The 127657-nt window shown below is 57.9% G+C and overlaps 11 protein-coding genes and 1 non-coding gene across 15 annotated transcripts; 6 read left to right on the forward strand and 6 right to left on the reverse strand.

Moving 5' to 3' along the window:
- Positions 1-577: 577 nt before the first annotated feature.
- On the forward strand, positions 578-7187 carry NMRK2 (nicotinamide riboside kinase 2). The gene is made up of 8 exons (XM_054649958.2): positions 578-844; positions 2431-2521; positions 3633-3681; positions 3876-4047; positions 4845-4916; positions 6011-6117; positions 6556-6641; positions 6735-7187. The coding sequence occupies exons 1-7, from the start codon at positions 819-821 to the stop codon at positions 6639-6641; spliced, it is 603 nt and encodes a 200-aa protein (XP_054505933.2). The 5' UTR covers positions 578-818; the 3' UTR covers positions 6735-7187.
- Positions 7188-9586: 2399 nt separating this feature from the next.
- Positions 9587-15408, reverse strand: DAPK3 (death associated protein kinase 3). Of its 2 annotated transcripts, none has more exons than XM_054649946.2 (9): positions 15312-15408; positions 14483-14628; positions 12933-13293; positions 11966-12095; positions 11762-11810; positions 11612-11638; positions 11360-11512; positions 10887-10932; positions 9587-10748 (listed from the first exon to the last, which is right to left on the reverse strand). In XM_054649946.2, exons 2-9 carry the CDS (start codon positions 14542-14544, stop codon positions 10206-10208), a joined length of 1371 nt encoding a protein of 456 aa, XP_054505921.1. In that variant the 5' UTR covers positions 14545-14628; positions 15312-15408; the 3' UTR covers positions 9587-10205. The 2 variants fall into 2 exon arrangements, with proteins under 2 accessions (XP_054505921.1, XP_077047639.1); XM_077191524.1 differs by having other exon boundaries at positions 15282-15388.
- A 156-nt stretch (positions 15409-15564) lies between these two features.
- On the reverse strand, positions 15565-25392 carry EEF2 (eukaryotic translation elongation factor 2). The gene is made up of 15 exons (XM_054649913.2): positions 25224-25392; positions 24396-24610; positions 23514-23695; positions 23206-23417; positions 22360-22538; positions 22004-22109; positions 21629-21742; positions 21355-21493; positions 20548-20743; positions 20147-20405; positions 19818-19925; positions 19384-19737; positions 17880-18062; positions 16947-17079; positions 15565-16214 (listed from the first exon to the last, which is right to left on the reverse strand). Exons 1-15 carry the CDS (start codon positions 25224-25226, stop codon positions 16021-16023), a joined length of 2577 nt encoding a protein of 858 aa, XP_054505888.1. The 5' UTR covers positions 25227-25392; the 3' UTR covers positions 15565-16020.
- On the reverse strand, positions 21878-21946 carry LOC129131445 (small nucleolar RNA SNORD37). The gene has a single exon (XR_008535645.1). It is a non-coding gene; the product is annotated as a small nucleolar RNA SNORD37 (small nucleolar RNA).
- Positions 25393-27402: 2010 nt separating the features above from the next.
- Positions 27403-42932, forward strand: PIAS4 (protein inhibitor of activated STAT 4). Its single transcript, XM_054649931.2, has 11 exons — positions 27403-27517; positions 30242-30671; positions 34711-34795; positions 35902-35943; positions 36230-36320; positions 36629-36757; positions 36839-36944; positions 39312-39385; positions 39907-40067; positions 41731-41861; positions 42290-42932. The coding sequence occupies exons 1-11, from the start codon at positions 27491-27493 to the stop codon at positions 42493-42495; spliced, it is 1482 nt and encodes a 493-aa protein (XP_054505906.1). The 5' UTR covers positions 27403-27490; the 3' UTR covers positions 42496-42932.
- A 2703-nt stretch (positions 42933-45635) lies between these two features.
- LOC143696114 (forkhead box protein L2-like) lies at positions 45636-47003 on the forward strand. The gene is made up of 3 exons (XM_077191331.1): positions 45636-45947; positions 46431-46603; positions 46817-47003. Exons 1-3 carry the CDS (start codon positions 45636-45638, stop codon positions 47001-47003), a joined length of 672 nt encoding a protein of 223 aa, XP_077047446.1.
- Positions 47004-55003: 8000 nt separating this feature from the next.
- Positions 55004-74258, reverse strand: ZBTB7A (zinc finger and BTB domain containing 7A). 2 transcript variants are annotated; one of them, XM_054649924.2, is made up of 3 exons: positions 74144-74258; positions 59496-60703; positions 55004-55537 (listed from the first exon to the last, which is right to left on the reverse strand). In XM_054649924.2, exons 2-3 carry the CDS (start codon positions 60686-60688, stop codon positions 55084-55086), a joined length of 1647 nt encoding a protein of 548 aa, XP_054505899.2. In that variant the 5' UTR covers positions 60689-60703; positions 74144-74258; the 3' UTR covers positions 55004-55083. The 2 variants fall into 2 exon arrangements, with proteins under 2 accessions (XP_054505899.2, XP_054505900.2); XM_054649925.2 differs by lacking the exon at positions 74144-74258 and adding an exon at positions 60834-61309.
- A 2949-nt stretch (positions 74259-77207) lies between these two features.
- On the reverse strand, positions 77208-88373 carry MAP2K2 (mitogen-activated protein kinase kinase 2). Its single transcript, XM_054649937.2, has 11 exons — positions 88211-88373; positions 86872-87082; positions 85400-85546; positions 84777-84854; positions 84379-84430; positions 84167-84291; positions 81836-82049; positions 81097-81161; positions 80358-80419; positions 79758-79803; positions 77208-78970 (listed from the first exon to the last, which is right to left on the reverse strand). The coding sequence occupies exons 1-11, from the start codon at positions 88294-88296 to the stop codon at positions 78860-78862; spliced, it is 1197 nt and encodes a 398-aa protein (XP_054505912.1). The 5' UTR covers positions 88297-88373; the 3' UTR covers positions 77208-78859.
- Positions 88374-89842: 1469 nt separating this feature from the next.
- CREB3L3 (cAMP responsive element binding protein 3 like 3) lies at positions 89843-93551 on the forward strand. The gene is made up of 10 exons (XM_054649936.2): positions 89843-89858; positions 90675-90799; positions 90901-91156; positions 91531-91646; positions 91859-91990; positions 92068-92174; positions 92286-92354; positions 92437-92521; positions 92802-92898; positions 93060-93551. The coding sequence occupies exons 1-10, from the start codon at positions 89843-89845 to the stop codon at positions 93413-93415; spliced, it is 1359 nt and encodes a 452-aa protein (XP_054505911.2). The 3' UTR covers positions 93416-93551.
- A 682-nt stretch (positions 93552-94233) lies between these two features.
- Positions 94234-99757, reverse strand: SIRT6 (sirtuin 6). Of its 2 annotated transcripts, XM_054649943.2 has the most exons (8): positions 99609-99757; positions 98344-98471; positions 97910-98092; positions 96644-96703; positions 95881-95976; positions 95563-95643; positions 95357-95480; positions 94234-94634 (listed from the first exon to the last, which is right to left on the reverse strand). In XM_054649943.2, the coding sequence occupies exons 1-8, from the start codon at positions 99672-99674 to the stop codon at positions 94344-94346; spliced, it is 1029 nt and encodes a 342-aa protein (XP_054505918.2). In that variant the 5' UTR covers positions 99675-99757; the 3' UTR covers positions 94234-94343. The 2 variants fall into 2 exon arrangements, with proteins under 2 accessions (XP_054505918.2, XP_077047648.1); XM_077191533.1 differs by lacking the exon at positions 96644-96703.
- Positions 99758-101605: 1848 nt separating this feature from the next.
- Positions 101606-108005, forward strand: ANKRD24 (ankyrin repeat domain 24). The gene is made up of 19 exons (XM_054649912.2): positions 101606-101793; positions 102794-102924; positions 103002-103090; positions 103338-103402; positions 103734-103791; positions 103869-103939; positions 104197-104303; positions 104385-104572; positions 104712-104740; positions 104837-104929; positions 105101-105205; positions 105318-105362; positions 105482-105580; positions 105656-105728; positions 105823-105944; positions 106024-107169; positions 107398-107535; positions 107606-107671; positions 107795-108005. The coding sequence occupies exons 1-19, from the start codon at positions 101722-101724 to the stop codon at positions 107870-107872; spliced, it is 2775 nt and encodes a 924-aa protein (XP_054505887.2). The 5' UTR covers positions 101606-101721; the 3' UTR covers positions 107873-108005.
- A 188-nt stretch (positions 108006-108193) lies between these two features.
- On the forward strand, positions 108194-111018 carry EBI3 (Epstein-Barr virus induced 3). Its single transcript, XM_077191534.1, has 7 exons — positions 108194-108307; positions 108875-109005; positions 109349-109564; positions 109646-109763; positions 109832-109992; positions 110505-110668; positions 110745-111018. Exons 2-7 carry the CDS (start codon positions 108906-108908, stop codon positions 110895-110897), a joined length of 912 nt encoding a protein of 303 aa, XP_077047649.1. The 5' UTR covers positions 108194-108307; positions 108875-108905; the 3' UTR covers positions 110898-111018.
- The last annotated feature ends 16639 nt before the right edge of the window (positions 111019-127657 follow it).

A 127657-nucleotide genomic window follows, 5' to 3' on the forward strand; every position in this document is an offset into this window, starting at 1 on the left:
CCCCAAAAAGTGACATTTAGGGGTTAAACCCCCCCAAAATGTGATATTGAGGGGTTAAACACCCCCAAAATGTGATATTGAGGGGTTAAATCCCCGCAAAATGTGACATTAAGGGGGTTAAAACTCCCCTAAAATGTGACATTGGGGCAATGAACACCCCCAAAACGTGACATTGAGGGATTGAACCCCCCCCCCAAAATGTGACATTTAGGGGTTAAACCGCCCCAAAATGTGACATTGAGGAGTTGAACCCCCACTAAAAGTGACATTGAGGGGTTGAATCCCCCCCCAAAATGTGACATTGAGGGGTTGAACCCCCACTAAAAGTGGCATTGAGGGGTTCAACCCCCCCAAAACGTGACATTCCCCCCCCAAAATGTGACATTGAGGAGTGGAACCCCCCCCCCCAAATGTAACAATGAGGGGTTAAACCCCCCCAAAATGTGACATTGAGGGGTTGAACCCCCCCCAAAATGTGACATTGGGGGAGTGAACACCCCCAAAAAGTGACATTGAGCGTTGAACCCCCCCAAAAAGTGACATTGAGGCTTGGCCGGCCCTGCCCCGAACGTGACATCGCGGCTCATGACGGTCACAGGGCTGCCCGGGGCGGGGACACGGCCCTATAAATCCGCCCCAAAAGCGCCTTTTCCTCAATGAAAGGCTCGGGGAGGCAGAGCAGAGCTAGGGGGATAAAAAGGAACGGGGACAGCGAGGTTTTTGTTCCGCTTTAAGTTCTTTCAGCCTTCCCAATTTCGGGGTTTTTTTTTCCCCCCCCCCCCCTCGCCACATTCCGGCTGAAGAGGCGACTCGGCAAAATGAAATATATTATAGGCATCGGAGGGTAAGTCCTTGCTAAAATCTGGTTTATGTTATGTTTTTTCCTGGTTTAAGTTTTGCGGGTTATTTATCTAGGGTATAGGATTTGAGATATTTGAGGGTATTCGGGATACAGGATTTGAGAGATGATGCAACTTGATGAGTGTTAATTTGTGGTGCTTAAATACAGCAGGGTGTATTTAAGACACACTTTAAAGACATCCACTTTTAACTTTTATATATTCTTTAATATATATCTTAATATATACTTTTAGACGTACTTTTATTTGATATGTCCTTTTATATGTTTATAAAGGATTTAAAGGATGGATGCTGCTTCAGCAGAGTTTTGCAGGGCAGCACATCCTTTCATACACATCTATATACATTTTATATATATATATTATATACTTATTTGTGTTATATACATATTTATACTTACACGTTTATATATTTTTAGAGATACTTTCATCCACAGTTTTATTTATCCTTTTATAGTTTTAACAGGAGGGATGCTGAGATGGCAAAAACACTCAAGTAAATTTAGAGGCCAGATAGACCAGGAAAATTATTTTTAAATTTTCTCTGAAAGACGAAGAGGGGGGAAAATCCCGTTTCTAATAAAATGGGGTGGTGGTGTATAAAGGGCATTGATTTTAATTTTAAAAAGCAGAATTTAAGGTGTGCTCGTTCTAGGACGGGGTGTGAGAGTGCGGCGGGAGAGCTCCGGAAATGGAAGAGTGAATAGTAATATGGGTTATTAGAATAATATTTTAATAATATGCGACCGAGGGATTTATACTGCCTCGGGATTAAAAAAAAAGGAGGAATAGTTAAGTTATTCAGGGCTTTTACATTAAACGGGTTATGGGGCGTATGAGGGCAGCGAGGCCGCTCCATCGTGAGCAGCGGGGCCGCGGTTGTGAGGGACCGGCCATGGCGGCCCCGCTCCCTCAGGGGCCCGGGCTGTGAGGGACCGGCCATGGCAGCCCCGTGGTTGTGAGGGACCGGCCATGGCGGCCCCGTGGTTGTGAGGGACCGGCCATGGCGGCCCCGTTCCCTCAGGGGTCCGGGCTGTGAGGGACCGGCCATGGCAGCCCCGTGGTTGTGAGGGACCGGCCATGGCGGCCCCGCGCGCGCGCTCCCCTCAGCGCCGCCGTTGCGCGCGCGCGGGAACCGGAGGGGCCGTTACACGCGGCCGAGCGCGCGCGCGGGGCGCTGGAAGGGGCGGGACCGGGTGGGCGGTGACAGCCAATCGGCAGCCGGGGAAAAGGCGGGGCTGGGGGGAGTGGTGGTCGCAGCCAATCGGCGAGCGGCGCAGGAGGGGCGGGAAATTCAAACGGGGGGTGCGGGAGGGGTTGGGGACCCTGAGGGTCAATACCGGGGTCCCCTCAGGGGCTCGGGTCCCCTCAGGGGCTTCCGCCGCCGGGCGGGGTTCGGATCCCACAGGGTCAATTCCCGGGTCCCCTCAGGGGCTCCCGCCGCCGGGCGGGGTTCGGATCCCTCAGGGCTCGGCTCCTTCAGCGGTGTCTGTCCCGCCGCGGGTCCCCGTGGCTCCCAGACCGGTTCTAATGCGATTCTTCCACCTCTGTCTCGCCCCGCTCCCTGCAGGGTCACCAATGGTGGCAAAACCACCTTGACCAACAGGCTCGTCAAGGCGCTGCCCAACTGCTGCGTGGTCCATCAGGATGATTTCTTCAAGGTGAGTGTCCTCTTCCTTGCAGCGTTAATTGTACATGCAGGGCAAGTCAGTTTTGACAGCTTAGGAGTCACAAGCTTTCTGGTTTTGTGGGGGCTTTATATATATATATATATATTTGATTTTTAAATGACTGGGCAGGTGGGAAGTTCCTGACCTTTATAAATGCCACAGGAGCCTTTAAGTGTTAACAACAGATTTAAATTTAGTACTGAATTCAGGCAGAGGTTATTTACTGTGCTCTGCATGAATGGTTTCCTCCATATTGGGATTTCCCACGTTATTTTATTAAATTAAGAATGAGACTGCTAAATTATGCTTTAGCATTTAAGCACCTCTCTGCTGGTTTAGATATAGAAAGGGGGTTTTATGGGGGAACTTTGATAGATCTGTATCAGAACCCAATTAAACTATTGCAGAGATTAATGCAGAAGAGCTTCACTGCCTTCTGCCTGGGAGTGCAGAGTGCTCCTAAACTCTGCAGGTTTCATGGGAATGAGGATATCCCTGGACCCCACCACACGTGGAAGTCCAAGAGATGCAGGAATGGACTTGCAGCACTTGTGGGTCACCCCCAAAGCATGAAGTGCTCCAGCCCCAGCATCGTGTGCTCAGTCTGTGCTGCTCAGATTTGATCACTCAGGAGCCCTTGGGGGAGGCATTCTGTTTGATTTTCCATAAAAATCTGTAACTTCTCCTTTGAGCGAATGCCAACACGAGGAAAGCAGTAACTGAGCAACCAAAGTGCTGCTGTACCCACCTGCATTTTTATTAGAGGAGTTCAAATACCCAGTCTTTAAGAAAAACCCATACATTGTAGCACTTATTTAACTGTATCAGCACTTTATGCTCCTGTATGATTTACAACCAACACCCTGTAGTACTTTGCCAATTAAACAAACGAGCGATTAACACCAAAATCTTTATCTCAAGTGGTCTGAGTGAGCCAGGGCAGCTTCCCAGAGCTCGTGGGGTTGGGGCAGGCTGGGAGTGTGGATGTCCCTGCAGTGCCCAGGGGTGGTTTGTGTGGCAGTAGTGGCCGGGTGCCGATGGCACAGGAGGGAACTGATCCCGCTGAGGCTGCAGCAATGTTTTATTGCTCACTATATTTCAGCCACAAGATCAAATAGAAGTCGGGGAAGACGGCTTTAAGCAGTGGGATGGTAAGAGCAGTGTTCCCTATAGGATGCAGTAATGTATATTCTTTTCCTAAGTATTTCTTTTTTTTTTTTGTTTCATTATTAAAAGCTTTAACAGTAAATTTCCGTAACTGTAACTTTACCGAGCTCAATCTGTTTTCTGCTTTGGAGCCCGTGGTGTGTGATGGTGTTTGATGGTGTCCCTTTCTCCTGACCAGTGCTGGATTCCCTGGATATGGAGGCACTGGTGAGCACAGTGCGGGCCTGGATTGAGAACCCGGTGAAGTTCGCCCGTTCGCACGGGGTGAATGTCACACCCGGCTCTAGAGAGCCAACCTCCCAAGATATCCATATATTGGTCATTGAAGGCTTCCTGCTTTATAATTACAAGTAAGGTTTGGAGAACTCTTCGTGGTTTGCCAGGGAAGGTCCTTACACCCCTCGTGCCAGAGCTAAAAAACTCCTTTTTACTACTTTCCCCTTCCTGCCTTGTGCTGTATTCTTACCCCGGAGAGTTTCCTGCTGAAAAAAAATGTAAAATTAACTCCTAAATGTAGAATTGAGGTGAATTTAAGGTTCTGATTTGGGGCACGGCCTTGAACTCCAGGGGAGTTTCAGGGCAGGATTTTTGCAGGCTCCCCCCTCATCCCTCCCACCTCGGTGAGAGCAAGGCAATGATCCATTCACTGCCTGGAATCTCTGCTGGAGCTCAGGAACAGGAATTCTGTCCCGTGCTTGCTTAACACTGCCTGCACTGGGCTCAGTGGCACAGACAACTCCCTGGGGTTTTGTGGAGGACCCTGGAATCCCAGAGGGGTTTGGAAGGGACCTTAAAGCCCATCCAGCCTGGCCTTGGACACTTCCATGAACGTGAGCTGAGGAGCTGCCCTGTCCCAGGTTTTGCTGCAAACTGATTTTGGAGTGATCTAGGAAGAGCCAGGGTTCCCAGCCCCGTGCCTGATCCTCCACAGGCTCCCCTCTGATCCCCCTCAGGACCAGTGGGTGGTGTTTGGGTGGGGAAAGTCCCTGCTTGGGCTGTTCTGGCCTTCAGAAAGAAGCTTCCCATGGTGTTGAGTTAACAACCCCTTGGCTTGTCTTCAACAGACACAAATCCCGTAGAGGCAGAGAGACTTTTGTGGTGTCTGGGGTGATTCCATTTGCTGTTACTCAAAGTGTCCCCTCCCCAGGCCTCTGATCGAGCTGTTCGACCTTCGCTATTACCTGGCAGTGCCCTACGACGAGTGCAAGAGGAGGAGGAGGTGAGAGCACGGCCGGGGGGGCCTCCAGTCCTGCCCCCCTGTCCTTCACACACTGCTCTTGGTCATGGAGCCGTGCAGGGGCTGGGGCTGGGAGGACCTTAAAGGACCTTAAAGGTGATATCATGGACTCATGGAGGGGCTGGGGTTGGAAGGTCCTTAAAGGTGATCTTGTGGAATCATGGAGGGGTTGGGGTTGGGAGGACCTTAAAGGTCCTTAAAGGTGATCTCATGAAATCATGGAGGGGTTGGGAGGTCCTTAAAGGTCCTTGAAGGTGATATCATGGAATCATGGAGGGATTGGAGTTGGAAGGTCCTTAAAGGTGATCTCATGAAATCATGGAGGGGTTGGGTTGGGAGGTCCTTAGAGATCATCTCATGGAATCATGGAGTTGGTTGGGGTTGGAAGGTCCCATGGAGTCATGGAGGGGTTGAGGTTGCAAGGTCCTTAAAGGTCCTTAGAGATCATCTCATGGAATCATGGAGGGGTTAGGGTTGGGAGGTCCTTAGAGATCATCTCATGGAGTCATGGAATGACTGGGGTTGGGAGGTCCTTAGAGATCATCTCATGGAGTCATGGAGTTGGTTGGGGTTGGAAGGTCCTTAAAGGTCCTTAAAGGTGATCTCATGGAATCATGGAGGGATTGGAGTTGGAAGGACCTTAAAGGTCAAATCATGGAGTCATGGAGTGGTTGGGGTTGGAAGGACCTTAAAGGTGATCTCATGCCAGCCCTGCCATGGCCAGGACACCTCCCACCACCCCAGGCTGGCCTTGGGCAGTGCCAGGGATGGACCCTGACAGTTCTGGGATGTGTTGGTGCCATGAGTTGGATTCGAGTGGGGAATTTGCCGGGAATGGGAGGAAGGGATTTGATGTGGTCAGCGTGGAATGGCTGCGCTTGGAGAAGACCTCTGAGGTGGAGCCCAGCCACGAACCCCTCACCACTCACCACTGACCACGTCCCCAGGAGCCCAAGCACAGCCATGGGCACTCCAGCGCTGCCTGGGCAGCCTGTGCTGCTCCCTCACCACCCTTTCCATGGGAGTTTCTTTTCCTAACCCCTCCCTGAGGCTCCTTCTCCGTGCTGTTGTTCCAGTACACGGAATTACACCGTGCCCGACCCGCCGGGGCTCTTCGACGGCCACGTCTGGCCCATGTACCTCAAACACAGGAAGGAGATGGAGGATTCTGGGGTGGATGTGGGTAAGTGTTCCCCAAACACAAATCCCTCAGTCCTGGCACTGGGATTTAAGGAATTGGGTGATTTCATTGGAGGAAGCTTCCACTGTGATGATGCAGGGTGATATTTTTACTCCCAAGTTGTAATCCTGGCCTACTTTGGATAAGTACTGGCAGTTTTAGAGCTAAGAACTTATTCCTTTTGCTTTGTACTCTTAAGGACTCAGAGGGGACAAAAAAACTCCAAAAGAAAAAGAAGGGATTTATAATTATAATCCTTATAAGGGATAAGGATTTCACAGGCCATTGTATTTTCAGGATGGTTCTGTTTTTCCAAGTTTGGGTCAATAAAATATGAAATATTTTTTAATATATTAAATATTAAATTAATATATTTTAAAAACTAATCTCCTAAAATCTTATCCTGATGGGAAGCCCAGCCTGATTCCTTTTCTCTCCCAGTTTATTTAGATGGCCTGAAGTCCAGGGATGAACTCTACAACCAAGTCTTTGAAGATATTCACAACAAGCTCCTAAATTGCTCATAGGTAACTCAAATCCAGAGGGTGGAGGATGAGGGATGGTTCTGGGGAATTTCACAGTTTGGGATCTCACCCCTTTTTCCCTTCCTCCTTTTCCAGGGTTGGGAGGATCCCGAAGATCCGTGTACAGCGATGTAAATAATACTTGGAAGTGGGAGTGGGAATTTGTGTGAACTCCCCTCCCACTGCCCTTTGGCAAGTCCCTTCTGTATATAATTGAAAACTGAGGATAACTTATTCCCACCACATGGACAGGATGGCCTTGGTGGGGTTTATTTTATAATTATTTTATATTCCGCTGGCTTACAGAGAAGCTGGAAACGGCATTTTTATAGCAGAGCAAGTAGAGCTGTGCTGGGAAAACAAGAGAGCTCCTGCAGACAGAAAGGCTTCGTGCAAGGCTTGTTTGTAACATCATCAACTCACTAAAAATCCACTTCAGTCTCCTTCTGAGGACCTGCTTTAATTCATCACTCATGAGGACCTGGTTTAATTCATCACTCAGCTTTATTATTGCAATAAAAACGGGTGTGAAGCTCATCCAAAACACAAGAGCCCCTTTTTCATGGCTGTTTGGGATTCCAGCCCTGGGTGGCCTCAAAGCTCCTCCCTTCACTGCGAGGGTTTGGGTGCTCACCTGGCCCCAGCCAGGTGGGAATGGCTCAGTTTGTGAATTTAAACCATGAGGTGAACTGGGGGGGATTTCTCAGGGAATTAGAAATGAGAACTGTGCTTCCTGAGGAGCCATTTCAGGCATGAAAGGTAAAACAGCATCCAGATTTCAGATTGAGAGGGGCAGTGCCATCCCTGAAGAGAAATGAGAACTGTGCTTCCTGAGGAGCCATTTCAGGGATTAAAGGTAAAACAGCATCCAGATTTCAGCCTGAGAGGGGGCAGTGCTATCCCTGAAGAGAAATGAGAACTGTGCTTCGAGCCATTTCAGGGATTAAAGGTAAAACAGCATCCAAATTTCAGATTGAGAGGGGCAGTGCCATCCCTGAAGAGAAATGAGAACTGTGCTTCCTGAGGAGCCATTTCAGGCATGAAAGGTAAAACAGCATCCAAACTTCAGATTGAGAGGGGCAGTGCCATCCCTGAAGAGAAATGAGAACTGTGCTTCCCTAGGAGCCATTTCAGGCATGAAAGGTAAAACAGCATCCAAACTCCAGCCTGAGAGGGGTCAGTGCCATCCCTGAATGCGTGTGGGGCCTCCCCATGCAGCACCTGGGGGATGAGCCCTGGCAGCTCTCAGCACTGAAATAACTTGGCTGGGGGGTCCCTTCCCAAGATTTTGGGGCCTGAATTAGGAACTGCTCTGGAAAAGCAGCTGCTTTTAATGAATTAATTTAATTTTAGTTAATTTTTAAGTTAATAACCCAGAAACCCACCCAGGGGGGCTTTCAGCAGCCCGAGGGGAGCCAGATCCAGCTCCTTGCTCTCGTCCCACCCCGATGCTTTCCCAGTTGTGCTGGGCAGGGATGGCATGGCCAGAAAGGGATCTGGGGACACCCACCCCACCGTGCTGGCACTGTCCCCGGGCAGGGACTGTGACCTGTCACCCTGGGCAGCACTGCCCAGAGCTCAGGGCTGCAGCCGTGGGGTTCCCTGTGCCTGCACAGGTTGGCTTGAGCCGCACAAAAGCGTTTGGGGCTTGTGAAGACTTATAAGGGAAAAGCCCTCGCTCCCACCGCCTGCCAAGCTCTGGGAAGCAGAAATGGGAGCCTAAAAAAGGCATTTTGGTGTCTCTGTCCACAGAGGGGGGGTGGCAGCTCCAGCTGCTAAGAGGGGGCTGGAGCAGAACATCCTGGGAACGTCCCAGTGCTGGAAGCCCCTGGGGCAGCACAGCCCATTCCAGAACTCCTGCAGGCCTCGGGATTAGGAGATTTGTGGCATCGTGAATCACACCCCAAATTCTGCTATTTTAGAGCTATTTTGGTGTCATTTCGTGCATCCACGTGAGCGAGATCCCCCTGCCTGCTCCAGGGCCGGGGTGAATGACCGATGACTTCCAAGAGCCTTTTGGGAGCGTGAAACCCAAAGCCTGGGCAGGAAGAGAATCCAGGAAATGTTTCTCACTATGTGACCTTTGGCCAGCTGGGGAACAGCCGGCACTGCAGGGTTTCCATCCATCCCTTCAGCCCCTGCCTGTGCAGGCAGAGCTGGGGCTGCACCAGATCCACACCGCGAGCCCCAGGTGTCCCCTCACTCACGTGGCCAGGGCTGGTGGCCGTGCTGGACACGGGGACAGCCCCGGTCACGCCACCTCCCCTGGCAGCCAAGGGCCTTGGCAGGGAACACCAGGGCAGATCAAATTATCCCAGGTCCACGTGTCCCGTGCAGGGGGGTGAAACCTACACCTGCTGGAGCGTCAGCAGGGACAGGGACATGGGGCACAGCCCCCCTGCTCCCCAGGGAGCCAGAGGGGACACAGAAGGGTGACAAATAAACCCCAAATGGAGCAAACGCCCTGGGCCTGGAGCTGAGCTGGAGGTGAAGCCACCCTGGCCTGCCAGGGGAACGCCTGCCACCCACTGGCATTTGGCTGGTGATTCCCCCGGATCAAATTCTGCTGCATCTTGGCTCCGGGGGGCCCCAGGCAGTCGGAAAGCCCGCGGTGCTCCCGGGGGAAACGTGCTCCGTGCTCTGGTGTTCTCTGGAACGTGAGAACGCTTTGGGACCTGGCTCCCCCTGTCCCCAGGAGTGAGGGATCTCAGGCAAGAGGAGCTGGGGGCTCCCCCAGGCTGGGAACACCCCACAAACCACCCCCAGACCTCCCTCCATGCCCAGCACAGCAGGCTCACCTACCAGCACTGGGTTTCATAAGGAATAAAAGCATTCTTCCCCCAAATTAAGGAAGTCCCTCTGGATGGGAGCACACTGGGGGAGCTGTCACCACGGGGCACATCCTTATCTCCCTCCCGAGCCCTGTCCCACCATGGCAGCCACCCCACTACACAGAAACCTTTATTTATTGTGGGAAAAGGGGGAGCCAGGGCTGGGACAGGGGGACAGGGGGTGCAGCAGCCTGGGGGGAATGTGGGGTGCAGAGGGGCCTGCGGAGCGTGAGGCCACGCAGGGATCAGTCCTTGGTCCCAGCCCATGCGTGGCTGCTGCTGCAGTGAGAGGGGAGTCCTGCCCACCAACCCCTCCACGGGGCACTGGGGCAGCTCAGGGGACCCGGGTGGCAGGAGGGGACAAACATCCCAGGGAGGGCAGGGACACGAGCCAGGCAGGAGCTGCACGTGGGAAGCCTCAGAGTGGCACAGCCCCAGCCCCCCGAGGTGGGGGCTCCAGGGAGGCACAAGCACCCCCTGCACACCGGCAAGGCCAGGGGTGAGCAGGGGCACCAGAGGCCCTGGGGGTGAGCAGGGGCACCAGAGCCCCCGGGGAGGAGCAGGGGCACTGAGGAGCACCAGAGGCCCCCAGGAAGGAGCAGGGGCACCGAGGAGCACCGGAGCCCCCAGGGGTGAGCAGGGGAACTGGGGAGCAGCAGAGCCCCCGGGGGTGAGCAGGGACACCGGAGCCCCCGGGGAGGAGCAGGGACACCAGAGCCCCCAGGGGTGAGCAGGGTTAGCGGATGCTGCCGTCGCCCTCGCTGCTCTGCAGCTTCTCGCGCTCGATGGACCACACCAGCTCCTGCACAAACTTCATCTCCGAGGCCACCTGCTTGGCCAGGGCCTCGTAGTGGTTCTCCAGCTTGCGGTAGCGCCGCTTGAGCCCGTTGGCCGCCTGCACCACGCTCCTGGTCTCCTCCTGCGCCTGCTTCTTCAGCGCCTCCGTCTTCTGCAGCTCCTGCCGGATCTGCCGCAGGTCCTGGCTGATGCTCTCGTTCTCCTCTTTGTACCACGACTCCTTCTCCTCGTAGATGGACAGCAGCGCCTCGATGTCCTCCTGGAAGGACTTCTTGTTCCTCTCCAGCTCTCGGAGGCTCTCCTCGGCCGCGGCCACCTCCTCCATGACCTTGGAGAAGCGCTCGAAGTTGATGTAGGTGTTGTTGGGGGGCATGCTGGAGTGGGATTTGATGGTGTACTCCTTCAGGCGCGTGGTCTTCAGCCGGCGCCGCTCGGGCTTCTTGCAGCTGTCCTCGTTGCGGACGTTCCTCCTCTTGATCACCTGAGGCAGGGACAGTGGTGGCTGCAGCAGGTGTCACAGGCAGTGACACCAAACCGGCCCCCACAGGGCTGGGGGAGCAGCAGAGCCCCGGCCTCGGGGGTCAGGCACCCAAAAAGGGCAAATTCTTTCACTTCTCACCTTAATCCAAGGGTGCTCCAGGCTCTGGGCGATGGTCATTCGCTTCCTGCAAACACAGCAAGGCTGGGCTCAGGGCAGAGGCTCTGCTCCTCTTTCCCTCTTACAGCCCTGGAAAAGCAGCTTGGATCCTGTGATTGCCTTTGGGGTCAGGCTGAGCCTTGCTGCACTCAGGGCCCCCCCAGGCAGGAGCTGTATCCAGCCCCCAACCCCTCAAACTGCCTCCCAAGGGAAGCACAGGCAGAGGATGCTGTGGGAACCTCCTGTCCCCACTGCTCCTTCCCAAACCCTGAGCCCTGGGGGCCCAGCCCAAACCCTCCCAAACCCCAGTGGAGCTACTGCACCCTTGGGGTGGTCCCAGAACTCACCCCACCGTGGCGCAGGCAGGAGAGAGGAGCTGCCTGTGCACAGCAGGGTGGGCAGGGGGGACTGTCCCCTCTCCCAGAGGAACCCCAGCTGTGCTCCCTGTCCCTTACTTGGGGTCCTTGACCAGCAGGCGGCGGATGAAGTCCTTGGCCAGCTCACTGGTGTTGCTGAAATATTCCTCATCGAAGTCGTAGTTGACAGCAGAGATGTTGGTCAGCGTCTCCTGCTTCGTCTCCCCCAGGAACGGGGAGGCTCCGCTCAGCCTGAGGAGAGACTGGCTTGGGACACCCCAAAAAGGCTCCAGCCCGAGGTGGGGGGCTCATCCTGCAGCCCTGTCCCCTCCAGAGCTGCCTCATACTCACAGGATGTAGGTGATGACCCCGATGCTCCTGGAAGAGAGAGGGAGAGGAGGATGAAGCCACACGGAGGAGGATGAAGCCACACAGAGCTTTTGGCATGAGGGGAGATCCAGCAGCACGAGGGGATTGGCTGCTGGGAGGGGAATCACTCACCACATGTCGGCCTCCAGCCCCAGGGGCTCGTAGTTCACAATTTCTGGGGCTTTAGGAGGAAAGGGAAGAAAATGGATTTATTGTGGGGGAAGGAAGCCTGGCCCCATGGACACATCCCGGCAGCAGCAGCACCCAAGTGCTGGGTGTCTCTCCAGGATTAATCCAAAGCTTTCAGTACCCCAAGGAGCCCCCAGGAATGCCCACCTACAAACTCTGGGGTCCCAAAGATATTCTTGAACTCATTCCCAGCCTCGATCTTGTGGGCGATCCCGAAGTCGATGAGTTTGATGCGAGGGTTTGGCACGTTCTTGTCCAGCAGCATGATGTTCTCTGGCTGTGGGGGGAGAGGAGCTGGGTCTGTCCCTACACAGCAGCCTGGGGAAGCTGCCCTGGGCTCCTCATTCCAGAGGGGAGGATGAGTGCCTCAAGCTGGGAGAGATCCCAAGCACCAGCCCCACTGCTCTGCAGGAGTGCACTGACCCCCACTCCCTAGCACTGAGTTCCACACCTCACCATGGAGTTGGGCTCATCCCTGCTCCTAGTGCTGAACATGGGGTGTCTGTAGCTCCCAGACCCCACCTGGGGGTTCATCCCTGCTCCCAGTGCTGAACATGGGGTGTCTACAGCTCCCAGAGCCCACCTGAGGGCTCCTCCCTGCTCCCAGTGCTGAACATGGGGTGTGTGCAGCTCCCAGAGCCCATCTAGGGGCCCATCCCTGCTCCCAGACTGGGGTCTGCAGCTCCCAGACCCTACCTGAGGGCTCATCCCTGCTCCCAGTGCTGAACATGGGGTGTGTGCAGCTCCCAGAGCCCATCTGAGGGCTCATCCCTGCTCCCAGTGCTGAACACAGGGTGCCTGCAGCTCCCAGAGCCCATCTGAGGGCTCATCCCTGCTCCCAGTGCTGAACATGGGGTGTGTGCAGCTCCCAGACCCCACCTGGGGGCTCATCCCTGCTCCCAGTGTGGTGTCTGCAGCTCCCAGACCCTACATGAGGGCTCCTCCCTGTTCCCAGTGCTGAACACAGGGCGCCTGCAGCTCCCAGAGCCCATCTGGGGGCTCATCCCTGCTCCCAGTGCTGAACACAGGGTGCCTGCAGCTCCCAGAGCCCACCTGAGGGCTCCTCCCTGTTCCCAGAGCTGAACACAGGGTGCCTGCAGCTCCCAGAGCTCACCTTCAGGTCGAAGTGGGCGATGCGCTTGGAGTGCAGGTAGTGCACCCCGTCCAGGATCTGCTTGAGGAACTGCGTTGCCTCCTCCTCCGTCAGCGACTCCTTCTCGGCCAGGAAGTCGAAGAGCTCCCCGCCGGACACCAGCTCCAGGATGAGCACCACGTCGGTCTTGTTCTCGAAGATGTCGTGCAGGGTGATGATGTTGGGGTGCTGGATCTCGCGCAGGATGTCCACCTCGCGCTCGATCTCCTCGCGGCTCACGCCCCTGCGGCTCGACGACAGCCGCCGCTTCTTGATGAACTTGGCCGCGTACTCCAGCCCCGTCTTCCTCTCCCGGCACTTCCTGACGATGGCGAACTGCCCGCTGCAGGGGAGGGAGCACAGCACGTCCTGCCTGCCACAGCCCCACGGTGGGCACTGCTGGATGAGCCTTCCCCCCCATGAGAGCTGAGATCTGGGGATGCCCACCCGCTCCCGGGCTCTGGCAAACTCCTGCCAGGAATGTGGCAGCTGCCGATCCTCCCCGGGCTGCTCAGGTGCTGCTGTGATCAGCCAGGCTGGGAGATGCCCCCATCAGCTCCTCCTGGAGCCCCCAGGAGCAAACCCCAGAGCCCAGTGGTCCCAGGAGACCCCAAAGCCCTGATGGAGAAGGCAGGTGGAGGGGAAATGTCTGAAATCAGAGTGACTGCACCTGGACCTGAGACTCCTTTACACCTTTATCCATCCCTGAATCGTGGCCAGGGAGACTCCTTTATCCATCCCTGAATCGTGGCCAGAGAGACTCCTTTATCCATCCCTGAATCGTGGCCAGGGAGACTCCTTTACACCTTTATCCATCCCTGAATCATGGCCAGGGAGACTCCTTTACACCTTTATCCATCCCTGAATCATGGCCAGGGAGACTCCTTTATCCATCCCTGAATAATGGCAAGGGAGACTCCTTTATACATCCTTGAATCATGGCCAGGGAGACTCTTTTATACCTTTATAGAGCCCTGCATCGTGGCCAGGGACACACACAGCCCTGGAGGGCAGAGTGGGTCCAGCCATGGCCACCGCATCCCTCCCCACGGCTCACAAACAACCCCAGCCACAGAGAGGCAAAAGAACCTGCAGCAACTCCTGGAAGTTCCTCTGCTTGGAAAAAAAACAACACTTAAGTGACCCAAAACGCTTTTGCTGCCCAAGTGCCCGAGGAGGGGCCACGGCGCGGCCGGGGCAGCGCTGGAGGATCCCGAGGCGGCTCCCCCAGCGCCGCCTCTGCATCCCGGCTGATTAAATCCCATCTGCGGGCTCTGAGTCACCCTGGATCCTTCCCACAGGCGCCGGGCCAGGCGAGGAGGGCCGGAAGCCGCCAGCCCCGGACGGGAGCTCCACCGGGAACAACGTTAATTAACGCTTTTTAAAGAAATCTCTATCTGCCAGAGGTGCCTGACCCGCGCACAGAGGGGGCGCAGGGACACCGCGGGGGATGCAGCAGCCGGATCCAGCGAAGCTCCCGCCAGGGCTGCAGCCATGGAAGCCCCCCGAGAAGGCAGCGGGACGAGCCTCACCTGCCCAGCTCCTCTCCCATCTCATAGAAGTCCTCCACGCTCTCCTGGCGGAAGGTGGACATGGCTGCGGGGCCCTCCGGAGCGGGAACCGCCCCGCCGCTGCCAGCGCTGGATGTCAGGAGCGGGGAGCAGCCGGGGATCAGCACCTGTGGCACCGGGAACAGGGGGGCTGTGTCCCGGGAGCTCACACCGACACCCAGCACAGCGATCCCGGGTCCCCGGGGGATGCGCAGCCCCGGGCCGGGCGGTGCCGTGCGGCAGCACCACGAGCTCATCCCGGGGATGCCCCCCCGGTCTCACCACACCCCAAAACCCAGGGGACAGAGAAGGGAAGGGGGCCACAGCCTCTCCCTGCTCCACAGGGCCCACACCCGCCGTCCACCCATCTCCTCATCCCTTTCCTGCCCCACAGCCCCTCCCCACCCCAATTCCCCAGAGCCCCTCTCACACCCACGGCCCCCAGTCCCTCCCCATCCCAATCCCTACCCCTCCTTTTCCAGCCCCACGGCCCCTCCCAACCCGATCCCACACTGCCCCTCCCTATCCCACAGCACCCCCCAATCCCTCTCCACCCCTTTCCCGACCCGCAGCACCTCCCAGCCCCACAGCCCCCACACCCAGAGCCCTCCCCATTCCTCCCGTTCCTTCCCCACCCCACCCCACAGGCCTCACAACCCCCGCACACCGCTCCCCGCGCCATCCCTCTCTCCCCACGCCACGCAGCCTCCCTCCATCACCCCTCTCCCACCCGCACAGCCCCTCCCGTCCCCCTCCCGGTCCCACACCGCCCCTCACGGACCCCTCAGCAGCACCGGCCCCCGTTCCCAACCTGGGCCGCCGCCGCCCGCGTCGCCGCCGCCACATTCCAGCACAGCAAGTCCCGCCCCCTCCCGCACAAACCACGCCCACCTCCGCATGAAGCCCTGCCCACGCCGCGGCATCCTCATGCATCCAAGGCCCGCCCACTCCCCGCCAGAGGCCCCGCCCCGCGGCTCGCGGATGGGCGGGGCCGAGGTAGCACCACCCCTTCACTCCCACCAGAGGGCGCCACCCTCACCCTTAAAAACACCCCAAAAATTCACTTTTCGTCACCATTTATCCAATTTTATTAATTCCAGTGGCACTAATACAGGCGGCGATGGGCACGACGGACAGTCACGCTGCAGATAAGGCACCCTCACCCCCTCTCTCTTTCCCCCCATTTTCCTTGTCCTCTTTAAGCACGCCCCCACTCCCTTCCAGGCCATTCTGCAGCAGTATTTTTTTTTTTTTTGAGTCAAATAAATACAGAATTGGGCAGATCTAGTGGAAATGTTTTAGTTACAATGGCAAAGATGAGTCATGTGCAACACAGAAACCTATAAGGCTTTTTTTTTTTTTCTTTTTGTTTGTTTTCCTCATTTGAAGTTCTCAAAATCGCTATGAAACCCATTTAATTAACAAGATGGTGGTCACAGGCGTCTATAGCCCCTGGCGGCATGGGTGATAACGCTAATTAATTAAATTTTTCCTGCTCTCCCAGAGTTCCATGAGTGTCATTAGAGTTTGTCCAGGAAGTTGTCGAGGGCAGGGATTCCTTCCTTCAGCCCTTTGCGTTTGCGGGTCTCGGCCACCACCTGGGCTGGCCGGGTGGCACTGTCGAAGGGGTCCCCGGGCAGGATCTGCCAGTGGTCAAAGACGCACTGGGGGAAGGCCTGGCCACCCGTGTTGGACCTCAAATCCGCTGTGAAACCTGGAGGGAGAAGATAAAAGGTGAGGTAAGGACAGGAGTGGTCGTAGTTCAATGCTGCATCCATGGATAGCCCTCTCCTTGTTTCCATGGAGGAACCCAGAGCAGCTCTCAAAAGCCTCCTGAGATCCCAACCAATGTGAGGTAGGAATGGAGAAAAGGCTCCAAGAAGAACTTAGAGACCCTTTTAATGCCTAAAACTGGGGAGGGACTTTGGACAAACATATGGAAGGACAGGACATGGAGAATGGCTTCCCACTGCCAGTGGGCAGGGATAGATGGGGTATTGGGAAGGAATTCCTGGCTGGGAAGGGCTGGGATGAATTCCCAAAGCAGCTGTGGCTGCCCCTGGATCCCTGGAAATCTCCAAGGCCAGGGATAGTGGAAGGTGTCCCTGCCCATGGCGGGGGTGGCACTGAAAGACCCTGAAATGTCCCTTCCAACCCAAAATGTTCTGCAACCTTGGTCTCTTCTCCTGGGCACCCAGTGACAGGATGAGAGGAAACACCCCTAAGCTGTACCAAGGAAGGCCTGGAGATTTCCCCAGAAGAAGAACATTTTCCCCAGAAGGATGGTCAAGCCTGGCATGGCTGCCCAGGGCAGTGCTGGAGTCCCCATCTGTGTGGATGTGGCACTTGGGGACATGGTTCAGTGCTGGCTGAACAGCTCAACTTGAGGATCTCCTGAGGCCCTGCCCAAGGCTCTCCCTCCTCCCAGGACGGCTCCAGGACTCACCAAAGGACTCGTTGACAGGCAGGTAGGCCTTGACCACGAACATGGGGGTCCCAGCCACCTGGGTCTCCTCAAACACGTGGCCACGTTTCCTGTTCAGCACCCCGTAGATGCCTCCCACCACCTGCTCCGGGCACTGAGGGAGAGATTGGAGTCAGGATTGCACCCAGCTGCCGTCCCCCCTTCCCTGAGGGCTGGCAGGGGCTGCACTGCAGTGTAATTTCAGGGTTTACCTCAGAATCTGGGTCCCTCCCCTGCAGATTCCCTCCCAGGTGTGTCAGTGTCACCTCTCCTTTCCCCACCCTGACCCCTCCCAGCACTGTCTGTCAGTCCTGGCATTCCAGAAGGGACTGGCAGATTCAAAGGATGCCCTCTACCCCTGGGGGGCATTGGGCCATCCAGGTGTCCTTTGTGCCTTTGTCCCTCCCCTCCTGTCCCTGCTTGGTGGCTCCCTGCCCCTTCCCTGCCCCTCTCCCCGGGGTTCAAAGGAGCAGCAACCATGGGCTCAGGGAGTTCTGTTGGAGCTGGTGCTGCAATCAGAGGCCAGAATAAAGCTCTGGATCCAAACCCTCCATCAGAACCGACTCCTTTCCTTCACCATCTCCTTAAAGCTCCTCTGGCAGAGGGAAACCTGAGGAGCAGCCCCTGTTATGGGGGGAAGCTCCATCCCAGCACCACCAGAGCTCCTGCAGGCCTGGGTTTGTCTCCATGTGCCAACTGCATCACCCAGCCAGCCAAAAGTGCCTCTGGGGTGAAACACCACACACCCAGCCAGCCAAAAGTGTCTGTGGGGTCAAACACCACACACCCAGCCAGCCAGAAGTGTCCCTAGGGTCAAACACCCCAGTGCCACTGTTTGGTTCAGCACCAAGGGCCAGACAAGCCCAGGCACGTCCCACCTGCACTGCTGGCAAACATCCCGAGAGCGCTGCTCACCTGGATCTCCACCAGGTAGATGGGCTCCATGAGGCGAGGCTGGGCGGTCAGCACGCAGGCGTAGAGGCAGCGCCGGGCCGTGGGGATGATCTGGCCGCCGCCGCGGTGGATGGCGTCGGCGTGCAGGGTCACGTCGTGCACGTCGAAACGCACGGCGCGCATGTTCTCCTCACACAGCACCCCCTGCCAGGGCACGGCGGGGCCAGCGTCACCACCCGGGGCACGCAGCCGCGGGGGGTGCTGCTCCCTCAGCTCACAGCTCTGTGCAAGCGGCTCCTGGAGGAGCAAGCCCGCCCAGGAGCCACCCGAGCTCCCTGCTGAGGGATGAACCTTCCAACCTACAAAGCTGGACCCCCAGCTTAAGGGGTCTAAGGGGCACCAGCTCCCAGCCCTGTGCCATCACTGCAGCATCCTCGTGATCGAAATGTAATGTCCCCAGTGTCCCCACATGAGGTGCTGCTCCCTTGGCTCACAGGAGCTCTGTGGAAGCAGCTCCTTGAGCAGCAAGCCCACCCAGGAGCCATTCAATCTCCCTGCTGCTGGATGAACCTTCAAACCTTTGTAGGCAGTAGCTCCTTGAGCAGCAAACCCACCAGGAGCCATTCAATCCCCTTGCTGAGGGATGAACCTTCAAACCTTTGTAGGAAGAAGTTCCTTGAGCACCAAGTCCACCCAGGAGCCACCTGACCTCCCTGCTGAGGGATGAACCTTCAAACCCTTGTAGGCAGTAGCTCCTTGAGCAGCAAGCCCACCCAGGTGCCATTCAATCTCCTTGCTGATGGATGAACCTTCAAACCTTTGTAGGAAGAAGTTCCTTGAGCACCAAGTCCACCCAGGAGCCACCTGACCTCCCTGCTGAGGGATGAACCTTCAAACCCTTGTAGGCAGTAGCTCCTTGAGCAGCAAGCCCACCCAGGTGCCATTCAATCTCCTTGCTGATGGATGAACCTTCAAACCTTTGTAGGAAGAAGTTCCTTGAGCAGCAAGCCCACCAGGAGCCACTCAACATCCTTGCTGAAGGATGAACCTTCAAACCTACAAAGGTTGGACTCTAGGAGGTCTTCCCCAACTTAAGGGGCACCAGGTCCCAGCCCTGTGCCAGCACTGCAGCATCCTCGTGGATCAGCTCTGAGGTTCAAGCCACAAGAGCTGTCACATATTTATGGTGCTGAAACCCAAGTATTTGGCCAAGGAAAATGGTTGGGGTTTTTTTGGTCAGTAATGTCACAGAAGTTGCTGGCCTGAAATCTCCCTCAGACTGAAACTGAATGGTAAACAGGAAAATGAATCTTTGCAGTTGCTGTTCCTAATCTGTCAATTTACCCTGCAATCTAACCCTGGAGATAATTGCTAGATAAGGCCAAGACCCTCAGAGCACCTTTCCTCCTGAAGCCAGTTCTGTTATTCACTGCCCAGATATTACATTTTGCTCCATGAGAAGCATTACAAAAATAAAGACGTGTCGAACCCTGGATGCCACCCAGACCAAGACACCAGGCCTCACCTCCTTGGTGGCCCACTGGAAGCCGGCCACCACGCTGTCCTTGATCTCGTTGAGGTACTGCACTCCCTTGGTGATGTCGGTGAGGATGTTGGGGCCGGTGCCGTCAGGCCCGAAGCACCAGATCTTCCTGGCCTCGGTGACGTCCCACTCGTACTTCTCAGCCAGGTACCGCGCCCGCTGCTTCAGCTCCTGCCGGGCCGACACCTCGCCCTTGTCGATGTCCTCGGCCAGCCCGTCAGGGAAGGGCCGTGCCTTCATGTACAGCCGGTTGTGTTTGTTGGGGGACTTGGAAAGGCACATCACGTTGGACTCCTCGCTCACCGTCTCGCGGTACGACACCACGGGATCCGATTTCTGCGGGGACAGGGTGGGCGTGAGGCACCAGAGCTGGACAAAGGCCCAGCCCTGAGCTCAGCCAGCATCAGCCTCTCTACCTTAATGGGGATGCAGGCGTGGTCCTCCTCCAGGTCCTTCAGGCAGATCTCCAGGTGCAGCTCCCCGGCGCCAGCGATGATGTGCTCCCCTGACTCCTCAATGATGCACTGGGAACAGCAGGAGCAGCAGGTGAAGCTTCAGAACGAGCCATAGCCACAAACACCAGCAACTCTCTCTGTGTTGTGTTTGACCCACTGAGCTACCTCTGGATGCTCTCCCCACCGATCTGCTGGTGTCAGAGCACCAAGCCAGGGACCAACACCCAACTCAATACTTGCCCAGGAGTGCAGGCAGCACCCCCGGATCCATTCCTGCAGCAGGCACTCACCTGCACCATGGGGTCAGACTTGGCCAGGCGCTTCAGCCCCTCCACCAGCTTGGGCAGGTCGGCCGGGTTCTTGGCCTCCACGGCCACGCGCACCACGGGGCTGACGCTGAACTTCATCACCCTCATGTTGTGGGCGTGCTCAAAGGTGGTGATGGTTCCAGTCTTCACGAGGAACTGGTCCACACCGACCAGCCCCACGATGTTTCCACAAGGCACGTCCTCGATGGGCTCCACGTAGCGGCCCATCATGAGAATGGTCCTGAGGGGAAAGTTGGGTTAGTGAGGCTGGGATGGGGAGGAGATCCCACTGAGCCCATGGCCAAGCACCTTGACAGGCCCTCAGACATGAGAGGAGAGCTGAGACAGCAGCAGAACCCCTCACCACCCCAGCCAGGACACACCTTTGAATTGGCTTCAGGTACAGATCCTCCTTCTTGCCGGGGGTGTAGTTTGGTCCCATGATTCTGACTTTCAAGCCAGTTGAGACGAGACCAGAGAAGACACGGCCGAAAGCGTAGAAACGTCCCTTGTCAGAGGTTGGCACCATTTTGGAGATGTACATCATCAGGGGGCCTTTGGGGTCACAGTTCTTAATGCCTGGGAGGAGGAGAGAGACCAGCTTAGCACCAGAGGTGTTGATGGATCTGGCACCCAGCCCAAAACCCAACTCAAGACCTGCACCCACCATCCCAGCCCAAGGGCTTTTGTCTGGACAAGAGGAAATTGAGAATGGCTTCCCACTACCAGAGGGACATTGGGAAGGGATTGTTCCGTGGGAGGGAGCTGAGGCCCTGGCACAGGGTGCCCACAGCAGCTGTGGCTGCTCCTGGATCCCTGCAAGTGTCCAAGGCCAGGTTGGATGGGGCTTGGAGCAGCCTGGGACAGTGGGAGGAGTCCCTGCCCATGGCAGAAGATGGGGCTGATTTCCAAGATCTCCTCCAACCCAATCTACCCTGAGACTCCATGGAAGATCACACCAACAAGCAATGTCTTTAACAAACCCAGGCTCACATGGACCCCCTGCCTACTCTGATTACTCAACCAGCTCAGTGCTCCAGAAACAAGCTGTGAGCCACTAAACTGTTTGATCCACACTAGAAAAGACACAGACTCAATTTCAGACGCTCCTGAGCCGTGCACATGGAGATCAAGCTGGTTAGAGGCGTGCTAGAGCTGAGGCCTGGCAGCAAAGCAGCAGCTCCTCCTACCTATGGCAGCCTCATCGTCAGGGGGGCCCTCGTAGAGCAGCTCGCAGCGATACTTCTGGGCTGTGACGGGGGAAGGCAGGTGGATGGTGATCATCTGCAGCAGGGCATCTCCAGCTGGCAGCCACCGCCTCATCACGGCCTGGGTAGAGCAGCAGGACCCGGTCAAGAGTGTGCCCAACAAGGGCTCGCCTCCCACTCTTTCCCCACCTCCCAGTCTCCCCCAAGTAGGTTGCAACTGGTCAGCTGCTCCCCAGAGAACTCAAACCAGCCTCACCTTGAGCAGGGGTTTGCCCTCCTTGTCCTTGTCCTCACTGTCCAGCTTGATGTCCAGTTTCTCAATCAGTTTAGCAGCCTCTTCTTTCTTGAAGTTCATGATTGCATCGAAAACCTGAGACAAGAGCAGCCATTGGAGCGCTGCTGGGACCCAGTCTGGAGCAGCTGCACCACTGCACCTGCAGAGAACTCCTGCTCCTCCTCAGCACCCAGCCTCCCCCAGGAGACACAGCCCATGTGCCCCCAGGTGTGTCAGACAGCTGAATTTCTTCAATCAAACAAGTCAGGTCAAAGTGAAGAAATTTTCCATCATCACGCACGGAACAGAAGCCCAGAGCGGGAGGCACCGGCCAAGGAGGAACTCTGAGGAACTCACCTTGAAGATGGGGTCAAGGATGAGCTGGCAGAAGGTCCTGGGCAGTTTCTTTCCATCAGGGCTGGTGGCAGATTTGCTGAACTTGCCAGTAGCAGGGTCAAAGTATCTGCAGGGAGAAGGAAATCAGACAATTGTCAATGCTCAGCTACAGACACACAGCTTGTTCTGCCTGCTCAGGGCAGAGCCAAGGGCTGCTGAGGAAGAGCCATTTCCTGCTTTCCCCCTCCTTCAAAACGTAATTAACTCCTGTTAAACCGGGCACAACCACGCCCTGCCTCCCTTCACCCATCCCCTGCAGTGCCAGGCTGCAGCCATGCAGAGCTGATCTGGAATTGCCATCACCACCATTCCCTCACCTGTCTCCCCACAGCTTCTTCATCATGTCCTCGACTTTCTTGGCACGCTCGGCGGGGCTGAGCTGGGCATCTCCCTTGGCAGCAAACTTTGCCACATACATCTCAGCAAACTGCTTGAGGGTGAAGGCCCAGCCGTGCAGGCCCGAGCCGAAGCCCACGGTCCCGAGCACCGGGTCAATCTGAGAGGGAACAGCAGAGCTGGGTCAGGGGAGCAGCCTCAGCCCATCCCAAAAACAGCCCAGTACAAAATGGGCCCTCGGGACACTGAGATTCTGAATCGTTCTGTCCCAGTGACCACCTCTGAGGGCTGGGACAGGCACCATTTTATCTCTGCACCACAGGACTGGGTTGGTTTTCCTCCACTCCCACCAGGTGTGTGCTCAGGTTCACGTGCAGGTAGGACTCCCATCCCTCCAGGGAGGATCAGGAAGGCATGGACACCTCCAGCTTCTTCTCAGAACCCATCACCCACAGCCCTGATCCCTTCCCAGGAACGATAAGGTGGGAAGGCAACGTTAAAAACCATCCCATTCCACCCCTGCCATGGGCAAGGACACCTTCCACAATCCCAGGGTGCTCCAAGCCCCATCCAGCCTGACCTTGGACACTTTCAGGGACTGGGCAGCCACAGCTGCTCTGGGCAACAATCCCAGCCTTTATTTGCTCAGGCCTTGAACAGGAAATTTGGGAGAGGAGCCAGCAGGAGCCCCAAGCCATCCCAAGCCTGGGAGTTCAGGCACCCTTAGGATCCCCTGTCCTCCACCTGGGATAGGGAATTCTCCCTGAGGAGGGAGCTGCTCCCTCTCCCCAGAGTGGCTCCATCCCAGCACTCAGAGCCTCCCTCACCATGATGTTGCCCATGGGGCCGCTCTCTCCCTCTCCGTAGGTGGAGATGATGACGTTGACGTTCTCCACGATGCGCTGGAAGGTCTGGTACAGCTCCTCAGGCTCCAGCTGCAGCTCCAGCAGCGCTCTGTCCATCTTGTTCATCATCAGCACGGGCTTGATCCTCTCGGCGATGGCCTGACGCAGCACGGTCTCTGTCTGCACACACACGCCTGCCAAACACACCAGCGGTTAGGAATGAGCTATCCCCAGCTCCAAATTCCAGCTCCAAATTCCCCAAAATGCTCTCCAGCTGCAGGAAACCTCACCAGAGACACAGTCCACGACGACCAGGGCGCCGTCAGTGACTCGCAGAGCTGCAGTGACCTCTGAGGAGAAGTCCACGTGCCCAGGGGAGTCAATGAGGTTGATCAAGAAACCAGAACCATCCTTGCTCTGCTTGATGAAGGCCAAGTCGTTCTCAGAGAGCTCGTAGAACAGAGAAATGGCTCTGAAAGAGAAAACGTTAAAATAATGATCTGTGTTAATCTTCCCAAAAGTTTAGAAATGTTTTGCCCCGCACAAAATGTTGCCACCACTGGAGGTGGCACCCAGTGCTCTGCTCTGGTTGACAAGGTTGGAGTTGGTGACCTTGGAGATCTTTTCCAACCTGAATCCTGGGCTCCAGGGTTTCCTGAAGTGTATTCCAGGGAGGTCAGTGTGTGAGATAAGAGGAGCCCAGACTACAACCTGTCCTTCCTAAACTGTAACATCCTCCAGAATCCCACCCTCCTCCAACTCCCTGCATTCTCCAGCACCCATAAAGGGTTCCATTCCCAAATCGCGGATTTAGGATTTTCCTACCAATCCAAACCGTATTCTCCACCCCTTTTCCAGCCCTCAGAGTCTTCACACTCCCTGTGGCAGCACAGCCACCAGAACATCCCCAGAGATGCTCCCAAGGGTCTCCACACCACATCCATGGTTCACCCAAGAATCCTGGTGCTCAACTGGGAGTATGAAGTTCCTGCTTCCCCAGTGCCAAGCACAAGCCAGTCAACACTTGCTCCACCATTCAAGACCCTCATGAGCAGAGATGAGCTTCTGAACTAGACCAAAGCCCAACAGCGTTTTCTTCCACCTCCTGGAGGAGCCCAATCTCCCCAGAGCTCAGCCCAGGGAGCAGCAGGAGCCCGAGGGAGGGCACTCACGTGGATTTGATGGTGATGCACCGCTCCTGCTCGTCCTTGCGGGTGTCGGTGAAGCGCGTCTCGCCGGCCCGAGCCGAGGCGATGATCCCGGCCTTGCACACCAGGGAATCCGTCAGCGTGGACTTGCCGTGGTCCACGTGGGCAATCACGGACATGTTCCTGATGTTGGCCTTTTTGTCCATGATGGCCCGTATCTGGTCTACTGTGAAGTTCACCTTGAGGGAGGGGAGAAGGGGGACTCAGCGTGTACAAAAACAGCTTTGGCGATTCCAAGGAAGCCGAATCGCCCATAAATACCTGCCATAATCGCGGTGACACCACCTCTGCCTGGCTGACAACACAACCCGCAGCAAGGGCACCGCAGCGGGGCTGCGGCACCAACCCCTCCCTGCCCCGGACCCCTCAAGCCGCGGTGTCAGCAGGCACAGGGCACAAATCGCCCCCAAAACCGAGCGCGGGCCGGTGCGGGTGCCGGTGACAGCCCAGACCGCAGCGTTACATAAGGCACGACCGGCACCGCAGCGCCCCGTCCCCGGCGCCGCCACCGCGCTGCCACATCAGCGCGGCCGCTCCCGAGCCCCGCGGGCCAACGGCAGCCCCGGCACCGACACCGGCGGCTCCTGCCGGCTCCGGGGGTGTCACGGCCGCCCGGACCGGCCCCCTCTCGCCGCCCCACCCTCTCCCCGCAGCCGCGGCCCAGCCCGGCAGCACAGGCCGCAGCCTCCGCCGTGTGACCCGCGGCGCCCGCGGAACCGCCATCCCCGGCGATACGGGAAGCGCGACGGCCGCTGATCGCGCCGGGAGCGGCGGCGGGCGGCGGGGGCTCACCATGGTGGCGGATGGCGGCGGATGCTGCGGGGCGGGGGGATCACGGCAATGGCGGCGGCTCGGCCCTGTCTCGCTGGCGAGCGCAGAGCGGGCGGAAGAGAGCGCTGACGTCAGCCGTTGCCCTCTTATAGGGCGGCGCCGCCGAGGGGCGGGGCCGGCGCAGAGCGCGTGCGCGGCCGCGCCGCTCTATCCCGCAGACTCTATGGTCGGGAGGCTGTTCCGCCTCGCCGGCACCACGTGGGTGTCACCATGGCTGCACCGGGACTGCAGCGAGGCGACACCGGGGGAACAGCGACCGGCAGGGACAGTACCGCCCCGCCCGGGCTGCAGCGGGTTGAAAGTCAAACCGGCAGCGGGAGGGGCGAAGAACCGACCCGGGGCACCGGGGTCGGTGAGGCCGCCCTCAGAGCGGTATCACCGAGCGGCAGCCGAGCACGGCGGCTGGGCCGCTAGGAGCAGGCGGTACGGCCGAGCCCGGTGGTGGCAGGGGGCGGCCCCGGCACCGGTGGGTCCGGGCCGCCCCGCCCCGGTCCCGCAGGGTGCCCGCAGTGCGCATGCTCCGGGCGGGCCGGTGCTGCAGCGCCCCCTGCGGGCGGGGAGGAGCGCGGGGGCAGCACCGGCCGGAGCCCCCGCCGGGCCCGGGGCTGGAACGGAAATCAGGGCCCGGGCTCCAAACTGTCCCTGTGCGCCCTTATCCGCCTTAGAGCTGGCTGGAATTATGGAGTGAATGGTTTGGGTCAGAAGGGACACGGAGGAACATCCAGTGCCATGGCAGGGACACCTTCCACCGCCCCAGCGGGCTCCAGCCTGGCCTTGGGCACTGCCAGGGATCCAGGGGCAGCCAAAGCTGCTCTGGGAATCCCATCCCACCCACCCATGCAGGAATTCCTGCCCAATATCCCGTCCAGCCCTGCCCTCTGGCAGTGGAAGCCGTTCCCTGTGTCCTGTCCCTCTGTCCCTTGTCCAAAGTCTCTGTGTTTTTTGTTGGGTCCCTTCAGGTCCTGGAGGCCACAATGAGCTCACCCCAAAGCTGCTCCTCTCCAGGCTGGGCAGTCCCAATTCTATCTCTGGCAGCTCCCAAATTCCCCACACAGCCCCAGGCTGCCCATATGAGGCAGGGACGGGCAGGATGGCCATGGAGGGACACCCAGGAGGGCTTTGGGCCCAGCTCTGCCACCGTGACAGGATGAATTATCAGCCTTTGGGGTTTCCATAGCAATCTGATGGGTTTTTAGCACCGACCCCGGCTTTTGCCAGCCTAGAAGGGAAAGCTGGGAAACCTGATTAACATCCTGCTCTTCCTGAGAAACTGTTAATTGCTTTTTACTTTAATTAGTATGTGGGGTCGATGGCAAGGAGAGTGCTGAAAAACCTCACCCAGTGCAGCAATTCACCCCAAACGCTGGAGTTACCCTGAAATCATCCAGTCCAACTTCTGACCCTGCACAGAGCGTTGCCCAAAGGCTCCTGGAGCTCTGGCAGGGTGGGAATGTGCCCATTCCCTGGGGAGTCTGGGCAATGCCCACCACCCTCAGAGGCAGAACCTTTCCCTGAGCCCCATCCCAAACCCCTGGCACAGCTTCAGCCGTTCCTGGGCTCCTATTCCTGCTCCCAGAGCAGAGATCGGAGCTGCCCATCTGGAGAAAGATGCAAACTACAATACATTATTGCTATTATTATTATTACTATTATTATATGGAAGGTGTTGTTAATTAGCGATGCGTTAAGTTGCAGAAAAGGGCACAAACACTGACTGGAGAAGGGAGGCTCGGGGGTCTCTGGGATGTCACTACCATGGAGCAAATTTTGGCCAGGAGATCCCCTTGCCCTGCCTTCCCTTCCCCGGGAACCGGGGCACCAGGACCTTTCCCCATCCCCTCCTCACCGGGGACGGCGGCGGAGCCTCGGGCCGAGCCCACCAGGCCCTGCCCTGCCCCGGGGGCAACCACCTGCCGCCATCTTGGGGGCAGCCCCCACCGCCTGCCCACTCCCTCTCCCTCCCGCGGGGCCGCCTCCATCCCTGTCCCCACCGCTCCCACCCCCCGCTCCCGCCGCCGTTACCCCGGTTTAGCGGAGTGCGGCCCCTTTAAGACTCCCGGGGAGGCGTGGCCTGTCGGGGCGTGGCCCGGAGGGCGTGGCCGGGAAGCGAGGAGCGCGCGCGCCGATTGGGCGGCGCTGGCGGCGCGGCCCCGCCCTCCCCCCGGCGCGAGGGCGTCACGTGACCCGGCGGCGGCGGCGGCCGGCGCGGTGGACGCTGGAGGCCCAAGATGGCGGCGGAGCTGGTGGAGGCGAAGGTGAGGGAAGCGGCGCCGCCGCCCCGCCCGCGGGGCCCGGCCGGCACCGGGCGGCTCCCGGCGCGGAGGGAAGGCGGGGGGCGGCGCTGCGGACCGCGGGGGCGGCGCTCCGGGGCCTCCCCCTCGCCTTTTTACCTTAGAGACTGCCCCGCCCCGGCCTCCGGGCCGCAGCCCCCGCCGGACCTCCCGGGGCCGAACCGGGCCGGGCCGGGCCGCGGTGCTGCCCGCCCTCCTCGGGGTGCCCCCGCGGCGGGCCTGCCCCGCTAACTGCCGGGATTAAGGAGGGCTGGTGCTGCCCCCGCGCCCCCCGGGCCGGTTCCGCTGCCCGCCCCGGGGCTGAGCGCTTGGTGCGGGGCTGTCCGGGGGTCGGGGAACCGCTGGGACCGGCACTGCCGGGGGCGGGGGCGGCCCCATGGCCCCGCTGGGATGGGGTGAGGCGAATCCACGCTCGGAGTTGTGTTTCCAAGGCGGTTTGTGCCTCGGGAAGCAGCGGGAGCTTTCCCGGTCCCCTCGGGATCCCGGTTCTGTGGGGGCCGGGGGCAGCGGGTGCTGAGGGCGGTTAAGGAGCAACGGCAGCGGCCGGGGAGCGCTCCCTGGAAGTGTTCCCTGAAGCGTTCCCTGGAAGCGTTCCCCGGGCAGCGCTCCCCGCCCGCAGGAGCAGCCCCTCGGCAGGGCTGGGGCTGCGTGGCCGCAGCCATCCCGGCCGGGGAGGGTTTTTGGGGGGCTCTGCTCTCCCCCTGCGGTCCCGGAGCGCTCCCCAGGCACCGCGGTGGCCGCAGAGGCTTTGGTGGGCTCAGAGCCGTCCCACACGAGCGTTCTGAGAGGAGGAAGAGGCAGGAGCGTCGGGAATCTCGGCACTCCATGTGCTCTCCCTGCTCGCATGGGGAACCTCGAGCCCTCGGGTTGCTTTGTCTGGGGTTTGTTGTTGTGTTGCTGCTCAAACCTCATCGTCCTTAATTCCTTCAAAATTCCTTCCAAATGGAAACTCTGGGCTCCAGCTCCGCTTTCCAGGCCAAGAGTCCTGGGTGAGGGGCTCCAGGAGCAATTCCCACAGGAGGAGTTCCTGTCTCCCAAGCTCCTGGGATGCCCTGGTGCCTCCTGCTGCTGTGTCTTGATGAATTTATCTTTCCAATTGCACCTTTTATCCTCAAATCCCTCGGGGACGACAAGGTTCTCTCCATTTCCTAGCACGCTTTAATGATCCTGGTGGGATTTCATCAGACTTGATGATCTTGGAGGTCTTTTCCAACCTTAATGATCCTGATTCTATTTTTGAGTTGAACAAAACTGAGGCACAAAGTAGATTCCTCCAGGATTTCACAGGTGGTGTGTGCTGGAGCAGCACCATGAATCCGGGGCTCTGAAATTCTGACTTTCTGGCAATTAAACATCTTTTCTCTCCTCTTTAGTCATCAGTCTTTTTTTCCCTCATCAGGGATATTTTGGGACTCATCACGACTCCCAGAAGTTCTAACTACAGACAGTGACATAACAGCTTTTTGGGGTTTCAGATTAAATGACATATGTAAGGAAAAAGGAGAAAACCAAGTGGCATTTTCTCTCTCATCTAATTCCCACATAGCCAAAAGTGGCTGTGAAATGTTTCTGGAAACAGTTGTAGATTTCTTAATTAAAAAAATAATCTGTAGCTGGTTTATTCCAGGAAATGATAAAGATTGTTAGATTATCTTTTATGCTTTCTTTTTAATTATTAATTCAAGAGGGAGGTAGAGGTTGGGGAAGATCTGCTGGGTTTTTTTTGTGGGGTTTCTTCTCGAATTTCCTCACAAACCAGGAAGGATGTGGAGTGAATACGTGTGGATATCTACTGAGTTTACTTCCAGGGCAACTTGAATTTTCCAGCCTGTGTACTTTATTAGCTGCTTCTTTGCAGTTTTAAGGCTGTTTGGGGGTCTGAAACGCCAGCCTGGAGCTGTGGATTCACCAGGAAGAATTCCTGATGGGAGCTTCCCTTGTGGCCTTTGACTCTGCCGACACTTACAGGCCTGGGCTGCCACAGAGAGGGAATTTTGGGAGCCCTGAGCTGGGTTTTGCTGCTTATCAGACACTGAAATTGGGAATTGCAAGGCAGCTCCTGGCTGGGATCCCAGGGAAGCGCTTGGCATTGTTCTGCTGGGAGCACACTGCTCTCCTCAACAATCTCAGCATCCTTCCACACTCTACAATGTGTGGGTTTTTCAAAGATCCTGTGGATGTAGGGAGGATTCTGGAGGGGTTTTCCCCATCTGGAAGTCCAGGATTGGTGGCCCCAGTTCACCTCAGCCTCACCTAACTCACGTTGATTTTCTCCCTGTGCCTTGCACTGGCACCATTTGGAATGAAGTTTTCCGTGTTTCTCTGGGAGTTCGGGATCCTCAGGCTGCTGAAGGAGTTCATGAGCTCCTCCACAAGTGAGGCCTCTTGCTTTAGACCTTTGAGGCCGCTCCTACTTCCAGCTGAGCTCTCTTGAGGATGCTTAGCATCTGTCCAAGTGATTTTGGAGCCGTTTGATGCCTGTTTGTCCTTCAGCGGGTGATCTTTGTGTTTGTGTTGCTCAAACAATAAATGGGAACCAAAATCAGATGGCAGCAGCGGGTTTGGACAGGTTTGGGGGTCTTTCTTTGAGGGGAAAATTTAAAATATCTTGCCTTGTAGTTATAAAGTGACAACTAAACCTTTGCCTTTTATAACTATGAGAACATCTTTTAATTTTTTATCCCCCAGAACATGGTGATGAGTTTCCGAGTCTCAGATCTTCAGATGTTGCTGGGTTTTGTTGGCAGGAGTAAAAGCGGACTAAAACACGAACTAGTGACCCGAGCTTTGCAGCTGGTCCAGTTTGACTGCAGCCCCGAGGTGTTCAAGAAGATCAAGGAGCTCTACGAGACTCGCTACAACAAGAAGGGCTCGGAGGTGGCGCCGCCGCCGCCGGCGCCGCCCCGCGCCGAGGCTCTGGCCCTGCACTCCTCGTACGACCGCGGCAGCGCCGTGCCCCGGACCCTGCCCGCCGCCAGCATCGACTACCCTGCCCTCTACGGCAAATACCTGAACGGACTGGGCAGGTTGCCCCCCAAAGTGGCCAAGCCCGAGGTTCGCTTGGTCAAGTTGCCCTTTTATACCACGCTGGACGAGCTGTTGAAGCCCACAGAGTTAGGTGAGTTTGGGGAGGGGCTTATAAATAAGGTATAAGTTGAATAAAGTTGATAAATAACTTATACCTTGTTGATAAATAAGGTAGAAGTTGAAGAAAGTTGATAAATAAGGGGGGTTGTTGATAAATAAGGTAGAAGTTGAAGAAAGTTGATAAATAAGGGGGGGTGTTGATAAATAAGGTAGAAGTTGAAGAAAGTTGATAAATAAGGTAGAAGTTGAAGAAAGTTGATAAATAACTTAAACCTTATTGATAAATAAGGTAGAAGTTGAATAAAGTTGATAAATAAGGGGGGGTGTTGATAAATAAGGTAGAAGTTGAATAAAGTTGATAAATAAGGTAGAAGTTGAAGAAAGTTGATAAATAACTTATACCTTATTGATAAATAAGGTAGAAGTTGAAGAAAGTTGATAAATAAGGGGGGGTGTTGATAAATAAGGTAGAAGTTGAAGAAAGTTGATAAATAACTTATACCTTATTGATAAATAAGGTAGAAGTTGAAGAAAGTTGATAAACGTGAGTTGATAAATAAGGTGTGTTTTTAAGGAGTTTCTAAAGTTGTGTGGCAGGAGAGGCTGATGGGTGGGATGGTGAAACCCCTCTCTTTTCCCTCTTTTTCTCTCTCTTTTCCCCCTCTTTTTCTCTCTCTTTTCCCCCTCTTTTTCTCTCTCTTTTCCCCCTCTTTTTCTCTCTCTTTTCCCCCTCTTTTTCCTCTCTCTTTTCCCCCTCTTTCTCTCTCTCTTTTCCCCCTCTTTTTCTCTCTCTTTTCCCCCTCTTTCTCTCTCTTTTCCCCCTCTTTTTCTCTCTCTCTCTTTCCCCCCTTCTCTCTTTCTCTTCCTCCCTCCTCTCTTCCCCCCCACTTTCCCCCCTTCTCTCTTTTTCCCTCCTTTCTCTCTCTCGTTCCCCCTCTCTCGTTCCCCCTCTCTCGTTCCCCCTCTCTCGTTCCCCCTCTCTCGTTCCCCCTCTCTCCCCTCATACTCAAAATTTACACAGGAATATTTATCTCTGGGCTTGCCAGTGCCTAAAGGTGGCTGACAAAAGAGGGAGAGCAGCTTTTTACAGGGAGAGACGGTGCTGGCAAAGGGGGAACAGTTTCAAACTAAAAGAGGAGGGATTTCGATGGGATTTTGGGGAGCAATTCCTCCCTGTGAGGGTGGGGAGGCCCTGGCACAGGGCAGGAGAGGCTGTGGCTGCCCTGGGAGTGTGCAAGGCCTGGCTGGAGCGCCCTGGGACAGTGGAAGGTGTCCCTGCCTGTGGGATGGGACTGGATGAGCCTCCAGGTCCTTCCCAATCCAAACCCTGTGCTCCTGGGATTTTCCTCAGGCCTGGAATGTGCTCACTTTGGAATCCCACCTTGTTTGGTTCCTGTGGATTCTGGAGCCGTGTTCCACACTAATGCTGGTTTTCAGCACTAAAAATCCCTGACCTGAAGCATCCCGTGGATAAAAGAGAGTGGCAACACCTCAAAGTGTGTTTTTGACCTGTTATTTGTGTGTGGTTCTGTGTGTTTTGAGGGGTAACCAGTAAAACTGGAAGAAGAGCTTTTTTCCCTGGGGTGTGGAGACTGATTTTTCATTATTTAATTTGGAGAAACAAAGGATGTTGTTAACTGGTGTTAAATAGAACGTTCTGGTAGCAAATTCAGCGTGTCCAGAGAAGTTGAGTTCTGCTGAGTGTCTCATAAATCCATGTGGTGATGTAGAATCAATTGGTAGAGAATTCTGACAGCTTGGGCTGGTCTGGCTTTGCTGAAAATACATTTGTTGTGGTTTGGGGGGGAAAAAAATAGATAAAGATTTGATTGTGCAGAAACAAAAAGACAGAGGCCTAATTAGTCAGATTTTATGTAATTTCTTCTTCGTTTGAAGGCGTTAATGCTGTGACAAAGCAGCTGAGTGGTGACAGAGTCAAGCTCAAACACGATCGTGGTGTGGGGAACGGTTTGTGCAGTGTTTCTCTGGGAGTTTGGGATCCTCAGGCTGCTGAAGGAGTTCATGAGCTCTTCCACAAGTGAGGCCTCTTGCTTTAGACCTTTGAGGCCGCTCCTACTTCCAGCTGAGCTCTCTTGAGGATGCTTAGCATCTGTCCAAGTGATTTTGGAGCCGTTTGATGCCTGTTTGTCCTTCAGTGGGTGATCTCTGTGTGTTAATGCGTGTTAGTCAGCAATTCCAATGTGGGATTCTGAAGGAAAACCAATTTCCACGAGGTGGAGGCAGAGGGGGCTGGGGGCTCTCGTGGGATTGCCCAGGTGTGTCCCAAGGTGCCATCGGTGTGGGATTGCCCGGGTGTGTCCCAAGGTGCCATCGGTGTGGGACTGCCCGGGTGTGTCCCAAGGTGCCATCGGTGTGGGACTGCCCGGGTGTGTCCCAAGGTGCCATCGGTGTGGGATTGCCCGGGTGTGTCCCAAGGTGCCATGGGTGTGGGATTGCCCAGGTGTGTCCCAAGGTGCCATCGGTGTGGGACTGCCCGGGTGTGTCCCAAGGTGCTGTCGGTGTGGGATTGCCCGGGTGTGTCCCAAGGTGCCATCGGTGTCCCCTGCCCCGGGTGTGTCCCAAGGTGCCATCGGTGTGGGATTGCCCGGGTGTGTCCCCAGGTGCCATCGGTGTCCCCTGCCCCGGGCTCATTAAAGGCAGCCCTGGCAGGTGACACCAGCCCTGGGCCCCGCAAGGCTCTGCCTGATCCCCCTGCTGCTGCCTCCTGAGGCTCCTGTGGAGCCCACAGAGCTTCTGGTTCTGGGTTTCTATTCCAGCAGCAGTTTAGGTTTTTGTATAAAGAGCCAGCTGAGAAAAATGCAAAATAAACTGTGGGCAGCTTCTCGATTTTCCTAATCAGGTTTGCTTTGTCTTTGTGTGGCTGAACAATCAGCAGGACTCGGTTTATTGGCAGTTTCTTAATCAGAAACATTAAAATTACTTTTTGTTATTGTCCTTGTCAATCATCACTTGCTAAAAATACCTCGTGAAATGTTTTACTTTCTGCTGGTTGTTTTTTGTCAGAAGATATTTGGGCAGAAACTGGAATTAAACGAAAAGTTCCACAGAGATATCTTCATTCTTACTTCTGAAATGTATTTTTGCAAGTTCCATTTGCATTTTTAAAGCAGAAAAGGCACCAGAGGGGAAGCACCTGGAGTGACTCAAGTTGTCCCCAGGTCTTCCAAGAGCTGCTGAGGTTTTATCCTTCCTCCATCTCCTCTTCTTCATACAAAAGTGCATTTTCCTCCTTCTGAACTCCTGGTGGCTTTGAATAACCCTGCAATGGAAGTGAGACAAAGCAAAACACCCAATTCTTGCTAAATGATTTTTAAAAAGCTGTTTTAGCACTTCCTCTTTGTGTTCCTCCTGTGACTTTCGGCAGCTCAGGGTCTGAACTTTGCTTAGAGACACAGAACTGAAAATAAAACGTGTTTGGATTGAAGCACAGGTTGCAACAAAAGTTTCCCACGTCTCAAGCTTCATCTTCCCCACATTAAATGCACTTGATCTTAAAATTATCACTGTGCAAAAGGCCCCAGTTAATGCTGGGCTCTCTGCAGCCTCTCTGAGGGTGAGCTGCTGTCCCACCCTCAAGGTCAGGGGGTTTGAAGCCGTGTTTTGTCTCTTCCAGCTGCTTTTTGTGTTGCTTTTTTATTATCTGAGCTAATCTCTCTTGTTGCTGGGGTTGTTTTCTCTCTTGTCCAGAACCCGCCTGCTCTGTCTGGTTGGTTTTGGGCTTTTGTGTCAGGCTCAGGTCTCCTCTTGGGCTTCTCGAGGATGTGGTCACACTGTGGCACCACTGGTGTGGTGAGCTGATGGCTCTTGGATTGTTTGAGGAGAGGAAAAATAATTTAAAAAGAGAAAAATCAGATCCAAAGCCTGTGCTGGTCACACCGAACAATAAATGAGCAAAGCTTTAATCAAAGCAGAATTACCAAAACAGGTGAAAACTGCAATTCTGGGGTGTGGGAGAAAACAAGACTTGGAGATAAACAGAGCATGGCAATCACCTCGTGCTCAGAGCTGCTGCTCTCAGTTTGATGGACACTCTTCTCTTCCCTCCTCAGTTCCACAGAATAATGAGAAGCTTCAGGAAAGTCCGTGCATTTTTGCATTAACACCAAGACAAGTGGAGCTGATCAGAAATTCCAGGTACTCCTCACTGGGTATTAACAGTTCCAGAAAATGCAGCTGCATAATTCCAGCATTGCTCAGTGTTCCCTGCCTGTGGAAGCTTTTGTTCTCTGCAAGGGACCAGGATTTGTGTGAGGACACCAGGCTGCTCCTCATGTACAGCAGAGAGCTTTGGGAGGAGCGGGAGCTGCAAATTCCCCCATCCAGGTCCTTAAGTTTCCCTTGTGCTGCTCTAATCCCCCTCTGGAATGGTGCATTTGGGCAGGAAAACGGGGATGAAATCATCAATGACCTAAATTCTCTGCTGAGCTGGTGCTGTGAGCGTCTCAGCCTTTCCTCCGGGCCAGGTTCAAAAGGCAGAGTGTGGAGCTCTTTGCATCTGAAAGGACCTTCCTTGGTGGGGAGGAAACATCTGGGATTAGGATTTACCCTGACCCCTGTCAGATGCAACTTTTGAGCCAAACAAAGGCTGCCCTCAGAGGTGGCAGTGCAGGCAGGGAGGTTTCCTCTCGCCTGACCTGCTCCCTTCACGCAGAATTCCTCCAAAAATTTAACATAAAACCTTTCAATATTTCTCTTTGTCATAAACTAAAGAGCCGGAGAAAGAATATCTTGGTTATTTTGCCTCCTGGTAAAACATCCTTGTTGTGTCTTTCATTTCTTTGCTGATTGAAGTTAAAATCCTGTCAGGAATAGCCCTGATGGAGGTTGCAATATTCACAGTGGGGCCTTAATATTCAGTCCCTTGGTTTGCATGAGCAGCTTCAGCTGAATAATTAAACACAGAGAGTCTTGAACACTGTCAGGTAAACCTGACCTTAAAACCCAGTTTTTATAAATTCTCACAAATCACCAGAAGGCACCTGAACAGTTTTAAAAAACCCAGAGAAAAGCTGTAGGTTGGTGCATCAGGAAAAAAAAAATAATTACAGGATCACTGATATTTGCAGGGGGAATTGTACAATTTAAATAAAGTTCTGGGAGGTAATTTTTTGAAGTTCTATTTTAAAAAAATTAGGAACAACTGAAGTTCTTGAGTCTGGCAGCTGGTTTGGGTGATTCTTTTGGGGGTAGGGATTTTTTTACATAATTAATTAGAAGTTTTCTGTTCTTTCATTTATCAGGGAGTTGCAACCCGGCGTGAAATCGGTTCAGGTGGTGCTCAGGTAGGTCTGGGCTGGGCTCATTGAACATCAGGGGCAGAGCAGGGGAGGAGGGAAGGTTCCAGCAAGTTCCAATGTGGATTTCATGGCTCCAGAGAGAATTTCCTGTGGACTTTTTGTTCTTGGGCCTCTTAAACTCCACTTTTGAACCTCGAGCAGAAGCAGCAGAGTCCGACCTGGATGGGCTCTGCTGAGGGAGCGTGGATTGGGATGGGATTGGGATGGGGGCTGTGGGAGCTGGGCATGTGCAGAGCATTGGGATATTATGGGATGTGTTGTTTGTGCCCAGAATCTGCTACACAGACACCAGCTCCCCACAGGAGGATCAGTACCCTCCCAACATCGCCGTCAAGGTGAACCACAGCTACTGCTCCGTGCCGGTGAGGACGGGGGGGAAAATCTGGGGGAAGTTTGGGGAGTGTGCAAGGAAATGGCTTTCCTGATGGGTGCCACACTATAGAAGTGCTCTACTTAGTTTAAAGCTAATTTTTTTTTTATGGATTAGCCATGTTGTTAATGAGCTGTTCTGTATAAAGGCTCGATCCTGTTTAATTGTGCTCCAGCTGTACTCAGCTCCTTCCGCCCCCATCCCTGAGATCTGGGGCTGAGTGTAATTTAATGGAGCTGATCAACAGATGTACCTTGAGTAAAAAACATAAATAATCTGTATTTAATCTTCCTGCTCTAGGGCTACTACCCCTCAAACAAACCCGGGGTGGAACCCAAGAGGCCCTGCAGGCCCATCAACCTCACCCACCTCATGTACCTGTCAGCGGCCACCAACCGCATCACGGTCACCTGGGGCAACTACGGCAAGGTGAGAGCCCAGGGAGCCCCCAGAGGTGCCCAGGCAGCCCTGCAGAGCAGCCTCCTCATCCTCCCCTTCCTCTCTCCCCAGAGCTACTCGGTGGGGCTGTACCTGGTGCGGCAGATGACCTCAGCAGAGCTGCTGCAGAGGTTGAAAACCATCGGCATCAAGCACCCGGAGCTCTGCAAAGCACTGGGTGAGTGGCTCAGGAAGGGCCTGGCTGCAGCCTGCTGGGGAATAACCACCACCTTTCACACCTCTGCTCCCCTCCAGCTGTGTAAACCCCACTTTTTATCTGAACAGACTTGCTGAGAGCTGTGTGGGAGCCGTGGGAGGTCACCCCAAAGCCGTGGTTCTGGTGGCTCTCCCTGTAGGTGGATGTAGGATTTGTGCCGCTGTCGTTGGGACTGGAAGGGCTTCATGCCTTCAGCTGAGTCAGTACGAGCAGCACTGACCTCGGGATTCCCAAAGGACTTTTCTGGAGCGAGGGATCCTGGTGACAATGTCCTGCTGCCCCAGTCCCTGGCACTCCTTGGGGTGGCACTGGGATGTCACCAGCAGCACTTTGATATGCCTTGAGAGCTTCAGAGAAGAGATGGTCCCCAGAGATGCTTATCCCAAACCGCTCAGGTAAATCCTCCTGGTGTGAGGCTCATGTAAAACATTACTGGAAATGAGGGGAAGTTACTTTTCCAAGGTGGAATCTGACTTGGAGCTCATGAGTGTGGAAGATTCCCAGTTTCTCATGTTGCTGGACAAAACCTTCTCACTGTTTCACTCTGCGTGGGAGAGCTGACCCCGTGATCCTGATGGTCTTTAAAACTGCCCAGATCCTGGAAAACTCCTCCCAAGGATAAGAAACTGTCAGGGGATCCCAGCATAGTTCGGGTTGGAAGGACCTTAAAGCTCATCCAGTGCCACCCCTGCCATGGCAGGGACACTTCCACTGTCCCAGGCTGCTCCAGCCTGGCCTTGGGCACTGCCAGGGCTCCAGGGGCAGCCCCAGCTGCTCTGGGCACCCTGTGCCAGGCTCTGCCCACAGGGAGGAATTTCTCCTGCACATCTTAACCCCAATTTGCCCTCTTCAAACCATTCCCCCTTGTCCTGTCACCACAGCTCCTAAGGAAGAGCCCCTTTCCAGCATCCCTGGAGCCCCTTCAGGGACTGGAATGTTCTGGGAGGTCTCCACTCAACCTTCTCTTCTCCAGGCTGAGCTTCCTCAGCCTGCCAGTCTTGGAGGTGGATGGTAGTTCCCATGGAAAGGTGATGGCTCCAGGTGTATCCAGCCTGCAGACACCTGGATTTTGGGCAGGAATCAGTTCTATTTGGTTCTATTTATTTAAATAAAACCAAATGAGAGCAATGTCTTACTTCAGCTCCTTCATGTTTTCGTGCTTGGAAGTTGTTTGGATATCCAGAACTGGCCAACCTGAGGAGATCCTAAACTTTGCTTTTCTAGCTCTGGTCTGCTCTGCAAATACTTCCCTGTCACTGAAGCTGCCCTTTGCCTTCAGTCACATCTCACTGCTGACTCATCTTGCTTTGCATAAAATTCTGTAGAACTTAATACAGGAACATTGTCTGAGAACAGATTACGGCTGTGGATCCAAAATCCTGATCTGGAGATCCTAGAAAATTCTCCTTCCCAGGTCTCCCAGTAATTGATGCACAGAGAAGGCTCTTACAAAGAACTTCATAAAAAATTAAGCTTGGATGAAAAGGCTCCTAATGTGAGGAAAACAAGCCCAAATCTTGTAATCTCCTGGGAATTTCACATCTGAGAAGTCCCTCTCTAATTAAAGCTGGGTGTTGCAGAGCTGCATGTAGCCTCATTGTCTGGAGACATCTTGTTATGATCTGAAAAGGTCAAAAGAAATGGTTGACTTGCTCCAAAGAAAAACAGTGATGGAAGTGTCAGAGGCAGTTGCAGACAGCAGTGGGAGCAGCAGCTCCTCCTCAGGACTTTGGGAGCAGTTCAAAGCTCGTTTTGTTGATTTTTGCACCTTGGTGTGGGACCTGCACACGTGGGACCTGCCCATCTGCTGCTTTCTTTGATTTCCCTGCTGCTCCTCTGGTTTTTCCTTTCAGGCTGCAGCAGCAGGGGCAGGATTCCTCCTTTCCTGACATCTGATTCTTCCCAGATCTGTGCTGGATGGCTGCTGTGCCCGGCCTTGCATGGCTGCCTTGCTCTGAGCTCTCTGCCTGGCTGCCTCTGGGCCTGTTTGTGGCTCCTGTGGAACGTTCTGGGATAAAGCAGGTGGCCAGTGGAGAGGCCAAGGAGTGGCAGCCCAGCAGTGCTGAGAGGAGGCTGGATAACCTGATGGCAAAAGGATGGGATGGGGACTTGCTCTGAGCTGGAAGTGCCAGGGGGAGACATTTCCCCAACTCCTGCTGCCTCTGAGCTCAGGAGGGAATTAACCCCAGGTCCATGTGTTCATTCCCTCCCTGACAGGGAAAGTGATCCCCACACACCCCAGGGCTGGGGTGAGCTGCTCCCCCTGTGCTGCACAGCCCTGCCAAGGCTGAGTTTTGTTAAATGCTGTGTCCTCTGCTCTCCCTGCAGTGAAAGAGAAGCTACGCCTGGACCCCGACAGTGAAATCGCCACCACCGGGGTCCGAGTGTCCCTCATCTGTCCGGTGAGACCCTGCAGGCCCCTCATGGACCTGGAGTTTGGGTTGGAAAGGAGCTTAAAACCCTGCAGTGACACCCCCTGCCACAGGGTGACACCTTCCCTGACACACCTGACACCTCCCACTGTCCCAGGCTGCTCCAGCCTGGCCTTGGGCACTGCCAGGGATCCAGGGGCAGCCCCAGCTGCTCTGGGCACCTGTGCCAGGGCCTCAGCACCCTCACAGGGAAGAATTTTCCCCCAATATTCCCTCTGGGTGTGAGGAGCCACTCCCTGTGTCCTGTCCCTCCATCCCTTGTCCCCAGTCCCTCTCCAGCTCTCATGGAGCCCTTCAGGCTGTGGCACCCCCAGCTCTCCCAGTTTAATCCAGAACCAAGGAGCTCCAGCTCTGCTTTAGCCTGGTTTTGTCAAGAACCCAAACCCTACTCCCAGAGCAGCTTTGCCAACTGGCAGATGTTTTTCTTTCTGAGGGGATCTGGGGGTTCCTTGCCAGGTGTCCAGGCTGATGCTCTGCTCTCTGCTCCACAGCTGGTGAAGATGCGCCTGTCGGTGCCGTGCCGGGCCGAGACCTGTGCACACCTGCAGTGCTTTGATGCCGTCTTCTACCTACAGATGAATGAGAAAAAGCCCACATGGATGTGCCCTGTGTGTGACAAACCTGCCCCCTACGACCAGCTCATCATTGATGGGTGAGGTTTGCACCTCTCTGCCCTTTCCCCTTCCCCGCTGGCCGCAGCATCCAGCTCTTGGTTGAAGTTCACTTTGAAACTGTTGAAAGTTTATTCTGCTGGTGCATCATATTCTGGTTTCAGTGTTTTGGTGTGTTAGAGCAAGTGGGAATGTGCTGGGAGGGAACAGGCTTGTGGTGCAGCATTTTTGGGGTGAGTTTGGGAGCAGCTTTGTGCCCCCAAACGCTGGGAGCCTTCTGTAGACTGGGACCACTGGCCAAGGACTGGTGGAGCAGCACACGTGGTTCCTGCCTGCTGGGAAATGATCTCCACCCTCGTGGCTGTGTGATTGGCCTCCACTGCAGGTGCTCTCAAGAGCAGGGAGAGTTTGCAGCGATGTTTGGGGTGCCTCAGCTCCCCTGGCACAGCAAAGTGAGCAGACCAGTCTGGCCCAGGGCTCCTGCAGCGTCGCTGCCCTTGTGGGCCTGGGCAGATGCAGGAGCTGTGGCTTTCCAGGCAGCCTGGAACAGCCTCAGCACAGATAACCTGTTTGCTTTGTGCCCTGGCCAACCCTGACAGGAAAATCCAGTTCCTTGGAGATCTCTGGCAGGGGGAGGTGGAGGGGAAGCTGTGAGGGGTGGGATTGTGGAACCCACACGGGTCAGCTGTGCCCGTGTCCTGCATGAGGAGCAGCAGGATGTCCCTGGGGAAGGCTCAGCAGACTTTAGCTCCTGCTCAGGGCTGGGTTTGATGCCACTTCTGTTGGGTGAAATCCTTCCCAGATTCCCTGGAAGTGAGGGGAGGGAGCTGGCACTCAGCTGGGTGCTGGGAGTCAGGAAAGAGCCCGAGGCTCCTGAGCAGGGTGGGAGGTGGTTGGTCAGGTCTGGCATCCTCAGGGCCTTGTCAGCTTTTTGGGAGCTGCAGCTTGGTGGTTGCTGTGCTGGTGATGGGATTGGCTGTGGGAGCAATTCCTGCAGGAGCTGGGGAAAGCTGGAACTCTCCCACTGGCGTGCCACAAAGTTTTCCTGACCTTGGAACTCTTTCCACTAAGAGTTCTCCTTCCTCCTGAAGGAAAGTGCTCAAGTCCAGGAGGGAGTGAGGCCTGGCAGAGCAGCATTTCCAACTAAAGATCCCAGGCAAACGCTGGGACACAGGGAATGAAGCAAGTCCCCAGTTTCTCTGGAATCAGGGCCTCATTCCAGGAGTATTTTCATGGATTCGTGGTGTTCCTGATGCAGGAACGTTGTTCTGGTGGCTATTGTGGAGATTTGGGAAATAAAACTGGGAAGGAAGGGAAGTGCTGCTGGTTGGATTGCTGAGTTCCTGATGCCAAAGGATCTCTCACCTTTTGCTAAAACCTTGCTGGGAATGTCCCTGGGAATGTCCCATGGGATGGGGCAGCAGGGGCCTGCCTGGAAGCAGTGCCTGGGAAACTGGGTGAAGAGGAAAAACTGTCCTTAATTGCAGCTAATTAAGCTGGTAGTTGATGATTCGGGTGCATGGACAGGAAGGGCTGGGGTGGATTTGCACAGTCAGAACCTGCACGGGTTTTATGGGGAATAAAGTCCGTGACTCCAAGGGCTCTCAGCTCAGGAGCCAGCAGCAGGTTCCTTTGGCTCCAGGGCCACTGCACACACCCTGCTGAGTGCCAGGGCTGTGACAGCTCCTCCTGTCCCCTCTGCAGGCTCCTGTCCAAGATCCTGACAGAATGTGAAGATGCAGATGAGATCGAGTACCTGGTGGACGGCTCCTGGTGCCCCATCCGAGCCGAGAAGGAGCGGAGCTGCAGCCCTCAGTGTCCCATCCTGGTTCTAGGTGAGAAAGGCTGGAAACCCCAGGGGAAATCACACAATTCCAGCATGGCTTGGGTTGGAAGGGACCTGCAGGATCATCCAGTCCCACCCCCTGCCATGGCAGGGATGCCTTCCACTATCCCAGGCTGCTCCAAGCCCTTTCCAGCCTGGCCTTGGACACTTCCAGGGATCCAGGGGCAGCCCCAGCTGCTCTGGGCACCTGTGCCAGGGCCTCACAAGGAAGAATTTCTCCCCAATATTCCCTCTGGCTGTGGAAGCCACTCCCTGTGTGCTGTCCCTCCATCCCCTGTCCCCAGTCCCTCTCCAGCTCTCCTGGAGCCCCTTTAGGCTCTCCCTGGAGCCTTCCCTTGTCCAGGCTGTCCAGCCAGGAGCGTTGGATCCTTGCCTGAGCTGGGCAGGGCTGGTTTCAGCTCCTCCTCCCCGTGCCAGGTTCCTCGGAGGTGAACGGGCTCCTGGCCGCCCCCAACGGCACCGGCGAGAACGGCAAAGCCCCGGCGGATGTTGTGGATTTAACACTGGACAGCTCATCCTCGGAGGAGGACGAGGAGGAGGACGAGGAGGAGGATGATGATGATGAGGGACCCCAGCCCAAACGACGCTGCTCCTACGAGAAAGGTTTAGTCTCTGCCTGCTGACTGCAGCCACGGCTCGGAATTCCCAACGGACAGACTTGAATACTCTGGTGCTTATTAAACTGGAGGAGGGGGAGAACGTCCTCTCCCACCTCATCTCCCTCCCTCCCTCATCTCCTGTGACTTTCCTATTCCAAATTACTCATTAAAACGAGAGAAAAAAGAAAAAAAAAAAAAAAAAACAAAAAATGACACAAACAAAACAAAAAACAAAAACCATTGAGCTGCTTCTTGGTTGGAAAACGACCCCACTCAGAGCCTGACCCTGAACTGGAGCCTGAAGTAAAGAAAGTGTCTTAAGCCAGGCAGGATCCTCCCTCACCTGGATCCCGGGATCGGGGGAGCTCCCCTGCACACCTCCAGGACACCCACCCCTGCATCTCCAAAGCCGTGTGCAGTTTGATCCTCTTGTTAATTAACCATTCCTTAATTAATCTAAAGGTTTTGCTGGACGTGTGAGTCCGGGGCGGGGCGGGAGGGGGGAGCGGGGAGGGCTCTGGGAGGGGGGGCTTGGATAACCCAGAGAGGATAGAGGGGGGTTTGTAGGGGTGGGACTGGGGGCATGGGGTGCCAGGGGTGAGATGTTGGCTTGGAAGTGGCACTGTTCTAGCTCAGAGCTCCAGCAGCTCTGCACCTCATGTAAAGAGACACGTTTGGAATTTTAACCTAATCCCAAGGGAAGTGTAGAGATTTGTGCAGTAGTGACTCGTTTTAGTTGAGCAGAAGCCATGGGGGGGGCGGGGGGTGGGAGGGGGGGGCTCGAACCACAGATCTGTTGTATTTTTGAAGTGCAATAACTTTGGTGTTTTTGAAGACTGACAAGGGCTGCGCATTCCCTTTTCGTTGAGGTTGGTTCTGGAGGCGGCGGCCGTGACCTGCAGGGACACCCCCGGGCCTGGGGATGGGGACGGTGACCTGCAGGCCACCCCCACACCTGGGCACACCTGGCACCAGGAGCAGGAGCAGGGCAGGGGGGTCCTTCCAGAAAATGCCGGGTGGGGGAATCTCAGTTTTTAGCCAACTACCTCGGTAACTCCAATTCAGGTTTCTTTGAGTCCCGAGCCCGTCGCGGGCGGGTGCGAGGGTGGGGCCCGGGCGCTGCCGCCGCTCCGGCCCCTCCACTTCTCTGTCCCAGCCTTTGGCCCCAGAGCCAAAGCTCCTCCTGTGCTCTTTGGTGGCAAAACGTTGTTGCTTTTGAGTTTGCGAAGCGTCACCTTTTTGACTTTGTCTTGGAGAGTTTCTGTCCCGGCCTCTGCTGTTCCCACGGGCTCCTCCCGGCTCTGGTTTGCTCTGGACCTCGCTGGCTTTTCCCCCTGAGCCCGCAGGGAGCTGGGCCTGGGTGAGGAGCAGGGGCCGTGTCCCTGTGCCCGCTGCTGGCCTGGGACCCCCGAGGGGCTTGGTGTAGCTGGGCACTGCCAGACCCCAAACCCTCCATCCTCCCTTTATCCTCCCCTCAGGTACCCCAAACCCTCCATCCTCCCTTTATCCTCCCCTCAGGTACCCCAAACCCTCCATCCTCCCTTTATCCTCCCCTCAGGGTACCCCAAACCCTCCATCCTCCCTTTATCCTCCCCTCGGGGTACCCCAAACCCTCCATCCTCCCTTCCCCTGCTGTGGGCACCCCAAAGCCTCCATCCCTCACCCCAGCAGCCAGGGGGGCACAGAGAGGGGGGGTCTTGGTGCCTTTCCCAGCACTCCCCCCTCATTCCAGAGAATTCCACACGTGGCCAGTCCCACCTGGAGGGAAAAGCCCCCGAGGTCCAGCCAGAGCCGCCCTAAATCCTCGTTGGCCACGTGCCCAAAAGCAAAGACCCCTCTCCACAGTGAGGAGGGGGCTCCTCTCCCAAACCCCCATCTCCCCATGGGGTGGGGGTCCCTGAGCCCCTGTGGGAGGGGGATTCTCCCCTCCTGCCTGGCTGGGTTCTGGCTGCAGGCCGGGATTGGGAAGGGCTGGGGATCAAAGCCCCCTTTGCTCCCGCTCCCTCTCCCACAGGGACACTGCACCCCTTGGCCCCAGGCTTTGCTTTTCCTTCTCTTTCCTGGCTGTAAGCAATATGTTTTCAGGTTGAAACGGGGGTGGGGGTGGGAAAAGGGGGATGAAAACAACTGACAAAAACCCGGGTAGAGCTCCCAGATTAATTTTACTGTACAAAGTTCTGTGCTCGCGGCCCCGGCTGCACAGTAGCTTTAGAGTCCAGTTGTTTTCCTAATATTTTTTATTCTAATTTAATTGCTTTTAAATTTTCCAGGCCAAGCAACTGTTTGGAAACACCATGCTTGTTTTAGTGCTTTCTGTTGGAGTTGGCCAGCTCTTCCTGTACATATGTTGGTTTTATTTTTTTTTTTCTTATATCCTGTTTTTTTTTCTTCTTTGTTTTGTAAAGAGAAGAGAAAAAAAAAAACAAAACAAAAAAAAAAGAAAATTATTTTTCTTTCCCTCAGTACACATTCTTCAAATTATAGTGTTTGTTAAATAAAATGAAAGATTTACATTTAATTCTGTGTCGGCTTGTTGGGATTTCTCACCCCAGGATCTCCCTGGGCTTTTCAGGATTCCCCAGGATCTTCTCCCAGGGGGTCCCAAGGATCTCACCCAACATCCCCAGGATCTTTCCAGGGAAAATCTTCCCACAGGGCCTCCCCAACCTTCCTGGGGTCACCAGGATCTCCCCCAGGATCTCCCCCAGGCTCCTGAGCTCTCCAGAGGGTCCCCAGCATCACTCCCAGCTCACCCCAAAATGAGACCTGGGGGTTTTCATGCACGGCAGGAGGGTCCTGGGGCAATCCCAGGATTTCCCTGGACATCCCAGGGTCACCCCAAACAGAGCCTGGAGGGCTCTGGTTCAACCCCCATCCCCTCCAGGTTCTTCCCTGGGTTTTGGGGGGCAGCTGCACCCCCGGGCACCCCCCGGCCCCGTCCCCACGGGCACCTCCTCGGTGCCACTTTGAATTCCTCCACCTCCAGCGGATTAATCATTTTATTTATGAGGCTTAAGGGCCCAAATCCCGTTAAAGCCGGGGCTTTGCCAGATAAACAGCCCGCTTTGGGGGCAGCGCGTTTGTGAAAACACAATTAGCAAACCCTGTAATCTGCACTAATTACCGGGCCATGAGCGCCGGCACTCGCCGGCAGCACCTGCACCATGGGGGACACGGGGGACACCGCTGGGGACACGGCTGGGGACGCGGCACCTGCGCCCCGGCGCCCGCCCGGAGCCTCCTTCACCATCGAGTATCTCCTGTCGGGCCGGGGGCCCGGGGCCGCCCCCAGCCCGGAGCCCCCCGGGCCGAGCCCCCCGGGCGCCCCCCGGCCCCCGCCGGAGCCCGGGGACAAACCGGCCCAGTCCTACATCGCCCTCATCTCCACCGCCATCCTCTCGTCCCCCGAGAAGAAGCTGCTGCTGTCCGACATCTACCAGTGGATCATGGACAACTACCCCTACTTCAAGAACAAGGTGAGAGGGTTCTGGGGCCGGGAGCGTTTTCTGGGAATTACCCCCGATTTCCAGGGTTTGGGGTGAGCGGTGGGGACTGGGCTGGGGAGCTGAGCCGGCTCCGCTGAGCCCGATCCGCTGGGAAATCCATCGGGGGTGCCCAGAGCTCGGCCCTGCCCGGGTCGGTGCCTCCATCGGGGGTGCCCAGAGCTCGGGGCCGGCCGGGTCGGTGCCTCCGGGCTCGTTCCTGAGCCTGCCGGTGTCGGCTGCCCCCGATCCTCCGGGAGAGCGCGGGTGCCGCCGGCCGAGCCCGGGCCGGCTTCTGCAGGGCTGGAGTGGGCACGGAGAGGCCGGGGAGCTCGGCCTGAGTGACCCCTGTGGGCCTGAGTGACCCCTGTGGGCCTGAGTGACCCCTCTGGGCTGCCCGACTGACCCCTTTGGGCCTTAGTGACCCCTGTGGGCCTGGCTGACCCTTCCAACCCTGACTGACCCCTCTGCTCTCAGGAGAAGAGCTGGCGCAACAGCGTCCGCCACAACCTGTCCCTTAACGAGTGCTTCGTCAAGGCCGGCCGCAGCGACAACGGCAAAGGCCATTTCTGGGCCATCCACCCGGCCAACCTGGAGGACTTCGCCAAGGGCGACTACCACCGGCGGCGGGCCCGGCGCCGCGTCCGCAGGTCAGGGGGGCCTCGGGGGGCCCAGGGGGCCTGGGGGGCTCTGATGGGCTCTGATGGGCTCTGAGGGGCTCTGGGGGCTCTGGGGCCTGGGGAGCTCTAGAGGCCCGGGGGGCTCTGAGGGGCTCTGGGTGCTTGGGGGGCTCTGGGGGGCTCTGGGGGCCCCAAGGAGAGGTTTGGGTCTCGGCGCTGACCCCGCTCTGTCTCCCCTGGCAGGGTGAACGTCGGCTACTTCCACCCCTACGCCCTGTACGGCCTCGGCTGCTGCTGCCCCTGCTGCCCCCCGGGCCCCGCCGGGCCCCCCCGGTGCCCCCTGCCCGAGCGGCCGCGCTGGGGCTGGGGGCGGCTGCCAGCGCTGCCCCGGGGCTCCGTGCCCGTCCTGCCCCGGGCCCCCTTCCTGTGACGCCCCTGGGGACAGCTCTGCCTGTGGCCCGTGTCCCCCTCCTTCCCTGGCAGCCCAGGGGTCACCCCTGTGTGTGTCCCCTGTGTCACCAGTGCCACCAGGACGGGGCTCATTCCCGGGGTCTCCACATCCCCATCCCGTGTCCCCCCTGTGCTCTCACCCCTGTGTGTGTCCCCTGTGTCACCGGTGTCACCAGGACAGGGCTCACTCCCAGGGTCTCCACATCCCCATCCCGTGTCCCCCCTGTGCTCTCACCCCTGCGTGTGTCCCCTGTCCCCGGTGTCACCAGGACAGGGCTCCTTCCCACAATCTCCACGTCCCCATCCCGTGTCCCCTCTGTGCTGTCACCCCACAGGACACCCCAGGATGGCACCGCTGTCCCACCCTTTGCCTTCACTACCTAACAGAGCTTTCCCATTGAGGGAAACTGAGGCACGGCCCAAATTTGGGCTGATCCCCCCTCAAACCCCTCTGGACACCCCCAAAGCGGGGGTCCCCCAATCCCCTCCCCTGCACACTCAGGCACATATGGGGCTTAAACCCTTGCAGCGGCTGCTCCTGCCCTAATTATTCCCTTACTAATTGTCCCTGACGCCCCTAATGAAAATCGCGGCTCCCAGGTGTTAAGTGGCATTAGGGCGTCTCGCTAAGAAAGACGACTCGGCCATAAATCCCGGGATAAAGCCCCAAAGCCCCGAACAAGGCAGATTATGACACAAATTAATCCCCTCCCCTCGGCCGTGCCCTCTGGGGGGGCCGGGCTGGCTCCTGCCCCCACGGCCACATCGAGATTTGGGGCATTTTGGGGCATTTTGGGGCATTTTTGGGGCATTTTTGGGGTGTGGGGTCACCTGTGCACTGCCCTGTCACGGTTTGAGGTGGCCCCATGGGGTTGGGGGGGTTTGGGGAGGGGGGGACACCCCAAACGTGTCCCCTGAGGCTCCTTAAACCGCGGCCATCTGTCCCCAAACGCGATTAGGGTCCCCAAACCCCCCCTCGGTCCCCCCCGAGCCGCTTAATGGGGCCGGGGGTGCTGGGGGGGGCACTGGGCAGACTGGGAGGGTGGGGACCCCCCCCCCCCTTTGCTGTTATTGCTGTAAGGGAGGGGGCTTTGTTCCATTTGGGGAAACTGAGGCACGGCCACAGGTTGAGGCGGAGTCCCCCCCATCTCAATCCCCTCCCCACAGCGCCCCAAAATGGGAGGAAAAAATCTCCCCAAAATCCCCTGTGTAGTTCTGGAGCCCCCAAAATAACTCCCCCACACAATCCTGAAAACCCCAAAAACCCCCAAAACAGGGGGAACTCCCCCAAAAATCCCCTGTGCAGTTCTGGAGCCCCCAAAATACCCCCCACAATCCTGGAAACCCCCAAAAACCCCCCAAAACAGGGGGAACTCCCCCAAAATCCCCTGTGTAGTTCTGGAGCCCCCAAAATAACTCCCCCACAATCCTGGAAACCCCCAAAAACCCCCCAAAACAGGGGGAACTCCCCCAAAATCCCCTGTGTAGTTCTGGAGCCCCCAAAATAACTCCCCCACAATCCTGGAAACCCCCAAAAACCCCCCAAAAACAGGGGGAACTCCCCCAAAAATCCCCTGTGCAGTTCCGGAGCCCCCAGAACAGGGGAAGCCCCTGCCCCAAAAAAATCCCTGCAGTTCTGGACTCCCTGAAATTGGGGAAATCCCCCAAAATCCCCCCCACAACCCTGGAAACCCCCAAAACAGGGGGAACTCCCCCAAAAATCCCCTGTGCAGCCCTGGACATCTCCAAAATAGAGGAAATCCCCCCAAAATCCCCCCCAGCCACGGCCCTGGACCCCCCAAAACCCCAGGGAACCCCCAGCCCCTGCCCTGCTCCCCCTGCCCGGGGCTCCCCAGCCCCAGAACCAGCAAAAAAACCCCAAAATCATTAAAATCTCCCCCCAAAAAATTAGGGGGACACCCCCAAAAAGAGCCAGTGCCCTCCATCCTCTCCTCCCCCAAGAAATCCAGCGGGCTCCGGGTGTATTTTTAATATATAGTTTATTTCTCTCTTTTTTTTTTTTTTTATTTTAAAGCCCCCCCCAAAGTGCAATTTTTATTATTTTAATTTTTTTTTGTCGTTTTTTGTCATAGTTTTTATTTTTTTTCCTCATCTCCCCCACTTTATAAAGAACTATCAAAGTTACAATCTATGGAATGTCTTTTCTGTGCTTTATTTATTTTTTTTTCATATATTTCTTTATATTTCTTTTTTTTCTCTCTCTCTCTCTCTTTCTCTCTTCCTTTCCTCACTCCTTTTCCTCCCCCCCCACCCACCCCCGAGAAAATCCTCACCAAAACAAAAAAAAAACCAAAAAAAAAAATTGGAAAAAACACATAAAAACCGCTGCAACCTTTGCGAGTGCTTGAAGATAAAGAATCTCTTTAATAGATTATATAGAAAGACGCAGGAAAAAAAAAAAACCAGAAAACAAAAAAAAAAAATAAAAACCAAAAAAGGGAAAAAAAAAATGAAAATAAAATTAATATTTATAATAAAGTGGCCCCACCTCGAGCATCCTTTGGGGTCCCCGGGCCGAGCTCGGTGTCCCCCCCGTCCCTGGGGACATTTCAGCTCTTGCTGTGTGTATATATATATATATATATATAGATAGATAAGATAGATAGATAATTTTATTATATAAAACACAATTTAATGCAGCATTTTGCCCCCTCCCCGCCCCAAAATTTCCGTCCCGTTTTGCTCTTTGTTTTTTTGTTTCTCTTGATTGAAATTAATTTTTTTTTTTCTTGGTCGTGAATCAAAAACAACAACAAAAAAAAAACAAATTAGAAAATTTTAGAGAGAGAAATTCAGGGGGTTTTGTTTTGATTTATTATTAAATTATTAAATAGTTAAATTTGGGGGGGGGAAATTGGGGCTGGGGAGGCTCTAAAGGGTTGGGGGGAGTTTAAAGGGGGGGATGGAGGAGAATTTTGGGGTGGGGAGGGGGAATCAGCCCTTTCCTGTGGAAAAATGAGAATGGGACCCCTCACACTCAGTTTGGGGGGCAGGACCCCCCCAGAGCCCATTTTGGGGCAAAAAAACCCCCAAATTTGTCCCTTCCCAGCCCAGCAGGGGGTGCAGCCCTCCCTTGACCCCAAAGCCAGGATTAAACCCCAAAAACCTGGGCTGAGCCCCCCCAAACCCAGATCAATCCCCAAAATTGGGCTGAGTCCCCCCAAAACCCAGATTAATGCCCCAAAATTGGGCTGAATCCCCCCAAAACCCAGATTAATGCCCCAAAATTGGGTTGAGGCCCCCAAACTCAGATTAATCCCCCAAAATTGGGCTGAATACCCCCAAAACCCAGATCAATCCCCAAAATTGGGCTGAATCCCCCCCAAAACCCAGATTAATGCCCCAAAATTGGGTTGAGGCCCCCAAACTCAGATTAATCCCTGAAAATTGGGCTGAATCCCCCCAAAACCCAGATTAATCCCCCAAAATTGGGCTGAGGCCCCCAAACCTGGGCTCTGCACCCCAAACCTGGATTAACCCCATCAAACCCAGGCTGAGCCCCCCCAAACCTGGATTAACCCCCCAAAATTGGGCTGAATCTGCCCAGACCTGGATCAATCCCTCAAAATTGGGCTGAGTCCCCCCAAACCTGGGCTCTGCACCCCAAACCTGGATTAACCCCCCTAAACCCGGGCTGACCCCCATGAGGGGAGGTGGGATGGGGGAAGGAAAAGGGGGGGGACACACAAATTTCTTCCTCTTTAAAATAAAAAAAAATCTTTTTTTTTTTCCCCTCCCTATTTCCCCTTGCCCCTGCTTGGCTTCGATCCAGATTTTATTATTTCGTCATTTATTATTATTATGATTATTATTAATAATAACTTTTATTATTATTCCCCTCTCTCCCTCTCTCTCTTCCCACCGTAACTCAGCACTTTCTTTGGCAACACTTTCATCCCAACCTGGATTCAAAAAAAAGAAAAAAACAACCAAAAAAAAACCAAAACAAAACCTCAAATTAAATTAAAATTAATCAGAATAAAGACAAAAATCTCGATGCTGAGCTACGGGGGGGGATTTTGGGGTGGGGGCTTTAAGGCGACGGGACAGGGACAATCCTGGGGCATTTGGAGCTTTTTTTTTTTGCTTTTTTTTTGCTTTTTCTTGATTTATTTTTAGTGCAAACTTCACCTTGTGCTAAAGTGTTGCCAGTGGGGGGGACAGGGAGGGGACAGGGGGGACACGGGGACATCGCTGGGGGAATCCTGAGTCTGCTCCTCTCTCCTCTTCCTCCTTTGTGCTCCTTTTCCTTTGCATTTTTCCTTTTTTCCTTCTTTCTTGCCCTATTTTTCTCCCCTTGCCCTCCCCCCCCCAATTTATTCCTTCTTTTCTCATTTTCCCCCCTTTTTTTTCCACCTTTCATTTCTCATTTTTCCTTCTCCCCCCCCTTTCTTTCCCTTATTTCCCCTCTTTTATTTCTCCCCTCCAATTTCCTTTTCCCCCGTTTTTTTCCTTCCTTTCTTTTGACCAATCCCTCATTTTTTCCCCCACTTTTTTCCCCCTTTTCTGCACACCTGGAAGCTCCCACCCCCTTCACCCCCTCCCGGTGCTGCTTCCCCCACGATTCCTTTGGGATTGGGAATGGGGGAAGGAAAAGCAGCAGCAAGGGTGGCAAAATCCACAGGGGGAAAAAATAAAAACAAAACCCCAAAAACCAGGACGGGAGGAGCCACCACAACCCCGAGCACAACAGGAACCTCCACAAGTCTCTATTTACAAATCCACACGGAATTTTCTTTGCATATTCCCAAAAAAAAAAACCTCAGCCGGTGCTGCCAGAGGGGCCGGCCCCGCCCGGAGCCCCCGGGTTGGGATCCGACCCCTTCCCCATGGGAATTCCCTGCCCAGATCCCAAATCTGCTGCTCAGGGAGGGATGGGGACCCACAGGCACCTGGGGGCTCGATTTTCCTGCCCAAAGGGGGCACGGGAGGGACACAAATCCCTGGGATCTGGGCTCCCTCCAGCTCCTTCCCGGGGGATTCCCTGCCTGGAGCCCAATTCCCAGCCCGGATCCCAATTCCCCAGCTCAAATCCCAATTTCCCTGCCCAGATCCCAATTCCCTGCCCGGATCCCAATTCCCTGCCCAGATCCCAATTCCCTGCCCGGAGCCCAATTTCCCTGCCCAGATCCTAATTTCCCTCTCCAAATCACAATTTCCCACCTTGTATCCCAATTTTCCTCTCCAGATCCCAAATTCCCAGCTCATATCCTAATTTCCCTGCTCAAATCCCAATTTCCCTGTCCAGATCCCAATTTCCCAGCCCAAATCCCAATTTCCCTGTCCAGATCCCAATTTCCCAGCCCAGATCCTAATTTTCCTGCCCAAATCCTGATTTCTCAGCTCATACCCCAATTTCCCAGCCCAAATCTCAATTTCCCTGCTCATATCCCAATTTTCCAGCCCAAATCCCAATTTCTCAGCTCATATCCCAATTTCCCTATCCAGATCCCAATTCCCCCTGCCCAAATCCCAATTTCCCTGTCCAGATCCCAATTTCCCAGCCCAGATCCTAATTTTCCTATCCAAATCCCAATTTCCCAGCTCGTATCCCAATTTCCCTCTCCAAATCCCAATTTCCCAGCTCATATCCCAATTTCCCTGCTCCAGACCCCAATTTCCCAGCCCAAATCCCAATTTCCCTGCTCCAGGTGGGATTTTTGCCAAATCCACAGGGATCCCAACACCTCTGCGCTGGCACTGGCTAAAAAAAAACATCGTAAAAATAAAATTATTTCTACAAAAAAAATTAAAAAAAAACCAAAAAAAACCCAAAAAAACCCCCAAACAAACAAACAACCTCCTCAAGGCTGTGGGGAGCAGTGAGTGAGCCACAACCCCCAGGATTCCTGCCTAAAATTCAAGCTTCCATGGATTTTTTTTTCTATTTAAAATTCCCGAGGGTCAGGGCATGTCACAGAACCTAATTAGCATCTTCCTCCCATCCTCCAATCTCACTTGGATTCTGCCTATATTTGTATTTTTTTCTAGGTTTTTTTTTTTGTTAAATATATATATATATATACACATTTTTTTCTTACAAAAATAAATTTAGGCTTTTTTTTTTTAATAATATTTTTTTTTCTCCGTAGAAGTCTTTTTTTTTTTTAAAGTTTTTTTTTTGACTTGTAAACATCTTGAATCTTGCTTTTTTTTTTTTTAAATTAAGATAAAGTGAGCTCAAAGTACCCGTTCCATCGCAAAGTGCTAAGACTTCTTTGTTTTCTTTTTTTTTTTTTTTCTTTTTTATTATTTTTAAGCTTTTTTTTTTGGAATTTTTTATTGCTTTTTTTTTTGTTTTTCTGCATTAAATAAACATCCATCTCTTCCCCCAGCCCCACCACTCACCCCACCCTCCCCAGCACACACTCCCCTCTCACTCCCTCTCCAAAATACATTCGGCCAAAACCTGCTCTTTGCTTTTTTTCTTTTGAAAGTAAAAACACCAAAAAAAAAAAAAAGAAAAAAAAAGGAAAAAAAAAAGGAAAAAAACCCAAAAAAAACCAACAAAAAAATTAAAATAAAAGGAAGAGAATCTAAAAAGTGCTTTGAAAATAAAAGGGCTTAAAATCTCTCTGGTTTTTTACTCTTTTTTTTTTTTTTTTCTTTTTTTTAGCATTTAAAAATGTGCATTTAGAAAACAGGTGACCAACTCAAAGGTGCCTTTTCCCCCCAAGGGTCGGGACCCGCCTCTCCAGCCATAGAGCATCTCTAGATATATATATATATTTATATATATTTTATTTTCTTTTCTTTTTGGGAATGGGGCTGGGGGGGGCCAGGTGCTCCCCCTTTCCCAAAGGCCTCCTGCTCCTTTAGGGGAGACCCCAAAGAACCTTTTTGCCAAAGGGATTTGGAGGCGTTTTTGGGGCCGTGCTGGGGAGGGAAAAAATTCCCTGGGGCAAAGGGAAGGGGGGGGGGGGTGGGGGAAAAAATTCCCTAAGGAAAAGGGGGGGGGGGGAAAGAAAAATTCCCTGGGGGGGGATTTGGGACCCCCCAGCCCCAAATTCTGCCGGCAGCGGGGGCTGGGCTGACTCAGGCACTTCCTGGGCACTGCGGGGTGGGGACGGATGTGGGGACAATGGGGGGGACAGGGATGGACACAGCCAGGGATGGACACAGGGATGGACACAGGGATGGACACAGGGATGGACGCTGAACCCACGGCACGGCTGAGCCATCCCTGGTGTCCCCATCCTGGTGTCCCCACCCTGGTGTCCCCACCCTGGTGTCCCCAGCCCTGCCCTGTCCCCATCTCCAGCGTCCCCAGCCCCGGGTGCCCGACACAAACCCTGCCGAACCTGCTGCCTTCTCTCACATGATTTTTTTCTTTTAAAAAAAATTTTTTTTAGGCAATTTTTCCAGCAATTTCCAGCAATTTTTTCCCCACCCGGAGCCCTCGCTGCCCGACTGAGCCTCGCACTCGGGGAGGGGCTGGGGGGACAGACCCCAAATCCTGACCCCGATCTCCTGGGAAGGAGCCCCCGGCCCCCAAATCCCAAACCCCGCCCTGCCACAGCCCTTCCAACTCCTACCACTCCTTATTTTTTTTTCTATTTTTTCCTTTTTTTTTTTCTTAAATAGATCTCTCTCTGAAATAAGTTTTTTTTTTTCTTTTCTTTTTTTTTTTTTTTTTTTTTAAACATGTGTTTGGACACAAAATAAAGCTTTGGATTTACATGGAAGCTCTTTTCCATGCGACAGAGCCACTTTCCATCCCCACCTCGTGCTTCCCTAGCGTCCTTGCCTTTCCAAGAAAAGGTCCTTGGCTATGAGGGATCCTCGGGGGAGAGCCCCGCTTACGATGGGAAGATTGGAAAACGTTAATATATAATATCTCTCTTTTTTTTTTTTCTTTTTTTTGTAGCTTTTTTTTGTTTTTTCCTTAAAAAAAAGGGAGAGAAACATTTTTAAAGAGAAAAATCGGAGGAAAAGTACTAACTAGATTTTGTGACTTTGTTTTGTTGTTTTTTTTTTTTCAGGTTTCATCGTTTCATCGGTTGGGGTTGGTTTTATGGTTTTTTGTTTTGTTTTTTGGTTTAGGAGAGTCCTTGCTCATTACCCTCATCCGACCCTCCTGCTACATTCAATCCCGGCGCTTCGTTATTGGAATTCTCCTCAAAGTGCTGCTGCTGCTGCTGCTGCTGCTGCTGCTCCTCGCTGCCCGCGGCCGTGTCCTCGGGCTCGGGGGCCGGGATGCTCCCGTCCTCCGTGGGCGTGGGGGGCATGGCCCCGCCGGCCTCCCTGACCCGCGGCTTGCGGCCCCTCCGTGACGGGATCCCGTTGCATCCATCTTTTTTAAGGTGCCTGTGCAGGTGGTCGGAGCGGACGAAAGTCTTGCAGCAGCTGTCGCACTGGTACGGCCGCAGCCCCGTGTGCACCCGCATGTGGTTCTTCAAGTCGTAGTTGTGGGCGAAGGCGGCCCCGCACTGCTGGCACAGGTAGGGCTTCTCCCCCGTGTGCTTCCGCATGTGCACCTTCAGCTTGTCCTGCCTGCGGGGACACACGGACACGTCAGGGACGGACTGGGGGCGTGGAGGGGCAGGGAGGGGCGGTGGAGGAGGTGACACGGCCTGGGTGGCACTGGGACGGGGTTGGAGCAGGGATGGGCATTGGAATGGGCAGCTCCTGGTGTGGGGATGGACACTGGAATGGGCCTGAGCAGCTCCTGGAGTGGGGATGGACACTGGAATGGGCAGCCCCTGGAGTGGGGATGGGCATTGGCACAGGGCTGGGCAGCTCCTGGTGTGGGGATGGACACTGGAATGGGCAGCTCCTGGTGTGGGGATGGACACTGGAATGGGCTGGGCAGCTCCTGGTGTGGGGATGGGCACTGGAATGGGCAGCTCCTGGTGTGGGGATGGGCATTGGAATGGGCAGCTCCTGGAGTGGGGATGGACACTGGAATGGGCAGCTCCTGGAGTGGGGATGGACACTGGCAGAGGGCTGGGCAGCCCCTGGAGTGGGGATGGGCATTGGAATGGGCAGCTCCTGGTGTGGGGATGGACATTGGTGCTGGGCAGCTCCTGGAGTGGGGATGGGCATTGGAATGGGCCTGGGCAGCTCCTGGTGTGGGGATGGACATTGGTGCTGGGCAGCTCCTGGAGTGAGGATAAATGTTGGAATGGGCCTGAGCAGCTCCTGGAGTGGGAATGGGCACTGGAATGGGCCTGGGGAGCTCCTGGTGTGGGGATGGGCATTGGCACAGGGCTGGGCAGCTCCTGGAGTGGGGCTGAGCATCACCCAGTGCAGGGTGAGAGGGTAGGTTCACACACTGTCACATATGGGGTCACACATTGGCCCATATAGGGTCTGAGCATGGCTGTAGGGTCACACATTGGCCCATACAGGGTCTGAGCAGGGTTATGGGGTCACACATTGCCCATATAGGGTCTGAGCAGGGTTATGGGGTCACACATTGGCCTATATGAGGTCTGAGCAGGGTTATGGGGTCACACCCTGCCCAGCCCAGGCTGATCACAGCTCTGGGGTCACACATGGCTCATTTGGGGCTGGGCCACCTGAGCCATCGCTGCTTCCTGGAGGCAAACCCAGCCCCGAGCACGTGGCCAGGCAGGGGAGCCCCTGCTGCCCTCCCCAGCACCTGCCCGACCCTTCCCAGGCGGATCCACCCCATTCCTGCTCGGATCACTCAGATCCCAGCCCTGAACGTTCTCCCTTTACCCACAGGATCCCAGAAATCCTAAAGCTCCGGGGAAGGATCAAAGCCCCAAGGTCGTGTCCAGCTCTGAGTGACACACAAAGTGGCTCGTGAAATTACAATTTGGCATTTTATAACCTCCCAAACTCTTCTCTTTTTTTTTTTTTTTTATGGGAGCTGCTCCTCCCCCTGTGACCGCAGAGGAACCAGGAAACGCCAGGGAGCAAAAATCCCTGAGCAGGGCCGGGCTGGGTGCGGGAACACCCGGCTGGAGCAGCCCCCTCCTCCTCCTGCCACACCCCAAACCCCCTCCCAAACCCCTCCCACGGAATGGGGAAGGGATTTGTTCCCAGCCCTGGATGGGGAAGGAGAGCAAAGGAATAATATGGAATAAATAATATGGAATAAATAACATGGAATAAATAACATGGAATAAATGGAGCTCGGGGCACGGGAACAAGCGATGCCAAGGACAGCTCCCTGTCCCTGTCCAGGCTTCCCAAAGCTGCTGTGGGCAGAGGCAGGAGGATGTTTTGGCTGGAATCTGCTGGTTTAGAAAAGCAGCTTTTTTACAGGTGCCAGGCCCTCCTGGGAGCCAGCAGGGAGCAGATCCTAATCCCACAGAATGGGAGCAGATCCTAATCCAACGGAATGGGAGCAGGGTCCTACAGAATGGGAGCAGATCCTAATCCCACGGAATGGGAGCAGATCCTAATCCCACAGAATGGGAGCAGATCCTAATCCAACGGAATGGGAGCAGGGTCCTACAGAATGGGAGCAGATCCTAATCCCACAGAATGGGAGCAGATCCTAATCCAACGGAATGGGAGCAGGGTCCTACAGAATGGGAGCAGATCCTAATGCCAAGGAATGGGAGCAGGATGGAAAAAGGATGAGGTGGTCCCACCAACTCCCCGTCCCCACAAGTCCCCCCTGTGCCTCCCCTCATGTTGCAGTGCCAGCAGCTGCCAGGGACCCTGTGGCATTTCCAGGGCCTGCAGTGCCCTGGATGGTGCCTAGAGGGGGATGGCAGTGGGGTGGCTCAGGGATGGCTGTGGGGTGGCTGTGGGGTGGCTCAGGGATGGCTGTGGGGTCGCTATGGGGTGGCTGTGGGGTCACTGTGGGGTCGCTATGGGGTGGCTGTGGGGTCGCTGTGGGATCAGCCCCAGCCCCGGAGCAGGGAGGTGCCGCGTGGCAGGGCCGGGGGAGCGGGGAGGGAGGGCTGGCACCCTGCCCCTGCCATTATCTGCATTCCTCAGCTCTCCAACGTGGGCTGGGCGCGGCCGGGACCAGGGGAAGGGGCAGGACACGGCCTCCTGCCCCTCGGGCTGCACCCCGGGCATCCCACACGGATCCTACACGGGATGGAGCCCCCAGAGCACCAGGGGCCTGGAAGGGCTGGGGGAAGTGGCACAGTGGGAACATCTGGGCAGGCAGGGAAAGGGAAAAGGAGCAGGGAAAGGGAAAGGGAAAGGGAAAGGGAAAGGGAAAGGGAAAGGGAAAGGGAAAGGGAAGAGAGCAGGGAAAGGGAAGGGGAAGGAAGCAGGCAGGGAAAGAGAAGGGAAAGGGAGAAGGGAAAGGGAAGGGAAACAGAGCAGAAAAAGGGAAAGGAAAGGGAGCAGGGAAGGGAATGGAAAGGGAAGGGAGCAGACAGGGAAAAGGAAAGGGAGCGGGGAAACGGAAGGGAGCAGGGAAAAGGAAAGGGAAAGGGAGCAGGGAAAGGGAAAGGGAGCAGGGAAAAGGAAAGGGAAAGGGAGCAGGGAAAGGGAGCAGGGAAAGGGAGCAGGGAAAGGGAGCAGGGAAAGGGAGCAGGGAAAGGGAAAGGGAGCAGGGAAAGGGAGCAGGGAAAGGGAAAAGGAAGGGAGCAGGGAAAGGGAGCAGGGAAAGGGAAAGGGAGCAGGGAAAGGGAAGGGAGCAGGGAAAGGGAAAGGGAGCAGGGAAAAGGAAAGGGAGCAGGGAGCAGGGAAAGGGAAAGGGAGCAGCCCCAGGCCGGGCAGCCCACGCTGTCCCCGGCAGGGCCAGGGCTGCTCCAGGCTGGGACCCCCGGGCCGGCCCAGCCCCGCAGCAGAGCCGGGGAGAGGAGGCGGTGCCCGGGCACGGACTGGAGTGAACTGGAGCAGCCCAAACAATGTCCCCTTTCTTTGGTGCTGCCGTGGCCCAGGCAGGGAGCAGAGCAGCCCTGATTAGGAACAGGGCCGTGGCAAACGCCCCCGGGAGCTGCACCGGGGCTGCAGAGTTGCTCTGCCAAGGACACGAGTGGGCTCCAACCTCCCTCCAACCCAGCCACGGCCACCTCAGCCATGCCATGAGCCATGCCCAAACCATTCCCCTGCTCCTGCCTCAATGGACAGACCAAGAGCTGCAGCTCTGTTTCCCCCTCATGTCAGGCTTCCAGCAGAGCTCAGCAAGTCAGGACAGCAGGATGGTGGCACTGGCCATCGAGCCAGGCCCCTTGAGATAGCTCAAGTGTCACACCCCCAAACTGCTCCCTGGAAAACTTTGGCCTCCAGCCCCAACTCGCCAGTTAGGACGGAAATGAGTTGAGCAGAGAGATAAAATCACCCAGGAGCAGCCCTGGGCTGGCTCCTGGGGAGAGGGGAGGGCTGGGTTTGAGTGCAGACCCCGGGTTTGGGTGCAGATCCCGGATTTGGGTGCAGATCCCGGGTTTGGGTGCAGACTCTGGGTTTGGGTGCAGACCCTGGGTTTGGGTGCAGACCCCGGGTCTGTGTGCAATCCCTGAGTTTGTGTGCAGCCCCCAGGTCTGTGTGCAGGCCCCGTTCCCAGCCGTACCTGGTGAATCTGACGTTGCAGATGTTGCACTCGTAGGGCTTCTCCCCGGTGTGGGTGCGGATGTGGCGCGGCAGCTTCCCGGCGCCCTGGATCACCTTCTCGCAGATGGGGCACTTCTGGAATGCTTTTGCCCTGATCTTCTTCTCCACCTTCTGCGACCAGGACGGGTACACGTCGCCCTCGCTGGAACTGCCAAAATATTTCAAGTAATAATCCATGACCCCGTCCTCGTCCTTGCGGTCGTCGTCGCCGAGCTGCTGCCGCCCCACCGAGTTGATCATCTGCTGGAGCAGGGCGCTGGCGGCCAGGTCATCCACCTCCCTGGCATCATCCTCCGTCTCCGTGCCCGTGGGGATGAAGCTGGGCGAGTCCCCGGCCTCCTGCGGGTCCAGAGGGCCCCTGGGGGTGCCCCCCTCCTCTTCTGCCGGGGTGGCCAAGCCGCGGCTGCTGTAATGTCCGTTCTGGGAAGGGGAGAACATCCCGCCGCTGACCGGCTCCTCGTCCTCGCGCTCCAGCCACATGGCCGGGTTGCTGTCGGGGTCACAGTCACTTGCCTTTGGTCTTTCGGTTGGGGTGGCTTGCGAGTAGAAGTCCAGGCCGTTGCAGTTCGACTCCTCCTCCTCCTCTTGGCCTCGGAAGTTCAGTCTCTGAAGGTCTCTCAACTCTGGGTTGGTCCACGGAAAGCTGCCTTGGTGGCCGTTCACGGGGTTGCTCTGGAAGAACTCCAGGTACTCTTTTGCTCTGAGATGGTTCCTCTGATCAATTTGATCTACTGTATCCATCTGGTCATTTTTGGCCAGAATCTTCCTCTCCAGGAGATCCGTGCAGACATCCCTGACGGCCGGGATCTCCAGCAGCGTGGCGGCGTTGAGGATGTCGTTGACGTTGGAAGTGCTGACGGTGAGGGTCGCGGTGTAGGCGAACTCCAGCAGCGCCGACAGGGCGTCCGCACTCACAAAGTCTATCTCATACACGTTCTGCTGGTCCACCACTAACCCTGAGGTGAAGAGCTTCTTGAAGTACTGGCTGCACGCTGCCAGGACGGAGCGGTGGGTGGGGAACTCCTGGCCTTCCACCAGGATGACCACGTCGCACAGCAGCCCGTTGTTCCTCTGCTCATTCAGGCTGCTGAGGATGTCGCTGCTGTGATCCGGGAACGGGATCCCTATGGGGCCGTCCACGCCACCCGCCATCTTCCAGGCTAAAGGCTGTGGGGAAGGAGGGCAAGGCCGTGAGTCAGAGCTCGGAGACATCGGGAGAATCCCCAAATTCCTGAGGGACGCACCTGGCAGTGTGTCCCCTGTGCCTCTCCCATCATCCTGCCCGTCCTGTGCTTACCTGGCGAGGAGGAGGAGGAACAGAGGCCAGGTGCTCTCAAGTGAGAACAGCTGAATTAGCACGGATCCGGGCCAGAGCAGCAAGCCTTGGCAGGGAGCTGGCATCACCCAGCCAGGCAGCACCTGGAGCAGGCACAGCTGTGCCCAGCGTGGGGCCAGGGCAGCCTGAGCCTCCCCAGTGCACCCCAGTCCTGCCCTGGGAGCATCTCCCAGTGCCATTCCTGCTGGGAAGGTCCCCAGCTCCGTGATGTCACCACTGGGAATAGCATTCCCATCACTGGTCCCTGGCTGCCAGCACCCCGGGAATATCCTCTGGGAAGGGCAGGGAGAGGGGAGCCCCAGCCTCCCCACGCTGCTGCTGCTGCTGCAGGTGTTTGACAGAGCAGAGCTGATCCCTGGAAGCTGAGGCAGCTCCTGCTCCTTCCTGGGAGCAAGAGAGAGGAAAGGACACCGGGAGCACCAAGTGCCAGTGCCAGACCTGGATCCTGGACAGGTTCCAGCAGAAGCAGCAGCTCTTCCCAATGCCAAGGGTTTGTTTGGGACAAGATAAATAAATAAAGTCACTCCTGACACATCCACTTTACTCCAAAGGCTGGAAAAACCCAGCCTGACTGCGAGCCTGAGCAGCCCCTAATTCTCCCACAATCCCAGTCTTCTGATCCCAAAAATCAGGAATAACATTTCCCTCCTGTCCACCTCAAGCACAAATCCACACGCTCCTTGAAGCAGCAATGGCTTTGCTGGAAAATCAGTGTCATTCCCCCCATCCCAAGCACTGGGATCAGCAGGAGCCAAGAAATCCACACACAAACCAGTCCAAAAATCACCCCAGCACAAGGCTGGAGTATCCAGGTTCCTGATTGTACAAACCAGTCCAAAAATCACCCCAGCACAAGGCTGGAGTATCCAGGTTCCTGATTGTACAAACCAGTCCAAAAATCACCCCAGCACAAGGCTGGAGTATCCAGGCTCCTGATTTCCAGGTGGGGAAACTGAGGCACAGCGGGACGTGGCCTGTCCCAGGCCATGGGGGCACGGATGAGTCAGGATGGATCCAGAACAGGAATAATTATTCAGGAAGCAGCTGCCAGCCCCGGGTCCCAGCACGGAGCAGGAGCCCAGGTTGCACAACTCCGGCTTCCCCCACCCACCCCCGGCCTCCTCAGTAGTTTTCCATATTTACTTATTTTTGAAACGTTTTGTTAAGCCCAGAAAATAAGTTTAACTTTGGCACCTTCCTGTTTCATACAGAGAAAAGGCAGGAGAAGGCAGGTCTGAGGCTGTGGAAAAGGGATCTGGAGCAAATCCCTGCGTAATCAACAGCAGGAGGACACCAGGATTCGGCTCCCAGCAGGAATGGGATGGGGTGAGGAGGAGGAGGGAGGACCAGGGGCGCTGGATGTGCAGGGCATGCACCAGTCCTGCCACCAACACCAAACACCAAGGCCAGGTGGCTTCCTGAGACTCCTGGGAGCAACTCCAGAGCCACCTCCTGAGCTCCAGGCTTTGACCTTTAAACCCTAATTTCATGGATTTTTACATCAGGGAGGAAAGGGCTGTTTGGTGGCACCACTCCACACCAGACCTGGCTTCAGGTGTGACCTTGGGCAAGGTCACCCCATCCCAGGGGATCCTGAGCTGGGGCTCCAGGGAGGCTTTGCTGCCTCAGCACTGCTGGTCCCACTCCCACCAGGGCAGCTCCAGAGCTCCCCAAACCCTGACTGGAGCAGATCCCACACCCTGCCAGCCCCAAAACCAGCACTGGAGCTTCCCCCTCTCCCTCCTCTCTACCACAGATGCTTTACAAGTTTTTTCCTCCCAAATCCAGTGAGCTGGAGCTGCGTGCAGCGTTTGGAAGCTGTGGACAGGGCTCCTGAGGGTTCTGTGTCTGTCCCCCACACAGCCCAGCCCTGGGGAGCAGCCAGACAAGGTCCCCCCCCAGCCTGCGGGCTGGGATAATCATCCCCACAGTGTGGGAATGGCTGCAGGGTCATGAGACTGCCCCTGGAGCCTGCTCCAAGTCGGCCACCCCGCACACAACACGGCCTTTGTGTCCCACGGCCGCGGTGCCCGGGGATGCTGGGGGCAAAGGGGGCGTCCTGAGCCCCCCAGGAACGGGGTCAGGGCCTGGATGCTCCAGCCACATCCAGAGACTGAGTCCTTAAAACGTCCCCTCCATTCCCTTTCCAACAGTTTAGGAATTGCCAATGGGAAAACGGAGTGTTCCAAAGGATGGATTTGGGGTTTTGGGAACTTGTTGAGTCTTTGTGAGGTGGGTGACTCAAAACAAGTTCCAGGCACCCCAAATCCACTGCTTGCTCATGGCACCGGGGCTCAAGGCCACGATGGAATGGGCAGAGTGCACTTGGGAATGTGCTGAAGCCAGGTGACAAGTGACAAAAGCTGCTGGCACAACCACAGCCCGTCCCTGCCTGGCAAGGAAAGGTCTGAATGGGCCACCAAGGGGGAGCCTCAACTCCTGACCTGGATTTCCCAGCAGCTCCATTCCCTCCCTGCCTGCCTGGGAGTTCCAGGCCCCTGTCCCAGCCTGGGTGGCTCTGCAGGGCTCAGAGGTGCCACATTTCACCCCAAAAGTGGCACTGGGGGAGAAGTTTGGGAATGGCTGAGGTGAAATACAGCCCGTGAGGAAGGGGGGTTGGAGCAGCAGCAAGCAGAGCCCTCCAGGTGATTTAGGAACATCACTGACAGCCTGCTGGGACACCCTGTGCAGCCCCAACCCTGCTCTGAGCCCCCTCAGCGCTTCCAAAATCCCAGCACGGGGGAGCTGTGGCTATTCCAGCTCCACAGGTCAGCCTGGCACACACAGGCAGGAAAAATGTCATTTTTTGGGTGCTGGACGGGGGTGAGGGAAGTTCTCCACCTCCCTGAGCTGATGTTCCACATCCAGCTGATTCCCCATGGCCTTTGGACGCTGCTCCTCAAGACTGAAATGAATTCCTGAGGTTGGAAAAGCCCTCCAGGATCACTGAGTCCCACCTTGTCCCCAGCCCAGTGCCACCTCCAGGGATGGGAACTCCCTGGACAGCCCCTGCCAATGTCCAATCATTCTTTCCATGCAGAAATCGTCCCAAAATCCAACCTGAGCCTGCCCTGGTGCAACTCAAGGCCGTTCCCTCTTGTCCTGCTGTCCCCTGGGAGCAGAACCTGACCCCTCCTGGCTGTGCCCCCAGTCAGGGAGCTGTGCAGAGCCAGAAGGTCACTCCTGAGCCTCCCCAGCTCCCTCAGATGTTTTCCAGACTCTCCCCAGCTCCATTCCCTTCTCTGGGCTCACTCCAGCCCCTCTGTGTCCTTCTCACCGTGAGGGGCCACACCAGGACACAGCACCCGAGCTGTGACCTCAGCACTGCGATTTTATTTTCTTTTTTTTAAGCTCAATTTCTCCCCTCTCCCCTCCCAGACCCCCCCCCAGCCCAAGAGCAGCACCCAGAGCTCCCTGAAACCCCTGAGCTTGTGCTTCCCTCAGCAGGATGTCACCCAATCCCTCTCCTCCAGGAGCTCTGGAATTTGACATTTACATTCAAATGAGACGACCACATCAAGATGGGATCCCAACCAAAAGTGCTGACAAAACACCTCTTTAATTACCAGTTTTCCACAGAACCTCAGTGGTTGTTTTTCCTTTTCTCTTCACTTCTTTGCCTTAAAATTTAGAGGAAGCTGAGCAGTTTGGGAGGGCTCAGGCACAGCCAGGTGGAAGAGCTGGGTCACACCTGGGGAACAGGGAACAGCCAATGTTCTCTACGTGCTCTAATCCGGAAAAGATCCCAAAACCCTTCCATAGGCAGAGGTGCCGCCCTCTGCAGCAGCACAGGTGAGAACTTGAGCAACACCTGGCACCTGCTCGGGGCAGGAAGGGAGAATCAGCATCAGCCTTTCCATGGGGCACGAGGCAAAACGGCTTTGGGGAATTCTGCAATGCACACAGCAACAATTCCTGGGAAGAGCTGAGCTCTGGGAGGTGCCTGTGGATGTTGAGGCTGTGGGATGGACAGAGACTTTGGACATGAGTGTGGAGGGACAGGGCAGGAGGGAATGGGTCAAACTGACAGGGCAGGGTGAGAATTGGGAAGAATTCCCAGAGCAGCTGTGGCTGCCCCTGGACCCCTGGAATTGTCCAAGAGGAGGCTGGAGCACCCTGGGAAACTCCAGGATGTCCCTGCCCGTGGCAGAATATTTAAGGTCCATCCAGCCCAAACTATTCTGAAAGTTGGGACACTCAAGGTGCCCAAGGATCCCAAGCTGCTCTGGGATTTCTTGGAGCAAACACACACGACCGAGGCAGGGCAGCCTCAGCAGCAGCACCAGGGGAGAATGATTTAAAAAATGGTGATTTACACAAAAAACCAGCCCAGGGGCTGCTGCCCAAGGCCCAAACACGACCCCAGCAGTCCCTCAGCAGCCTGCAGAAATGGGGCATTTCCCCCTAGAACTGCTGCCACCCCACAAGTCCTCCCCTGCTGGCATTTAGGGACAGCCCATCCCAGCGCCCCTGTCCCTCTCCCAGCTCTGCCAGCCTGGCCCAAGGCAGCTCTGGGGCCATGGGGAGCAGAGGCAGAGCCTGTGCTGGGAGCAGCCCAGGACAGGCCCCAGCAGGTCCCACCCTGCCCAGGATCCACCCCAGGCCTCGGGACACACACCTTGCACTGGGGAGCTGGGAACAGGGCAGGGGAAGGGAAAGGGGAAGGGGGAAAGGGGGAAAGGGGGAAAGGGGGAAAGGGGGAAAGGGGGAAAGGGGAAAAGGGGGAAAAGGGGGAAAAGGGGAAAAGGGGAAAAGGGGAAAAGGGGAAAAGGGGAAAAGGGGAAAAGGGGAAAAGGGGAAAAGGGGAAAAGGGGAACGGGAAGTTTCTGGCTGCTTGGGAGAAGTCACAATTCCAACCACTCCACTGAGCCATGGAAACTCAACTGCTCCCAACAAGGAAATGTGCTGTCAGTGCCTTAGGGCCAAACTATCCCAATTATTTGGACCTGGAGAACCAGCTGGATGTTCCTGAGAGGAAGACCCTGAACATCAACAGAAGGAACTGCACTGTGGGAAAAATCAATATTAAAAAAAACCCTCAGCCTGCTTTTCTTTTAAATAAAACTACATTTTCAATGGTGCAGTGGGAAGAAATCCTTGGTCTTGAGAAGGCAATGGAGTCATCAATGGCAAAGAGTGAATTCCAGCTTTCTTCTGTGCTGCCTGGACACCCCATCTGGGGTAACATGACCAAGATCATGCAGCTCTTGAAGGGAAGAGACCAGAGCAGAACCAGCGCCCTGCAAATATCTGTGGGCTGCTCTGGACAATCTGGCTCTGTTTCCCAAGCATGGGCATCCATCCCCTCCAGCCCCTGCCCAGCCCTGAACAGGGAAAAGCGACCACAGGTCTGGATCTGGGATGTGAGGAATGAGGAACGAGACTGAACCACAGCAGGAGGGTTCAGCTGGTTCCCAAAGAGGCTCCAGGTCCCAGCCCTGACCGAGCCCTGCTCCAGGGGCTCCTCAGAGGGGCTGCACTGCTCTGCTCCTTACACAGATCAGAGCACCCCACGTCTTGGAGGTGCTTTGGGTGCTGGAATGCTGCTGCAAGAGCTCTGGAGACCCTGCAGTGCATGGAGGGGCTCCAAGGGAGATGGGGAGGGACATGAAGGGGACAGGACAAGGGGCAATGGATTCAAACAGAGGAGGTTTAGATGGGATGTTGGGCAGGAATCCTTCCCTGTGAGGGTGGGGAGGGACTGGGATGGAATTCCCAGAGCAGCTGGGGCTGCTCCATCCCTGGCAGTGCCCAAGGCCAGGCTGGACAGGGCTGGGAGCAGCCTGGGACAGTGGGAGGTGACCCTGCCATGGCAGGGCTGGCACTGGATGGGCTTTGAGGTCCCTTGCACCCAAAACATTCTGTGATGGGGCAAAGACTCAAACTCCAGGTGAAGTACAAGAACACCTGAGATGTTCTGACAGCTCCTGGGCTCCAGCAGCTCCCCTGCCCCAGAGCTTTTCCTCCCCTGCTCTCAAGGATGTGCCTGGGCAGCACAGGAAGCTCCAGCACAGCCAACCCCCCTCCTGCAGCCCCTTTAAGGAGAGGAACCCTGCCCCAAACCCTGCAGATCCTGGGGCACGGATCCACACATCCCTGAAATGCCAGAATCCCAGGCTGGTGTGGGCTGGGAGGGACCTTGAGACTCGTCCTGTTCCATCCCATGGGCAGGGACACCTTCCACATCCCAGAGTGCTCCAGCCTGGCCTTGGACACCTCCAGGGATGAGGCAGCCACAGCTTCTCTGGGAATTCCAGCTCAGTGTCTCCCCACCCTCCAGGGAGGAATTCCTTCCCGATATCCCATCCATCCCTGCCCTCATTTTGAAGCCATTGTCCCTTCCCCTGGCACTCCAGGCCCAGGGAAGAAGCACCTAAAGCACTGCAGGAACAGCCAGGAAAGGAGAATCCCACATCCTGCAGCTTCTGGCAGCAAGAGCAACTGCTCCCACTCAAGCCTGGATGGGGCCCTGGGTCTGAACATCCCTCAGACCCTCCATGAGCATCCCAGGAACTTTAATGGAATAAAACAGGAACCATGGAGGAACCACCATGGTGGGGCTGGAGGTCTGGGATCCCTCATCAGCGACAGGGAATTGCTGGGAATGCTGCTCTGGAGCCACCAGGAAGAAAGGGGCTTGTTCCTCTTGGTTTTCCCAAACTGCCTGAACTCCACTGGTTTTTCACACGCTGGCCCAGATGAGGCTGGACAAGGCAGGTGTGGGATTGTTCCAGAGGAAGAACAAGCGTCACCAAGAACAGGCTCATCCCAAAAGCCTGGGCCAGACTCTGCATCTCCCAGGAAAGCTGGTGCTGCTCCCAGAGCCATGAGGGATTCACCAGCAGGGATTGCCCTCCACAGCCCAGGCACAGAGGGGTGACCCAGTGCCACATTCCACAGGGATGGAGCTGGGATGGGATTTCCTTGCAGGGCACAGCAAAGCTCCTGGGAAACTTCAGTTTCCAGCTGCTGGCCAGAGGCAGGACATGGACCCCGATGGACAACGGTCAAGTGGCCAAACACTGGTGCTGTTCCAGAGGATCCCAAAGCTGCAGCCCCAGAGCCTCCCCAGCTGCCACCCTCAGCCCTGACAGCACCAAACTCCTCTCATGTTGCAAGGTGAGCCTGAACTGGTTCCTCCACCCAGCCCTCCTCGCCAATTTTCTCCTTTGTCATCAGAGGCCGGATTTAATCTGGCAGGAATGTGCCTTTTAGCCCTGGGAGTCTCCCACCCGAGCCCTGCGTGTCAGGGTTATTTTGGGCTGAGAAGCTCCTCCATCCCCAGCACTGTCACTCTGCCTCAGCACACAAGTCCATGGCACCAACTCCGTGTGCTGGGATTGTCCCCAACAGCACCAAGAGGTCACAGGAATTCCCCTGTGAGAGAGGGAGACAAAACCAACCCCAAACTGCTGAGAGCTGCTCAAAGACCCTCAACCCCTGCTCCAAACCCACCTCTGTTCCAGCAACTCCCAGGCCTCCCTCAACCCTCAGGCTAAGCTGAGCCCACCTGAGCTGAGCCCAGAGCCCTGGATACCCTGGAACTCAAGGAAATTGTTCTGCTGCCCGAACAAACCCTTTTCACTGAGCCCCAGTGTGCCCACACTGCTGCAGTCCTGGCCCTCCAACAGGTTCTGTCCCACCTGGCTCCTGTGGGAAAGCTCCCTGGTTTTGGGAGATTCTGGACAACACCAGGCCGTGGCTCAGCCAGCCACAGTTCTCCAAAATACTTCAGAAAGTCTCAGGAGTTGCAGGGAAAAAGGGGAAGAAGTGCACAAAGCACGAGGCTCCAGTGCTGGCTGCAGGAGCTGCTCTCTCCCAGGAGTTCTTTTCCAACCTGGGAGCCCCAGGAGCCTGGAGGCACCAGGATCCAGGCAGGAATAAGCAACTGCTTTCCAAAAAGGCAGCACGGGGCCCCTTTGCAAGGGAGCAATTGAGGACTCCAAGCTTTAACCCCCGGCACAGCCCAGCTGCTCCTGGTTGGAGAACAACCAGAGCAGGTCATGCTTGGACACCCCCTCCCCTTCAGAGGCCAAAGCCTGTCCCCACTCCAGCCAAAATCCTCCCAAAGTCACTCCAGGGTTTCCTTGAGAGAAACCAATCCCCTCTGCCCCCTCACCCCAATTTCCCCTCTCCTGTCACAGCTCTCGTGGCCTCCTGAACTGAGAGAACCATAAAAACTGCTCAAATCCCAAATCCCCCTAGCAGACAGCATTTACCCCCTCACTCCATGTTCCCCCTCCCTGTCACATCTCTCCTGACCCCTAAGCAGAGAGCCCTAAGAACTGCTCAAACCCCAAATCCCCCCATTCCCATTTGCTGCAGGAGCTCCCAAAGCTGTCCCCTATCCCGGGATTGTCCCCCCCACCACTCCTGACATTCCCTGCCCGAGGCTCTGGCATCAATCTAATTGCCTCAAATGACACCTCACAGACCTGTTGTTCTTTTCTACACTGGGAAATGAGGGAGGACAAAAAAAAAAAAAGGGGGAAACAAATAAAAGAATAAGCCTGGAGTTTGATGAGAGAGCAGGGCAGGGCAGCCCCTTATGTAATTCCCAGTTTGTGGATTAACAGACAGCTCGTCCGGCCATTCCCGGCTCCAGGGGATGACGAGCAAAAGCGAATCCCTGGAGCAAGCAGGGCTCCATCCCTGGCAACCACGGATCTCCCTCCTTCCTTCCTGCCCTGCTGGGATGCATGGGGGGAACGCTGATCCCTCTCTGCTCCCTCTGCTCTGCCTGTCGGGGCAGGAGGCTCCGGGAGCTTCAACCTGTAGCTACAAGCCCACGTCCGGCACCTTCCCAGCTCCAGCAAACAACAGGGAAAAAATCTCATTTACTCACTGGTTCCCAGCGTGCTGGTGGGAAATAAGGAGGTGCACGAAGCAGGAAGGAAATGGGAGCAGGAGTGGAGTGAAGGGTGGGGAGGAGGGAGTTAAAACCCAGCACTGGGAGCCGGGGGCATCCTCTGCTGTGGAGAAAGCAGCACAGGGACAGGTCGGGAGAGGGGCACGGGCTCCAGGTGGGCACAGGGGTGAGGAACAGGAGGAGAATGACCCCAAGGCTGCCGGGATTTCATGCCCAGGAGGATGCCAGCGTTCCAGCAGGTGGGCACAAGGGTGGGGAATGGGAGAATAATCCCGAGTACATGCCCAGGAGGATGCCAGCGTTCCAGCAGGTGGGCACAAGGGTGGGGAACAGGAGGAGAATGACCCTGAGTTCATGCCCAGGAGGATGCCAGCATTCCAGCAGGTGGGCACAAGGGTGGGGAACAGGAGGAGAATGACCCTGAGTTCATGCCCAGGAGGATGCCAGCGTTCCAGCAGGTGGGCACAAGGGTGGGGAACAGGAGGAGAATGACCCCGAGTTCATGCCCAGGAGGATGCCAGCGTTCCAGCTGTGGGCACAGGGGTGGGGAACAGGAGGAGAACGACCCCGAGGGTGCTGGGATTTCATGCCCAGGAGGATGCCAGCGTCCCAGCCGGCCAGGCCAGCACTGGCAGGTCACATTCCCGGCTCTCTGGCCGCACGTTTTCCCAGGGATGGGCGATGCCAGGGTGCTGGGAAGCCGCTGCTTGCCAGGGGATCTGCAGCTCATCCCACCGCCGTGCCCTTGGCTCCCACCTGCAGCCCCGGGGCAGCTCGCAGCAGTCTCCAGTTTCTCGCACCTCGTCGCATTAAGCTGAGCCCTATAGTTCCCTTCCACCTGCAGCCCGGGGCTGCTGCGGGACATCCCCGAATCCCCGGGGCGGTGGGAACGAACGAGCCCCACCGGGATCCGGCCCGGCTGCGCCACCGGAGCCGGCGGTGCCAGCGGGCGGGTGGGAAACTGAAACTGAGCGCAGGGAAGGCGATACGGGCAGGGGGCTGGGCGAGGAACAATCGGCCCCGGCTACTCCGAGAGGATCCCAGCGCTGGCCTGACCTCGTTTACTCCCGCTGACGTCCTCGCAGAGCTCCTCTGGGACGCTGCAGGCACAGGTACAGGGACGGACACAGCAGCAGTTGGGATCAAAGGGCCACGGGGTTGGGGATAAACGCTTCCCTCAGCCCAGACACTGCCGGTCTTCCTCCCTTTCCCTGAGTTCTGCTCGTCAAAAGGCTTTTAATTACAGACTGGGACCGGTCTGCTCAAATTTGAGGTTAAGGCTGGTTGAGAGTGTAGTTAAAGCAACTGTTCATTGCCTGGACTAGGAGAGATAAGGAGCAGGGCTCTTTCTAATTGTTCGCCACACAAGCTCATCTTCCAAAAAACTCAGCATCCCGAGACGGGGAGAGAACCCTCAAGTGTCAGTTTAAATCAAGATCAAACCACAGTTCTCAAGCATTTCGACTCTGCCTCAAACACAAACCTGGGATTTTTAGGTGGGACACCTGCATGGGACTTGATCCTGCAGTTAAACCCCAGCACTGGATCCCAAAACAAGGTCCTGAAGGGAGACAGGAGCACCCAAACCACCACAGAGCCTCGATGGCAGCATAAATTTCACCCCTCATTTGCGTCCCGTGCCCACATCCAAATTCCCACGCTGGGAGAACAACTGGAATTTTTAATTCTGCTTCCAAAAGTCACCAAACACGAAGGGAGCCCAGCCGCCCTCACCGTGCCAAATTAATTCCACCCAGCTCCTCCACAGAGCAGAGCTCCTCGTGAAGCCACAGCTAAAGATCTTCACCAGACCCACGGCCACCAGATGAAATACGAGTGAAAAACGATTAATAATTAAAAAAAAAAAAAAAAAAAAAAAGGCAGAGGAAGAGTTGCAGAGCAGCAAAGTGAGGAACTACTTTCATTCACCACCACATTTATTAAGAGCTCCTGCCTTGCAAAACCCTCCCTGGAGTTACTGAAGCAATTAAGGCTTGGTGGAAAAATCCCACCATCATCACCCGTGTTTGGGTTGCGCCTCTTCACTCCCTCTTTCACCAGAACAAGCCTAAACAGGGGCCAGAATGAATATTAAACAAGAAAGGCTCCTCTCTAATAAACTCCTCAGTTTTTTTCGGTCTCTTTTATTATTTTTTTTTAAAGTAGTTGAAATCCAACAACTCCAGCAAAACCATCAGAATTAAAGCCAGCCCAGCTCTTCCTGCTCAGCCTCCAGAAGAGCCCACACGCTGCAATTTCCAACCAGGACGGGCAGAATCCTTGAGAACTCACACAATTCCTTGAAAAACACCACCAACAACCACCCCAAACACTTTTGGAAAGCGCCACGATGACCTTTTAGCTCTGCTGCTACACCGAGCACAACTTCAACCCTCATTAGGTTGTAAATTCTTCCAGGCAGAACCTTTCTCTCCCCGTGTCCATAAAACAGTTATTATATAAGTTATGGTTTCGATAGCCAGGACAACCAACAGCCCCGGGAACACGGCCGCTCTTGAACTGGGACGGCAGCAAACTCTCACCACCAAGAGTCCTTGAGCCCAAAGAAACTTTGGCTGCCCAAAGCCGAGGGTCTGCAGAGCTCAGGGAACACCGAGAGCCAGGCAGGGGCCGGGCAGTCACGTCGGCTGGGCTTGTACAACAGGAACTGTCGCTTTCGGCGGAGCAACGCCGGGATTTACACGTCCTGGTGCTGCTGCCGGAGTCCCAGGGCTTTCCATGGAATCATGGAATAACCTCAGCTGGAAGGGACGCACAGGGATCGCCCAGCCCAGCTGCTGGCCCCGCACAGACACCCCAATAATCCCACCCTGTGCATCCCTGGGAGTGCTGTCCAGACGCTTCTGGAGCTCTGGCAGCCTCGGGGCTGGGGCCATTCCCTGGGCAATCTGTCCAGCACCCCACCATGCTCTGGAAAAAGAAACTTTGCCCGATCTCCAACCTCAGCCTCTCCTGATACAGCTTCATAAACCAACTTTTCCCACACTCCCGGAACAACACAGCCAAGGACCCCTTTCCCTGGCAGTGCCCAGCTGCCAGCCCACGCTCCCAGCAATGTGTCCGTGACTCTGTCCCGTCTCCAGCCCCACCAAGCACCGCTCCGAGGGGAAGAGGGCAGGGACCTTTGCCTGTGTCGCGGAGGCCTCAGCACGGCACGGCACTTTTGGGCACCTGACCGGAACCACCAGTTCCAAAACCGAGCCCCGAGAGGGGGGATGACGATGAGGAGGCAGTGCCGGCTCCCCGGGCACGCGGGGAATGTTTTGGCAGCTCCGAGGGATGCTGCCCCTCACGCCGAGCCCTCGCCGCTGCGCAGTCCCGCGGGGGGAGAGGCTTATCCCGCCGGTCTCCTGCGGGCAGCAGCGCCCCAGCCCCGCGGGGGGATTATCACCGCGGCCCCCCCTGCCCGCAGCCGGCCGGGGGGAGATAAGGGACGGCCGAGGGGGGTAAAAACAACCCCGGGCGCGCAGGGCCGGAGCGGGGCGGGCAGGGCCGGGCCGGCGCCCCCCGGCCGCCAACGACCTTGGGGTGCGTGGGGACGGCGCGGCCCGACGCCCCCGCACGGGGCGGCCCCGGGGGACCCCACCCATGACCGGCCTCCCCCCCCGCCGGCCCGGGCCGCCCCCCCCGCGGGGCCCACAGGGAGCCTTGGCCGGGCGCCACGACCCCACCCCTTCCCCCGGGCGGGCGGGCGCCGCAATGGAGGCCGGGGGGAGGCGGGGGCGGGGGGCGCCGGGGGGGAGGAGGGGGGGGGAAAGTGTCGGTGGCGGCCCCGCGGGGGCGGCGGGGCGGGCGGGGGTCGCGGCGGGGCCCGGCCCGGGCGGGGGTCGCGGGCCCGGGCGGGGGGGGCCGCGCAGGCCCCGCCGCGCCCGTCCCCGGCCACCCCGCGCGGCGCCCGCCATTGGGCCGGGCGGCGGCGGGCGGGGCGGGTGCGCGGGGCGGAGGGCGCGCCCCGATTGGCCCCGCCCGCTGCCTATCAACACGCCTCCCGCTCGCCGCGCGCGCGAGGGCCGCCGGGGAGCGCAGTCCGCTCGCCCACCGGCACCTGCGGCGCGCCGCCGCCGAGGGACTACAACTCCCGGCAACCCCCGCGCAGCGCTCCCCCCCACCCCTCCCCGCTCCCAACCCTTCCCCCCCCCCCCCCCTCCGCGACCCCCCCAGCACGGCCCGGCCAAGTACAACGTATACGGAGGGGGGGCGGAGGGGGGGGGGCAGCCCCCACCCCCCCTCCGCAACGGACGCAACCGACCCCTCCCCACCCCCCACTGCCCCCCACCACCCCCGGGGAGGGGGGGGAGGGTCAGGCCCGAACCACCCCCCCCATGCGCGACCCCCCCCCCCCCCCGCCCTCTCCATGCGCGCCCACCCCTCAGTTCCGTACCGGGCGGGGGCCGAGCGGTCCGGGCGAGCGGAGCGGGCCGGGCCGTGCGGGCGGGCGGAGCAGTCTCTGGCCGCCCCGCGGGAGCTGCTCGCCGAGGCCCGTATGCGGCTCCTTCCTGCTCCGGCCGGGGCCGCCCCGCTCTTAAAGGGGCCGCGCGCCGCCCCCCCGCCCGCCGCCCCCCCCGCGGGGCGCAGCCGCCTCCGGCCGGGGGGGGGCGCAGCGCGGGGGGGGCTCGGGGGGGGCGCGGCCGGGGGAGACCCCAGGGGGGACCCCGCGGACCCCCCCCCACCGCGGGACGCGTGTCGCACGGTGTCACCTCCCCCCCGGGAGTGGCACACGGACCCCAGACCCGCGCGTGTCGCACGGTGTCACCTCCCCCCCGGGAGTGGCACACGGACCCCAGACCCGCGCGTGTCGCACGGTGTCACCTCCCCCCCGGGAGTGGCACACGGACCCCAGACCCACACGTGTCGCACGGTGTCACCTCTCCCCCGTTAGTGTTACACACACAGACCCCAGACCCACACGTGTCCCCCTGTCCCCGTCAGTGTCACACAGACCCCAGACCCGCGCGTGTCACATGGTGTCACCTCCCCCCTCTGTGAGTGTCACACAGACCCCAGAGCCACTCGTGTCCCCACGGGGCCACCCCCAGGTCCCCTCTGGGTCACTCTGCCCACGGGCCATCCCACGGGTCACCCTGGCGTCCCCCTGACCCCCTCGTGTCACCCCCCGGGGCACCTTCACCGGCCCCAAACCCACTCGTGTCCCCACTCTGAGCCCCTTGGGGTCACCCTGCCCCCGTGTCACCCCCTCGGGCCCCTCTGTGGCCCCCAAACCCACGGGTGTCACCCCGCAGGTCTCTTCTGGGTCACCCTGCCCACCTGTCACCCCCTGGGGCACCTCTGTGTCCCCAAACCCACGGGTGTCGCCCCACGGGTGTCACCCCTCGGGCCCTCTGGGTCACCCTTCATGCTCCACACCCCCACAGCCACTCGTGTCACCCCTCGGGTCACCTCTCGCTCACCTCACCCACGCGTCACCCCCTCCCGTGCCCCCAGACCCACGTGTGTCCCCACAGGTCACCTCCCTGTCCCCCCAACCCCACTCGGGTCCCCCCCAGGGCCACCTCCCCGAGTCACCCCACCCCGGTGTGTCACCTCCGCACGCCCCCCGCCCCACAATGTCCCTCCCAGGCCACCTCCCCAAGGCACCACGTGCCACCCTCGGTGTCCTCAATGTCCCCCCAGCCCCTCCGTGCCACTCGTGTCCCCCCCGTGGCCCGCTGGGGGAAGGGGACACGGAGCCCAAGGTCACGGTGGGCTCGGAGCCAGCCTGGCAAGGACGGGAGCAGCGCGGGCTGCGGGCCCGCCCGGCCCGGGGGGGACACACGGGGACACGGCCGGGCTGTCCCCACCCGGGCGGGGCCGGGCCACCCCCAGCCCGGCAGGGAACGGCTCCCGGAATTCCAGCGCCTTCCCGGCCGCGTGGAAAAGCGAAAATTTCGGGTGCATTTGGAATTCCTGCTCGGGGAGGGGGGGTTCGAGTTCGTTAAAGGAAGAGAAAGCGAGAAAAGCAAAGCTCTGATCGACACCCCCCCTTCCCCCCTCGGGGGGTCCCGTTCCACGCTGGGATTTCCCCTTTTTCCCCTTTTTTCCCTTAAATAACCCCGGCTCAGCTCCCCCCCCCTGCCCCTCACCCTTCCCCCGCCCCCCGGGGGGATTTTGGGGCGGTTTCAGGGGGGTTTTGGGTCATTAACCCCATTGAGCAGGTGGGGAAACTGAGGCAGGACGGGGAAGCACGGCCGGGGGTGGGGACTGAGGGGTCCCTGAGCCCCCAGCCAGAGCGGGGGGAGGCTCCGGGAGGTTTTGGGGTGGGGTTTGGGGTGGGGGGGCTGCACCCCGGGCCCGTCCCCACCCTGCCCCAGCAGCCCCAGCTCCCGACTGCTTTCGCTTTCCCCCTGCACGCCCGGGGCACGCCCGGGGGGCCCCCCCCAAAATATCAACCCCCAGAGTGCCCCCCCTGCACCGAGACCCCCCCAAAATCAGCTGTGGAACGACCCCCCCCCCCCATTGTACCCCATAAACTGAACAGGGGTTGGGGACCCCCCCTTTGCCAGCCTGGCTGGGCACCCCCAGTTCCTCCCTGCACCCCCAAAATCCCACTGTGGCACAAGGGCCGTGGTCACCCCCACCCTGGGGACCCCCCCCATTCCCAGCTGGCACCACCAAAGCCTGGCACAGCTCCCAGGGGTGCAGTGAGTCCATTCCAGGGCACCCCAGAGCCCTGGGGGACCCCGAAACACCAGGAAAAAACAAAGCAGGACCCCCCAAAACAACACCACGGGAGCCTGGAGTCAGGCACCACGGCATGGGACCCCAAAAATGTCCCAGAAGGAGCCGGGAATTAGGGATGGCACCATGCGATCCCCCCAAAAAATGTCCCAAATTGAGCCTGGAATTAGGGATGGCACCATGGGAACCTCAAAAAATGTCCCAAAACGAGCATGGAATTAGAGATGGCACCACAGGACCCCAAAAAATGTCCCAGAAGGAGCCTGGAATTAGGGATGACACCGTGCTGGTGTCACCCCCTGAGCCCCTGCATCGTTCACAACCCAAAAACCGCAAAATATTTTCCAATTTTGGGCCCAATTTGTTGTTTTTTTTTTTTTTTTCAGCTTCACCTAGCTCCTGCTCACCCCAAATATTTTTCACCCCTAAATATTTTCCACCCCTAAATATTTTTCACCCCCCAATTATTTCCAGCTGGATTTTTAGGTGTTCGGACTCCGCATCCATCCCGGGCCGGGGCTGCCTCGTGCCGGGATAATTCCGGTGTCTCCGGCTCCCACTGGAGGCAGCAGTGGCCAGCAGAGCCCAGGGAGAGCCACCAGAGCTCCCAGAGACAGCTCCCGGCTGGAATTCCGGCTCCAAAGGGGTTAAACCCCACCCCGGGCACAACCGAGGAGAGAAAACCACCTGGAAATGTAAAGTGCCGTTTATTTATTATTTTTCCCCCCCTCCCTTTCCCCGTCCATGATGAAAATATCGAGTTTTTAAAAAAAAAAAAAAAAAAAAAAAATTTAATTGCACCACCAAACTGCTCCATCCACGCTCTCCTCTTCATCATCCTCATTTTCCTCCTCTTCCTCCTCCAAAACCCAGCACCAAAACCGATGGAAAATAGCCCGAAACTCGAGGAACCTTCCCTGCTTCCCACATGAAATAAGAGGCAAAATCCATCACATCGAGCACCCCACAGCTCCAGGGGGGCTTGGCTGGGCATCAGCTGGGCCAGCAAGCACAGACCCCTCAAATCTGGGGTGTTCCCCCCAAAATTGGGGTGTTCCCCCCAAAAAATTGGGGTGTTCCCCCTTTGGGGACGTGTTTGCCCTGTGGGTTGGCCCCAGGCAGGGCAGTGCCTTTGTCCTGTGCTGAAAAACAGGAAAGGAAAAGGGATGAGGGGTTTGGGGGTACCCAGCCTTGGTAGTTAATTTTTGGGGGGGCTGCCATGGTAGGACCCAGGGCAGGCAGGGGGATGGCAGCTGCCAGCCTGACTGAGTGAAAAACAGCCAAAAAAACAGAAGGAAAACACCAAAAAATTCCCAAATCCTCACGGGGGGCTCAGGTGTTGCCAAGCCCACATGGGGGGGGAGGAGAGGAATAATTCACCCCAAAATCCACGGGGTGGGAAGGGGCCTTGGGGGCTGCAGGGTCCTCGATGGGAGGGACAATCCAGGGACAACGTGGGCTCGGGGTGGGTTCATCCCTGGCCAGGGGGCTCTGACAGGGAATCCTGGAGCTCTGCCACGTCCACAATGGCTGGGGCCAGCCCTGGGACGGGCTGGAGGCAGCTGGAGGGGGAAAATGCAGCCTGGAGGGGGAAAATGCAGCCTGGAGGGGGAAAATGCAGCCTGGAGGGTTCCCTGTGCACCCAAAGGGGTCAGGAGAGGGACCCCAAGCCTGGGCATGGCCGCTGGGAACAGCCGGCTCTGCCTCCACCTCTCCAGGGAAGGAAAATCCAAAATCCACGCTCTCCCCTCACCTGGACACTGGAAAGTGGGAGCCATCCCCATCCCCATCCCCATGGATCCAGCCCCTCCCATGAACATCCAGCTCAGGACAAGCCAGGCTCCATCAGAACCGTTTAAAGCAGATTTAAACCCAACAGCAATCCCTGCTCTGCCCCAGCCCAGAGCCCAGCTGTGGCCCCAGGCAGGACAGGGACACTGCTCTGGGCCACCCTAGGCAGGGTTTCTCCATTCCTGATCCCACCGATTCTCCATCCCGGAGAGAAAACCAGGGATGGGGTGAAGCACCAGCTGCCCCCCATCCTGCACCACCTCACACCCCCCATCCCCTTCCTTTCTAACCCCAGTGAACGCATTTCCAAAAAAAAACAAAACAAAAAAAAAAACCCAAACAAAAAACCGAACCAAAACAAAAAGAAACCCAAAATAAAGAAAAAAACCAACATAAGCAGCACCACAATTCCCAAGTGTCAGGAGCTCCAGAGCTGGAGCAGAGGCCTGGAACACCCCCAGGTCCCAGGGGACCGACCCCGGTGGGCAGCCCCGGGAGGATGGAGCCGGCCCCGGGAGGATGGAGCCGGCCCGGGGCCGGAGCTTTGGCGCTGGGAGGGAGGAAGGAGGGGCAGCTGTGCCCTGCAGGGAGGAGAGGAAGCGGTGCCAGAGGCAGGAGGGCCGGGCCGGGCTCACATGGCAGCTCGGGTGGGAGTGCTGGGCTGGTTCAGCCGCAGCGTCCGGCACAGCCAGCCCGCGAAATCCACCTCCTCCACCTCGGAGCGCTTGATGAACGTGTGGCTCTGCAAGCACAGGGGAAAACACGGTCAGGAACAGCCCAGAGGACCATCCCAGATCCCAAAAAGCCAGCCCTGTGCTGTGGGATATGCCCTGGAGAGGGGGGGAAGATCCTGGTGGCACAGCTGAGGCGGGAAAAGAGGATTTGGGGAAAATATTTATTCCTTGCAGCCCTCCCACCACCACAGGGAGGAATTCCTGCCCAATATCCCACCCAGCCCTGCCCTCTGGCACTGGGAGCCATTCCCTGTGTCCTGTCCCTCCATCCCTTGTCCCCAGTCCCTCTCCAGCTCTCCTGGAGCCCCTTCAGGCCCTGGAAGGGCTCTGAGCTCTCCCTGGAGCTGCTCCTGTCCAGGTGAGCCCCCCCAGCTCTGCCAGAGCTCCAGAGGGGCTCCAGGCCCTCCTCTGGACTCCCCCAGCAGCTCCAGGCCCTCCTCTGGACTCCCCCAGCAGCTCCAGGCCCCCTCTGGACTCCCCCAGCAGCTCCAGGCCCTTCTGCTGTTGGAGAAGCTCTGCAGGTAGGGTCTCACCTGATCCCCCCCTTTCCCAGGACTCTGCTGGATCTCTGGGATGGGAGCACAGCTGGGACCAGCCCTCAGTGCCCCCCACCTGCCCAGGTGAGGAGCCAGGGCTGTCCCAGCAGAGATCCAGCACTGCCCCTGGATAAAGGGGGCCAGTCCCACGCTCTGCCCCATCCTGGGAATTCCCAGCCTTTGGAGCAAGAGGGAGGAGGCAGCAGCTGGCAGAGCTGGTGCCACCCCAGTGCAGCAGAAAAATCCTCTCCCCACTCACCATCAGCATCTTCAGATCTGCTCGTTCTGCTGGGTTCTTAATTAAGCTGAAATGAGAAGAACGAGAGAGGGAAGCCAAGGTGAGATTCCTTGTGGGAATGTGGGGACCAGGCTGGAGAAGGAAGCTCCAGCTTCCCCCAGAGCCCCTCAGGATCCTGGGAGAGGGATCCCTGCCAGCTCAGCTCCCAGGGAGAGCTGCAGGATCCATCTCCTCCACACTGTGGGGACAAATTGTGCCCTGCAGATGGAGAAAGGGCCCCAAAGCTTGGCAGCAATCTGGGATTTAATATCCAAGCTCTGCTTTACTGGGAGCTCTGGCAGCACCTTCAGGTGTCCCTGTGCCCACGGGGTGACTCAGCCCCAGGATCTGCTCCACCACCCCCCCCTGCCAGGCTCAGATTTAGGAGGGGCTGGGATCCTGCTCAGCAGCCCCACAAATAAAATGCTTTTATTGCAACCCTTCCCAAGGCAGGAGCTCCCAGCACAAGGTGGGATCAGGCAGGGAGAGAGAGGGATCAGGCAGAACACAGAGGGTGGAGCTGCAGAGCTGTCAAGGAGCACATCCAAGCCTCCACCTTCAGCCAGGAGATGAAATCCTCACCATTTATTTACAAACTCCTGGAAATCTTGCGTGAAGACTCCACTTGGCAGCTTGGGAGGTGGCTGTGGAGAGAAGGAAAAGGGGTTCCTGCACCACTCCTGTGTTACTGTGCCAAAAATCAGTGTCAGGGAGCTGTGCTCTACAGACACTCTCATCCTCCTCATCCTCACTGCTTTTCCAGCCAGGAAAACCCTTCCCTGCCATTCCTTCCCCTGCTGCTCCAGCTCGCTCTGCACCCGGGGGACCCCACACTGAACCCCAGCCAAAGCTGGGAAATCACCAAGCATCCCAATCCTAAATCCAACCTCACAAATCCCAGCTCTGGCCATGCCTAGGGCTGATGAAACAATCCCAAAATGAGAATTTTCCATCACCCTGGAAAGGGAGGCTGCCCTTTCTCCACTTGTTTGTGAGACCTGTCCTTGCAAGTTGGGTAGGACAAGGGGGATGGCCTTAAACTGAGGGAGGGAAGGTTTAGATGGGATTTTGGGAAGAAATTCCCCCCTGTAAGGGTGGGGAGGCCCTGGGATGGATTTCCCAGAGCAGCTGTGGCTGCCCCTGGATCCCTGGAGCAGCCTGGGATAGTGGGAGGTGTCCCAGGGGTGACACTGGATGAGCTTTAAGGTCCTTCCAACCCAAACCATGCTGGGATTCCATGAGTGACCAAACATTCCAGATCCCAGCCTGACTGAGCAGAGCAGAACATCCCTGAGGAAGCTCTGGGAAAGCAAACACCCACCTCGTTAACGATGTAATCCAGCAGCTCAAAGATGGCCATGGCAGGCCTGGTGTCCATCCCGTGGCCTGGGGGGTGACACGACACAAACGGTGCTGAGAGGCTGCTCAGGGCTCAGTTTGGGGTGAAAAACACAACTTTGGGGGAGCTCTGCTGGGAGAGGCTGAGGCAACTCCCAGGGGAATTGAGTCATGGTTAAAGAGAAATCAACTTCATTCCCAGAATTTGGATTTCTAACACCAGACCTCCCGTCCAGATTTATTTACGTTTGGACAGCACCAGACCATCGACTCTGGCTGGCTGGCAGCACTTCCAGAGCCTTCTGCTCCCAAGGAAACGGCTCCAGCAGAGCACCCCTGGAATCCTGCTGCTGTTTGGTGCTTCTGTGAGAGCTCCCAGCAAAGCTCTTCCCAAAGAGCTGCCCGAGGCCTGAGAAGAACCCGCTGGCAGCACAGGGGCTGTGACAACGTCCCTCAAGCCATCCTCTCCACGGGAGCCCCATTCCAGCTGCGCCCACGGCCTTTCTGCGGGACACGGGAGGATCTCGGGAGCCCGCGGACGGACAGATCCCAAACCCATCCTGAGAGGTCCCTCCCCAGCGGGATTCCACCAACCTGTGTTGCGCAGGAACGGCTGCGGCCTCCCCCGGCAGCGCCTCCTGCGGGGCAGCTCCCCCAGCCGCCCCCCAACCCCGCGGATCCCCCATGGAAGCGTTGCTGCCGATGCACACCACAGCCCCTACCACTGACGGGGCGTCCTGGGGGCCTGGCCCGCGGCGAGATGCTGGGGGACTCTCCCTCCGCCCCGTCCACCACAGGACGGCCAAAAATTGCTTCCAGTTCCTTGGAGTCTGGCGGGGGGATTGGGTACCTTCCGATCGACAGCTCCACCAGGGACAGCCCCATGCTCCAGATGTCCGACTGCACCGAGTAGTGCGTGCCCTGCAGGCGCTCGGGCTGCGGGGGAGATGGGGACAATGGCACTGGGAACGGGGATAATGGGGATAATGGCACTGGGAATGGGGATAATGGCACTGGGAATGGGGATAATGGGAATGGGAATGGGGATAATGGGGACAATGGCACTGGGAACAAGGATAATGGGAATGGGGACAATGGCACTGGGAACGGGGGATTATGGGGACAATCGCACTAGGAACGGGGATAATGGCACTGGGAATGGGGATAATGGGAATGGGGATAACGGGGACAATGGCACTGGGAACAGAGATAATGGGGACAATGGCACTGGTAACGGGGATAACGGGGACAATGGCACTGGGAATGGGGATAATGGGAATGGGGATAATGGGAATGGGGATAACGGGGGACAATGGCACTGGGAATGGGGGATTATGGGGACAATGGCACTGGGAATGGGGACAATGGCACTGGGAATGGGGATAATGGGAATGGGGGATAATGGGGATAATGGCACTGGGGATAATGGGAATGGGGGATAATGGGAATGGGGATAACGGAAACAATGGCACTGGGAATGGGGGATTATGGGGACAATGGCACTGGGAATGGGGATAATGGGAATGGGGATAATGGGAATGGGGGACAATGGCACTGGGAATGGGGATAATGGCACTGGGAATGTGGGATAATGGGAATGGGGGATAATGGGAATGGGGGACTATGGGAATGTTGATAATGGGGATAACAGGGGATAATGGCACTGGGAGTGGGGGTTAATGGGAATGGGGATAATGGGGATAATGGCACTGGGAATGGGAAAGCACAGGGAGGGGCTCAGGGAGAATGGGAATGGGCGATAATGGCCCTGGGAATGGGGATAACAGGGAGAGCACAGGGAGGGGCTCAGGGGGACAGGAATGGGCATGGGAGGAGGGATAATGGATCTGGGAATGGGCGATAATGGCCCTGGGAATGGGTGATAATGGCACCCAGGGCACAGGGAATGCAGGGTGACATGGAATGCTGGTCCCCAGGGCACAGGAACATCCACTGACATGGGATACGGACCCCCCAGGACACAGGAACATGGGCTAACATGGGACACCAAATACAAATATCCTGTACTGGTGAGACTCAGCCTCCAGTGCCTGAAGGGGCTCCAAGGGAACTGGAGAAGGATTCTGGACAAGGGACGGGACACAAGGAATGGCTTCACACAGACAGAGGGCAGGGACAGATGGGATAGATTGGGAAGGAATTCCCCCCTGTGAGGGTGGGCAGGCCCTGGCACAGGGTGCCCAGAGCAGCTGGGGCTGCCCCTGGATCCCTGGCAGTGCCCAAGGCCAGGCTGGAGCCCCCTGGGACAGGGGAAGGTGTCCCTGCCATGGCAGGAGTGGGACTGGATGGGCTTTAAGGTCCTTCCAACCCAAACCATTCTGGGATTCTGTAATATCCCAAAGGCCTCTCCATGGCAGCTCTCCAGGGAAAGGACAGGCCCAGAAGGATCATGTGCAAAGGGGATGGCAAAGAAAAATGATGTGCAGACAAAAAGCACTTGGGGCATCTTATCCACACTCCCAACTCAGCAGCATTCCCAGCTACTTGTGTTTGGGAGTCTGGAACACCCAGCAGGAATCCATTTCTCTGTGGGCTGAAATCGAAGGAACTCAACTTATCCATAAAAATGTATTTTCCTGCTCTCTGCTGTTAACACCCAAAAGGAACCAGAGGAGCAGAAAATCCCCTCGAGGATATGACCATTAAAAGAAAAAAAAAATTCAGAAATGAATCAATCCATGCAAGTCATCCCCACTGGCAGCTCTGAGGCAGCCTGGAGCCAGGGCCTAGGAGCAGAGGGGACAGGATTTTTAAATAGCCCCTGTCTAACTATAACTGCACTTGAATAACCATTCCCAAAATACAGGAGCAGCTCAGACCTCAGGATCCTGCCCTGGGAGGGTGGGGAGGCCCTGGCACAGGTTCCCAGAGAAGCTGTGGCTGCCCCTGGATCCCTGGAAGTGTCCAAGGCCAGGCTGGACGGGGCTGGGAACAATCTGGGACAGTGGAAAGTGTCCCTGTGAACAGGATGGGGATGGAAACAGCTGAGATGAACCCCAACGACCCAAAAACCCCAGGTGGAAGGAACTTACAGACATGTAGGACCGAGTTCCCACAAAGGAGTTGGCCATGGAGTCAATGAGCTGCCCGCTGACCCCAAAGTCACAGAGCTTGATCTCCCCTCGGGAATTCACCAGGATGTTGGAGGGTTTCACATCTGGGAACAGCGAGAGAGGGGGGTGTGAAGGTGGCTCTGGGTGACACCTGGCACTGCAGGCTGGGATTTTCGGGGTCCTGCTCTCACCTCTGTGCATGATTTGGTGCTTCTCCCGCAGATAGGCCAGGCCCCGCAGAACCTGGGAGGAACCCAAAGGCTGGATCAGAGCAGAGCTCAGGGGAGAGCTCTGCCCCCAGCTCAAGGAGAGCTGCCCTGTGGTGCCCACGTCCCTCAGGGTTTCCAATTCATCCCCAATTCCATCACAGATTTTGGGTGAACCACCCCAAAAAAGCTTCTCCCAAATCTCCTCGAAGTGAAGCCAACATTATCCAGGGGGAAAGGGGTTGGGAATATTTCCCCTCTGCTCTGGCCTCTTGGCCCAGGAAAAGTGAAGTCCCCAGGACTGGGAAACACAGCCCAGGAATTATTCCCAATCCCTGCCCAGCAAATCCCCCCCTGGAAGCCTGAGCAGCCCCACCACTCACCGCTATACTGACTTTGCCCAGGATTTCCTCAGGAATTCTTTTGGCTTCTTTCAGCACTTGATCCAAAGAGCCACCATCCTGAAACCAAGAACATGGGAATGACCAACACAGCAATTCCCAGCAGGAAAACAGAGCAGCTGGATGTACAGGGCAGCAGGTGGGGGGTGACCAGCATTGAGCACACTCCTTTTTCAGCCAAAAAAAAAAAAAGATTTGGTGATCTGAGCTCAGGTTTATCACTGAAAACTGGTTTTTTAACAGCTCTGCTTCTTGCTGTTGGATCTTTGTTTCCTTCCATCACTGGAAATGCCAAGATGGTGCTGATTTGGAGGAGAAATAACATAATTCTCCACCAGAAAGAACAGAATGTGTCCACTGAGCCTCTCAGCAGGCTCTGCAGAGCAGTGGGTTGGCAACATTTCCGTTTGGCCAAGCCCCAAACCTCTGCTTCCTCTTCCCAAACGTCGCTGTCTCCTTCATTCCGAGCCCTGGGCAGGAATGTGTGGCTCCCACCAGGAGCAGAGTGGCCAGGACAAGGAGCTGCCAGTGGCCCAGGGCACTGAGCTGGCAGGGAGAGGGCACTGGGAGGCTCAGGGAGGGCAGGGCCTCGCTCGCTCACTCACCATGTGCTCCATGCAGATGGAGATCTCCCCGTCGCTGTAGAAGGCTCCATAAAAGCCCACGATGTAGGGGGAGTTGCACTCGTGCAGCACCTGCAGCTCCCGGATGATCTGGTTCCTGATGGCTGGCTTGATTTCCAAATGGATCAGCTGCCAGGAGAGAGAAAACAGGCAAGGTGTGTGACTCCTGGGAAGGAAAAGAACTGATGGGCAGCAGCCCTGAGTGCTGGGAGGAAATCAGATCTTCAAGGGAGGCGCTGCTCTGGAGCAGAATTTTTCCCATTTGCAGACTAATATTAAGGATGAAGTGCCAGGACACAGGGAATGGCTTCCCAGGGCAGGGATGGATGGGATATTGGGAATAAACCCTGGCAGGGGGGTGAGGCCCTGGAATGGAATTCCCACAGAAGCTGTGGCTGCCCCTGGAAGTGCCCAGGGCCGGGTTGGACATAGCTTGGAGCAGCCTGGGACAGTGGAAGGTGTCCCTGGCCGTGGCAGGGGTGGGACTGGGTGGGTTGAAGGTGTCTCCAACCCCATCCAGTGTGGGATCCCAGGATGGAGGCACAGGGAGAGCTCTGTGCTGCCTCAGCCGTGGAAGGCGCCAGGATTGCACCGGACACGGGTGGAAAGACAAGTCAGGAGTTTGATCTCAGCCCCTCTGAGTCAGCAGCCAGGAGCATTTTCACAAGCTCTGGAGGTGTTGTAAGAAGGTGCTCCCAGATCAAGGAAACCACAGAAAAGAAAAAGCCCCTGTGAAGGTTCTGCACAAGAACGAGCAGCGGCTTTTGGGGCCGCACGTGGGGTCAGAGCAGAGCAGGGAGGGAAACACCCAGGGCTGGTGAAAGGAGGCCCTGCCCCTGGAACTGGGTGAGCTGCAAGGCCCCTTCCAACCCAAACCACGGCAGGATTCCACGATCCCTGCAGCAGGAGGGAGGAGAGACTCTGGAGGAGGCAGAGCAGTGGTTGTGCTGCTCCTGCCAAGCACGGCCTCTCCCATTAGGGAGGTGAAGCAGCTCCTGATTTTCTACTCCGTGGCACCACAGTGGATGTTCCCAATGAGGCCAAGTCTGAGAGGAACCTCTGTCTGAGGAACCTCTCAGGAACCTCTGTCCCTGCTTGGAATGACCTTGGGATGTGACAAATGGGGCTGAGGGATGTGTGTGCCAAACCCATCCTTCCCACTGCCACTTCCCCAGCCATGACCTACAATCCTCAGGAGAGCCAATTCCAGTCACTTTCTCCATCAGAACTGGGGAAAAAAACCCAAAAAACTCCCATTTTCCAGAGCCCAGGGATCTGTTACTGGGAGTGCAGCCTCTCCGAAGGAGACAACTCCATCAGGGAGCAGCCAGGACTCTGCTACTGACCATGGTGAGGTGGTGAAGGTGCAAATGCAGAGAGAATCCGACCAAACCCAGCCCTCCCCGAGCCAGGGAGAGCTCCAGGTGCCCCCCAGCATTGCCAGCCCCTCTTACCTTCCGTGCCATAACGAGCCCTGAGGGTTTGTGCTGCACTTTGGTGACCACCCCGCCATTGCCAGCGCCCAGCTCGCAGATCCTCTCGAAGTCATCGTCCTTCAGCTCCCCCACTTTGGCTTTCTGTGTCAGGAAAGCTTCCAGGCGCTTCTTCTGCTGCTCATCCAGCTCCAACTCCTCCAACTTCTTCTGCAGGTCCACCAGGTTAGCCCTGGAGAGGGGAGAAGGAGATGGGAGATGCTCAGCACCAGGGAAAGGAGGGTGCAGCTCTTAGGAAATGATGGAAAATCATCCCCTGACATATCCTGAGCCCCAACAATGGGATCACCTGGACAGGGAGACCTGGAGAAGTCCCTGCCCAGCACACACAGCCCCTCTGGAGAGAAGCTTGGGAGCAGTCAGGTGTTTTGGGAGAGCCAAGGAACAGGAAGAATCCTTGGGCCCTTAAAGAAGCAGCAGCAGATGCTGCTCCCTGTCCCGGGGAGCCAAACTTGGCTTTGGTGTGTAACTTGAGAAGGGCTTTCCGTGGGGTCCAGCAGCCCTGTTACACCCCCACCCCAAATCCTGAGCACAAAGGGGGGTCTGTGCTGCCCCGGCAGCAGCTGCCGAGCCCCCACCGCCTGGGCCAGCTCCAGCTGCTCCGTCCCAGTTGCTGCCACCCCCTTGTCCCTCCTCAGCCACACTGGACGTGTCGGGAGGGTCTCACCCATCCCTTCCACCCAGCACCCCTTGTACCCCCCTGCACCACCTCTCACCCCACATCTCCCATCTGCCGCGCCCCCACTGCTGCCCCAAGTCCCCCCCAGACCCCAGGTCCCCATCCCAGCTCCAGCCTGGATCTCCAGGCCCGTTTCCCTCCCGCTCCTGGGCCCGGCACCCCCCGGCCCTGAGCTGCTCCCCAGCAAACCGGGGGGGCCAGAGCAGCCTCCCCCTGCCCTTCCCATCCGCACCTGCCCCAGCCCATCCCTTCCAGCCCTCAGCCTTCTCCCCCGGCTCTGCCTCCCTGCCCCACACAGCCCAGACCGGGCCCATCCAGCCCCCCAGGCCTGTCCCGGTTCCCCCGGACCTGCCCCAGTTCCCCCAGGCCTTCCCCGGTCCCCCCGAGCCTGTCCCGGCTCCCCCTCAGACCTTCCCAGGCCTCCCCAAATCTGTCCCGGCTCTTCCAGGCCTTCCCTGGCTCTCCCCACGCCCCGTGCCCGCCGTGCCCCGACCTCCCAGGCCCGGTGCCCGCTCTGTCCCGGCCTCCCCGCTCTGCCCGGGCCCGGTGTCCCCCCCAGGCCCCGCGTCCCCCCCACGCCCAGCCCCGCTGCCGGGGCGGTCCCGGCCGGGCCTGACTCACTCTGCGGAGCCGTCGGGGCTGGGCCCCTCGGCGGCGCTGGGGGCGATGTTGAGGGCGGGCAGCACCGGCTTCCTCTTGGCCGGCATGGCCGGGCCGGGCCGCGCCTGCGGGGCCGGGGGGGCGCGGCCGGGCGCGGGGGCGCGCGGGGGCGGGGCCGGGGCGGGGCCAGCGTCGGCCAATAGGGGGCGGGGCCGAGCCTGGGGCGGGGCGAAAGCCGGTACCGGGGCGGGGCCACGATCGGGCCTATGGAGGCGGGACCGGGGGCTCCGAGAGGTAGGGGCTGAAGGCCCGGAGGGGCGGGGCCCCGTACCGGCACAGGAACGCGCGGCGGGGCGAAGTCTCGCGAGATCTCTTTGAGGGGGAGAAGGCAGTGGTGGCTGTGGCCGGGGTTCCACGCCCGTGGGGCACCGGGGGACTCCGGTAGTGTGGACGGAGCGTTAATTAAATAAGCACTAATTAGTGACCCAGCAACGGGCAGCAGCCCCTCAGCCCCTGCCTGCTCTGCCCATCCCGTTCCATGCCCCATCCCAGGCCGCGGGACCCCCGAGGCCCCTGAGGAGGGGCCCCGAACGACCCCGGGTGGCGGCACCGGGCGGGCGCCCTTTGCCCGGTCCCGGCGGGGCCATAAAGTGGGGAGCAGCCGCCGCCTGCCCGGGCAGAGGCCGTGGGGCAGCCGATAAGGGGCCGTGGCCTTGTCCCCGCGCCACGCCTGGGCCACACGGAGCCTTAGTCATCTCTGTCCCCTCCCTGTGCCCCGGGTGGCATTCACTGAGGGCACGCAGGTGCTGCAGTTGGGCTGGTGCCCCTCAGTGCAGGGGGGTGAGGGTTTGGTGCAGCGTGTGAACCCGAGACAGCCATGAGGGACTCATGGAATCCCAGGATGGGCTGGGTTGGGATGGATTTTAAACACATCCAGTGCCACCCCTGCCATGGCAGGGACACCTCCCACTGTCCCTGGCTGCTCCAAGCCCCTGTGTCCAGCCTGGCCTTGGGCACTGCCAGGGATCCAGGGGCAGCCCCAGCTGCTCTGGGCACCCTGTGCCAGGGCCTGCCCACCCTCACAGCCAGGAATTCCTTCCCAAAATCCCATCCATCCCTGCCCTCTGTCCCTGGAAAGCCATTCCCCGTGTCCTGTCCCTCCATCCCTTGTCAATGGTCTCTCTCCAGGGAGAACCACCGGGCACTGAGGTGGTTTTGGATAATCCACAAATGGTAGAGCCCATGCAAACATCCCCGGATATTGCGCTCATCAGTCATCGAATGTGATTAATGCCGAGACGTCTGAAAAAGGGAAACTGTCCCCAAAAGTGGGTGAAGGTTCATGGACAATTATAGCACCTGGACTTCGCCCGGCAGCCCTGGCCCCTCCTGCCCCGCTTGGCAGAAGAGCACAAAAACATTTGGCTAATGAGTTACGGGTCCAGCCCCGGGGCGGCCCTGCCATCTCACTCTGATGGCCCCAATCAGGGCTGGGACATTTTGCAATCTAGGATATTATTTCTGTGCAGTTGAAGTTTAAACTTTGCCATTTGGGCCAGGGAATCATAAAGGAGGAGGAAGAGGAGGAGGGTGAAGGCCGAGCTTGTTGTCCACTGCGCTCCTTGTGCTCAGAGAGGGCTGAGAGGACAATCTATGGCATCTCTCTCAGGTATGTCCTGGCTGCCACTGCTCAACGAGATCCCATGGGGCCTTCTCTGAGGGGATTGAGGGTGAAGGGCCACCGTGTCCACCTTGGCCAGACAAATGTCAAGTAATGACAACTGTCCCCATCTGGCTTGGAGGGCATTTGAGTCAGTTGGGTGGGTGGTGTGTTGGTTGGTTGGTTGGTTGGTCAATCAGGCAGAGAGTTGACTGGTCAGTCCATTGGTCAGTGGGCTGGTTGTTGGGGCAGTCCATCCATTGGTCATTTGGCCAACAGGTTGACCATTTGGTCTGTCTCTTGATCAGTTCATTGACTGACTGGTCAACCAGTTGGTCAGTGGGTCAGCTGCTCGGGTAGCTGGGATGCCAGTTGGCTGATTGGCCAGTTGGGTTAGTGGTCAGCTGGCCTATGGCTCTGAGGCCAGGGTCTTGAGCAGTGCCTGGGGTAGCAGTGAGGGACTGAGTCCCCTCCCTGGGGCCGAGTCCCCTCCCTGGGGTGACCGGTGGCCACAGTCGCCTCCCCTCCACTTGCCAGAATGATTAACCAGCCCTTCCAGCACCTCCAGGAGGGAACCCCTGGGCTGGGCAGCTCTGGGTGGAAAACTGGAGGATTTGGGAACTTCAGCTGCTGGGAGGAGGGGGGGGCACTGCCATGCCTGGAGCCCCCACATCCTGTCCCACACCTGTAGGGCTTTTCCAGGTGAATCCCAACGTTCCCCTGCCCCATGACTCAGGGTGTCCCTGGGACCGTGCAGCTGGTGTGGGGGTGGCTCTGGGGGGTACCACGGGGCCTGGGCTGGGCAGTGACCCTGCCATCCCGCAGCCATGGCCTCCAGCGTGGGCAGCCTCGAGAGCCTGGACCTGCTGGATCTCCTCTTCGACGTCCAGGACGGGATCCTGCGCGAGGTGGAGCTGGGGACGCCGCCGGGAGCCTGGCCCCAGGACAGGGTGAGCCCCGGGCCGGAGCCCGCCCCAGCTCGGCCCTGCTGGGTGACAGCCCAGGGATGTCACACCCCGGGGCTCCCGGTGACAGTGCCCTGTCCCCACAGCGTGCCCCGGACAGCAGCGACTTCCTGAGCTCCGTCCTGGGCTCCGGGGACTCGGTGTCAGACTCGCCCAGCTGGTCCCCGGCCACCAGTGACAGCGGGGTGTCCGAGGACCCCCCCTCTGACCAGCACGACAGCCCCCCCCGGAGCTGTGACGGGGGTCCCCGAGAGGTCCTGTACCCCTACACCGACCCCTGCCAGGCCCAGCCCCTCCCAGCGGGGTCGGGGGTCCTGCAGCCCGAGGTCTCCATTGACCTGGGTGAGCCACGCTGGGAAAGGACCGGGCTGGGGGCACTGGAGGGACTGGGGACACTGGGGAGATGAGAATGGTGGGGGAAGGGGGGACTGTGAGGATATTAAGGGGGCTGGGGGAAACTGGGAAGAACTGGGAGGTCTGGTGGGCTAGGGAGGAGATAGGGACGGTGTGGAGAGAGTGGGAACTGGGGTGAACTGGGCACACTGATGGTGGGGGGCACTAGGGCAGGACCAGAGGGACAATTTGGGGGGACAGAGTCAGGGGCACTGGACTGGGCAGCAAGTCACCCTGGTTCTGGGGCCATGGCAGGAGAGGGTCCTGCAGTGGGGACAGTGGGGACACAGCACTGTTGACAGCCCTGCTCTGCCCTCACCCAGACATGTGGCACCCTGGGTTCTTCCTGGAGGAGAGCCAGGAAGTGCCCGTGGTCCCCCCGCCTTCATCCTGTGCCCTCACTGTCAAGGACCTGCTGCTCTCAGGCAGCTCTGACAATGTGAGTCCCTGTCCCTGTGTCCCCAACACTCCACGTCCCCAGCCCTGTCCCTTCCTGCACCCTGATCATCCCCTCCCCATCCCCACACTTGTTCCCTTCCCTTCCTGGCCCTTGTCTATGATCCCTGTCCCTTCCTGGCCCATGGTCCCAGCCAGGGTCCCTGGGGCCAGGTGGGGGGTGTCCCAAGGTGTCACCATTCCATGTCCCCACAGCAGCCACAGGCTCCTGGCTCCCTGCTCCGGCCGAGCCAGGGCCACTTCCAGGAGCTGGTGCTGACGGAGGACGAGAAGAAGCTGCTGTTGAAGGAGGGGGTGACCCTGCCCACGCAGCTGCCCCTCACCAAGGTGGGTGCCAGGACACCTGGGAGGTGTGGAGGGGGACACCCAGCCCTGGTGGCCCTGACCCCCCGTGTCTCCCCCAGTACGAGGAGCGGGTGCTGAAGAAGATCCGGAGGAAGATCCGGAACAAGCAGTCGGCCCAGGAGAGCCGCAAGAAGAAGAAGGAATACATCGATGGGCTGGAGAGCAGGTACAGAGCCCAGCCCCTCAGCTGGGCACGGGTGCCCCTCAGGTGGCACCCTGGGCACTCTGCTCCTTGCCAGCCCTGTCCCCTGAGCCCCTGCTGCTCTCCCTGTCCCAGGATGTCGGCGTGCACGGCTCAGAACCAGGAGCTGCAGAGGAAGGTCCTGCACCTGGAGAAGGAGAACTCGTAGGTGCTCTCAGGGCGGGATGGGGACAAGGTGGGGTGGGAAATGTTGGCGTGGAGGCTCATGGGCTCTCCCTGTTCCCAGATCCCTCCTGGAGCAGCTGAAGAAGCTCCAGGCCATGGTGGTTCAGTCCAGCAACAAGGCAGCACAGACAGGGACCTGCCTGGCGGTGCGTGGGGCCTCCAAAGCCTGGGAGCCTGGAGATGGGCTGGGAGGGATGGAGGGATGGAGGGATGGAGGGATGGATGGATGGATGGATGGATGGATGGATGGATGGATGGATGGATGGAGGGATGGATGGATGGATGGAGGTTGGAGGTGCACTGGTAGGACATGAACCAGAAGGGAGGGATGGAAGAATAGATGCACTCCTGGGTCTGCCACCAGCTGTGACCCAGCTCCCGGTTCCTCTCCCCTGCTGTGCTCAGTGATGTCCCCTCTGTCCCCAGGTCCTGCTGCTCTCCTTCACCCTCATTGTCTTCCCCTCCATCAGCCCCTTCGCCCCCAGCAAGGCTGAGGCAAACGGCGACTTCAGGCCCGTGCGAGGTGAGGGCTGAGCTGGGGCTGAGCTGAGGCTGTGCTGGGCTGGGCTGTGCTGGGCTGTGCCAGGGCTGTGCTGGGCTGTGCCAGGGCTGTGCTGAGCTGAGCCAAAGCTGTGCCAGACCCTCCTGGCCCTGGCCCAGGCCCTGACCCTCTGTGGGGCTCAGTTTTCTCCAGGTCCCTGCACAACGCCGCCGCCTCCCGCGTGGTTCACACCCAGCCCCAGGCCGGGGAGGAGAAGCCCCCGGAGCCGCTGTGGTCGGAGCCCCTGCACGAGACCCCCGGGACCCCGCACGAGGCTTTCCAGGACACATTCCCAGCACTCCCGGCCAAAGGGTCCCTCCAGAACCACACACGGGCATCGGGCTCCGAGGGGCTGAGCCATGAGCACAGGGAGCACAGGGAGCCGGCCGAGGCTGTGCCAGGGGATGGCTCCGTGCCACACCCGGGGCTGGCATCCCTGGCGTGGTCCGAGCCCGGGCACGGCCGGCCCGTGGTGCTGGAGCCGGCAGAGGAGCTTTAGGCAGAGCAGGGAGCACGGGGGTGCCACGGGGTGCCAGCACCTCGTCCCCTACAGGACACGCCCTCGGGGGGACCCTCTGGGATCTGCCTCTGGATGCTGGACCTGCTTGGCTTTGCTTGGATTCTGTGAACTGGGAAGAGGAGACCGGTTCCCACTGGCCTCACTGGAGGAAAGGGGCTGCTCCTGTCCCCCTGGCACAGTGGGAGTTGTGGAAAGGACCTGAGGTCACTCAGGATGGGGCTGAGGAAGCAGGAGGGGCCCTGGCCTGGTTGGCTGCTGATGGTGCAACTGGTTGGTTTTGCTCTTGGTTTTGTTTTTTGGTTTTAGAATTTTATTTTCATCTCTAAATATAAGATATTTTGGAAAAAATCCACCTGCTGTAGTTTAAGAGGGGGTGATCCACAAGGTTTTAAGGAGCTCTGGGCCAGGGGGACCTCAAGCCCAGCTGCCATGAGGGGCCCAGAAATGTGGGGGGACACACAGCCATGCCCAGCCTGGAGCTGGGGCCAGGGCACCCTCCCACAGCTCCCAGCCCTGAGTCCAGCTGGGATCCAGCCAGCACCAGTCCCCTTCCATGACCAAGTGACATGGAATTACAGAGTCATGGAATGGTTTGGGTTGGAAGGGATCTTAAAGCTCTTCCAGTGCCACCCCTGCCATGGGCAGGGACACCTTCCACTGTCCCAGGCTGCTCCAGGGATCCAGGGGCAGCCACAGCTTGTCTGGGAATTCCATTCCAGGGCCTCACCACCTTCACAGGGAAGAACATCTCTATGCAAGGCCCTCCTCAGGCCCATGGGTGCAGCTGCTCCGCGAGCCACAATTCAAGTATGTTTAATACTGACATAAAAAAAGGGACAATATTTAAGGGTATAAAAAAAAGTCGGTAGTAGGAAAAGCAGCCCAGGTGAGACAGGGACAGTCCAGGTCAGGTGAGGAGAGGCTCCACCTTCATCTTCTTCACTGGTGTTGGCCCCGTGTCAGGGCTGGGACACTCCTGCTTGAGGCGCTCCGGGGGCGCTGCGGTGCCGTTGTGCTGGCCCAGGGCGGGCTCCTCCTTCAGCCGCCCCTGCAGCTGCCCCTGCTCGCCCTTGGCCAGCTCGGCGCTCTCCACCACCACCGGCCCCGTCCACTCGGGCACCTCCAGCCCCAGGTGCTTCATCAGCTTGGTCATCACCTCATCCACGTAGCCGTGGATGCGCAGGTCGGCCTGGCGGTCCTGGACAGGGGGACACGGCTCAGGGGACAAACGGTGACAAACGGGGACACGGCTCAGGGGACAAACGGCTCCTCACAGGGACACGGCCGTGTCCCCCATGTGTCATTCCCAGTGGGACATGAGCTGGCCCCAGGGCTCTGCAGGGGTGTGGGCTGAGTCACGCCTGGGGATGGGGATACAGGGACAGAGCAGGGACAGAGTGTGACAGGCACAAGGGAGCTCTGGTGACATCCCGGGAACCCCCAGGTCTGGGTATTAAAGACTTTGGATGATTGGGGCACCAACATCTGAGCAGGAACTGAACATGTCCTCCACAGGTTCTGTGTGTGTGGCCCTTCCATCGGGCTGTAAACCCCAAGAGGACGCAGCAGCCTCCAGGCTGAGCTTTTACTCTGCTCCTAAGACTTACTTGGATAAGGTTGGACAGGGCTTGGAGCAGCCTGGGATAGTGGAACGTGTCCCTACCCATGGGAGAGGGAACAGGATGAGCTTTAAGGCTCCTTCCAACTCAGCCCTTTCCATGATTCTAATATTTACCTGCCATCTCTACGTGTTTAGCAGGAGTTGCAGGTTAAACCCTCCAACCCAGGACTCCCAGCCTGTTTGCCTGCTAAGAGAGGCCACCTGGGAGGGGACAACGTGCAGGGACAAACTTGGGATGGGCCTGGAACAGGGGACAGGAGGGGAAAGGAGCAGTGCAGCGCTGTAGGAAGCTCACTCACGTGTTTGGTTGCTTGGAGGTTGACAATGACCAACTTCCCTCCTCTCTTCTTGGTGATCAACGGGAGGTTCCCACTGGGTTTGATCTGCAGAGAGGTCCCCAGGGTGACAGAGAGATCGGCTTTCCTGCAGGGAGGAGGAGAAATCCAGAACCAGGGCATGGAGGGGTGGGAAGGGACTGTTCCCCTCCTGAGCAGGGTGTCAGTACCTGCAGGCTTCATCTGCCAGCGTCAGGTCACGGTCGGGCAGGGAATCTTCCCAATCCAGAATAGTGTCTCGTAACTTCCCTCTGGAAAACACACACAGGGACCATGGTTTTCCCTGGAAAAGGTAGGAGAACAGGCAGCAGAGCTGCCCTGGGCAAAGGGGACAATGACCAGAGCCTGTCCCACCCTCCCTGTCCCCACACTGTGAAGGGATGGAGAGCACCCAGAGAGATCCTCCTGCACCTTGGCCTTGCTTCTCCCAAATCTGAGGGGCTGTGGGGTCATGCCCCACTCCCACATCCCAGGAGGGACCCCCCTACCTGCAGGCCCGCAGCCCCCGGGCCTTGGTGACGCTGCAGAGGCGTCCCGTGGGCTTGAGCCCCATGCTGCCCACGACGGCGTCGCGCACATACTGCCTGTGGGGACAGAGCTGCTCGTGAGGGGCTGGAGAGGCCAGCTCAGCCTGGCCTGGAACCCCAGCCTGGCCTGGAACCCCAGCCTGGCCTGGGAACCCCAGCCTGGCATGGAAACCCAGCCTGGCCTGGAACCCCAGCCTGGCCTGCAACCCCAGCCTGGCATGGGAACCCAGCCTGGCATGGAAACCCGGCCTGGCATGGGAACCCAGCCTGGGATGGGAACCCCAGCCTGGCCTGGAACCCCAGCCTGGCCTGGAACCCCAGCCTGGCCTGGAACCCCAGCCTGGCATGGGAACCCAGCCTGGGATGGGAACCCCAGCCTGGCCTGGAACCCCAGCCTGGCCTGGAACCCCAGCCTGGCATGGAAACCCAGCCTGGCATGGGAACCCTAGCCTGGCCTGCAACCCCAGCCTGGCCTGGAACCCCAGCCTGGCATGGGAACCCCAGCCCAGTTCCCCCCAGGATGGAGATCCCAGCCCAGTTTCCCCCTGTGATGGGAACCCCAGCCCAGTTTCCCCAGGATGGGAACCCCAGCCTGGCATGGGAACCCCAGCCCAGTTCCCCCCAGGATGGAGATCCCAGCCCAGTTTCCCCCTGTGATGGGAACCCCAGCCCAGTTTCCCCCAGGATGGAGATCCCAGCCCAGTTTCCCCCAGGGCTCACGTACTTCCCACATTTCACACACTCTTCCACAAACATGTTCCCGTGGAGCTCGGCCAACTTATCCCTGTGGGAGAAAGGCACAGGTGAGCTGGGGAAGGGTGGGGAGCCCTGGGGGGACCCCACCTCCTCCCCAGGAACCTCAAGGGCTTCTCTGCATTCCAGCCCTGCCAGGTGCTGGGTTCATCCCCCAAAAGGGACTTAGGAAGGGACAGCAGATCCTGGCCTTTTAATTTTAATGTTTCCATCTGCAGCACTGATTGCAGCTCCTGATCCACTCAAATCTCTGCTCCTGGGAGCATCCAGATCTTTGCTTTTCCAGCACCCAACATTCCTGTCTGTCCCTGTGCTGTTCCAGCCCTCTGACACCTGTTTTTCCTAAAATTCCCTTCAGGCTCAGAGCAGAAGCCAGAGGAAAACACGGCCCTGTTTTCCTCAGAGCCCCATGCTCACTGGGAACTTCCTCCAGGCTGCCTGAGACAGGACTGACTTGATTTCCCCCAGTTTGGCCCCAGTTCAGCTTACTCAAGCACAGGCTTCATTTGGGAGGCAGAGCTGGGCTGAACTGAACAGGAGCCAGTGGCTGCGGGCTGTGGGAGCACCATGGAATTCTGTCATCATTCCCTGCTGCTTTTCCCATGGCTGTTTAGATTAAACACACAAACACGGGGCTGGGAGCAGGACCCAGCACTTGGGGCTTGTAATGACAGGAAAAGCCCCTGGAGGCAGCTCTGGCTGAAGGTGTTTGTGAGAGGCACCTGCTCCAAAGACACACGGATGCTCCTCAGTCACATCCTGAGTCACAGGATCACAGAATGGGTTGGGTTGGAAAGGACCTGAAAAGATCAACCCCCCCTGCCATGGGCAGGGACACTTCCCTCTGTCCCAGGCTGCTCCAAACCTCATCCCTGACAGTTCCCAGGGATCACAGAATATCCTGAGCTGGAAGGGATCCACAGGGATCACACTGAATTCAAACCCTGGCCCTGCACAGACACCTGCACAGTGGAATGAGATAAGCTTTAAGGTCCCTCCCGACCCAAACCATTCTGGGATTCCATTATTCCATAATCTGTTTTTCCTGTGCACAAACAGCGCCTGGAAGCATTTCTAGACAGCAACAACCATTTCATTCCATGACCCTCTGCCTCAGAACCAGAACCTCTCCCCTCTAAATTCCAGCTGGTTTATCCCCTTCCAGCCTCCCCTCCCAGTATCAGACAGGGCAGGGATTCCCTGGGAATGAAACCCTCTGTGTGGGGCTGGGAAATACCGTGGGAATCCTGAGCGCACGTGCAGGCCGTCCACGTTCTGGCTGACCAGGAATTTCAGGATTCCCACCCTCTGCAGCCCCAGCAGCGCCATGTGAGTCTTGGAGGGCCTGGCATTCTCGAAGGTGGTGTCGAATTTTGGGGAGAGCCCTTTCTCTTCCATAGTCCAGACACCATTGGGGCCCCTGGAAAGAGCAGGAAGGGAGAGCTCAGGCTCCAGGTGCCCCATCCTTGGGAGCAGAGCTCGTGGATCAGCAGGGTTCTGGGGGATGATACAAACAATGTGGGGACTCTGTGGCAACAGCTGGGATGTGCTGGTGTTTGCAGCTGGATCCAGGGTGGACAGCAGGGATGGGGCAGGTCTGGGTTAAATCAGAGCCCTCCACCAAGGAAGATGGACTCGGAGGAGGTGCCACCCTCCCAGCCCTGGACTTACCTGAAGTCAGGGATGCCCGAGGCCGTGCTGATCCCTGCCCCCGTGTGGAACACCACATGGGAGGAGCTGCGGATCAGCTCTGCCAGCTCCCGCACCTTCCGCTCCAGCTCCTCCGGAGGGTCAAAAATCTGGGAAAAGACAAAACCCAGCGTGGGATGGAGAGATGTGGGTGTGGATTATATGGGAAGGAATCCTTCCCTGTGAGAGTGGGGAGGCCTTGGAATGGATTTCCCAGAGCAGCTGGGGCTGCCCCTGGATCCCTGGAATGTCCAAGGCCAGGCTGGACAGGGCTTGGAGCAGCCTGGGACAGTGGAAGGTGTCCCTGCCATGGCAGAGGTGGGGCTGAATGATCCTTCAGGTCCCTTCAACCCAAACCATTCTGGGATTCCATGATTCCAGAGCCCCAGTAACCCACAATTCTTCCTTATCCATGAAGAATTTTGCCTTCCTTAATGACAGAAACATTTAATAGCAGAGACTCCGCGTTGTCTGGAGCATCTCTGTGCAGGGACAGGGCTGGGAACACCCAACACCAACAGGGAGTTTGCTGCTCTGACAGGCAGCTGGCCCAGGCTGGGCTCCAGGAGCGACCCGGGGTGTGCTGATCCCCAGCTGTCACCAGCAGTGCCACCAGCTCTGGGGACAGGGCAGGGCCGAGGGACAGCGAGGGACATGGGAGCCATGGAGGTGGGGACACTGGACACTGGTTTGGGCACGAGATTTAATTCCTGAGATGCTTCTCCAGCCCCGTCTCCTGGGGACAGGGACGAGGACAGGACCCTGTGTGTCCCCGTCCCCTCACCATCCCCTCGGCTCAGGACAGGCTCCTCAATGTCCCTGCGGCTCCCCCCAAACCCCGTTTTAAGCTTCCCAAGAACCGCTGGGGCTCAGGGGGGACACGGGCAGAGCCATGGGGGGACCCGCCGTGTGGGCTCAGGGAGACCATGGAGGGGGACATGGTGGGTGACGAGGAGGGAGCTGGGGGCGGCCTGGGGGGGACATGAGGGGGTCGAGGGAGCCACGGGGTGTCCGGGGAGAGGCAGCCACGGAAGGGGGACGGGGAGGGAGCCGCGGGATGTGCTGGGGACACACCAAGGGCCCGGTGCCTCCCCGGTGCCTCCCCGGTGCGGGGCCGAGGCCCCGGTTGCCATGGGAACGCGCCGGGCCGCGCAGGGCCCGCGGGAGGCCCGGGCGGGCGGGGGACGCCGCGGGCGGGCAGAGGCTGCCCCGGGCGGGCGGGGGTTCACCGGCCGTGCCGCGCTCACCTCGGGGAGGCCGCACTTGCCCTTGTCCGAGTACGGGGACAGCCCGGCCGCGTAATTCACCGCCATCGGCGCGGCCGCGGCGCGGCCGGAAGAGCCGGGCGGGGCCGGGGCCGCGGGACACGCCCCGGGGCCGCCGCCGCCATCTTGGAGCCGGGCAAGGCGGGGCTGCCCTCAGTTCGTGCCGACAGCGCCCCGGCAGCGTCTCGGCAGTGCCCTGAGCCTGGCAGTGGCCCCGACACTGCCCTGACAGTGCCCCGGCACTGCCCCGGCGCTGCCCTGAGCCTGAGAGTATCCGAACACTGCCCCGACATTGCCCCGACACTGCCCCGGCACTGCACGGACACTGCCCTCACTTTGTCCCGACAGCCCCTCAACACTGCCCTCACCCTGAGCCTGACACTGTCCCGACATTGCCGCGACACTCCCTGGACGCTGCCATTACCCTGAACCATTACTCCCGACACTGCCCGGACACTGTGCAGTGCCCCGGCCCAGGGGGAAATAGGGATGGGCAGGGGGTGCCAGGGAAGGACAAGGGTGCCAGGGACAAGGAGGGGATGCCAGGGAAGGACAACGGTGCCAGGGACGAGCAGGGGATGCTGACAAGAGCAGGAGGTGCTGGCAGAGCCAGGGGGGAGGTCAGGTCAGGACAAGAGGTGCCACCAAGGGCAGGGGGCGTTTGGGATGGGCAAGGGGCGCCAACCTCAGGGTCCAGCCCGCCCCAGGCACCCCCAGCACCCCCAGCCGTGTCCCCTGTCCCCAAACACAGCCCGGGCCGGCCCCCCCGGCTGCCCGGGGCTGTAACCGCAGCCGCGGCCGTAACACAATCCCCGGCTCCGGTTCCGGCTGCGGGCGCTGCGCTGGGAACGCCAGGACGGGCTGGGAGCGGCGGGATCGGGATCGGGGGCGCTGGGCTGTCCCCAGGCAGGGACAGACCCTCCTGGAGCGTGGCCATCATCCCCCCGAGCAGGTGCTGCAGGGCTGAGGCTGAGCCACCATGAAGAGCCTGAAGGCCAGGTTCAAGAAGGGAGATGTGAGTGCCATCCCTGGGGACATGGGGACACAGTGACCTGCCCCAGCATGTCCGTGGGGACACGGGGACCTGCTCCAGGATGTCCACGGGGACACGGGCACCTGCCCTGGGATGTTCACTGGGCACATGAGGACCTGGGGATTTCCCCCAGCGTGCCCCCAGTGTCACAGGGACGTGGGGTGGTCACTCACAACGGGGACAGCAGCCCCACGGAGGTTGGCACTGCCACCCTGGCCGGTGGGATTGAGCCCCCAGTGCACCCCCGGTGCTCCCAGAGCCATCGCTGGGAGTGGGGCAGAGCAAAGGACAGGGAAGCAGGTGCCAGGTCCCCTCCCTGTCCCCTTCCTGGGGACAAGTGCGCTTTGCCAGCTGCCACAGCCTCTGGAACCAGCCTGTCGATGCTCCTCAATTATTCAGCAGCAGCCTGGCACGGGGCCGCAGAGGGCAGAGGGGGACAGCGCTGTCCCCAGTGCACTGGGAGGGACACAGCTGGGGACATGGGGACACAGCTTGAAGCCCCTCACCTGGAGTCTGGGGGGGACCATCCTGCTCGGGGTGCTCCGTGCCTCAGTTTCCCCACACTGTCCTGAGAGGCTCCCGAGGTCCTGCTGCCACTGGGACTCCTGGGCAGTGCCTGGGGCCCCGCTGCGTTTTGGGGTTCCTCTCTGAGGGGTGTTTGGGGGGGCCATGAGGTGCAGGAAGGGCGAATTTACCCTTCCCTTGGCCCCAGGGCAGGGTGGGGAGTCCCAGGTCCCCCTCTCGGGGGCCAGGAGGATGCTCAGCCCTGCTTTGGGGGTGCTTTTGAGCACGACGTGGGACAGCTGCTCCCCCCATCATCTCTCCCGCTTTAACTGGGACCAGTTTGGGCGCGGGGCCCTGCGTGGGAGCTGCTGCCCGCTCCGTGGCGGGATGCAGGGATGCAGGGATGCGCCGAGGAGGGAGGGAAGGAGGCAGGGCCGGGGGTGGAGGAGGCGGGTCCGGCTCCCAGTGCCGCAGCCCCGGCCCCCGCCCGGGCGGCGATGCCGGAGCGCTCCGGGCTCGGGGGTGCCCGTGCTGGCCGGGCCGAGGGGCGGGGGGCGCATGGCGTCCTCCCGCCGCCTCCTGCTCAGCACCATGAAGCAGATCTGCCTTTGTGCCGCCGCCTCCTTCGCGGTACGTCCCGCTCCCCTCCCGCTCCCCTCCCGCTCCCCTCCGGTCGCGTCCTGCGGGCTGAGCCGCGTCCCCCCCGCCCCACCTGCGCCCCCCATCCCCATCCCCATCATCCCGGGGCTCCCCCCGTGTCCTCCCCATCCCGCTTTGTCCTTGCCTGACCAGGAGCGGGGGGAGCGGGCACCACCCTCCCAGTTTGCCCAGAACCCTGGGACACTGGTTTGTTCCCTGTCCCTGGTCCCGCTGGGCTGGAGGGGCTCGGGGGGCACCCGTTGGGCACAGGCGGGTTTGGGACAGGTGCCAGCGGCTCCCGAAAGGTGACATCCATTTCCTGCCGCCGCGAGCGCAGCCAGAGCTGCTTTGTCGTCACGGGCTGCGGGGTGAACCCAGGACTTGCAGTCCCTGTCCCGGTCCTGTCCCGCTGCGGGTCGCTCCTTTGGGACAGGGATGTGCGGGAGCACCGGGAGAGCAAATCCCAGCCAGCCGCGGTCCTGTTTGGGGGGCACAGCGCTGTGCCCCGTTATCCCGGGAGGCTGGAGCATCCCCGGGGATCTGCTCTCGCTGCCAGCTGTGCTCGCCCTGGTTTCATCCCTTCCTCCTCCGGGAGCAGAGCAGGGCTGGGAATGGGATCAGGGCTGGGGCTCCCATGGGTGCTGGCTGGGTTTAGCTGTGGGATTTCAGGGTGGCAGGGGCAAACCCCGGGGCAGTTGGGCTCACTCCCAAATCCCAGCCTGGCACAGCTAAACTGGGCTGTGTCTGTAAATCCCCTGCTCTGTGAGCTGCAAACTGGGGGGGGGCTGGAGGGGATTTTCATCCCAATCTCTGCTGAACTCTCTGTACCTGGGGGTGAGCTCCCAGGAGAGGGGCACAGACACAGCCACCCTCAGGGACAGGGCTGGATGGAGCGCAGCAGGGCTGGGGACAAGGACAGCCAGCCCAGCCCAGCCCTGCCCGCCCTGGGGACAGCTGACACTGTCACAGCCTCCTCTGGGCTCTGTTGCAGAGCCAGGACTGGACCAAGAACGACGAGAAGCTGCTGCAGGCCGTGGACTACAACGATGCCGGGCGGGTCACGTCGCTCCTGCTCCGCAAGGGCCTGGTGCCCACCAAGCTGGACTCGGAGGGCAAATCCGCGTGAGTGCCAGGCCCTGCCCTGGGGACACGGCTGGGGACAGGGGACAGAGCCCCACAGCCCCTGGTGTCGCTTGCAGATTCCACCTGGCCGCCACGCGGGGCAACGTGGATTGCCTGGAAGCAATGCTGGCCCACGGCGTGGATGCCATGACCAAGGACAGCTCGGGTGAGGACACGGCCACCACGTGCCCCTGCCACACAGAGCCACTGGTCAACCGCAGGTGTTGAGGCTGAGGGGACAGAGGTGGTGGCCACACCTGGGGGGCTGTAAATTGTCCCAGTTTCCTAAAGGAGCTCAAGCAGTGCCTGATGAGCTCCTGGGGTTGTCCCCGTGTTCCAGCAGATCCTGCTTTGTTCCTGTCTCTTTGTCCCCAATCTGTCCCTTGTGCTCTGACCTGTTTGTCCCTTCCCAGGTTACACTGCCCTGCACTTGGCCTCCAAGCACGGCCACCCTCAGTGTGTCAGCAAACTGCTGCAGGTACAGGGAGAGGGAGGAGGGACAGAGGGAGGGAGGGAGGGAGGTGCTGTGCCAGCAAAGTGTCCTCCCTGTCCTTGAACCCCCTTCCCTCACCAGTGCCTTGGCATGGTAGTTCCCAGCTCCATGTGCTGCTGCCTGGCACCAGGGAGCCACAGGGGTCTGTCCCTTGTCCTTCACCACAGCGTGGAGCCAGAGGGGGTTTGTCTGTCTGTCCCACTCCTTCACCACACCACAGAGTCTGTCAGTCCCCTGTCCTTCACCGTGCCACAGAGCCACTCGAGCAGTCTGTCCCTCTGTCCCCCTCCTCCCGTGACCCAGGCTCTCCCCCCAGGCCTCCTGCCCCGTGGACGTGGCCGATGGCAGTGGCCGGACAGCGCTGCACCTGGCGGGTGAGTGGGGACAGTGCCAGCCCTGTCCTGCTCCTGTCCCCATGGGGGCAGTGCTCAGCCTCTGTCCTTGTCCGCAGCTGCCAGCGGCTGCATCTCCTGCTCCGAGATCCTCTGTGACTTCAAGGCTCCCTTGAACAGCAAGGACAAGGTGAGGTCCCTCTGCTCCTGGTCCTGCTGTGCCAGGCTGGGGCTGTCCTGAAATGCAGCACAGCTTGGGGTGGGACGTCGAAATTGGGGTGGGACGTGGAAACTGGGGTGGGACGTGGAAATTGGGGTGGGATGTGGAAACCGGGGTGGGCTGTGGAAACTGGGGTGGGACGTGGAAACTGGGGTGATATTGGGAGCAGGCTGCCCTGTGGGAGAATCTGAACCCCCTCTGCTCCCCCTCCTGCCCGCCGTGCCCAGGATGGCTGCACGCCGCTGATCCTGGCTGCCAAGATGAGCCACTCGGAGCTGTGCCGGTACCTGCTGCACCGCGGGGCCGCCGTCAACTGCCGGGACCTGCAGGGCAGGTGGGGCTGCGGCGCTGGGGGGCCGGGGTGGCCCCGGGGATTGTCCCATTGTCCCCTCACCCGCGCTCTCCCCGTGCCCAGGACAGCCCTGATGCTGGCCTGCGAGAGCGGCAGCGTGGACACCGTGGAGGTGCTGGTGAGCGCCGGTGCCCGCGTGGGCGTGGTGGACGCCACCGGCCACGATGCCGCTCACTACGGGCTGGCCACGGGCAACGCCCTCATCCAGCACCTGCTGCAGGAGGCGGCCCAGCGCCGCTCCTGGGCCAGCGGTGAGGCTGCCGGGCACCCCGGGCTCCCTGTCACCATCACCTGGGGTATTTGGGGCTGTCCCCAGCCGAGGTGCCTCTGCTCTGAGCTCTGAGCCCCTAAATCTCCCCAATTTCTCTTCCCTCCCACTCTGCCCCACAGAAGAGGAGTCAACTGAGCAGGCGTCGCAGGTGAGGGCTGGTGGCCGTCCCTGGAGGGTCCCCTGGCTCAGGAAGGAGGGAGGGCACTGTGGGTGTGACATCCCCTCTGCCCTGGGGTGTCCACAGACGTCTTCGCCCAGCCAGTCATCTGTCAGGGAGAAGAGCAGCACCCCGAGGAAGAGGAAGGCTCCTCTGCCTCCCCTGGGCACCCCCAGCCAGGTGAGAAATGGGTCCCCAGCTCCTCACCTATCCTGGCAGGTGCAGAGCAGCCCAAAACACCTCAGTGAGGGGTCTCCTCATTGGGAGTCAGTGCCCCCTCAGGCACACAGTGGGATTTGGGGGTTTCCTGTGCCAGGAGTTGGACTCAATGCTTTCTGTGACTCCCTGCAGGAGGACCAGGACGCCTACGAGGAGATCGTGCGGCTGCGGCAGGAGAGGGCCCAGTTCCTGCAGAAGATCCGGGGCTTGGAGCAGCAGGAGAAGCAGAGACGGGAGGTACGGGCTGCAGGGTCCTGGGGACATGCCACCGTGTCCCCGGGGAGCAGAGGGGACAGGGGAGATGGGGACAGCACTCACCCCTCCCTGTTCTCTCCCTGGGTCCTGCCAGCGGGCAGAGCTGGATGAGGCCTCCCTGCGCTCCATGGAGAAACAGGTGAGGCCAGGGAAGAGCCTGGAGGTGACCTCAGCTCTCCAAGGGGTCCTGGTGCTGGGAATGCCACCAGGACTCTGTCAGGAGCCAAAGGGACCCTATTTCCATGTCCTGCCCTGCAGATCCAGGAGCTGCAGGAGAGGCTGGTGGCACGGGACGGGGAGAAGGAGAAGCTGGGCAAGGAGGTGGAGGCTCTGCGGAGCCGCCTATCCTCGATGGAGGTGGGTGTGGGCAGGACACAGCTGGCAGTGCCCAGGGCTGGGGACAGGGGCGTCACCTCCACCCTGCACCCCCAGAATGAGAAGGAAAACACGAGCTACGACATTGAGACGCTGCAGGACGAGGAGGGAGACCCACTTGAGTTCCCAGGTAGGTCTTGCCAGCCTCCCAATGACACCCTGGGGAGGTGGCACTGGGTAGGGCAGCACAGGTGGGCACAGCCCCAGGTCCCTGTGCCCTGCAGGAGCAGAGATGCTGCTCTCCAAGAAGACGCTGAGCCCCTCGGCCGAGGAGCTGCTGGCCACGCTCCAGGGGCAGGTGCAGTCCCTGACCGTGCAGAACAAGGAGCTGAGGGAGAAAATCCAGGCATGTCCCCCTCTGTCCATCCGTCTGTCCCTCTGTTCTTTGTCCCCTGGCCCACGGTGCCCTCACGGTCTCTTGGCAGGTGCTGGAGAACTACGAGCGGGACGAGAGCAGCCCCCCTGCCCCGGGGGACGTGGTGCCCGCCAGTCAGTACCAGGCCCTGCAGCGGGAGCTGGAGCGGCTGCGGGCGCAGGGCAGGGAGGCCACGGCGCGGCCCAGAGGGGACGGGCAGCGCGCGCCCTCGGAGCCCGGCCCGGAGGGAACCGCGGGGCCCCGTCCCGCCGAGGAGCCGGCCTGGGCCTGGGGCGAGTGCAAGGCAGCGCTGGGCGAGCTGGGGGTGCAGACATCCTCGTCCTCCTCCTCACCCTCCGGCCAGCGGGAGCCGGGCGTGGAGCTGGCAGAGGCGCGGGCGGCCCTGAAGCGGGCACAGACCGAGCTGGAGGAGCGGGAGCGGCGGCTGAAGGAGCTGCAGGCCCGGCTGGAGGCTGCGGAGGCCGCGGCGTCGGCGGGAGCCTCTGTGGAGGAGGCGTCGCGGGAGAAGGAAGCGCTGCTGGAGCGCTGCGGACGCGCCGAGGCCGAGGCGGAGGCGCTGCGGCGGGAGCTGGAGGCGAGGCCGCGGGACGCGCCCAGAGCTCCGGAGCCGGCGCGGCAGCAGGCGGAGGCCGAGGCGCAGCTGGCAGAGCTCCGGGCCGCGCTGGCGCGCAGGGAGACCGAGCTGGGCGCGCTGCGGGAGCGGCTGCGGGAGCACGAGGAGGCGGCCCCGGCGTGGCTGCAGCGGGCGCGGGCCGAGGGCTGGGTGCCCCGGGAGGAGCACGCCCGCGGCACGGCGGCGCTGCAGGAGCAGGCGCGGGCCCTGCGGGAGCGCCTGGCGCAGCTCGAGGCCGCGGCCGACGCCAAGGCCCGTGAGGCCGCCCGGCTGCAGGCGGAGCTGGCGGCGGCCGTGCCGCGGGCGCAGCACGAGGCGGCCGAGGCCGGGCTGCGGGCGGAGGCGGCGGCGCTGGCGCAGCGGCTGCAGGAGCTGGAGCGGCGGCACGAGAAGACGTGCGAGGAGGTGTTCCGCGTGCAGCGGCAGGCGCTGTTCATGAAGAGCGAGCGGCAGGCGGCCGAGGACAGGCTGGGTGCCGCGCAGAAGCAGCTGGAGCAGGCCCAGGACGAGGCGCGGCGGCTGCGGGAGCTCCACGGCCAGGCCGAGGATGCGGCACGGCTGGTCAGGGACAGGGACAGGAAGGTAGGGGACGGGAAATCATGAGGGGCTGCTCGGATGGGAATGCTGGAGTCACTGGATTTGGGTTGGAAGGGACCTTAAAGCTCATCCCATTCCACCCCCTGCCATGGGCAAGGACACCTGCCACTGTCCCAGGCTGCTCCAGCCCTGTCCAGCCTGGCCTCAGACACTGCCAGGGATGGGGCAGCCACAGCTGCTCTGGGTAACCTGTAACCCCTGTGCCCTGTGCAGATCACGGAGCTCTCCAAGGAGGTTTTCAGGTTGAAGGAAGCCTTGAACGCCCTCCCCGAGTCGGGGGGGCCCCCACAATCCCCACCCAACACGGCCGCGCTCCAGGCGCAGATCCGGGCGCTGGAGGAGAAGCTGGAGGTGGGTCACTGGGGGCTTCAGGGCTCCCCGAGCCCCCAGCCCTGTGGCCAAACCCCTCCCTGTGCTGCAGGAGACAGAGACGAGGCACAGCAAGGTGGTGATGCTCTACCGGAGCCACCTGCTCTATGCTGTGCAGGTGAGCTGGGGACAGCTGGGGACACTGGGGTGGGGGCTGAGCCAGGTGCCAGCCCAGGGACATGCACGGAGCCTCCCTGATGTCCCCACTCCAATGTGCCCACCAATGTCCCCTCCACCCCAGGGCCACATGGACGAGGACGTGCAGAGACTCCTGTGCCAGATCCTGAGGATGCAGCGGCTGCAGGAGCAGGGCAGATGAGCCCCTGCCAGCACGGGTGGCACAGGGACAGGGGGGACAGGTCTGTCACAGCACCTTGTGTGTCCCTTTGCTTGTCCGGGCACCCAGCCCACCCCCAGCACAGCAGCAATAAAGTTATTTATAGTCACACTAATGGGGTGGCTCCTCTCTGGGGGGTCGTGGGGACCTGGGGACAGCAGGGGATCAGTGTCACCATCTCCAGCCCTGCCGTCCCTCGAGGGGAAAGGTGACCGTGAAGGAAGGGAGTGGTGGCAGGGGAGAGGTGGGAACCCTCTCGGCCAGGGCTGGAATCCCTTTCCCAGGGGCGCGGGGCGGGGGTGGCAGCACGCTGGGAAGCGGCTCCGTCCCCTCGGGAACGGCACTTCCTGCGAGGAAATGGGCTGGGAAGCGCCGGGATCCGGCGGGGACGCTGCGGTCCCAGCTGGCCCTGCTGCGGTGAGCGTTTGGGGGCATTGGGATCCCCACGGGCAGAGCAGGGGGTGTGGGAGGTCTGGGGTGACCCCACAGCGCGGGGTTTGGGGCACCCCCCAGTCCAGGGAAAGCGGAGCGTGTCCCCTCTGGGGGTGAGCCAGCCCTTGGCTGTGGCGGGAGGTGACAGGGGCAGGACCTGTCCCTGTAGTGCTGGCCTTGGGGAAAGCAGGGAGCTCAGCTCGGCCCCCAGGCTGGGATTTGGGGGGCTCTGTGAGGGACAGTCCTGCCCTGGGTGGAGGTGGGGACCCAGCTGAGGGATCCAAACCCCTGACTCCAGGTGTGGGACTGCAGGGGTGGCTGCACGTCCCCCTGGGAACTGTCGGAACAGTGGGAATTTTCCCCCCCTCTCTGTCCTGGCTGTAGGGTCTGACCCCTTTGGAACCCATCCCTCTGCAGGGTGTGTGGCAGGGCCGGGGGGGAAACTGAGGCAGTGTGGGGTGGTCCCAGGGTGATGTCCCTGTCCCCCTGGGGACATGTGGTGTCTGTGCTGTCCCCAGTGCTGGGGTTTGACCGTCCTGCCTGTCCCCACAGGTGCCTGGGCAGCCCCGCTGAGTCTCCTGGCATGAGGTGGCTTTGGGTCATTGCTTTGGTGGCACCTGCCTGCACTGTCCCCTACAATGGCACGGCGGGGAGCACTGGGGATGGGGACAACGGGGACAGAGGTAGGGGGGACTGGGGGGACTGGGATGGAGGCTGGGGGGATCTGGGGATGCAGCAGGACTGGGCAGACTGGGAGCACTGGGGTTGGAGATGGAGGGGATTTGGGACAGTGGGGACAATGACAGGGTCTCTAGGGAGAGAAGTGTGGGGATGCTGGAGGGCCTGGGGACACTGGGGTACAGAAGATGGCCATGGAGGGATTGATGATGCCTGGGGGTCTGGGGACATGAGGGGACCAGGGGCAGAGCTGGGGGTCTGGGGACACTGGGAATGGCACTGGGGGGCCCAGGGAGGCCGAGACCCTTCCTGATGCAGTGTCCCTGCCGTGTCCCCATGTGTCCCCAGGCCCCTGCACCCCTCAGCACGGCTCCCTGGGCACGGAGGTGCTGCTGCTGTGCCTGGGGGGTGAGGCTGAGTGGCGTCGGGGCGACACCGTCCTGGGCACGTCCCCAGCCCCGGGGCTGGCCCTGCCCAACGCCAGCCTGGCCCACGAGGGCCACTACAGCTGCCACCACCCTGTCACTGGCGAGACCTGGGCCAGCATCTGCCTGCGGCTGGGCTGTGAGTGCCCCCCAGCCCTGCTGTGACCCCGCTGCTGGCCAGGGCAGCGGGGTGACCCCTGTCCCCTGTCCCCTGTCCCAGACCCGCCCCCGCCACCGGCCATCGAGTGCTGGGCCACCAGCTACCCCCAGGCTGTGAACTGCTCTTGGGGGCTGAGCCCCGAGCCCCTGCTGGACACTGACTTTGTGGCCACCTACAGGTGAGTGGGGGTCCCCAAAGGCTCTCCCCGTGTCACCCAGCCCTTGGCAGCTGTCCCTGTGTCCCCAGGCACGGCACAGACACAGGTGAGTGCACCCTCACGGGCCCGCGGAGCTGCTCCTTTGGGGACCTGCAGGTTTTTTCCCTCACTCCCTACGAGCTCAACGTGACCGCCCGGAACCCCCTGGGAGCCGCCTCCGGAGCGCTGCCCTTCCTGCTGGAGAACATCAGTGAGTGCTGCGGGATGGGGACACCGGGGTCCCCTGCAGGACCCTCCTGTCTCACCCTTTGGGGCTCTCCCCTGCTTGGGATGTGGGATCATCAGTGCCATGATTTGCTGGGGCTCTAACTGTCCTGCACAGCTCACAGGGGGACGTGAGGGCCCTGTCCCCAACAATCCCATGCTGGATCCTGCAGCCACAATATCCCCCCTTCGTCTAAAAATGAAGGAAAGTGACTTTTTCCACGCAGTGGTGGGACAGAGGGTTGGTTTTAATCTAAAGGAGGATTTAGATGGGATATTGGAAAAAAATTCTTGGCTGTGAGGGCGGTGAGGCCCTGGAATGGAATTCCCAGAGCAGCTGTGGCTGCCCCTGGATCCCTGGGACTGTCCAAGGCCAGGCTGGACAGGGGCTTGGAGCAACCTGGGATAGTGGAAGGTGTCCCTGGTGGGATGAGATGATCTTCAATGTCCCTTCCCACCCAAACCATCCTGGAATTCTCTTCTTCCTTGTCTCCCCAGTAAAGCCGGACCCTCCTGAGGCCCTGCGGGTCTCCCCCATCCCTGGGGAGCCCCAGAAGCTGCTGCTGGAGTGGAGCCCTCCATCCTCCTGGCCATTCCCGGAGTATTTCCCGCTCCACTACCGCATCCGCTACTCCCGGGACAACGACTCCGTCCCCACCACGGTACTGCCACCCCCCTGGGTAAACTGAGGCACAGCTGTGGCTGTGTCCACCATGTCCCTGACCCCGCTGTCCCCAGGTGGGGCCGTACGATCTGACATCCCACACCCTGACGGACCTGGAGCCCGGCAGCCTCCACCACATCCAGGTGGCCGCCAAGGACATCACAGATTCCGGGGAATTCAGCGCCTGGAGCCCGCCGGCCTCGGGGACACCCTGGGTGGGGCTGTGACAGCCAGGCAGGGCCGCCGTCCCCATGCCAGGCCTGATCCCGTCCCTTGTCCCACACCAGTAGTGCGGAGCCACCAGTGCTGCCAGGAATGGGCAATAAAAGGGCTTGAGGCTCCGTCCCTGTTCTAACTGGGGTGTTTGCGATGGCTGAGCTGCCCCTGGGGTCGGTCCCTTCACCACCCTCAGAGCCAGTCCCTTTGCTGTTCCAGAACAATCCTTCTCTTATCCTGCGTTTGACCCTTTTTTGCCCTTGGGGTCGGTCCCTTTTCTGCCCCAGGGCCGTTCCCTTCGCCCTCTGCCCCACCCCGGCCCTCAGCGCCCACCGGGGCGGGGCCGCACGGACACGGCGGGCTTGAGGGGTGGGCGGCCATGTCGGACGTGGGCTGAGGGGGGAGCGCCGTGATTAACGAGGGGCGCCTGCTCCCTGCGCGGCGTTCCCCGGGCTGAGGCGGCCGCGGACCGGAACTCCGGGCCTCACAGCCCTCACACCGGAGCCTCGGAGGGTTCCAGACCTCACACCGGCGCCCCGTGGCCGTTACAGACCCCCCCCCACCGTGCCCCCTGATGGTCCCGCCCGTCGCTGCCTTCCCGCGCTCCACCGAGTGAGGGGGGGCGCCGTGCGCATGCGCACCGGGTCTCGCGGACGGTGGCGCCCCCGCCTGGTCCCGGCGCGTCCCGCCGCTCGCAGTCCCTGCGCGCGGGGCCGGGAGACCCCGGGGGTGAGGCCCGGAGGGCTGGGCCGATGGCGGGAAAGGGAGGCGGATATGGAGGGGTTTGGGTGGGAAAGGGACCCTAAAGATCGTCCTGGGCCACCCCTGCCACGGCAGGGACACCTTCCACTGTGCAGGGACGCATTTCCCCGGCTGCTCCAAGCCCCATCCTGGCCGTGGGCACTTCCAGGGATCCAGGGGCAGCCCCAGCTGCTCTGGGCACCCTGTGCCAGGGCCTGCCCACCCTCAAAAAGAAGAATTCCTTCCCAGTATCGCATCTCTTGGATTTGATGGGGACCTAGGCAGAGATCCACCACCTTCCAGAGAGCACCAAGCCCTTTCCCAAGCTTTGCCAGGCTTTGTGCCCTCCAGATTTCCCTCCCTGAGCTCTCCCGGGCTCTGGAAGCACTTTGTGTCCTCACAGGTGGTTTTGGAAAAAAGAGCCGGTTCGTCCCATCGTGTGAAGTTCCACCTTGCTCCAGCTGATGGCACGATTGGGAGCGTGTGGAGCCGAGGTTTTTCCCAGGAAGACAGACAGCCTGCTGGACAAGATCCCAGTTTTCCATCTCGGGTATCCGAGACAGAGCAGCCTCACACCCGGTCAGTGCTCATTCCCACCAGGAATGAGAGCAGGGAAGAACCTGGTTCTTATAAAATGAGAAAATAAATAGGAGTCACCAGGTCAGGGATGGGACCGGAGTTATCTGCAGGATGAGCAGCTGGCAGTTGGATGCTCCAAAGGATTTCCAGCCGCAGGAATCGGCTCCCACCAGCAGGAGTTAATGGGATGTCACTCCACCGGAGAGCTTCCTTCCATGGGACATGTGGGATGGAGGCAATGATCCCTGCAGGCTTCCAGCTCCTCCTGCGTCTGCCTTACACAGCTGTGTAACCTTCCAAACACACAGCAAAGGGAAAATCCCTGGGAAAGTGGCAGCTGCCTTCGGCCTCACGCTGGCAGCCGGCTCTGGTGTGTCCATCCCGTGGTCCCAAACCAGCTGGCGAGCACACCTGGGCTGTCCCGGGGTGATCCTGTAACCCAAACAGCCTCGGGGGTGTCTGCAGTGGAATGGGGGGTCTGGGATCGGCCCTTTGGAGCAGCTGCTGGCTCGGGAATGCAGCTTTACAAGGCAAAAATGGATTTAAGTGAGGGGACAAATTTCCCCTCCTGGTTGTCTTGGTAGTTTGTGGATTTTGCTGTGTAAGCAAGAAAAAACAATAAATTATACTGCTTATTTCAGGGAGGCAGAATTGCTTAACACTTAAAACCAGGACCAATTATTTTTTCTTCCTGGCTCCATCTCATCACATCTGACCTTAGGAAGGACGTCAGCTCTCCTGCAAATTCCCATATTTTAGGGTGACAGTAATCACTAAATCCTCCCAGGGAGTGGGACTGCTTAATATTAAAAAAGGTGTTTAAGCTTTTTGTTGGTTCAGATTTTCCTAAAGCCGCTGCTGCAACACCAGGTTTGCACTGTAAAATCAGTTTAAAGCAGCAGAAATTCCGCATTCTTTGTAAAACATGATGGCAGATTCCTGAGAGCTTTTCCAGGATGATTCCTGTGTCGTTTGTGTTTGGTTTGTCCTTTTGATTTTGGGTTGTGATTCCAAAATGGCCTTGGCAGGACAGGTTTAGTTGGTGCCTGGCAGCTCTCAGAGCTCACAGACATTTCTCCATCATTTATGTTCAGATTCTGGGGCTATCTCTGTAACCAAAAGACACCACTTTCGATTACTTTATTTCCTTATTAATTTGTATCCCCAGGACAAGACGGGAGCTCTCTGGGGACACGGGAACAGACACAACTACACCCCAAATCCCCTTGGCCAAGGAAACCCTGGAGTAGTGTCAGGAGAGCCTTTTCCAGCTGGTATCCCTGATCCCTGGGCAGGCTGGGAAGGGAATCTCTGACAGCACAGGAGCTTTTTTTACTCCTGTAATGTGACTTCCCTGGGTTTCCTGTGCCAGCAGCACAGGGGTGTGTAAGTCAGGCCATGATCTGGGGAGAGAGGAGCCTGCACACCCTGAATTTCATGGGTGGAGAGCTTGGCAATCCTCACTCAGACCCTTTCCAGCCCAGGGTTTTGGCCTCAGGAGAAGGGGCCTGCTGGGGAGCTGCCCCTAAAACCTTCTCTGCGTCTTCTTGCACCTTCCCAAGGCTCCTGAGTTTAATCTGGGGCTTGTTCTACCTCAGCACTGGTAAATTCACAATTACAGAGCTCCTGAGTGGCCCCTCCGTGCCAGGCTCTGCTGCCTCCTGACGCTGCCCCTTCCCTCCTTGCCTTTTACAGCCCCTCCAAGTGCAGTAAAACTGCTGATTCCCATTTAAGGGATAATGCTGGGCACTAACAAGCTCACCTCCCTTTTAAAAGCCAGGGCTGGTCTCAGGAGATCTAATTTAGGAACACGTGGATGGAAAGCCAGGGTGTCCTCAGGGCTCTGGACTGGAAGCTGCTCTGTGAGGAGCCCCAGCCTACTCGGCTGCCAGAGCCTGGGGTGTTTTTATCCATATCCAGCCCCACCTGAGTGCAGTGCAGGACAGACCCACCCTGCAGCAGGCCTTGTTCTCCCAGGGGCTGGCAGCAGGATCCTGTGGCAATTCCCCTTTGTCCTTTGCCACGGGCTTGAGCTTTCCCCACCTGCTTTCCCAAAGGTTTTGGGAGAGGGTGGCAGAGCTCTCCAGAGCTCATCCCATGATGTCAAACTGGCCCAGCAGAGGCAAGGATGAATTCACGAGAGCAGAGCAGAAATACAAATTTCTGTTGAAACACGTTGTTCCCAATGCGCGTTTGGATGTGGGAAAGTGTTTCTCTGACATAGAGAAATAAATATTGGAGAGGGACTTTGGACAAGGGCCTGGAGTGCCAGGACACAGGGAATGGCTTTGCACTGCCAGAGGGCAGGGATGGATGGGATGTTGGGGTGGAATTCCTCTTTTGGAGGGTGGGCAGGCCCTGGCACAGGGTGCCCAGAGCAGCTGGGGCTGCCCCTGCATCCCTGGAAAGTGCCCAAGGCCAGGCTGGATGAGGCTTGGAGTCACCTGGGACTGGGGAAGGTGTCCCTGTCCATGGCAGGGGTGGCCCTGGATGGGATTTGAGTCCCTTCCAATCCAAACCATCCTGGGATTCTTGATTCTCTAAAGCTGTGTTGCTAACAAGGACAGGAGCCCCCAGGACGGTGACATCCAGCCCCAGGAATGCCATGGTGATGGGAGTGACAGGAAATGAACGGGGTCCTGGGTGTCCAGCGAGGAGCAGGAGGCATGAAAGCAGCCAGCTTCACCCTGGTCAATATGGTCTGCTTTAAACTCTGTATTTACTTCAGATTTGGGCTGCCAATAACTCCTTCAAACAATGATCTAATGCCTGTGTGAATGTTTGTAAAACCTCACTGCTCTGGCAGGTTGAGCTCTTGCCAAGAAGCAATCACATGTAATTAGGGAGAAGGAGCTGGAATCTCCTGGCCTTGCAGTGCCGCACATTTTCCAGTCGTGCTTGTCCCATTTGGGCCATCTCATTCCTGGGGTGTGCTCCGAGCTGGGCTTTGTGGGACACGCTCCTCCTGCCCCCAAGGGAATCTTGGTGGGAAGCTGAGCACGGGGCACCTGTGCTGGCCAGGGTGGCAGGGTGACAAGGACAGAACCTGGCACGGGCAGAGCCACAAACGGGATTCTGGGTGCTCAATTCTCTCTGCTTTTCCTGCTCTGCAGGAGATTCCTGAGGAGGCTTTCCAGGCACGTTGAGTTGAGTCTTGAATGGGAACTGGGAGTGTGGAGAAGCTCTGAGCTTTTGAGGGGCACCTGGACAAACTCTTCCCTGGAGATGGGGGACAGACAGCCCCAGTCTGCTGTGGGATTGGAGAAGTTCAACTGTTCAAAAAGCCCTGGAATAGCTGGGCTTGGCAGGAATCTTTAAAGGACTTTAGTGCAGCCCCTGTGAAGTGGTTGCTGCTCACACAATGAGAAGTTCCCAGTGGGAAATTAGAGCCTGTCCAGGACAGTGGATCCCAGGAAAAGGAATGAGGCACCCTTTGCCCACACAGAGTCTAAACCTCAGTCCCCACTCTCTCACCTGGCACCTGAGGCCCCAAAGGACATTTCCAAGGAAGTTGGGAGTTTTGACATGGAAAGTTTGATGAGAAAACCCTCCTTGAAATTCCTGGAGCATCCTGAAATTCCCTTCACTCCCTTTCCCAGTTCTGGACAACCAGCAACCAGGCCTGTTGTGTGGTTCCTGGGGTGTTGTCCTGAAACAACAGGAGGCCAGGGACACACAGGTCAGGTCCTGTGGGACAAGGAGCTGTTATTTATGGAAAGAATTTTTTCCTGAGTGTGAGAGAGGAGAAGTGGATTCTGCTCTCCACTGGAGTTTGAAATCCTAAATTCCAGCCAAGAGTCATCACATAAACTCGTGCTGAAGAACCTGACCTAGTTGGAATAATTGGAGGTAATTGTCAGCTCTTTCCAGATGACAAAACCTTTAATCACCAGCAGATGCTCAGCCAACCTCACAAAAAGGCTGGAAACCTGGGGTGAATGGGGAGGAATTGCTGTCCCAGAGGCACCAGCTTTCAGGAATGGGCAGGAATCTTCCTTAGGGGTTTTTCCAACACATTGTCAGACTGGGGCAGTGGTTTGTGCTCATGGCCTGGGCATCTCTGCAGAAATCTGGAATTGTGCCACGAGCACACAGCTGAGTGACCCTGGAATATCCGGGAACAATTGGAGATGGAGCAACTCTGAACTGAGGAGCTGCAAGGTGGGGCTGCTCCATGGCTTCCTGTCCCAGATCCTTGAATCCAGACTCTCAGATCCCTGGGGTTTCCTAAGGCTTGGCATGAGTTGGATGTGAGGTGCTGCAGGGGTTGCCTTGGGTTTCACCTGGGAGTTCCCTGAGGTCGGCAGAGCCCTGAGGAGAGGAGGTGGGATCTGGTGGGGGTGAGGATGCTGATGGAAGAGAGGGATTGCCCGGGATCTCCCAGTCCCTCTGCGCTCCTGGGGGTGTACAGACACTGCTCAAGTAGAAATGGTCCTTCTAAAAAGGGTCTGTCCCCACCAGGCAATTAACCTGGATTGTTAATTAGTCACACGCAACTGTAGAACCATGGAATGTCCTGAGCTGGGAGGGATCCACAAGGATCAGATTCCAGCTCCTGGCCCTGCACAGACACCCCAACAATCCCACCCTGTGCCTCAGGCATTGCCCAAACGCTCCTGGAGCTCTGGCAGCCCTGGGAATGTGACCATTCCCTGGCCAGAGCACTTGCAAATTCCAGGAACAGGGGTTTGCAGAGGTGTTTTTCCTTGTACAATGAGATGGCAAAAGCACAGGAAAACTGGGAACCCCTGGAGGTGGTCAGAGCAAGGAGCTGCCCTTGTGGCCAGGCAGAGGCTGTGACAGCTGGACTTTAATTACCCAGTGCTGTAATGAGGCTTTGGGAGGCTCTGGAGTGGCTCTCAGCACATTTGGTGTTTTACAGCCAGGGGAATTCATCCCTTCCCGTACAGCCTCCTGCAGTGGGACCAATAACCAGGGATCCTGCCTGGAAACCAACAGCTCCCCTGGGAGTGTCTGGGACAAGGCTCATTGAGGGCTCTTTGAAGCGGGCAGTAATGTGGAAACAGTGACAGCAGCACAGTTCCCATCAGCCAGGGGTCTCCCATGGGGGCAGGGGCTCTGCAGCCCAAAAAAAGGGGAGGAAATGAACCACCACCCCTTTGGGAAGAGCTTGGTGTGCCCAGGATGGGTGTGCAGGGCTGGGCTGGGCTACCTTCCTGGGATGGAGCTGCTGGTCCAGGGAGGCTGGGATGGAGTTTGGGGCCCAGGGGAGGCCGGGATGGAGCTGCTGGTCCAAGGGAGGCTGGGATGGAGTTTGAGGCCCAGGGGAAGCCAGGATGGAGCTGCTGGTCCAAGGGAGGCTGGGATGGAGTTTGAGGCCCAGGGGAAGCCAGGATGGAGCTGCTGGTCCAAGGGAGGCTGGGATGGAGTTTGAGGCCCAGGGGAGGCTGGGATGGAGCTGCTGGTCCAAGGGAGGCTGGGATGGAGTTTGAGGCCCAGGGGAAGCCAGGATGGAGCTGCTGGTCCAAGGGAGGCTGGCTGGGGGCCGTGACCTCCTGTTGGAGCACTCCAGACCGACAGAGCTCAGCAGCTGCATGAACTGGTTGTGGCCTCAAGCAAAGGCCATTCCTCCGCCGCTGCCTCCTGCCAGATGGTCCCAGCCCAGGCTCAGGGCCTCACGTCCCCTCTCAGCTCTGCTTTTCATGTGTCTCTCCCCAAAAAAAGGCCTGGGCCAGCGCCAGACTCCAGCAAACCCTTCGGAGCAGTCCCCCAGCTCTGGCAGGTCACCGGTGCTGGAACCAACCCCACGTCCTGCCTCTGCAGCCCAGACATCCTCCTCGGCTCTCCCTGCCAGCTCTGGAATGAGAAATGGCTCTGCTCTTGTGTCTGCTTCCATTTGAATCCCTCTAGGAAAGAGCTCGTGTTCTCTCCAGCTCCGTGCTGCTGAAATTAGCGCTGGCATCCTGCAGGATTCCAGCCTCGCCTCGCGCCTCCAGAGTGGGAAGGGCTGCCGAGACTGCGGAGACAAGTTGGATGTGAGAGCCAAGTGTCCAAAAGAACACGTTCAGGAACAACACAGTGAGCAGGAGGTGCTCCAGCACGGCAGGGAAATCGTCCTGCTGAGGATAAAACTCCCCCCAAAAAAAGTGTTCTTGGGCAGGCAGGAAGGGTTAAACCGTGGCAAGAGGTTTGGGACAGCTGCAGGACGCTGGAGTGGGCACCGGGATTGGAACCAGGATGATGGTTTTAGGTCACTCACAAAGCTTTCTAATTACGCTTTTTTTGGGGGGAAAAAAAAGGAAAAAAAATGGTGTGTTTGATTCTGTAAGTGCTGAACATTCCACAATTGCTGTGTTTAATAAATACAGCGGGGGCTCCTAGGAGACTGAATGGGGCTGAATGAACGAAGTATGTGAGACATCTGAAACCTATTAGTTGGAGCAAACTGGTGGAGAGGCAGGAATTCTTCTCTTTTTAAAAATATTTATACATTTTCCTTTCATGTCAGGCCAACATCTTATTTGGGGTTATGTTCCAGTGGAAGGAAAGGTGTGTCGGGGGGAAATGCAGGGGGAGGGGAGGTGCAGATTTGGGTCAGGCCCAAAAGGAGCAGAAGGGCTGGGTGGCTTTAGGGCCTTATTTTCCTTCTGGAATGGAAGCCAGCACATTGATCCATCAGGGGATATTGCCCCAGCCTCAATGGGGATGGGTATTTTGGCATTGGGTCCATTCTGAGGTGTCTTGGGGAGCTTGTCCCACCCGGAGCCCCTCGCTTGAGGCACCAGAACTCCCCAGCCCTACCCAAATGAGGTTTGTGGAGCCATGGGTCTGGTTTAACCTGGTTTGGTTATTTAGGCTGAATTAGAGCACACATCCACTGCCTTCCCCACCACATGGACAGCTCCAGGAGATCCCACCAGTGTCCAGCAGCAGTGGGAATGAGAAGTTTTAGGAAACTGGGAATTTGCAAATGGCTCCTATTATCCTTCTAATCTCCCCAACCTGATTCAATCAGAGGATATCTCCCCACTCCATAGGAAACAGATGTTCCTCTTGCAGCAGGGACATGCAGGAGGCATCCTGAAATTTGTTTAATTTAGAGATGGGATTTTTGGGGGGTTTACAGCCTTCAATGTCCGAGCTTGGATCTGGCTGAATTTGGAGTGGTGCCAGTCAGGAATTTCTGTGGAGTTTCTTTCCATCGTTAGTGAAGAGAAACTCAACATCCCTGAGCTGAGAGCTTGGAAAACAGCTTTGGAGCGGTTTTTGATGGCATCTCTCAGTCAGTTTAGAGGTGAAAAAATGACTGGGACATGGGATGAGGCTGGGTCTCATTGTGTGACGGAATAGTGGAAGCCATTCCAAGAGTCCATGAATGGATTTAACTCCTCCTGGAGCTGTAGGGAATGAGGCACTCGGGAAACATCCTTTTCCATCCCTCTGACTGCACTTTCTCTGTGGCATATGTTCCCCATCAGTGGGAGGATCTCGGTGCATTTCAGTCTCCTCAGTTTTGTCCACCTGTAACTCTTAGGTTTTCACACCTCTCCTTTTTATTTCTTTTCTTATTTTCTGCCAGGTTCAGACAAAATCCTGGTTTTGCTGAAGACACTGGGGGAAGCTGCTCGGGGAAGCTGTGGCTGCCCCATCCCTGGAAGTGCCCAAGGCTGGACAGGGCTTGGAACAACCTGGGAGAGTGGAAGGTGTCCCTGCCCATGGTAGGGGCTAGAATGGGATAATCTTTAAGGTCTTTCCAACCCAAACCATTCTGGGATTCTAAATGTCAGTGCTATTTCTAAAATATCTCGATTTTCCTCTGCATTGGAGGTTCTCAGTGTGTGTCCATCTGTGCATGTGTGGGTGGTGGTTGTATTTCAGAATTTCCAGGACTGTTATAGCTCTTGTGTTTTTTTCCAAACAGCTTCCTCCAGTGTGAGTTCTCCCTCCTGACGGATCCGGACCCCGCTTGGAAGGGTTCTCCACGGATGAGAGAAGCTGGATAAAGAAGCTGCATTAAAGCCTCTCTCACTGGAGGTGATCTAAGGATTCCTCCACAGCAGAACCATGTAACAACAATGCAGATTTGTTTCAGATATCGGATGCATTTTCCACCCTCCACGTGTTGATGGTACCAGTGACAAACCGTGGAAAACACTCCTGAAGTGTGAGCCAGGAACTCCCTCCATCAGCCTCTTTGCTCAGGTGCACAATTGATCCCGATCTTTCCCGATTTCTCCCTGCCTCAGCCTTGCTCAGGCACATTCCCAAGGCGTGTCTCCTCCGAGCCTCTTGGGAGCACCATTTCCACGTCTGTTCGGACTGGCTGGACACGTCACCATCCCTGCCCTTGCCCCGGGCTGTCTCAGGCCAGGAATGGCTCCCGAGGGGAGAAGGGACCCGTGGAATGTGAGGAGGAGGAGGAGCTGGAGCCCAGAGGTTGGATGGGGCAGCCCTGGCAGGTGCTGAGCTGTTCCTGGATTAAACACAACTCTGGTTAATTAAAGCAACTTAGGGCAGTGCTCTGGGCTGGGAAAGGAATGGGCTGGGAGCATTCCCAAGGTCCTGTCTGGGGACAGAGGGACAGTGGCAGCAGCTGAAGGGGTGGCTTGGACCTCAGACAAGGTGACTGCTGGGGAGGTTTAAAAATTCCCTTCCTCCTGAGAGAGGCACCGATCTCTTCCCTGTGGGAGCAGGGCCAGGACCCAGGGAACGGCTGGAGCTGTGTCAGGGGTTGGGATGCAGGTCAGGGAATGGTTCACCCTCATGGGATGTTCCTGGCACTGGGCAGGACTTTCCCAGTGCTCCTGGGCTCCAAATTCCCCCATTTCCCTGCTGTCCTCAGTGGGGTCTCAGTGTTTGTGTCCTCAGTACCATCCCCAGAGCCTGATCCCAGCCTCGGTAGCTGGCATGGATAATTTACATCAGAATAGCCCAAAAACTGGGATCAGCTTTGACCAGAAACACAGCATCCTTGGGCTGTGAAAAACTGCTGCAAAAACAGCAAGTTCAGGCTCCCTGGCTGCTGAGTTTTGTCTGAACACAGAGGCTGAATACCATCAGAATAGTTTGTTTTATTTCCAACTTGCCTGAAACCAGAGATTCCTGGGAGGTTTCCAAGCCAGTCGCTGAACCCAACTGGATTTTGATTGCTCTATTGCCTGTGAACCTGAAATCTGGAGCTGCTCTGATCCCTGCAGCACTTTGGTTGTCCCAGCTCCCTCTCCCGGCATCCCAGTGACCCTTTCACAATCTCTCTGTGTCAGGCTGTGGTTTGTATTTGTTGTATTCTTCACATTCCTGATTTATCGTGGAATGGGTTGGGTTGGAAGGATCCTGAAGGATCATCCAGTGCCATCCCCTGCCGTGGGCAGGGACACCTTCCCCCGTCCCAGGCTGCTCCAACCTGGCCTTGGGCACTTCCAGGGATCCAGGGGCAGCCACAGCTGCTCTGGGAATTCCATCCCAGCCAGAAATTCCTTCCCAAAATCCCAACCCGTGTGAAGCCATTCCCCGCCACGTCCTGTCCCTCCATCCCTTGTCCCAAGCCCCTCCGTGCCTCTCCTGCTGGAAGAGCAGCAGGATTGCTGTGTCCAGCCCCAGGCACGGAGGGAGCAGAGCTGAGCCCGACTCCAGCACATCCAAAGGTGGGGAAGGAGCCAAGGCCCTGGAATCTGTCCTGGGCTGGGAGCAGAGCAGAGCCTGAGCTCAGCGCCGGGGCAGCTCCGCACAGGGAACGTGACGGCTTTGGAGAGCGGCACCTCCGCGCTCCTCAGTTCCAGGAATGTTCCAGGAAGTGGGCAGGAGCCTCCCGGTGTGCTGAGGGCAGGAGCAGCCCCGTTTCCCTGCACTTTGGTCTCTCAGGATGCTGCTGTGGCACCGCAGCCCTCGGTGTCCCGCTGGTGTTTGGGGCTTGGAGCCCCCTGCTCCCCCCCCATTTCCCCCAATTTCCTCCCTTTGTCCCCTTCCCTCTCATCCCACCAAACCTTTTCCCTGCAGCCGGCAGAAAATGGGATTTTCTGGTTAATAAAAAAATAAATGCAGCAGTGTCCAGCACAGGAGGGGAGAGGGAAGGGGGAGAGCCAGGGGGGTGGACGAGGAGCACAGGGCTGTACATCCCAGAGAGATGGAGGTGCTGCAGGACAGGAAAATCCTGAAGGAATCAGCAGAGCTGGGATGGGATCTCAGTCCTTTTCCAGCTCCTGCAGCCTGAGGATTGTTCCTTGTGGGATTTCTCTCCCTTTTCCCAGGCAGTGCTGAGCGTTTGGGGTTTGTTCCAGGGCTCTTTTTGTAGTGATGGGGAAAACATGAGCGGAGTCACTTCCCCACTCCTTGTAACAGGAATAAAACAGGATCAGAAAAAAAAACAGCCTTTGGTGGGGGCCAGAGCTCTTGCAGAAGCTGCCTCCATGGAATGGCAGCGAGCAGAAATCTCCAAGGATTTTCCAGGTGCTTGGATGTTCTCCCTCTGTCAGTCCAGGTTCCACCCTCCCTCCGGGAAGGATTCAGACCCTGGGTGTGTTGATTTTGAGCCCGGTTTGATTCCTTTCCCCGGAGAATGCACACGCACAAAATGAATGGCTGGAAAAGTGGATCCAGCCTTTGCTGTGAGGGAGGAATTTGTGATCCCCTCCAAAGCCCTGGCAGTCCCAAAGCCCTGGGATTGGATCTTGCTTGGATTTTCCTCCTTCCTTCACTCATTCACTTCACCAAGCAGCTGGAATCCAGCACCCGGCTGTGAACGAGGAATGGAAGGAGGGATGCTCAGGAATCTCTAGGGTGGGACTGGATAATCCTCAAGCTCCTTCCCACCCAAACCATCCTGGGATCCTGTGATTTATGACCCAAATGTGCCTTTATGCCCCACATCCCCTTCCTCTGCCCCAGCCAGGCAAACTCCTTCCCTGCACCCCAAATCCCTCCGGAAAAACACAAAGAGAGAATGGAAGAATCCGACTGAGGGGCTGAAATGAGTTAAGGAGCAAGATTAGATCAAATATTTCCGAGCATCTGGGGCTTCTTGACCACCCCATCCCTGGCTGTCAGACCCTGAGCATTCCCAGAAGGAGTTAAGGGAGATCTGGGTGGGAGCCAGGAGCTTTTGCCGGAAGCTTTATCTTCCCCCCAAAAAGAATCTGATGTCTGGAGCTCTGGACGAGGCATTGTCCTCATAAAACACAACAAGAACAACAAAACAAGCCCTGCTATTCCCAGCTCTGTAACAAGCCATAAAATGGGGGGGGGGAAAAAAAAGGCAAAAAAAAAAAAAAAAACCAACAAAAAAACCAAAAAGGCCCTGGAAATGTAAGAGTTTTATTAAACTGGAACCATGTGTTTCCCATAGTCCCGTCTCCGTAAGCTGTGCACATCCCGTCCATGTTTATGTTCTCCTCGGGGGCGTGAGGGGGTTTTTTCCATGCCTGGGAATGATTAGGAGGGAGCCTGGATGAACTCATGTCTCCTGTGAGCAGCACCAGGAAACCTGCACACACCAGGAGGAGAGGGGGCACCAGTCCTGCAGGAGTGGCTGGGGAAACGTGGGAGACTGGGAAAGGGGGAAAGGCGCAAGGGAAAAAGGGAAAAGGGAAAATTCCAGAGTGGGAAAAGAGGAGAAAGTTGTCCCACGTGGCTCATTGTAGGAAGTGTGGATTGAGGCTATTGCCTGGATATTGCTGAGGGCCTGGAGTGATCAGAGAGGCCATGGGTGGTTTAAACACCCGCCCCCCTCCTCTTTTGGGGTCTGCAGCACCCACCAGGCATTCCTTAAATGAGGAGATTAAACGGGTGTGGAGCTCCCTGGAGATTTCCCAGGAAAGGAGAAGGGCCAAGTCTGGGATTTGCCAGGAGCCCTTGGTCGGGTTGGAGGCATTTGGGCACAAGGAGTGGGCGCAGCGTCCGTGGGGAGCTGGGTGGTGACGTTTGAATTCAGATTCGGGCAGGAATGCCCCCGGGAAGAAGGCTCAGAGGAGGAGTGTCGGGGGAAATGGGTAATGGGATATTTTTAGCTGGAATTGGCAGTGCTGTGGTTGTTGTTTCCACGTGGGTGAACAGCCCCGGGGAGGACTGGGAGGGACTGGGAATCATCCCCCGTCCAGCGAGCAGGTGTGGTGACACCTGCGTGGTGACAGAGCTCCAGAGAAGGGACATTACATCATGGAGAGTGACCTCAGAGATCCCAGAGATTACGGAATTTCACCCATTTTTCCTGGTCCCGAGCCCATTCCCTCCCTCTGGCCGGTGCCTCTCCTCCTGCAGGACATCCAGCCGTGCCCAGGACACCAAGGACTGGCTATCCATGATTTTCTGGGCATCTGCTTGCAAATCCCAGGCTGGTTTAGCTTGGAAGTGCCCTCAAAGCTGCTCCCATTCCATGGGCAGGGACACCTTCCACAGGCCAGGTGCTGTTCAAACTTCCCTCCTTATTTCTCATTTGGAATCCTTGGACTTGGCATCCAGCTGATAACATTTTTTTCCCCACCAATGATAAAGGGTTTTTTTCCTATCCCCACATTCTCCTTCTCCAGTGACATCCATGGCAGGCAATCAAGTTATCCCTCTAACTATTCCTTTAGTGATAAAGTGGCTCCCTCAGCTTTGCTAGCCCAGGGACTAGGGACTTTCTCCAGGCCTTTGATCCCTTTTGGAGCTGTTTTACAGCTTCTGGGCCTCAGCTCATTCCCTTTGATGGCCCTGTCCTTATCCCAGTGGAAAACCTCTCCAGTTTGGGGTCTGCAAATGTTCCCAGCAGTACCTGGACATTTTTTGCTGTGTTGCTCCAAGCCTGGCTGTGGACATTTTCAGGGATGGGGCAGCCAGAGCTTCTCTGCAATTCCATTCCAGGGCCTCCCTGCCCTCACAGGGAACAATTCCTCCCCAGATCCCACCTAATGCTGCCCTCTGTCCATGTGAAGCCATTCCCTGTGTCCCGTCCCTCCAGGAGAGTTTAGGAACAGCCCAAGGTGGGCTCTCAGCCTGTGGGATTTCACGGTCACTCTGTTCCTTCAGCCTTTAAATTCTCCTCCTGGTGAAGGCCTTGAACACATCCCAAAAATAAGGATTGGCGGGAGCGGGGCCAACAAACACCAGCACCTTTCCTGGCAGAATTCCTGCTCTCCCCACATCCCTGAGAGGCCAAATCCACCTCCTGCTCCAGCCAGGAGTGGCCTTTTCCAGGGAATGACTCCTGGAGCTGCTGGCACCCGGGGAAATCTGCTCCTGCTGCTGGGTGCTGGCTGGCAGAGGGAGCAGGAGGAAAGGGGTTTGCGCCTCCAGGGAAGGCAGGGCTGAGCCCTTCCCTCCAATCTGTAAATATTCGCAGGAAAACAGATTTTCTGCTGGCTCTGGGTTTGTTCCCTCATTACCCCGAGCTGGGAAAGGGACCCTGCAGGACAGACTGGGGGACACTGGGGGTGTCCTGGCCAAGGGTGACATCACTGAGGGGCTGACTCCAACTCTCACACGACCCCGACAGGCAGAGCCAAAGGATTCCAAAGGAAAATCTCCTTCCCCAGACCTTGGAATATTAATAATGCCTGCAAGGCAACAAAATAATGATGCAACTCCCCCAGGGACGTGGAGGGGTCTTTGCCAAGCAGCTCAGACACAAAGGCTCTGCTGTGTGTGCTTCCTGAGAGGAGAGGAGGCTGCACAGATCTCCTGGAATGACTGGAATTGTGGAATCCCAGACTCCCAGAGTGATTTGGGTTGGAAGGAGCCTTAAGGATCAAACCCAACCCCTCCATCCTGGTGCAGGAAGTGACCAGTGGATCCCAGGTTTTGCTGCACACAAATTTCTTCCCGTCCCTTTTGGGGTCTCGCTGTGTTTTCCAGAAATCCCTTTCAAATGTGTTCTGAAGGTTTTGGATTTCTCCTCGACCAGACCAGTGTCCATCCAGACCCTCAGGTTTGGGATAAACTGATAAAAACTGATAGAAACCTCTGGAAACAGGAGTCCTCCAGTCCTCCATGGCCTGCTCAGGAGAAGTGAGGCCCTGGCCCAGCTGGGGCAGGAAGGGAGTTTGGGACCTGGATATCATCCACGAGGTGATGTTTGCAGGGCAGGACAGCTCTCCTTGGCTTCGTTTGGATGAGATTTGTTCCCCTCTTCCTTTGAGTGGCAGAGTGGGGCTCTGCTCCAGCATTTGGGACATCCCAGGGAGGCCACGGGGCTGGATTTGCTGCTGGGGAGCAAAATCCAGTGTTTTTGTGGCCCTGGACTGCAGCTGTGCCATGGCCAAGCTGCTGCGCACAGCTCCAGCCTTGCCTGGGTGGTCTGGCAGCTCTGGGGCTCCTTGTGCTGCCCCTTCCAGGGCAGAATCCTGGGACAGGCGGGGAAGGGAGGGATGTCCAAGCAGGAGGGGAGCTGAGAGGGTTTGCATTTAGCAGCTGATGCTGCACCAGGAGCAAACCAAACCCTCTGGATGCCCTTGGGGCAGCAGCAAATCCACCCTGGGGAACAGTCACAGAGGATCCTCCCACCCTGATGCTCAGCCTGGCTGCTGAGCCATGGAGTCACAGAATATTCCAGGCTGGAAGGGACCCCCAAGGACCACTGAGCCCAACCCTGGATTGAATGGCCCCTTTAACCTGGAATTCTGGGGTGCTTTGGGTTCCAGGGGATGTCAGTGCAATCCCTGTGTGGGACACCTTCACCTCTGTGCGACCACCATGGTCAGAGGGATGGAGCCCCTCTCCTGTGGGGAAAAGCTGGGGGAATCTGGCTGCTCCAGGCCTCAGGAACCCGGACAGGACACAGATTTTCATTGAGTCACCCCCTGTCAGCAGCTCCTCAGCCTTTGCTCACAGCTGTTCTCCCATCCTGCTGAAATCCCAGCAGATTTTCCCTGCACGATCCAGCACCTCTGGTCTCTCTGTTTCCATCTTCGTCTTCCTGCCTGAATTCCTGAGCTGTGAACCCACCTGCTTTTCAAAGGAAGGGCTCTCCACACACCAAACAAGGTGGATATTTTTGGTATTTTTCTCCAATATTTTTCCTTTCTTTTCCCATTTTTGCTTCACCTCAGGGCCCTGCTCGGCTGAGGGTGATGGGGAGAGACCCATGAGTAACCCTGGGGTGCCACCCTCGCCCTCTGCTCCCCTCCTGGACCTTCCCAAGCCCCTGTGGATTCACTCCTTTGCTCCTCCTTGTGCCAGCTGATGCTCTGGGCAGGGATTGGGCACCACATTCCTGGGCATGGACGTGGCTTTTCCTCCTCTGTTGGTGCTGGGAGACAATGAAGGATCTTTTCCACGAGGAATGGCTCCAACCTGTGCCTGCTCATGCCTTGGATGTGCTTGGAATGCAAGTGCAGAGCTCTGCCCCATCCTCACCTTCAGGAAAATCCAGTGTGGATTCACCCATCCCAATGGAGCTGCAGGAAGGGACATCAATATTCCAGCTTTCCCTGAAATTGCCCTCTTGTTTCCCCTTGAAGTCAGCTCAGGTGGAACTCTCACCTTTCACAGAGGGAGGGTGCTGGTGTGGTCACTTGTC

This window comes from Agelaius phoeniceus, chromosome 29 (genome assembly GCF_051311805.1).
Source record: "Agelaius phoeniceus isolate bAgePho1 chromosome 29, bAgePho1.hap1, whole genome shotgun sequence".
In the NCBI taxonomy this organism is placed as follows: Eukaryota; Metazoa; Chordata; class Aves; order Passeriformes; family Icteridae; genus Agelaius; species Agelaius phoeniceus.

Excerpts from the sequence above, each read along its gene's own strand:
- NMRK2 (XM_054649958.2), top strand. The coding sequence starts at position 819 with ATGAAATATATTATAGGCATCGGAGG. Across the intron at positions 2,522-3,632 it reads ATCAGGATGATTTCTTCAAG|CCACAAGATCAAATAGAAGT; the intron begins GTGAGTGTCCTC and ends ACTATATTTCAG. Across the intron at positions 4,048-4,844 it reads TTCCTGCTTTATAATTACAA|GCCTCTGATCGAGCTGTTCG; the intron begins GTAAGGTTTGGA and ends TCCCCTCCCCAG.
- DAPK3 (XM_054649946.2), bottom strand. The coding sequence starts at position 14,544 with ATGTCCACCTTCCGCCAGGAGAGCGTGGAGGACTTCTATGAGATGGGA. Across the intron at positions 13,294-14,482 it reads ATGGGAGAGGAGCTGGGCAG|CGGGCAGTTCGCCATCGTCA; the intron begins GTGAGGCTCGTC and ends CCTCCCCTGCAG. Across the intron at positions 10,933-11,359 it reads CTGCTGGTCAAGGACCCCAA|GAAGCGAATGACCATCGCCC; the intron begins GTAAGGGACAGG and ends CTGTGTTTGCAG.
- EEF2 (XM_054649913.2), bottom strand. Across the intron at positions 22,110-22,359 it reads AAGAAGCTGTGGGGAGACAG|ATACTTTGACCCTGCTACTG; the intron begins GTGAGGGAATGG and ends TTCTCCCTGCAG. Across the intron at positions 20,406-20,547 it reads TACCTGAAGCCAATTCAAAG|GACCATTCTCATGATGGGCC; the intron begins GTGTGTCCTGGC and ends CTTTCCCCTCAG.
- PIAS4 (XM_054649931.2), top strand. The coding sequence starts at position 27,491 with ATGGCGGCGGAGCTGGTGGAGGCGAAG. Across the intron at positions 40,068-41,730 it reads GACCAGCTCATCATTGATGG|GCTCCTGTCCAAGATCCTGA; the intron begins GTGAGGTTTGCA and ends TCCCCTCTGCAG. Across the intron at positions 41,862-42,289 it reads GTGTCCCATCCTGGTTCTAG|GTTCCTCGGAGGTGAACGGG; the intron begins GTGAGAAAGGCT and ends TCCCCGTGCCAG.
- LOC143696114 (XM_077191331.1), top strand. The coding sequence starts at position 45,636 with ATGGGGGACACGGGGGACACCGCTGGGGACACGGCTGGGGACGCGGCA. Across the intron at positions 45,948-46,430 it reads ACCCCTACTTCAAGAACAAG|GAGAAGAGCTGGCGCAACAG; the intron begins GTGAGAGGGTTC and ends CTCTGCTCTCAG. Across the intron at positions 46,604-46,816 it reads GCCCGGCGCCGCGTCCGCAG|GGTGAACGTCGGCTACTTCC; the intron begins GTCAGGGGGGCC and ends CTCCCCTGGCAG.
- ZBTB7A (XM_054649924.2), bottom strand. The coding sequence starts at position 60,688 with ATGGCGGGTGGCGTGGACGGCCCCATAGGGATCCCGTTCCCGGATCAC. Across the intron at positions 55,538-59,495 it reads TGCAACGTCAGATTCACCAG|GCAGGACAAGCTGAAGGTGC; the intron begins GTACGGCTGGGA and ends GTGTCCCCGCAG.
- MAP2K2 (XM_054649937.2), bottom strand. The coding sequence starts at position 88,296 with ATGCCGGCCAAGAGGAAGCCGGTGCTGCCCGCCCTCAACATCGCCCCC. Across the intron at positions 85,547-86,871 it reads GGCTCGTTATGGCACGGAAG|CTGATCCATTTGGAAATCAA; the intron begins GTAAGAGGGGCT and ends CTCTCCTGGCAG. Across the intron at positions 79,804-80,357 it reads CAGGAGTTTGTAAATAAATG|CTTAATTAAGAACCCAGCAG; the intron begins GTGAGGATTTCA and ends TTCTCATTTCAG.
- CREB3L3 (XM_054649936.2), top strand. Across the intron at positions 90,800-90,900 it reads GAGCCTGGCCCCAGGACAGG|CGTGCCCCGGACAGCAGCGA; the intron begins GTGAGCCCCGGG and ends CTGTCCCCACAG. Across the intron at positions 92,175-92,285 it reads ATCGATGGGCTGGAGAGCAG|GATGTCGGCGTGCACGGCTC; the intron begins GTACAGAGCCCA and ends TCCCTGTCCCAG.
- SIRT6 (XM_054649943.2), bottom strand. The coding sequence starts at position 99,674 with ATGGCGGTGAATTACGCGGCCGGGCTGTCCCCGTACTCGGACAAGGGC. Across the intron at positions 98,472-99,608 it reads GCAAGTGCGGCCTCCCCGAG|ATTTTTGACCCTCCGGAGGA; the intron begins GTGAGCGCGGCA and ends GTCTTTTCCCAG. Across the intron at positions 95,481-95,562 it reads CTGGCAGATGAAGCCTGCAG|GAAAGCCGATCTCTCTGTCA; the intron begins GTACTGACACCC and ends TCCTCCCTGCAG.
- ANKRD24 (XM_054649912.2), top strand. The coding sequence starts at position 101,722 with ATGGCGTCCTCCCGCCGCCTCCTGCTCAGCACCATGAAGCAGATCTGC. Across the intron at positions 103,792-103,868 it reads GACAGCGCTGCACCTGGCGG|CTGCCAGCGGCTGCATCTCC; the intron begins GTGAGTGGGGAC and ends CCTTGTCCGCAG. Across the intron at positions 104,304-104,384 it reads TGCCGGGACCTGCAGGGCAG|GACAGCCCTGATGCTGGCCT; the intron begins GTGGGGCTGCGG and ends CCCCGTGCCCAG.
- EBI3 (XM_077191534.1), top strand. The coding sequence starts at position 108,906 with ATGAGGTGGCTTTGGGTCATTGCTTTGGTGGCACCTGCCTGCACTGTC. Across the intron at positions 109,565-109,645 it reads CATCTGCCTGCGGCTGGGCT|ACCCGCCCCCGCCACCGGCC; the intron begins GTGAGTGCCCCC and ends CCCCTGTCCCAG. Across the intron at positions 109,993-110,504 it reads CTTCCTGCTGGAGAACATCA|TAAAGCCGGACCCTCCTGAG; the intron begins GTGAGTGCTGCG and ends TTGTCTCCCCAG.